The sequence below is a fragment of the Spea bombifrons genome, chromosome 1 (genome assembly GCF_027358695.1).
Source record: "Spea bombifrons isolate aSpeBom1 chromosome 1, aSpeBom1.2.pri, whole genome shotgun sequence".
In the NCBI taxonomy this organism is placed as follows: Eukaryota; Metazoa; Chordata; class Amphibia; order Anura; family Pelobatidae; genus Spea; species Spea bombifrons.
In genome coordinates, this window is record NC_071087.1 from 87,819,994 (window position 1) to 87,949,492 (window position 129,499).

At 40.0% G+C, this 129,499-nt stretch overlaps 3 protein-coding genes across 3 annotated transcripts; all 3 read left to right on the forward strand.

Moving 5' to 3' along the window:
* The first annotated feature begins 38,011 nt into the window (after positions 1-38,011).
* On the forward strand, positions 38,012-40,272 carry TOMM5 (translocase of outer mitochondrial membrane 5). Its single transcript, XM_053456417.1, has 2 exons — positions 38,012-38,237; positions 39,529-40,272. Exons 1-2 carry the CDS (start codon positions 38,117-38,119, stop codon positions 39,561-39,563), a joined length of 156 nt encoding a protein of 51 aa, XP_053312392.1. The 5' UTR covers positions 38,012-38,116; the 3' UTR covers positions 39,564-40,272.
* Positions 40,273-49,389: 9,117 nt separating this feature from the next.
* On the forward strand, positions 49,390-110,362 carry FBXO10 (F-box protein 10). Its single transcript, XM_053465831.1, has 11 exons — positions 49,390-49,463; positions 73,632-74,222; positions 76,876-77,727; positions 79,005-79,154; positions 79,435-79,571; positions 91,777-91,847; positions 94,775-94,927; positions 104,845-105,120; positions 107,755-108,065; positions 109,149-109,330; positions 109,857-110,362. Exons 1-11 carry the CDS (start codon positions 49,458-49,460, stop codon positions 110,032-110,034), a joined length of 2,907 nt encoding a protein of 968 aa, XP_053321806.1. The 5' UTR covers positions 49,390-49,457; the 3' UTR covers positions 110,035-110,362.
* Positions 110,363-120,443: 10,081 nt separating this feature from the next.
* Positions 120,444-124,017, forward strand: SLC46A2 (solute carrier family 46 member 2). Its single transcript, XM_053456428.1, has 4 exons — positions 120,444-121,668; positions 122,379-122,462; positions 123,088-123,244; positions 123,848-124,017. Exons 1-4 carry the CDS (start codon positions 120,606-120,608, stop codon positions 123,933-123,935), a joined length of 1,392 nt encoding a protein of 463 aa, XP_053312403.1. The 5' UTR covers positions 120,444-120,605; the 3' UTR covers positions 123,936-124,017.
* Positions 124,018-129,499: the final 5,482 nt, after the last annotated feature.

Sequence of the window (129,499 nt, forward strand, 5' to 3'; positions counted from 1 at the left end):
TGTAAAGTGTTGTTTTGTGGAATTGACAGGTTAATTCCTGTCAATACTGTCAGTTTCCATAGTACTAAAAAATAAATAAGGGTCCCTTAATGCTAACAACTAAAAGGCAGCCACATGAGGGTCAAAAACCGCAAGCATATCTCATACCTAGAGTCCTGATTTCTGGGCAGTGTCCCACTGTCCCAGGGACACTGCTTCATTGTCTTACTTTTGCAGGCAGCATGGAGCGTGAGCTGTTTTAAAGGATCCTCAGATCTTTCCTGACAAGCCCAAGACGGTGAAAAGGTAATGGAGGTCATTTTGCCTTCTTGGAGTGCTAGCTTGCTTAAGGTGCAATTCTTATGAAAAAGAGGCAAAAGTAGAGCTACCACCAAAGTAACAAACATAATGTTCAGGCCAACTGGAAACCTGTATCAAAATTCCTCTTTCTATATAATCTTTATAATGCTATTTCCATGACTTTGTAAAAGGATTTGCCACTTGGCCATTTGTTTATTAGTCATTTGTAAAAAATGCATTATATCTATAAAAAGGATGCCAGAAAGTACACGTTAAAAAATAAAACACATTTATTATTATATACCATTAAATAATTGACCATTAACCCTTTTCTCCTTTTTCTTTTGCAAACCCTATATTGATCATCCATAATCATATAGGAAATCATTGGCTTATTAAGATGTATGCGAGAAATAGCCTCCCATTATATTCTTTTCACTCACTTTGGTGTCGTAGAATGAGATACTAAATTCCTCCCCTTATTGAAATGGACACATTGCTATCCTACTGAACATATGGCACAACATCTCCAAATCCCTCTAATAGGATTATAATCTATTTAAATAGTCAGTATTGCATGAACCACTTATCTTGATCACTACAGATGGCCTCATGCTTAGCTACTGAAGATGATACTTCTCTTCTAAAAGTAATTGTTGTTTTAGTTTTTTTTTCACCAAGATCTGTGGTCACATTTCATACTTTGTTCAGAAAGCAATATTAATCTACAAATACCAACTCAAAGTACATCTAGAAATATAGTTAGACTTTTAGCATGCTATTACCCAGCCTGTGTGTTACTTAATTGCATAGGCTATTTTTTTTTAGATAGAAAGAAATCCGGAAGAATGGCTTCAAATTATTTTCTACTCTAATTCTATATGACAAGTGATTAAAAATCAAATTTCTGATGCACTAAAAAATGTAGTGGATGCGTATTTCCCATATGAATCTAATTGCAATAAATATTTTTTTACTAGTCAATATATGTGACATTTATTATGCTATGCTATAGTTACATAGTTATATAGGCTGAAAAATGACATGCGTCCATCAAGTTCAGCCTTTCCTATATCTGTTAATTTTTTGCTGTTGATCCAAAAGAAGGCAAAAAAAAGGCTCTTTCCAATTTTGTACTAACCAGGGAAAAAAAATCCTAATTGACCCCAAAATGGCAGTCAGATTTCTCCTTGGATTAATAAGATGTTTCCCCATAATTAAAGATTATATCCCCGAATATTATGTTTTCCAAGTATTCATCCAGTTGCAGTTTAAACGTCTGTACAGACTCTGATAAAACTTCCTCTGCAGGCAGAGAATTCCACATCCTTATTGTCCTTACTGTAAAAGACCCTTTCCTCCCTAGCCTTAGACTAAATCTCCTTTCTTCCAGTCTAAACGCACGACCACGTGTCCTGTGTATTTGTTCCATAAGGTTTAAAAAGCAATGATTATGTTTTCCGGGATACTGTTTCATGTAATGGATGTCTGCCCCTTGACATATGTACCGTAAAGCTGCTCCATTAGAGCAAAAAAAGGCATCCAGGGGGTAATGTAGATATGAAAACTAAACCCATAATGTGGAATTTCTCAGCAGAGATAAGACTGTTGTGTAAAAAAAAAACCCATGTTTACTGTTGTGTAAAAAAAACCATGTTTACATTTTTCATGGTTGTGGCAGAAATAATTTTTGGCGCAAGTAGTTTTGTGTGGACCAAGAAAGGCAGACACTGTGTTAAGGTTGACTTAGTATTTATTACTTTTTTAAATACCTATATCTGACCCAAAAAAGGGAAATAAAAAAAAAAAACAAAATAAAATAAAATTGGATGAGAAATAGTCTGTTCAAAAGTGTGTTCATCTATCTATGTTAAGAAATGTGTGCTAATTCAAATCACAAGGAACCCCTTACAGGACCAGAACAATATTAGTGCTTAATCCTTCTTTAACTCTAATTCCCTCCTTTCTCATTTAGTGTTCCCACACAAACGATTTATATTGGTTTTCTTTAGGACACATACAGTGCTTTGAAAAAATATTTGCCTCTTCCCAATTTCTTCTGTTTCTGCTTATTTGTCACATTTAAATGTTTCAGGTCACCCAACTAATTTTAATATAGGGCAATGTGAGTAAACAGAGAATGCTGCTTTTAATGATCATTTAATTTATTAAAGCTGAAGAGCTCATCAAAACCTGTATCACCCATGTGAAAAAGTCATTGGGCCCCCTAAACCTAATAACTCGTTCTGCCACCCTTGGCAGCAACAACTGCCATCAAACTTAACTGAGACAAGTGAGGGCTGCAGTTCTTCACATGTTATGATCTTCTGGATGGATTCTCGACGCACTCATATCTTGGTAGGCCAACCACTCCTAGTAAGGTTTACCGCTGTCCCATGGCCTTGGCTTTATAACCCTTTCCAGATTGATGTCAATTACTTTGTTTCTCATGTGTTATTATTACTATTATTATTATCTTTTACTTATTTAGCGTAAAACAGTTTATGCAGCGCTTAATACAATACATAAATTCAAGGGATATGACAAGACAAGAATTGACAGACTAAGACAAACCGATTCAGTGGAGAGAGCCCTTCTTGAATTTCTTCATGTTGTGGCATCATGTGCTGCTTTTTGAGACTTACTTCACTTTGCAAGACATGTTCTATTTAATTGATGTTTAGATTCAACAGGGCTGGCAGAAATCATGTCTGGGTGTGCATAGTAAAACAGATAGGTTGGCCCTTCTTTCTATACATGAAACCATCATTTCGAAACTACGTTTTGTTTTTCTGCGTGTTATCTAATATTATAATTAGTTTGATGAGCTGACACATTTAAGCGTGAGAAATATGCAAAAATAGAAGAAATCGGGTCAGGAACCCATCCGTTCCCAGCTCTCTTTTGTGAGCTATCCTAGGATTCACCATTTCTGATGCTAGATTTCTTCTAACCAGTAGCTTTCTTTACCTTGTGGCTAGTCCTTCTTAGAATCACTCTATAGCAAAGTACCTAACATCAGGTCATTATGTTAATATTCTGACTGCATTTGACAATAGCCATCAAAGCTCAAACATGCTTTCTTAATTTACATGTTTATAGTATAATGTTTGAGGCAGATATTAAAATAACATTTGTGGTATATATCTATAGATAGGTATTTAAATAACTTAAAGTAAAATTATTAATTGAAATGAAAATGTTTTCATGTTTTTGTTAATTGTCAACTTCCCTTACTGTTATAAGAATAATAAAGGTAATAAAGAAAATGCTAGCACTCTATGAAAAAAAGTTAATGCAAGAGAGATTTGCGGGAGATTGTAGGGGACATAATGCAATCAGGGAAAGATTGGGATGATACATCCAGATATACTCTGGATGATAGGCCTCGTAAACACTGTACTAGGTACATCAGCAATATTACAGGGGGAAAAAAGCAACAGAAGCGATTTATAAACACTATTTTGCTAGTGGAGCAGTGGCTAATGCATTGTGGTAATTCAAATGGGTGAAGAAACATTAAAAATGCATGTCATAATGTACTGTCATTCATACTTCCCCTGCACGCATTGCAAAACAAGAATGTTATTTCAGCATTTAAGAAACAAATGTGAACAAAGAATTTTAGATTTCTCAAAAAAGAGCATTAGGTCTGTGTGGAGATTAAAGGCATATCAAATGCAAAAAAATACCATGCCGGCTTTCCCATCTCGTGCTCCTATCACAGATTCTTAGTATTACCGTATTTGATCGATTATAGGACAAGGGTTTTTTTCAGAGTAAATGCTCTGAAAAATACACCTCATCTTATATTCAAGGTCGTCTGAAAATCAGACCTCAAATAGACGTCTGATTACAAGACTAAGATCCATATCCCCTACAGTGCTGCAGGAGACCTGGATCCTCCTCTCTGGGAGCCGGGGGAGGTCTGTGCGATGCGCGCAGACATCCTCCGCTACTGCCGGCACTTCCGCCAGGAGCTTCTATGGCTGAGCACCGGCGTCACGTGAAATTTTAAATATTAAAACCTGATTATATATTGAACCCATTTCTGAGATTGAGGAAAGGATCCCAGAGACCATGGAACAGTGCATTACTGGTAAAATAACATTACACTGAGCACACTTGACCACTAAATACATGGGATTAATGGCTGCAAAGGACAGTTACAGTGACAGGTCATTTAGAAATTGGTGATTGACTGTGGCAGTGAAAGAATTGCAAATAAGTCCCACAATCAGAGGTTCTGCTTCCCAGAATTCCAAATATGGAGCAAATTACCAATTGTATATAATCATTATTCAAAAGAACAAAAGATTTCTTGCTGATTATCTGAACATCTCATTAGAAACACATAAACACTTTAATCACATTTGATTTCGGCCTGAAGTGTAATTGTTATCACATCTGACGCATATTATTTGACAAACAATGCTATCGTGATTGCCAAGCCAGACTTCAATTCTGTCACCCGAGCTGTTTAATCAGAAAGCAGTACTGGCATAATGTACATTTTTTGCATTGTAATGGCCTTTTGAACTGCTCCCATCCTTCTGTAATTCAGTCATAGTGCCAGAATATTATGTGTGAATAGCTTGAAAAGGCTATTTGGAGTCAATGTTTGTTTGGAGTCAATGTTGTGGCGGTGATTTTTATGGTGTTTTTATGTGTGGTGATGACCCAGTACACCCAGTGACCTTCCAGGACCTACTCTGAGTAGGGTCTCCTCTTTCTTGTGTTGTGAGTTTGACCATGAAGTCATAATCCGGCTCTCCACCTCAAAAAGGACACAGGGGAACAGATTCTCTGGAGGCTGTGCCAGTTAAGAACAAGCCTCTGTTACAAGTGAGATCTCTGATTGCCCCACTTGGCCAATTGAGTAATTGCACACCAATCGCCCAATAGAACACTCTGTCCTTGGTAATGGAGCACAAGAGCGGCTGACCCCTGGACCAGCTGACTAGGAAGAATAGGCAAAGTATACTCCAAAAAGACAATTGCGATGGCACAAAATGTTACTTGTGTACTTGTTTCCACTACAGGGGTAGCCTTGCAACTGAGACCGTCTTTCTAGCTGGTGGAGTCATGTGATTATTAATGTTCACAGCTGGTATGACAGTGCTTAAAACGTTGGCTGTGTCTTCAGCTCTCCCTCTCTCCTTGACTAATTGATCATAAAGTAAATAGAGACACAGAGACATAGAGATAGGTGTTACAAATTATCAGGCAAAAGTCTAACTTTCTGCAATTTCTCCCCAAACTATAATTCTGTTAACCCGTTAATCTGGATAGATTTTTAGAATTATAGAGTGTTTTAGTGGGTTCAGTTTTATGTAGGAAAAAAAAAAGTAAGCGTGACAAATATCTCAGAAAATCTTTGGTCTTTGGAGCTTGTGAGAGTTAAAGGGGTTTAACTCCACTCACTGTGTTTGTAATATCTGACCAAATTATTATGCAGTTGAATTTCTGATCTCACATGGAGTAACTCAGCAATACAACGATTTACCTCCGATATACCCTATATGGACAAAAGTATTGGGACACCTGACCTGTGAAAGAAATTGACTGGTCTGCACTCCAAAATCTTGTGGAAAGCCTTACCAGAAGAGTAGAAGCTGTAGCACACACACTCAAGCACTCACACTCTTACGCCTGTTGGAGCCCTGTCTTGATTGCAGCTTACAATGTCCATGCAAGCTACTGCACTGCTGCCCTACTACCTTATGGTCACATAATGCGCTTTTTGTGACTTCTCTGGGTGTCCTGCACCTGTAGCACTAGCCCTAGTTCGTCTCTGATGTGCTTCCACGTTTGACAGTTGCCTTCACTAAAAGTGTTTTTTAAAATGTATTCATTGTTTTATGTTGAGTTTATTTTCTAATTGCTTTCTTTCTGATGATTATTTGTGCTAGAACAGGTACATAAACCACCCCCTCTCCCAGTCATGGGATGTACAGTATAGTTAACAGTGGCCAGAGGGCAACCCCTGGCTTGTAAGCCTACCTGTCGGAGACCCTTGATCTAAGATATCTTTGAAAGTAATAATATGTATCATTGTATGGGACTGAATCCACATTCTTCCATTGATGCAGTCAGGATTAGCTAACTATGGCGTGTTGACAGGGTATTTTCCCCAAATCCCTTACAATTTATTCACTGTAAAAATAAGATGGATGCATTAATCAAGCTGCTGTGAAATAAAACATGATGCCATTGTTCTATGAGTGCAGGGAAGAATAATACCATAACTTATGATGTAAGTGGTAAGGTATATTTTCTTTCCATTGTGCTTAAACTACTCACTGTAGTGTAGATTGTAAGAAATTGCTTGTGTGGGGCAATACAATTGGAAAATTACTTTCTGATATGAGTTTGATATCCCAGGAGAGAAGCATAATATAAATGGCTTTCTATCTCTTTGTACAATTGGGAATATGCGTAGTTGTTTACCGATTAGCACCTCTTAACTGGGTATCATAAAATCATTACGTATTCACTTAAAGTTATCATAGCTAGCACAGCAAAATAGAAAAAAAAAACATTTATAGCTAATGACATTTATAAAATGTATGGTTTCCTAATCATTATTGTAAAAAGAGTGCTGTATCTCAATTAAAGGGATATGTCATGACAAATATAACTTTATGCCTGCTTTTTTTTATAATTTTTTTATAATTACTATACCCTAAGGAACTATTCAATCTTGTGCAAATAGGTGCATTTCACTCTAAAAATGTATTATTTACATGTGAGTAGAAAATGTATTCTCCCTCATAATGTCAAACTGGGAATAATGCTACTTTAAAAGGGTGGATTTGATCACTTTTTGGCCAAATGTTTACATCAGTGCAGAAAAGGCAAGATTTTAATATGTTTGGATGTTTGGATTTACATAGACATGTAAACACATGAAATGTATAAAGAAAACAGGAATCATGCACTGACTAAAGCACTTTGATGCACGGACTTAGAGCAACTTCATAACATAATGGCTCTAGGATTCCATGGAACTACCTGGGCTGGGTCCTTCATTGCAGAAAAAGAGGGTCTAGGACAAAGCAGAGTCAGCGAAAGCATATCAATCAGAAGTACAAGACACGTTACACATATCAAAATCAGGATGTCAGGTTGCCCAGAACCAAAGCCAAGGTGAGGGACCAGGTTTTACGGCAAACCTCAACCTACAGGTTATGCAAGGATCACAACACACTTGACTCAGGCTTAAGACTTCTTTAGGTAACATCTCTAGTGTTGACAAAGCTACCATACCAAATGAGTTACTATGAAAAATAGCAACGTAAAGATATCCTTGGCTTTCCAAAAGATAGATTTACATAACTTCGGTTTTACAAAAGACCTATATTAGCAGCTGTTTTCGGTAACCGAAAAAAATCTGAAGTCGATTTTTGCTTTCATGAAAAAAGTACAAAAAGCAAAAACAGTGTTCAGCATTTGCTTCGCATGAAGCAGTATGGAGGCAGCATGCACCCCGAGCAGTGAGAGCTCCTTTCCCGCCAACATCTCAGCATCAGACTGCCATCGCTTTTGCTGCATCTGTGTTTTCTTGCACCTGGATTTTATTTTGGTGTGTCCGTTATCAAGATGTGTTCTAAAGTATTAGAAATGCCTAAGAGAGCATTGTGCTTGCATTGAATATACCTGCATCCACCATTTTTACTTTTTACATGCGGGGAGAAAGAATCTTGAAAGCTGCTGAAAAACTATTAGCAAAGTTGTCGCTTTTAGTCGGCATCCAGTTATGGATAGAATGCAGAGGTGGATTGATGGGTGTACAAAGTGTGGTGTTCAGTTAACGTTTCTTATACTTAAAGTGAAATCAGTTAGTCTTTTTTAATAAGCTAACACCAGAGAGAGTGCTTCAGCTTAAGTATTTTAATAAAGACACGCTACCTGTTGTGTTTCATTCACATGCAAGCTGTTGGAATACCCATGTGATTTTTCTGAGTACATGAATGCTTAGCCTTTTGTTGAAAACCTTGACAACAGATGTCTTATGATTGTTGATAATTGTGCTGCTTCTCCCCCTGGTATTATCGAAAATGTTGGTAACATTTGTGTTGTATTCTTACCGGAGAATACAACGTTGTTACAGCAACCCTGTGACAAAAGTCGAATAGCCACAATTATGGCCTACTATACTCAAAATGTGATGTGTTTTATTGTAACTGCCATTGACAGAGAGGGCAAATCTGAAGCGCCTTTGTGAGCGATGTGGAAAGACTACAATATAAAATTGGCAACTGCCAACCTTGGAGATGCTCTTGATAGGCTAGCAGTCTCTATGAGAAATGGCATTTGGAATAAACAATGAATGATTTTAAAGGCTTTAAACCAACAACAGTAAATACGTCAATAGTGACTCTGTATATACAAATTATGGCATTGTGTTTCCCTCAGACGCCTGTGATTCCATCCTTCCTAGATCTAGTGTTGGTGTTATGCGCCCACTTGCTAGGCCCTAGGCATATCCCATATTGCGTATACATATTGTGTAACGTTGTGATTACAGGTATAGTCACTGCTTTCAGTAGAGACGGCTACGGAGGAGTTAAAGAAGGCAGAAGACTCCAATAACTAAAGAATGTCTGCACCAATATGCATGCGGTAAAAATCACTGGAGTCCATAGAAAATTGGCGGACATACTCATTTAACTGGAACAGGGACATGCTTCTTTAAGTATGCATTTTGTGGGGCCAACTGAGTCTTTGTGGCAGAGGAAGCTACCTCACCAGGGTAAGCCCTTTACAATGCATAGCAAAAAAATATTTTGTTCGGCTACACTCAACTTTTTAAGCTGACAAAGCACAACATGTTAGATACCGACCCATTTTTCATATAAATTGTCCCTTTATATTTCTGCAAATTCATCTTTTAGCGCTACGGGGTAAAGTAACCTGTTTTGGCGATAAACAAATCCAGACTGTTGCATGGTAGTATGTAAGAGGAACCCTATACTACATATTCACATATGAGACCAAGAATTACTGTAACTCCTTTATCTCATAGTCTCTGCTCGCTTTCTAATTTCCAGGATAAAGGAAGACTTTACCATTTACCGGATCAACAGAGCAGCATTAGCAGCTTTTCCATTCTGTAGACAGCACATGTATATTTAATCTGTTAGAAAGCCATCGGCTCTACCATTACAGACACCCTGTGTAGGACACATTACAAAAATACATGCCCAATTCCTTCAGTGTTTAACTCCTTCAGCGCCCGAAGGATGCAAAGTGCTTCACCGACATAAACACATCTCGCTAACACTCAAATTGCAGATTTACCAAACAGTGGGAATTTAATAAGCTACACAATATAATGTCACAGACAAAAGCTATAAAATCAGAAGCAGCTTTTTTCAGCTTTCACCCTTTGTGATTTTGAAGGTGTAAGGTTTGCGCAAGATCAAGATAAAGGCCAGTCATGCCTGGGGAGAAGTCACTGGGTATCAGATTAATACTGTTTATCTATATAGAACCCACCCTATATTAAAATAATACTGTTTATCTAATGTAGACTCAACATTCTTTATGGACATGCAGCATTGAGCAGCCAGTGATAGGTATATAAGTTTGGGGTCACTTAGAAATGCCCTTGTTTTTGAAAGAAAAGCAAATTTTGTCTATTAGGATAGCATGAAATGGGTGAGAAATATAGTGTAGACGTTGTTAATGTTGCATATGACTTTTGTAACTGGAGATGGCTGATTTTTAATGGAATATCGTCATAGCTGTACAGAGGCCCTTTATCAGCAACCATCACTCCTGTGATTGCGTTAGCTACTTGAAAGGTAATTGACATAATCTTTAATCTTTTGATCAAGGGAATATCAAATTATTTAAATTATTTAAATTTATGCACACATTATGTGTATTATATAAAATGCATTGCAAATGTCAACATAGGAACCAAGAAAAAATAAGCATTTTGTGTACGTCTTATAAATAAAACTGGGAGGCAGCGTGGCAACAGGTTGTAAAGACAAAATGGTAACTGAACCTGCATGCTAGAAGGAGAGGGGCATTGCACAATATGATGGCAATTATTTAAAAAAAAAATTACATGTGAGCTGATCAAGTGAGTGAGTATGGCTTGGTAAAGGGGGTTACAGAATAATAGACGGTGAGGGGAAACTTGGCCGATCCTTGAGCCAGAAAGTGCCATAACTTCCCTTGCACAGACCAGTAAAGTGGAGGGAGGCAGATGGTATTAGTGATGTCATACAATATACTAAACTAACTTCTGAGTCAATGACATAATAGTAAAGGATCAAGTCAAAAACGTAATATTCCGAGGTGGGTGTGACAATTCACTCCAAATCTACATGGCTACCCTTTAAGGAGGATTTCTTTGTGTAGTTTCTGACCAGACCCGCTTTACCCATTCCCAATTGTAATGAGGCGCTTTTATTCTTTATCCTGTACACCAGCTTTGTTGTTTGTTCTAAAAATCCAATTCTCCATGTATTATATAAAAGTTAGTACTTTGCACATTTTCCAAACATTAATGTTGTTTTTATTGTATTTACAGTTAAAGAAATCACATCTTACGGAAATATGAAAATGTTAATGTTTCATGTTTTTTCCACTAGGAAATTTCTGACCTGTCTAGTAGCAATAAAAATGGAAAATATATTTTCATTTGAAGAATGTAACATTTTTGTTGCTTCTAGTACAGTGACTTAAAGGGGAATTCCCATAGGAAATATTTTCCTCCTTGAGCATAGGATAAAGTGCTGTATACAGCATTGTATTGACCATGACCTGGTTTCTTTATCTACAGACCTGGAGGCTGCCATAGTCGTCAGTAGTGATATTTCTGATTACCTTCGCTGCTCAATTCCCACACTGACCTGATTCTTAATGGCAATGCTAACTTAGTCTGTTCCTCCATGTTTTTATTAGTCAGAGTGTCTGGATGGTTAATTAAGACTGAGTCTTTCTATTGTTTACCACAGGCAGTATGATAAGGAGTCAGGGTGTTTGTCTAGTTGATTAAGCTAAAATGACTTAATAAGAGAGCTTGAACACATAGAAATGACTGATATGCATAAGCCTGAAAAAATATGCAATAAAAAATCTAGAACTATTTACAAAAAGAAAACAGAACAATATTTGTGGAAACGCATTTTTAATTTAATGCTAGTAATAAATACATAACAAGGTTCCAGCTCCTGACTACAGGAAACCAATGATAAGCACGTCACATGCTGATCCACCAATAATGGTGCGATGTCGTGACAGTTTATATGTTGAACGTTGTTTTGTTTGCCTAGGGACTGCTTATACATGTAAACTGCGAATAGTCATGGCACTGCCATTCATTTATTTTTTCAGTTATCACTTTAAGTACAACCTAATGCATTCTAAAATGTTAAAACATGACTAATTTCATAAGATGACTACTCCGGAAACATATTTTCTGTACAAATAGCTAGTGTTCAGAACTCCCTTTTCACATAAGCAAAGGGTTGGTCCTGCTCCAAGTGGCACCTCAGGCAAGAACATTTTCTTGCCCCCTGCCCCCCATTATTCTACAGAGATAGCAATATTTGTTAAGGCTTTAAGGATGGAACAGTGGAGGACTTGTACAGAGTATGGGGCATAGCAATGATTTCCTATGCAGGACAATGCTGAATACACAGGGTGTATTGCACCCAGACATATTATAATACGCTCTAGATTGTAAGCTCGTTTGAGCAGAGCCCTTCTCACTTGTTGTCCCTGTAAGTCAAATTGTTATGTTACATACTACTTGTGTCTCGTCCACGAATTGTACAGAGCTACGGAATTTGCTGGCGCTATATAAAACATATAAAATTGTTCTGCCTTCTGCATTGTACAGCTTCATCACTGCTAAATGTTTTGCTCCCTGCATGTCACTCTACATTCCTTTCTGGCTTGCACATTCTAACAACATTTTCTAAAACATACTCTGTCTTACAATGTACACTGATGCCCCACACACATTCTTTATAACAATTTACACTGATACCCAGCACAGTCTAACACAGTTCATTGACACCTCCTACAGGCACACTCATTCTAACACATACACTGGCACTCTACACAGTATAACACTGTACAATAACACATACATTTACTCTAACACCGTACATGGACATATCCCACAGGCTAACACTGTGCACTAACACACAACCACTCTAATACTGTACATTGACACACCCCGTCCACACACACTTATTCTAACGTTGTACGCTGATCTCCACACACACCTACTCATTCTAACCCTGTACAGATTTTCCTGTGGTGCTGCCCTAGGCATGACCCAGCGCAGTGACCCCAGCCTGGGGTGATGCCTGTGTTGGTTATGCAAATTGGCCAGTTGGTGAGATCAGAGATCTCCACTGTAACCTGCCCATTGAGCAGTAGGACACTGTGGGGCCTGATCTCTTGGTGTTCTGTATCAATAGCTGGTGCATGGTGTGAGGGGGCTTGCACTTCCTTCATTTTGGTCCATTTAGAAGCTTTGCCCCTTCAGGGCTGGACAGTTCAGTCTGCCACTGGAGAGCATTGGCAGGGTCATGGACACCACAAATGGTTGAGACAGACACCTCTGTCCTTGTATCGACACGTTGCTGGCCCATGTTATTGGCATATCCCCTTACAACAAGGATAATAGTACAATGGCAGTTAAAGTATAAGGAAATTCATGGTTATTATGGAAAAAAGGTAAATTATCCCAAAAAGATACTATTTGGGTAAATTAATAAAAAATAAGATGCTAACTTCTAGAAAGCCATTGAAGGGAACACTAATTTTCCAGAAGAAATGATTTCTGGCTTTTGAAGATTGGAATACCTTTTTCAGTTGGCAAAAGATTTCCTATATAACAAGCAAAATACTTTCTGCATGGGCTATTCTTTTGTGAGGTGAAGCAATCAATGGCGCTTCTAGTTAGAAAGCAGCTGCAAAAGAATACATCTCTTCAGCACTCCCAGTAAAAGAGCCTCATAGTGCTTACATCAACAAAAAAGATATACAAACTAGAAAATAAATTATTAAAGGAAAGAATTGCACCATGTTGTCACTGATTTTGCACAAGAAGCTCTCCAGCTTGAACAACCAGGGGAGCAACCAAGTAATCCTGCCAAAAAGGGTGAAGGAGAACACCAGCAGTAAGCAAATGTTTCATTAAATGAGCAGGAACATGGGAAATGGTCTCAGTTTGACCCTGACTACAAGCATAAGTTTATTCTACATTGTAAATAATGCTTGGATGACCTATTCATGTTATTCAGGCATTATTTATTAGAGTTTGAAGTCTTGTGTCATGTAACAGTATTTATTTCAGCCAGTGACCACACAGGTCACAGGTTTCACGAGCAATTGAGTAGAAATTGCAGAGAGCCTTAATCCGGCTCATCCCTCCCTCTCAGATCAAAAACAGATTATAGAATGCTGAAAAAAATGTCTATGATCCATTAAAAATGCACTAATGCTAAATGCTGATGAACAGCCAAATTAGGATGATTGTGTGATTTATGTAACAGCAAATGCTGCCCACTGGGCCACACTTAAAGGGCCACGTTTAAAAATGAGAACACGTAATTTCCTGTTTGGGGAGCGATTGTTTTACAGCATAAAAGCAAAGTAGCAAACTGAAATAACTGAGGTAGACCAAACCAGGTTAAAGGTTATATCCCATATAGCAGGCATTTGTGGCCTATGAAGTTTATGTCGTATGTTATAATTTTAGACATTCATATATTTTAAAATGTCTTACAATTCTTTCTTTATTGGTTCCTTAATTTTCATTTGTAGTTTTTCTTTGTCTCTGTCCAATTTACTTGGAATAGATTGTTTCATGAATATTCACATGTTCTTTTTACTGTTTACTTAATAATTATTGTTTACATTGTTTATTCATTATTTTCATATATTAACATTAACATATTTAAAAGGTAACAAACTGTTACTTGGAAAATAAAACCATATATTTAGATTTTCATGTTTGTCTCTTTGCTGCTATTGGTGGTAGAGTAAAGATGTTATGCAAATTATGAAGCCTCCTGACTTACTATAAAATTAGTGTTATTATTGGCTTCCTTTATTGAAGATTTGAGATGTACCTTTCCCAGCTCCAAGATGCATTTAAGAAGTAGCCAAAATATTCCATGCAAATTGTATTTCCCTTCCCATGAACCCTACGTTGGCATTACATTGAATTCAACCCAAGCAAGAACACACTTCATAGACTCTAACGCTAGGTATAATTTGGAATGTGACTGTTCCGCCATAGCTTTACTAGACAATGTATACTGTATACTTGTAGCATAATATGGTTACAGAAACTTTTAGATGATAACAGCTATTTAGGCTGTGTCATCTTAACATTACCTTTCTAAAATTATGGTGAACAGAGGTTAAAATGTATAATATTATAATATTTCATTATATATATATATATATATATATATATATATATATATATATATATATATATATTCAGCACCAGAAATGCACTTTAACTATAATCCACATATTATGTCTAATGTCTAATTTGGAGCAATACTGAATGCCTTGGCAGTGTAGATATCCATCACATTTGTGCTAGGTTGGCAACACTGGTATACTGCTTTTGCTAATTAAGTTACACTAACTTTTTGTTTCAGATATATTTTATTAACATGTAAAGCAGTGCTTCTCTCATCACCACAATACATATATCCCACCCCTCAAAAAGCATCCTTATTAAAAGTAATGATTTTGGAGGACTTTAGGCCAAATGGCCAGGGTCTTTACATTTTTATTGGATAACTGTAACTTGACAAATGGGAGGGGGTATGATGGAAATATTAAAATACATAGGGTTGAGAGGAGTTGAGTGAGGGAACTCAGAGAATGTACTGTGCTATCAGATATGAAACCAAAGTGGAGAAACATTAATTCAAGTACCGCAATATCCGTTGCTCCTTATAATTTGATTTACTATCATGGAGGTAAATGCACTGTATATTTCTTACAATGATCAAACGCCTCTGATTGATAACTGTCTTCCAAATGTGTTTAGGCACTACTCTATTACTGAGCCAATTGCCATTCCTCCCTGCTAAACGTACAATGGGATTGTATGAGATACTAATGTACTGGGTCCTGAGTAACAAGTAGGAAGAACACTGGGCTAAGTTAATGCCTGTGTTTTATGTGTTCTTGACCTCAATTTCATATTACTCTAACGAAAAATGAATAAATCAATGAATTTAATCTGCTCTGTTTAAATCATTTTTACATACCGGGTTCTCTTAACTGTTTGCCTTTGCTTACTTTACTAAGAAGGTGGTGGATAACTGGAACAGCTTCTGAGCAGGAGTTGTAGAGGATAATACAGTAAAGGAATGTATACATGGCATAAGCATATGGCTATTGCAAAGCCCGGCACACTAAAATAACAGGGAATGTGGTGTACTCTTTCTTTACTAAGATTCCCAAAGCAGAATGGTGACTTACTACTGAAGAAAACTTACATTACTGCAGGAAGCCTCTTGAATACCGAATACTGAAAACCCAATGACAATAAGCCAGGTGAAAGAAAAGGTTTCCCCAACAGGATTATGGAGTCCTATGGAGTTTGGAAATAGACAAATGTGAAACAGTATGGAATAACAACACATTCAGCTCCACAAAAGTATTCGATTTTATCTAATATTCTGGCACTTATTTTCATGGTAATGGCCCCTTAATAAATTCCAGGCCACTCTTTTGTTTGTATGTCCCAAGTCAACCAACTCCAACTTCCAATAAAATGCACAGTGCATAGGACAAGTTTAACAACCCCGATTTGTTTTATCTCTCAGAAGACTGACTTCAATTTTATATTATTCTAATGAAGAATAAAAAAACTCAATGACTTCCATTAGTGTCATAGTCATATTAATCTGCAAACTCATTCTACTCTATTTTGGATCCTTTTTACCCACCAAGGCCATTTGACTTCTTGCCCTTGCTTTTCTTTGATATCGCATCCAGAGGGCATTGACTGAAAATGACTTTCTCTAGGAATTTCCAGAGGCTCCAGACTTCCTGATATATATATATATATAAAAATAATTATAACAAATTCTAAAAATAGATTTAGGAAAATACTTGCTCGGCTGAATTGATGTTATTATAGAATGCTCTTACTCTTAGGGTGGCTGTTTTATTTAGGTATTTTCATTTTTTATGAACCAATTTCATTGTTTTTCCATTACAAATTAAAAGCTGCTTTGGTTGAAATACTCCCAAAAGAACACCTCTATACTGCAATCCAGTGTGGACCAGAGTGCCGTAACTCTTTGGTGTTGCAACAACTATGCTTCTAGTTTAGTTGATACATCGGGTTTGTACAGATAATATGTTTAATGTGTGTATTATGTGCAATCCAGCATTGTAAATTGTAGGCGTACAATACTCATCCAAATGTGGTTTTTTCCCCTTTGTTATAAAGACATACCTTGATTTTCCCACCATCTGCATTTTGCTGTGAGACTACATGGCCCTACTTTCAAACTGGGTTATTATTATATCCAATGCGTATATCCTGCATAGTCCTCTACTGGGCTTTTGATCCAAATACTTTTGTGTGCGCCTTCATTCCAAAATGCACCCCTTCTGTCGTTTTCAGCTAGTAATGGATGCCTCGTTTTACGTATAGTGCGCTTGCAATACAGTAAAATTACGATAGGTACAAGAACAGCTCCTATCGGTGAGCTACATCACAGCTATGTTAAGACATAGAGCACAGTTGACTCAAGTAGCCTGTCTGAGGCTTGTAAACAGCATCACTTTGTTGTCTGTTGTTACCATGCTCTGTTATAGAAAAAAAATATTTAAAATAAAAAAATAAACAGCATATAACAGTAATAGAAGCAATAATAAAGCAATAAATGCTATATTTAATGAAAGAGAATATACAGTACCCAATCTAGCCAGACATGTGTTGCCCTGAGCCACTTTGGTTTCTGTTAGTAGTACAACTATTTTTTTATTTTTATTTTGTGTTTTCTCAAAACAGTCTTTAACATGTAGAAAGTACAACTGTTTTGTTAGTAAACAATCGTATACCAATGTCTAAAAAATACAGATATAAACTACACTAGTATCGTGCATGGATCGATTCTCACCAGAAAAGACATTATTAAATAAAAAAAAAAAAAAGATTCCACACTAATTATCCCATAACTGTATCAAACGCACATAGGACAAACAAGGTTTGGTCCATTATTCCGTGACTTTTGAAACATTTGTGTTTACTTTGTAAGATCTTCTGCGGAATTATAAATCAGACATTCTGTCAGATAAGGACTTGCTGGGTTTTTTTTTTGCAGTCTGAGATAAAGTGATAATTTGACTATCCAATCTGAATATACAATACTCACACTAAAACATATTATTACATAATAAGCCAATTATGGTGGCTGACAGATACGGTGGGCAAAAAGCTTGTAAGAGTATTTGTATGTAACATGGTTTTAAGAGCTATAAAAGGGACATGAGGTGACGTTATAAGGCAGCTGAATGCCACAGGCAAGGCATGTGATAGGACTACTATGTACTAGGAAGTTTAGTACGGATGTCAAAAAAATGAATGCCGTGGACGCCAAATTATTAAATGTTATAGGAAGTATTTCTGGCACCCAAAACAGCTCCCTCCCCTCTGCACAGATTCACAATGAGAAGGCACCATAGGTTAACCCAGATACATACTAAGGCTTTTTGTTGAGCTGTCAATAGTCCCAATTTCCAAGATACCATCCCTCGTTTTGGCTTCCTTTTTACAGTAAATCCGCGACAATGTTAAGAGAGTTAATCCACAAATTGCATAAATGTGCTCCAGGCTGCTTTTGATAAAGCACAACAAGTGCGAAGCAAATTAAGTGTTCATCTCTTTTCATTTAGGCGCTTTGTGGATTAACTCTCCGAACATTGTCGTGGATTTATTATGAAGGGCTAAGGACCTTAATAAAAAGTGATTTTATATTTTTAGAAGTCACACGCGTCCTTCTGTTTTTTGGAGTGCTTTCGGAAAGGTTATTCAACGCCAGAGCACCCTTTGGAAAGCTTTGGACTATAAATAATATAATAATAATAATAATAATAATAATAATAATAATTCACAATATTGTAGATGTTAGCTGTTCACAGTGACTTGCTGTTACCAAATGTATTCCAAATGTCAAACTAATATATGACCATTATCATTAAAGTAGTTGGTAATGGCACACTTTATTGTCTATTGTGAAATATTCTGTCAGCTAAGTGCTAAAGTGCACCCACCAAATGAAGTCACTGAAGCAAACGTTAATGAGAAAGAGTTGACTGTCAGTGCCCTGTGATGTGGGTTCTGTACAGTAGACATACCAGGGATTATGTCTAAAAAGTGATACAAAGTCTCAAAAGCAGTCCTACTGGTACAGGAACCAGCAGAGCGTTCTATGTGTCAACCTTCGTATCAGGATCACTTTTATACTCACTATGATGTCACTCTATGTTTTACAATAGAAAAACAGTTTTCTGTATTTATATGCCTCTAATTATTTTCAACGACAGTCAAAGGGTAAATCAGCTATCGCCAGATACTAAACCTCATCGAGTAACTCCACAAAGCTTCTATACTACTGCTAACAACTGAACTGCCAGTTCTGACAAAAGGCCAAATAGATTCTAATTTGTCCTAATTAGTCTATCTGGTTCTTCTAGCCTATGAGGATGATTTTGGCACTCCACTTCCAACTTTTTGGTGCTCTGGTATCCTTCCTGCTTACGTATCGCCGAACTTGCCTACAAAACTCAAGTACCATCCAACAGTAATGCATTATGTTTGATAATACCTGACTACCTACAAATACTTGCTGTTCAAGAACCTCCTCCCTCCTAGGGCCCCATTTTGTGGTATGAATCGAAAGGCAACCCGAAGGCCCAACCAAACAGGAAGAAGATATATCATAGGTAAATAACACACCAAAGGACTGTGCATCCTAAAATCTATAGTTAAACTATTGGTACATTTCCTTTGCGCTTTGTGAGATGAAACCAAAATAAAAAGAAGAAAGCAAGCTGTGCTCCATACTCTAAACAAAATTTTGTTTCTTGCTTTCTCACAAAGTATGGAAATAAGTCATTTTGTATTAACTTTAACATGATATATTAAATGGGTTGTAACACGTGGTGCAAGTCTGCCAATCAAATTAGATCTGAGAATTATGCGATGGTGTTGTAGTTCAGCAACAGCCATGGTTGACTTCACCTTTCACTAGCGTAAGTGTAGTTACCCCTGTGTTATTGAAGACCTTTAATACATTGTGGTTAGTTCGCTAAGCACTTAGCTGTGGATGACTGGCTGTAAGGTAATACAAACTCTTACTCTATTTGTAAAGATGAATTATGAAATTGGTGGTAAATATTTTTTTTCTCGTCAAAATCTGTATTAAATACACTGCTTAGTGAATACATCCCAGGACTGAATGTACACTTGGAATATAACTTACGCAGCTTGGACATACATTACTGGTTTGATGATTTAGATATTTCACACAATCGCAATTAGCACTATTTTATCAATGTTTTATGAAATGTTAGCAAATGATAGTCACCAATCAATTTACATCTGTATTTATGGAGGTACGGCAATAGTGCCATAAAGAGACTGCTACACTCTGTTTCTCATGTTTTTACATCAAATTTAAAGAAAAAAAAATGCAAAAACACGTGAATTCATATTTAAAGGCACAAATGATTGTTTTACAATGTTAATGCACATGTACACTAAATCTTTTTGACAGTGGTGATAAATAATTTCATTCTCCACTGCTAAAACAGTGTACATTAATATTTCTTTAAATGTTTCTCCTACAAGGAGGGTCAGGTTGACCCTGCTTAATGTATATTTAATGTGCTGAGATAGATTTTTTCACCTTACTACTATTCACTGATTAGTTAAATATAACCTAATCTATACCCCTTCTTTCTTGACACACAGAGGTTATTGTTGGGTCCACATAGAATCAAAAGTTTATCTTTATATTTAAAACATCACACTAGTTATTTTCTGGAATCTAAATATATTTCTTACACATTATTAGAAGATTATGAGGTGACATCAGAAGCCTATCTGTCAGTAGCTACTAAGTCTTTTAAAACCCAATCACTAAGAGACTGGTAACAATGTATTGACATTAAATGCATCACATGTAACAAAACAACTCGAAATGGAAAAGACTATTATTAAAATAGGATCACCTATAGAAATAAACTGCAAAAAAATAATATACCAGGGCACGGGGAAATAAAAGCGTGCAAGGATGAATTAAATTAAAAGTCCTTATCATTCATCTGTCTCCAGTTAAACGCATCCACTACTTGTACTGATCGATATAATACCGGATCTATACTAATGCCGCATTAACATTTACTTTTTCCAGCAGGATTATATTGAAAATCAAGTGCATGCTGCAAACTACCTTTAATTCCATCCTTTTAAAGAATTTGCACAATTACAGCAATTATCAAAAATAAAAAAAATTACCTTTTTGGCAAGCTGTAGACGATCCGACAGGACCATCCAAACCATGCTCCACCTGGGCTACCAATTCTGTCCTACTGAAAGCTGCTGTTTGCCATCGTGGTGTCTTCTCCACCAGCAGCAGTTTGGGAAGGAAGGTGATCAGACAATAGATTATGGGAGCAATCGCAGGTCCCCGGTGCACGTCTTAGCTGCGCTGATCCCTTGCTGATCCCTTGCCTGGGAGGAGGCGTCAGGTTGAGCTCTTAGAGATGTTGCAGCGATGAAAGCTACACAGAGTAAGGAGAGAATGTTCATCCACAGCTCACAGGGTTGGTATAAAACGAGATGCTGAAGACTATCCCTTTAACTCCACCCATGAAGCCTTATATCCCTCTGAGCATGTCCTGTCTGCAAATGTGTCTGTGTGAGAAGAGGCAAAGAAGAACCTTCTAAAATGCATGGGGCTTCTCTGTTGTAGGTGCAGAATTCAGCATTAAGAGAAGAGTGGGTTTAAGACAAGATGAGTGTTGTTTCATTGTTGGCTACGTTTGAAATGATCAGATTTCACAACTGGATAAGGAGGAAAAGAGAAAAAGCACTGTTCATTTCATGCACTAAAATGTAGAGAGAACTAAAAGAAGTACATGTTGATTGTATTTCAAATTGTTCATTATGTAATAAGCACAGATATGCTATATGCTAAAATTAATTGACTTTTGGAACAATTGTCCAAAAAAGATGAAGAAAAGTAGTGTTATTAGACATCTGTACACCTTGAATCGACAGACCACAGAATAAGTGCTCTGCTGCGGCTCTGGAGCTGCAGCTTCCTCCTAAGGTATTTACTTTTTTAATTTATGAGTTAAACAGTTTCATTAGTTACATACTTATCTATCAATAGGTCACAAAATCATATAAAAAGTCTTAGTGAAGCCTTGCCTATTTCTGCACCTCTAACCACACCCCAGAAAAACATAAGTGTCCTTCTGTTTGATTTAAGTGCTGGGAGGTGTGCATTTTAGTGGTCCTACTCCTTGACAAAAGGGTGTCATGACACTTCAGTCATAGCTGTTATTAAGTACTGCTTGTTATCTTATGCAATAATATATGCCTGGCACCTAATGCAAATAGCAGAAAGACACAGAGTTCATGGAAATAACTCCGTAAGTGCCAGAGCATGTCAAAGACATTCCTCTACAATACATTAAACTGCATAATACATTTAAGCACAGCTAGGTACGGATGCTTTTTAGCCCTTAAGGACCAATGACGCACATAGTCCATTACCAAAAATGGTCCCACAGGACCATTTTCTACCGGCAGAACTAAATCCTTCCGGTGCACAGCCAAAATGTATGCCCCTGAGCTGTCAAACTGAATGTAACACTGCAACACTGCAACTGTAACAGGAGTCTGCCCCAAAGAACTTCTGAACTTCATTTGACCACATGTTAAAATTTCAAGTTAAAAACCCAAGTGTGGCCTTTTACCCCCAAACAACCCAACAAACCCACACATGAGTGGTATCACTGTACTCAGGAGATGTAGCTGAACACACATCGGGGTGTTGTTTGACAGTGATGTATACCAGCTATAAATTCATACCTGAAGTACAATATGTATGATAAAAAACACAAAATAATTTACTACCACAAAGTCTGCATAGAGTTAAAATACTCACATTTGAAATACCCTGGGGCATTTTGGTTTAAAACTGGTGGTAGACAACTTCAAAGATGTTCCAAATAGGACATGCAGGCGGAGTGACCAGTTTTGAAAAAAACCAAACAAAAAAAAACACTGTACATTTCTAATCCCAATACAAATAATAGAATAATAATTAGCTTCTGTAAATGAGTAACAGATTTTTCAAATACAATTAAGTAAAAGTACTATTTTTTCAATTTCCCCCCATATTTTATAAAAAATGTTATTGTAAATTATGTGATGTGATCAAAAGAAAGCCCTGTTTGTTATTTTTGGGGAATCTTGTGCTGCACCCACAGCAGTAGCACAGACTAAAATTTAATTTTAGTAGCTTGATGTCCATGGATTTTTTACCTTTATTTTACTCAAGGAAGCTTACTTCAGGAAGATTACTTTACTGAGAGGGTGGTGGATAAGTGGAGCAGCCTCCCAGCATATGTGGTAGAAGCCGAGAATTGATATACAAATGACAATTAACCATTTCGGCGCCTGTAAGGAGTGCTGTGCGTTAATTTACCTCTACAGAAACCAAGGATGGAGTGTCCCTTTCAGGAGCATGCATTCTTCGGAGCTCACTGTGATCTTCATTCAGTTAACCCAGAAGTACAGTTTTGTTAAGATTTATACTTCAATATTTTAGCACATTAAAATCCTCTCTAGGTATGATGATATAAATTAAAATACCAACTACCATGTCTCATAATGTTCCATGTATCTCTCCCTTTAACTTCCCACTAATACAGCTCTTGCAAAGAACGGATTTCACAGTGTCAGGATGAAATAGACCTTCTCTCAAAAGACATAAATCAGCACTGTGGGTTTCATCAAAATTTAATTAGCACTGTATTTCAATACACTTACGTTTACTTGCTACAAATAGATATTCAAGCACGTTGGATAACATCCACATGTTCGTATATAAATTTTGCAGCGGTGTCCCCCTTGTAAAATGCATGGGGGATTTTGCAGAATGCAATGTCGGTTATGCAGTTATTTATACCGCATTTATCTACAAAACCATAGACCACTTTCAGTAAGGCATTTAGCCAAAATGTTAGTACAGTCTGACAATTGTCTTTCTTTTCCTTTGGGGGTTAGTGAATAGACAGTAGGTGGAGTTAGCCTCAGGTGGGCAGTGCATGGGTGCAGCTATATGCCAATCTCCCCTACCCAGAGATTTAAAGTTTGCCCAAGAGGTCCAATAGTCAGCTGCCCTACTGAGAATCCCAGTGTGTGATAATTAAACTATTATTAGTTGGCAGAAAACAAGTGAGATATAGGTATACCTGGTTCCACCGACCTGGAGCCCCCCTTGCAGCATGTGGGTAGGAGCTCCCATGGACATCTGTTGGTGATCCTGCTGGGCGATGTTGTTAGAGGGGAAGGAAGTGGGGTGTGCTTCCAGGCAAAACTTGGAGACTTCCCAGGTATAGATATAGGTAATTTGCACAAATGTATGGTGAAAAAAATGGAGTGACCCCCTCTTAACGTAAGTTCAAATTCTTAAGCCACAAAGACAACAGGAGCCTCAAACTCAACAGGAGCCTAAGACACAACAGGTTTTGAGAATAGTACATGTGACATTGCTATCTGAGTAGCACTAGTTGTTTTGTAATCATGGAAATCCTAAAAATGTTGCGATTGTAGCCGTCAAGAACAGCATTAGACATTAACTGGTCTAAGGGCCTTCTATAAATAGATCGGTCTACGACTGCCATTTCTAAAAACAAGTGTCTGCTTCATAAACAAGCCTATGTTTTATAGAAAATAAATAGACTGAAGATATAATAGGACAGGCTTTTAAAAATTAAAGGCAAAACATATTCCATTATAGTACGAAAATCAAAGACAAACTTTAACTTAACACAGGTAAGATTCAGAGGACAAACTTATAAAACAAAATAATATTCTTTAAGCTATATAAAACAATAAATAATAATAATAAACTACATGGAAACTAGTAGCTTTGTTGCATCAGTCAGAATACATACCAGTAAGGACCTTTTAACCCACTGAACAGATAATAATTCTTGAGGCAAAACTCCAATCTACTAAAACTACCCCATAGGCGACTGTCAAGCTGACGAACCTTAATAGGAATCGTGACTGACAAGTAGACGATGTACTAATATAGCACTGTCAACAAAGAACTCTGTGTCCTAATCAAATCAGACATTTGCCCCGAGACCTGGCATGTCATTAAAACATGATATCATCTTTTTCATTTATAAACATACACATAAGAAATGTGGAATACAGTACTTCTATAGATTTCTATAATATTGTGCATACTATATGTCTTTGTTATAATCTTGCATCAAATTCTGCATCCAAATTCTATGATTTGATCCACTTATCATGCTTGAGAAATGTATCTGTAGTTCTTCTTGCTTTGGCATAATCTGACAAGAATGAATCAATAACGAGCCAGTAGGGGTGGTAAGGCATAGCCATCAGATTGGGACACATACTTTGGTGGTGTGGCTAGAGGTGGGTGGCCATGTCTGGGAGGACGCATCGTCAGCTTCGTAGCATCATGAGGTGGTCACATGGAAGTCTGTGCTGATTTACTGGTGGCTAGGATATACTCAACTGGTCCAATACCCCACAAAGTGGGACAGTGGGGCAGTTATGTGGGATAGCAGGGTGGTACCTGAAAAACAGGAATGGCCTGAGAAAACCAGGACACTTGAGGGGTCATATAGTGTAAATCATAATGGTCTTGTCACTTGCAAATACTGAATGCCAACTTGTCAAAATGTCCGTTTGAGATATGAATTCCATTATTTGTTTTAAGAATTAAGATACAAAATGGAATTAACTTTTAATAAACTGTGACCTGCAAGTTCCTGGCAGGAATGCTATTAAGGGCCCCACTCGTAAGCTTACAATCTAAGGTGGTATTTCCTAAACATGCACTATATTAAATTAAACATATTCTTTGACCCATTTTCCTCTGTGTTGCATTGGAGCTCCGAGCATCTAGGGTGCACCCATGGCATCTTGTTGCAGATGTCCAGCCTGCGGTAGGGGCAGAGTCCTGTCTCTCTGGGTAAATTAGGAAATACTTACTGGGTTCTAGCAATATCAATTAGTATAAATAAATGTTTGTTATGGCTGCATGTAGTACATAACAGATGAAAAGATATATTGTGAAATGCTTTTATCCATGCAATCACAAGATTCAAAAATATTTATACAGAAATGTTTTGTAAATTGCTTATTTTAAGAAGAAAATGGTACAGAGCTTTCCATGTGACTGTAGTCAGCAGTTAAGAAACACATGTCTTTGTGAGGATTCACTTTTAGTATTTATTGGACCTGAACAGGATGCTGTCCATCCACATACTGTGCTCCCAACAGTCTCGGGTTTTGTGAGGCAATTCCCATCTTCAGGCACTGTCCCGGGTAGTTGCCTTTACAGGAAGTGGGCAGCATGGGCCACTTGGGGAGAACTCTGATCATCTCTGCCTGTTCCAGGGAGGTGAGAAATGAATGGAGGCCCATTGTGGCTCTGATATGGGTAGCTTTGCAAGGTGGCTAGTCAGGTAAGGCAGGTGTCCATGTCTCCCCCCTTTGCTGATATTTGGGACTGGCCCCTCCCATTTTCACCACCCAACACAGGTGTCCTGTGTTGAATACCTGAAATGTTGGGGGGTATTATACCTTGGTTTCAGGTGACTGTGATATACAATTTTATGATAATGTTTTTAAACATAATCAAAAACAATCATTTTGGAGGGGGCTTCACCCTTTGGTAGATATTTTTGGTAAATGTTCAGGCAGTCAGTGAACTGTTTTATGCGTACATAAAATATAAATAATCTATATAAATATATTTAACTAATAGGAAATAAATAGTAGACTCGCCTATTCAGATTTAATGTTTAATTAATTTTACCCAATTCATGAATTTGTACGAACCTCCAAAAAAAGAGAGGAAACCCAAACAAAACATACAAAAAAAATTCATTTTCTTTTGTTTGCCTAGTTTGTCTGCTGTAGCCAGTACTCCTTCTCCCTCTCTCTCACATTTTCTGGGGGTATTGCCAGCTCTTAATTAACACTATTTAAATTTCAAATCTTAAAAGAATGTAGATGTTTTTTTGGCAAAGTTCCCAGAAAATCTGGGCAAGGTTTCAAATGGTTTTGCCAATTAAGTTTTTATTACCCAACAAAATTAACAGTTGCTAATTAACTGTTGGCAACCGTCCCATAAAATAATCAGGGGAAAAAATCCCTGAGGTTTGCCACCAAGTAGTGACATCTTTCCATTATACATGATACTGGAGCTAAACACACACTTATGGGGAACAAATGTTATCAAACCAGTACATCTTATAAAAACTACCTACCATAGAAGAACTAATATGCAAATTACAATTAACAACATCAGAGCCTGGAATGAAAGCTGTGCATTACTTTACCTCCACAGACCACCAATTATTATATTATAATTTAGGACAGCTTCTGTTGAAGACACTGTGTAAACACTCCCTCCTCTCTCTTGCGCCCCCTCCCTCCTGTCAGTTTTTTTTCTCTGCAGTTGCACAGGGAGATCAGAGGAGACCAGAAAGGAGCTGGAGAAGGTGAGTGAGTGGGGGAGGGCAGATACAGGGCAAGGGGACATACAGGACGAGGAGGACAAAGAAAGCGGTAGGAAACGAGTACAGAGAGGACAATGGGAATAAGGGCAGAGGGCACAGATAAAGCTGGAGGAGAGCAGGGGGCACACACAGGACTGGGGGACTGGATCTATATTTTTCTGATAGGCCACTGCAATGCAGTGTGGGCAATGCCAGGCCCAGGGTCTCCTTCTACTACACTCTTGTAGTATAAAACATACTCCCACACTATCTCAGACAGATGCTGGTGATAAGGCTCTGGCGCCTTGCATCCTAGTATCTCAGATTTCCTCTATGGATGTTCTGCATCCCGGCACTCCAACTGCCTTCACCTTTAGTCTTTGGCATTTCTCAATTACTATGTCCACAGTCTTGAGGGCTTTGACCCCGCTGGTATTACTGTCTAGTTGGCTCATGTGTTGCAAGATTCCTTTGTCTGTTTTGTAGTAGTAATGGAGATTCTGGGCATCCATTCTTACTTGGTGTCCCAGGCGGTGGTTTGGAACACAACAAGATGTATCAGATGCCAACCAGTGTAATGGGAACAAGGAGGACTACCGGGATGCCCCTGGCCATTGTTGCCGCCTTTCTCATAGTGAAAGCATCGTACAAGATGGGTAGTCACCCTGATTCTAGAAGTAAAAGTGCTTCTCTGTGGAAAAAGGTCTCTTAAAGAACCATACCACCAATCATGACACGGCACAAGATGTAAGAACAGACTTTATTGGTCCTGGTTATGGTTTATATAACCAATTTACCATGGAAGGAAATATTGGCTTACACAGAAACATGAACACTTAACATAATGGCAAGGGGTTAGAGACAACAATTGCACCAGTCTAGTCTTGTCACTCCTACAATGGCAAATATACACAACAGAGTGAAGGGGATTAGGAAAGTAACAAGTAAAACAGAAAAAAAGAGGGTGAAAGCACAACACAGTACAATTTTTTTTTTTGAAATAACAGTTTTTATTCAGATCTAAAGAGTCAGGCATCGTATAGCGGAGAACAATGATACAGTCATCAATACAAGCACCAAAATGTTATAAGGTACAAAGCAGTGAATGAGAGAAATGGACACAAATTAGGTTACAGCCAATACAAGGTGTCAAATGTCGCAATAAAATCGGTACCTAACATTGGAACTAAATGGATCTGAGAATTTTCAGTTTTATTCAAGGAGTGAGCAGCGGAAGAGAAAAGGCTGACTGAGGTTTGCGTATGCAGCCAATAGTATGATGGAGCCACTCACAGAAGAAAAACAAAAAAAAAAAAAACAAAGTTAAAACGGTCGGGCAAACAAAGCGAACAGAAAATACGGCACATATCAATGTGTAGTACATGACAAGTAGGAGTGTAGGTCAGGGGACCTGAGCCTGCTCCAGAAAGCGTGCAATCCCGAAGGACACTACGAGAGGAGGAGGGTCCCTCTTATGTGTGAGCAATGACAGGACTCATCAGGTGGAGAGTCGGCTGCCGGTCAGGCGCAGCTGGTGTGTGTGTGGTCAGTGAGTTGAGGCATAATGTGGGCATTGAGAAGTTAGAGAGTAGGCGATATTCTGCTCTCATATTGGAGCCATGGTCCCCAAACCTGGTGGAAGTGGAGAGGTGTGTGTGAGGCGGTATGAGACATCTTTTCCAGATGACGATCGAGAGTTGAGAATACTTCCGCGAGTGTTGGAGGAGAGTTGGCTTTCCAACGTCTCGCAATGCATAGCTTAGTAGCTAGAAATATATGGATGAGCAATTTTCGTTTGGGGCTCGGGGGAGGGTCTGGAAACATATGAAGAAGAGCAATATTTGCTGCCAAAGAGGGGCTAGAAGTGGGCATGACCACCACATATGGAGCATGGAGCCCTCTTGACCACAGCCTCTCCAACAACACAGTACAATTTAACCCCTGCAAGTCAAAATAAAATTGTAGATCCAATAATCTTCCTAAAATGGAGGTCAGCATCTGTTACAAACACACTATTTCACTTTGTAGATCGCAGAATAGGGTAGCATCAATATTTGCATCAATGGCATTCATGTTGAAGGATAAAGACTCATTGTAATTTACATGATCTGGTGATTAAAATCAAGTTGTTCTTTGCAAAAAGACTTACGCTTAAATGTTTTGCAAAAGTGAGGCATCAGCACACAACATAATGGATTTTCCAGTATGCTGATGTATGTAGTTATCCTCTGCATTTAAAAAGATGCATTATATGCGCAGTATCGAACAATGATTAAAGATCATCAAGAACGCTAAAAGGAAACGCATTGCTAAAACAGTAATATGTGCATTTATATAAATGTGAGAGAGGTGTGTAATTATGCGGATATTTATCACCATAACAAAATCCTCTAAGAATCAGTGTTCCAAAAAAATATATTTTCTTCAGCAAACTACCATTCTTCCAATAATGGAAACAATTATACCAATGTTAACTCAAAGATATGCATTCATTGTACAGCGTATTGACGTTTTTAATTATTTTGTTTTATTTTTTAATTCTTGTTATTTTTGGCGTAACGAAAAGCATTTGATGTGTTGTGGAAATAAAAGTGATAAGATGAGGGATAAAATGGTCAGCGTTGCAGTGGGCACCTTGTAGGTATTTTGAGGTCATATGCAGTAAGTATACATTTCCAAGACATCTACTGTGCACCATCACGGATAAGGCCAGGTTCTAAGATGGGGCCAGTTTCACAGATGAGGTCAGCGTTGAAGATTTTGGTGTAAATGAAATCACCATGTGGTCGATCCACTACATGCAGAGGTGCGCGTGAATTGGTTTACACATGAAATTCATGAGGAAAAGGAAAAAAAATGGAAAAATCATTTAAATTTGTAGATTAATGATATGATGAATGATAAACGTGTTCTGGATACCACTACTGGGAGCCTTAAAGCCAAGCAGATCTACAAAAATGTCACAAAGGACCAAAAAAACCCAAGGCCTTCTCAGCTAGTACTGGCTGGCTTGCTCACTTCAAGAGCCAACATAGCATGAAAAACACAATCGAGTTACAAGGCTACGTCCTTGAAGAAGTGTTTATTGCAAAAAGACTTATAAAAGTGAGGCATCAGCACACAACATAATGGACTTTCCAGTATGCTGATGTATGAGAATGGGTTGTTCTACAAGCAAACGAGAAAGCGTATCTACACATCACAATGTTGCCAAGGCACCTAGCTTTAAGGCATTGAAGGATCTTTGCACTTTGCTTTTCTGCCTGACTGCTAGAGGTGACTTCAAATGCAAGTTTTTGATGATTTACAGCACCCAAAATCCTTGTGTACTGAAAAGCAAAAATTTGAACCACATGCTAGTGCATTAGAGATGGAACTGGAAAGTTTGGATTACACCCAAAACATTCTGGAATTGGTTCAACAACTGCTTAATTTCAGAAGTGGTAAATACCCTTACAGCAAGGACTCTGCATTCAAGGTGCACCCATTCAAGTTCGTGAGGAGCTTGAAAATGGCCAATGTTGAAGCTCTACCACAATACACACATTGCTTTGGGTGCAAACCCAGAAACAACAATAGACTTTTGGAAAGTGTCACAATGTGTCACGTTATCGACTATGTTAACTTAGCCTTAGAAAGTGTATCTCAAGCTTTGGCCTGACTGTGTTACAAACTTTGAAGGCTTTTCTGGTGTCCTAGTAACATGTAAAAAAATGTGCAATAAGGGGCATAAGACTGGCGGAGAAGGTTTTGAAGATAAGCAAGAGGAGGGTGTTACAGACATTTTAATGAATAGTGGGGTAGAGCTCACATTGCATATGATGGCTCAGCAGGGCATTAAGGACAGTAATGATGATGATGACGGCCATAAGCTAGTGATTCCAAAGATTATGCCTCTCACTATAGCTAAAATTCAGAGATGGACGTCGGTGGTAAAACATCTGTCCAAAGAGACAGAGGAATCTGATCTCATGATGGAACGCAGCTGCAACATTTCTTCCCTATACCCAAAACTCTTGAGGCAGAGATTGAAACAAACCTTGCTGACACTTCTAGCCAGAAAACAGCCGATATTGTCAAAAAGATCTGAGGGGCAGAGTACAGAGAAGACAGCTGATGTTCCAGATATTGTGCTGCTGTCCATCTTGACATCTTCATAACCAACTGCAGAGGGCCAGCAACCTCCTTCTTTAGTTTTTGTGACGGCTGCAACTGTTGAGTGGTACAATATAATACAGTGACCTCATAAGGCCGACACTCACAGTGAAAGGTAAGATTCAGATTCATTAAATTTGATTTATTTTTTAATTTTAATGTTTTTAAAAGATTGTACATACCGTGCTATTACAAATGAAACAGTGTATAAATAAGAAGAGTGCACAAAATGAGTTTACAGTGATCGGTAGCAAGAGTGTATGGTGAACTGGGTCCCGCAGTTCACTCTTTTCGGATAGGGGCAAGGGTTCACATATTTCTGTATTTACAGTGTTTTCAAGGAACCTAATCCCTGCAAGTAATGAGGACTGAGTATATATGTTTCTTTAACTGAAATATATTAAATTACTTCTTCTGGGTGCTTCCATGCCTTTACAGTGTACAGGCCCTAGCAGGGTTTAATCCTAAACCATGTCATAGGATAAAATGTTTTTATTTCCACGATTTCAAAACCTGTAATGAAACCAACAGTTTGCATAATGTGTTTAGCCATTTTACAGAGCTGTTATGATACAGTATACAGTATGTTAGATTATTATATGTGATAATAGTAATCCATTTTACATACACAGGCTTATGTAGCGTCAGTCAGCTAGAAATATGTCGCCATCTTGTGGCAAACAACCCCTAATACAATATTGTGATTTTTTTTTTTTGCTGAAGTAAATATTATACATTATATATATAATGCATTATTTCACCATTACCTATATAGAACCATCATACACTGCAAAGCTCACTCAGCTGTCCTAAAATATGGTATAATCGTGACTTAACCACATAGGTTAAACAACTAAAAGGAAGTAACGTGTAACGTGTATTAAGTATAAACCTGACCATCATTATGACTTCGCCCTGTCTCTTAATCTATGTGGTCAAGGGAAGATTATATATATTTTGTTTCAACAGCAGTAGTGCAGGCGAAAATTGCAAAACTAGTAGCATGACATCTACAGAACCCCTGATATTTTAAATTTTATTTAATGTAAGGAAGTTTTACTCAATGTCAGGAATATTTACTTTACTGAGAGGGTGGAGGATAAGTTAAAACTTCACATCAGATAAACCATTCAGACTAGATGGGTTTCATGGGTCTTATCTTCTGTTATATTGTTTTGTTTTTTTGTTGCTTGGCTCCAAAAAAAAGAGAAAGAAAAAGGAAAAATTTCAGTGACACAGGAAAGCTGCACATTAATTTACCTCTACAGAAAGCAAGAATTTTATTATAATTTAGGACAGCTTCTATTGCAGGTACTGTGTACGCTACATACACTCTCTCTCCTCTCTCAGTTTCTCTGCACCTGCACACTCTTTCAGACACTAACACTTAACCCCCCTCTAGCTCCCCTCCAATCTCTCTTGTCAGTATCTCCTCTGCAGCTATACAGAAAGGTCAGAGGAGATCAGACAGCAGTCAGAGAAGGTAAGTGAGAAGGTGGGTTCACACTCAGGGCAGGGGGATAGGGCAAGAGCACAGACAGGCCAAGGGAGCAGAGGAGGCTGTGGGGAACAGCTAAGGGGATAAGAGCAGGCACCACAGGGAGGCTTAAGGGCAGAGTTTAGGGACACAGACAGAACTAGGGGAGAGTGCAGGGGACGCAAAGAGAAAAAAGCTTACTTTTTGGGCAACTAATTCCATCCAAATGGGAAGAAATTAAATTAATTGTCCGTAAACGAATGAGTCAAAAACTTAAAAATTGCCTGAAATCATTTCAGGCTTTGTGCATAACGGATCATGGAGACCAAGATTGTAGAGGGCTTTAAGAAGAATAGCGTGGACCACCGTGTACAAAGCGGCAGAAAGGTCCAGAAGGATTAGCAGATGTTGGGGAACCTGGATCTTTACCCTGTTGCTTGCCCGCAGCAGGGGTAAATGAACAAACAAAAAAAGCATGCAATGCAATACGAATTGCGCAACCCCGATTATAGGCCGCACCCCCACTTAAAGTCTTTCAAAAAAATGTGGCCTATAATCAGGCCAATACGGTATATTAAACGATTTACTGGGAAAGGCTTTATCTTTGGAGGAGAATGTGGACAGATTCTACCACAAACAGCACTAGAGATTTTACTGATCAATTACAATATCTAATGAGAGATGTATAATGTTTGTATAATGGGAAATTTGCAATAAAAATGTATATGAATATGTTTAATTACCTAGGGTTTTTTACTCACACATCGGACAAATTCAAAACTTTTACCATTAAGCATCTACAGGCCCTAATCCATGATACAATACAGATCAAAGAGCCTTTATCATTGAAGCATTAAATACAATCTGGAGAAAAGAGAGCTAAGAGAAATGTCAATTAAGATACCTACATAAGATCTTCAATATGCTATTGTTATCGTAACAGGATTATTATAGAAAATGTATAGAGGAACTAAGCAGCTGGAGATTCTCGAAAGGAAATGCATTCATGCATAGTACATAAAAGTCAAATTGCTCTAACCATCAGTAATTATCGATTAAGTGTCTGTATGAAAGTGACTGCCTTATGAGTGGAAGAGGATGCTTGCACATCAAAGAGTAAATATACATCCAGTACACAGAAAATTAGTTTTTTACACTAAATGGCAAGTCACATTATCGGTTAGTAATTTTCAGCTCACATGGTCTGCCATCTAGATCCCCAATGCAAGAGTAGACTCCTCTTGATCACTATTGACCCAAAAATGTCAATACAGTGGCAGAACCCGATAAGTGGTACCAAATGTTAGGTCAGACACCTTCTCATTCAAAAATGGTGCACAGACTCGAGTGGAGGCAGGCGGCAAGATTCGTAATGTAGGGACAGTCCAAGGGTCAAAACCGGGGTCACTAATGGGACAACTGAAATGGCAAGAGTAAGGGTAAGGGGTTGGGAATTTAGTGGTGTACTATACTTCCACTGGGGCAGTGGAATAACCAAGCTCGGATGCTTGGTGTCTTTATATAGCGTCATCCATTAGCACTCTCATATGTGCTAAATATGCTCTCCTACTTCCAATTCAAAAAAAATCTTCATTTTTTAAGGTTAAAGGGTATGACCAGTGCTCTTTTCTGACGCTCGGGACAAGCTTACCACCTGCCCTCCCCCTCATATGTATTTGTTCATGTTGTGTATTTTTTCCTGTGCTGGTGTTGTTTTTTTTCTTCTTTTCTTTTAGTCACAGCGGGAAGTCATGGCCAGCCCCTTTTTCTTTGGAATATCTGGTGGCCGGAGAAGGCTTGGGGAGACGAGTTCTGTGGAGGCTGACGGTACCCAGAACGAGAGCTCTTGGTAATGTGTTGGGGTATCTGCCTGTCGGTGAACAAGACAGCTGGCAGGATGGTTATGTATGGTTACGATGTGCTGGTTCATGATGTTTTAATAAAGCTGTGGCCAACGCTCTTACCCACAATGCTGTGTTGTTTATCTTTGAGTTGGAATTGGGCTTGTGCCATGGTTAAGGTTCTGCTGACTAGGGTCTAAGCCAGTGATGGGCAACCTTTTTGGCGCGGTGTGTCAAAAATCGGCAAAAAATCGAGCATAACTCGCGAGGTGTGTCACTTCGACAAAAAAACTTAATTTTGCGCAATTTATAGTTTAAACTACAAAAATGTATAATTGCAATATATAATTGTATTTAATAAACCAAAGACAAATTATTTAACATACCTGCTTAGTAACTACTTACCTTTCAGGAGTCCTGCGGTGGGGGTGCAAGGCCTCTGTCTCCCAGCTCTGACACTGCATGGAACAGTATAGAGTGATGGGAGTTATGATGTACTTTAGAGCATAATTATATAATGAAAAATACATTGGAAATGGTACAGCATAACACCCATCACTCTCACACACTTACCAATCCGCATTTACCAATCCACACACATACCAATCCACACACATACCAATCCACACACATATACTAATCCACACACATACCAATCCACACACATACTAATCCACACATACCAATCCACACATACAACAATCCACACACATACACCAATCCACACATATACACCAATCCACACACATACTAATCCACACACATACTAATCCACACACATACCAATCCACACACATACACCAATCCACACACATACCAATCCACACACACACCAATCCACACACATACCAATCCACACACATACACCAATCCACACACATTCACCAATCCACACACACATACCAATCCACACACATACACCAATCCACACACATACACCAATCCACACACATACCAATCCACACACATACACCAATCCACACACGTACACCAATCCACACACATACACCAATCCACACACATACCAATCCACACACATACCAATCCACACACATACACCAATCCACACACATACACCAATCCACTCTCACTGTATGCTTTCCTACCTTTCCTCTTTTCTCCTTACAGCTCCTTTTCCTGCTCTTCGCTCCTCTTCTTCTTCAGTTCTTCTGTCTTCTTCCGAGGGCACGGGGTTCAGAGGGCACGGACAGCGGTGGGCGCGGCTTCAGTGTTGTGCGCCGGGATCTGACAACAAACCCCGGCGCACAACAGCTGTTGCCGTGCGGATCGCAAGGGAGCGGTATCGGAGGTCTTTAACAGACCTCCGGCTCCCTTGAGTGATTTTAAGCCGGGTTCAAGGGAGATCCTTGAACCGGCTTAAAATCACTCAAGGGAGCCGGTGGTCTGTTAAAGACCTCCGATACCGCTCCCTTGCGAGCCTGCTCCTCCACCGCCCCGCCCCCCGCTAGGTACGCTACTGCACGTCCCGCCCCCCACCCCTTTTTTTTGGGGTGACACGCGCAGGATTTCCTGCGATTCATCCTCGGCTCCTGCACGGCCGCCGAGGATGAAAGAATCTGTGCTGGAGGAACGGGTCCTCCAGCACAGATTCTTTCATCCTCGGCGGCCGTACAGAAGCCGAGGATGAATCGCAGGAAATCCTGCGCGTGTCACCCCAAATGGCCACGCGTGTCATAGGTTCGCCATCACTGGTCTAAGCAGTCAGGGCAGCGGCTAATAACTGATGTATGCAAGCTTTGCTCTTACGCTGTGGTAGTGCTCTCTTTCCAGGCTACGTCGTTACTAGTACTGTTAAATACATAAAAAATTCCCAAAGTTTATTACGGTATTTAATCATCAATAAATCAAGAATTTGTCCCATTCATATTTTCACTAGGACGTGTGATATAAAAACAGGCAATGATTGCCATAAAATATGAAAACGCATCTTTAAGGTTTTTGTGTTAATTTTATGCTTTGTGCATTTGACAGCACATTCCACTAAAGAGGAAAGTATATGTATTTACTCCACCGGGGTGACAAGAAAAGTTGCTGGTACTAAAATTTAAAAAAGCAAACTAAAGTTTTGATGAGCCCATGGAGCTGGCAGACGTATGTGGCTGCTTGCTACCCTGGTAATCAATTCTGTAAAAATATATAAAAGTGGCAGGATGCTGCCAGCTAATTTAACCCCTTAACGACAATTGACATGCCAGGACCGCCAGGACTTTAAACGGGTGCAGAAAGCGATCTACGTGCACTTTCTTGTCCTGGTGTGTGTGTCTGTGTGTCGGTGTGGCAGAGCCTGTCCTGGTGTGTGTGTCTGGGTGTCGGTGTGGCAGAGCCTGTCCTGGTGTATGTCTGGGTGTCAGTGTGGCAGAGCCTGTCCAGGTGTGTTTGAGTGTCGGTATGGCAGAGCCTGTCCTAGTTTGTGTGTTGGTGTGGCAGAGCCTGTCCTAGTTTGTCTGTTGATGTGGCAGAGCTTGTCCTGGTAGTCATGTTTCCTGGCACTTTACTTACTGTAGGAATAAATTGAACTATTTAATTTTTACTTATCCAGAGTTAAAACGCCCTCCTGAATTTGTAGTCACTTCAGGCACTAAATTGTGGCTTCAGGCGTCCCGTATATTTTTTGTTAGTGTACTGATGTACTCCCCATCATTCTATCCTATATTATCTACCTAGCACTGATGACATCTTTATCCAGTACCCATGGATGCCGAGGTAAAAAGGCCCATCCAAAACCTCAGCACCAGGCCCATGATGCTCTTAATCCGGCCCTGCCCTGTACCATGCACAATGTTAAAAAAATAGAAAAAACAGACACATATATTTAAATACATGTATTTTAACACAAAAATGGACTAATCAGCTAGAATGAAGACAAGGGTGATGCGCTAAAATGTTGGCATACTTATGGACATGCACTTAAAACCTATATTTTGTATTTTTAGCACAATTGTATGGCTTAACCATAGTTGTATGTTGTGACTAAACCGTATTATATTGGGTACTGTTTGGTACATGAGCTGCTTGTGAAATCCACACTTGTATACAACCACGTCTTGGAAATATGTAGTAAGGGAGGTGAGAAATTAAAAAAAAAAATTATCAATTTCCATATTTTGGAAAATTACCAAGGCCTCCCATTGTCAAATGTGTCCCAGTATTTAAAAGGTTAAAAGTGCTTTCAAAACTAAATGCTACATCATCACCATCATGCTTATGTTGAATACCAAGAACCTCACGGTAAAATTGCCCTCGTTCATACTTCTTCGCTTTAGCATTTGATTATTCCATTTATTTACATTATGTGCCTTAAAACTCTGGTTAGCAAACCCCAATACGAAATGTATCAGTAACTCAAAAGCTATTTAAAAAAAATCGCACTGCAATAAAATGACCCTCGTCGGCAACCATATGACGTACATTTCCTGCGACATTTGTAGGTGATTTTTTTGTAGCGCCGCTGTTTCTGACCTCTAGGTTACTAGACGCTGCCTGCCCGTCCCTTTGCCCTCGGCTATCGCTCGCCCGCGCCTCAGATATGTTTCGCTTGGAGGGCATGGGTCCCAAAGCTGACCCGGAGGAGCTGCGGAAGAAGATGCGGCGAGACGTGCTGGTCTCCGTGCGGAATTTTCTGGTCTATGTGGCATTGCTACGAGTCAGTAAGTAATGGGCGCATGGTTGGCGGAGAGCCGGGCAGAGAAGCCGTGGAGGTGATGTAGGAAGCCTGTTGTTTTACGTAGGATTGCAATGTATTCATGTGGAAAGTCTCTAGTGTTTGACAGCTCTAAAAAAATAAATGTGTATTGTTTGTGAGACTTTAACATGGTCGCTATCCAGTTTAAAACCATTGGCAACCGTTTTAGATTGAAGGGAGCCTTTCGGAAAACCTGGGGCAGTGTCTGAAATGCTAGCAGATGTTCCTTTGTAGGCACGCAGAAAAGTTTATAAACGAATTTGTTCTTCTTACTTGGATAAAGCATCGGGAAATAATTGAAAGAAAATAATAATAAATATAATAATAAAGAAAAATCTAATCCAAAATCTAAAAACTATTAAATAGCGATGTCTAGAAGCGTGTTGGATTCTGAATATTTCAATATGAGATGTTTGGGTTATTTTTTTTTTACTTTAATTAAATAATTGAATTTTAATCTATTGCCTCCTGAGATTTGTATTCAGGGGGGAAAAAATTAATTTGATATGACGTTTAAAATAATGAACAGAAAATAAAGCTGTAAAATCGTATAGTTTTTTTTAAAGTTTAAGTTTATGCATAATGTGTTAAATCTGTTATTGTCTATTCTACTAGAACACCCTAAATCAAGACACATTATGGCACCCTGTCATAATGCCTTGATATAAAATACATAATAACGAAATAATGTTGTTAATAATAAAACAGAATGGTTCAGCGATTACCGATAAAGGTATATAGAGGAAATTATCATTTTAGAAGCAGGACTTTAATAACCCCGCCATAAAGAATTGTCTCGGTGTGGTGTTTGAACAGGGAAGGTCCCCCAAAAAATCAGGACTGACAGCAATTGCAGCATCCAAGTCTGCAGATCATTTATTGGAGGAAAAAATGAAATAAAACCAAGTCTTCTCAATGCTAACTTGTGTTCTTTATACTACAATTATGCTCGGGTAGAAAAATATATATATATATTTATCATGTTACTTAACCTTTAAGCATATGTTTTGTGGAGGTGCTGGCATTCTACAGTATAGCACAATATGAGGGATTTATACATTTATAGGAGCAGAGAACCCTTATGGTCATAACTTTTTATACTGCATGCTTCAAATGACTAGAATGACTTTTCTTCTGAGTTTATAATCTATGAGTTCAAGTCCTTGTTACTGATAATAATGTTAATAACCATATACTGACAAATCATTTACTGTTATAGGAAACTCATATTTTTGTTTTACCGTGTCTATTTACAGCACCGTTTGTCTTAAAGAAGCTGGACAGTATATGAAATAATAATGTAACTTCACAAGAAGCTCTACACAGACGAACTGACTGAAGAAGGGCATTGGATATGTTTCTTTTCCTTAACACTGAGACTATGGAACAAAAAAAATGAAGATCTGGCCATGATGTAATGCTACAGAATGCAAAGACTATTGTTCACCCTTTACACACAAAGTTTACTTTTAAATGTCAATATAAGAAGACCACACATACCAATCTTTCCTTCACTGATATGTTATGCCTGTACTATAATTATGCTTCTGGACTCCAGAATGCAGTTTTTTTGTTTTATTTTGTAAACATGTGTTCTGTGCCAGCTGTGTAGTACTGTTTGAAATGTATAATTGTGATCCTGCACCAATGCAGCCTCACATGAACAACTCATATGGCATAAGATGTTAAATTTTAATACACATATCTATTATACGGTGTATATGCCTCATTAAGTTTGTGAAATCTTGCGGGATATTCAAAGTAAATGGCAACAGATTGGTTAAACCAGCCAGTTCACGGGCGCCAGGAGACAGATCTCCAAATAAGCTGATCTAATATTCATATTGCATATTCTGCCGCTTGATACAGTGTTCACAATAGTTCACTCCAGTTGTGACAACTGTACTGATACATGGTTACTATAATTTATGCAAGTGCCAGTCTTTCGGAATTTTATGTACAATTCCGTGCCTTCTAAAAATAATTTTTGTAGACTGTTATTTTGTGAAATATTCACTTATTCATAGCTCCCGGCTTTTAGTTACCCGCTTGTTTTTGAGTAACTTTATGGTTTATAGTGTCATAGTGCAGGGCTTGACAAATTTGTTGTGAATCTAGGCGCCAGGTAAAAAAGTTAGGAGCCAGGATTTTTTTTTAACTAATATTTGGTCAGGAGTGATTTGATCATCATCAGCCCACTTACTAAACTCACAGCGTTTGACCTGGAAGCACCCTGGACTTTCAGGTCAGTGCTGGTTTTTTTATTTTATATTTTTTTTAACTCTTTCCATGCTGATGTTCCATTGGAGCACAGCATTGACTGATATTTAGTCCCTTCCCTGAAACTGCCTGTGGCAGCTGAAAACACGATTGCTGGTTTTGCAGCAACCGCGGTTTCAGCCTACAGAATCACTCCGTGGGAGTGATCTCAGGCTCGGGGGCGGGCTCGGAGTGGCTGTGCTGTCTGCCCAGACTCCTGGGCAGACAGCAGCAGCAGCGCCCCCGTGTGGTGACTAAGCCTCTTACATCAACAATATTTTCTGGATGTAAGAGGCTGACAAAACCTAGGCGCCAGGACAAAATTCTCTGTCGCCATGGCGACCTGGCGCCTGGGATTTGTCGAGCCCTGTCATAGTGGTTACAACCAGAAGAATGTTTGGAAATAAATCCTCGCAATTATACAACAATAGGTCATAAACAATAATAGGATAAAATATGATGGCTAACCAAGTAATTTTATGCAGTTGCCATTGAAGCAATAAGCCACAAAATATAGATTGCTCTACTATATAAAATGTTTTTTTTACCTATCCATATGCTAGTTCTATGAGAGCTTAATACAGTCATGGAAGCTAACAAGGCAATGAAGCATGGGCATTGTCAGGGCCTAAAGCCCAGAGTCTTTTGTTTGGCAGTCCTGAAATTAAGGGTCTCTGGAGATGCCCAGATCTTACCTCTTCATCAGGGTTAAATACCTTCCAGCATCTTTTTTCAATTTATCACTGCTTTTGTGTATAAATACACAACTGGGCTCCACCAGCACCCCACAATATCGCAAATAAAGTCGCTCAGTACTCCAGTAGTTCAGTGAGGTATATTTAATTCAGCAATGCGGGCAAAGTTTCGACCTTACAGTCTTTATTGAGCCCTGGCTTTATCATTGCTTGGACCACATGATAGATGGAGTGATGAGCAAAAGCCGAAGGTAAAGCAATCTTCAATTAAAAATGGCCGTAGGTTGCGAATGCAACCAAGGTAGATGTTAGTATACAATATACTGCTAAAAGGAAATGTGAAAAGGTACATGAGAATTCGGTGCAAGACACATTAACTATTGGGCTTTAGCCCCCAGTGTTTTTGGAAACTAGAAACATTAAGACGTTTGGGTCTGGTTTTTCTGAAAGATGTCTAAACAGTGTCACCTAGTGGTCAACCAAGATAATTGGAAATTTAAAAGAATGTTATAGCTGGTAAGTAATTTCTCAACATGTCCTCAAGAGTCTTAATCGTAAGTGGATCAATTTTAAGCTTTTATGAGGAGAAACAGAAAACAACATTACCAACCAGTGATGAGAAAGCCTGTTCTATTCCAAAAAAAAGCAAATCCAGAAATGGTCTTTAGTATACTCTAACTTACGTGTGCCTTATCCTGTGTACTGTCACCTATATGTGCAGTCTAATACCATACTCTAATACGCATGCACACACACTCTCCAACACCATACACCAACCCACACTTACACATAACTTAACATCTACACTTACACACACACACACACAATTCCCTCATCCTTGCTGCTCACCCAAATTTCCCTCCCTGTTCTGCCCCACTCCTGACTTCTTTGTGTGTGAGCTGCTGCTACCGTGGAGTCCCATAATGTATGTTATGTGGCCAGGCTGGGACCCTCAGTCACCAGTTGTCTGGTTGCCATTGATCTACCTTAGCACACCCCTGCCTGCCAATGATTGGCTGCTTCGAGCTGTGAGAACCTCCAGTCAAGTGGGGGTGGCAATTTAGAGCCCTGCAGTTGTATGTTTTCCCTAAGATAAGGGATATAATAATTATTATTATTTACTTACAAATTACTATCATATGCATTTTTTGTTTAGGGTCTTCCTGGAACAAAGGAGTGTCCCTTTAAGTGAAATGTAAGCCTGTGTTATTCACATTGTGAAGGAAAGTTATTGTTAGGAAAATTACAACACAGATGTATTCCGATGTCCCGCTATTACAAACACTCAATAGGCAAATCTCTCAGTGGATCAATTCATTAAAAACAACAGTACAAATGAATGCCAACCCCCAAAAATGCATCCAACTCTTTCTTTTTTCAGGGCAAATAAACCAAAATACTTTTCTTATGGATCGGTGACCAAAACTGTATTGCACACAGAGGAGGGCTGGAACCTTCTGGCCCAAGGGGCAGGTAAAGCCCAGTCCCCATCAGCCCGTAGGCCCCACTCTGGTAATTAGCATAGGCGCCAGCACACATTTACAAACACTGACACTCAGACGCACACTTAAACACATTCACTCGTACGTACTCACACTAAAACATACAAATCTTATCACTATTACTGCGGGGTCATGTAACATCATAATCTTAATGTCGGACCGGCCTCACTTGAATAATATAGACTGGCCGGGGCAATTGCACTTTGTCCGGCCTGCCCATAATTGCATATTTTGAGTTCAGCTTTGTAAAGTAACAAAACAACATAGCTAATTAATGCGTGCCAATAATTTTTTTGCTTTTGCAGCCACTTCTTTACAATGAGTGTTAGAATTAAAAGGTTACAAAGTCACAAATAAAGCCCCCCTAATCAAATGCATAGTAACACAAATAAACTTCTGTATTCACCAATGTCTTATTATCCTCCAATTATATAGTGTTTACACTCACTGGCCAATTTATTAGGTACACCTGTTCAATTGCTTGTTAACACAAATAGCTAATCACCCAAGCATTTAGGCATGTGGACGTGGTCAAGACAACTTGCTGAAGTTCAAACCGAGCATCAGAATAGAGAAGAAATGGAATGGAGAAGTGACTTTGAACTTGGCATGGTTGTTGGTACCAGATGGGCTGGTCTACTGGGATTTTCACACACAACCATCTCTAGGATTTAGAGAGAATGGTCTGAAAAAGAGAAAATATCCAGTGAGCGGCAGTTGCGTGGACAAAAATGCCTTGCTGATGTCAGAGGAGAATGGACAGACTGGTTCGAGATGACCGAAAGGTAACAGTAACTCAAATAACCACTCTTTACAAACAAGGTATACAGAATACCATCTCTGAACGCACAACACGTGGAACCTTGAAGCAGATGGGCTACAGCAGCAGAAGACCACACCGGGTGCCACTCCTGTCAGCTAAGAACAGGAAACAGAAGCTACAATTTGCACAGGCTTACCAAAATTGGACAATGGAAGACTGGAAGAACATTGGCTGGTCTGATCAGTCTCGATTCAAGCAGCGACATTCAGATGGCAGGGTCAGACTTTGGCGTAAACAACATGAAAGCATGGATCCGCCCTGCCTTGTATCAACTGTTCAGGCTTGTGGTGATGGTGTAATGGTGTAGGGGACATTTTCTTGCCACACTTTGGGCCCCTTAGTACCAATTGAGCATTGTTTAAACGCCACAGCCTACAGGAGTATTGTTGCTGATCATGTCCATCCCTTTATGACCACAGCGTACCCATCTTCTGACGACTGCTTCCAACAGGATAACGCACCATGTCACAAAGCTCACACTTTGGTTTCTTGAACATGACAACGAGTTCACTGTCTCGTGAACTCCAATGGCCTCCATAGTCACCAGATCTCAATCTGATAGATGTATGGATGTGCAGCCGACAAATGTGCGTGTCCATATGGACCAAAATCTCTGAGGAATGTTTCCAGCACCTTGTAGAAAGTATTCCACAAGGAATGAAGGCAGTTCTGTGGGCAAAAGGGGGTCCAACCTGGTACTAGCAAGGTGTACCTAATAAAGTGGCCAGTGAGTGTATATATATATATATATATATATATATATATATATATATATATATATAGTCAGTCAGCAACATGTGACTTAGTTTAAAGTAATGTCTTTTTTAAAATCTGGCTGAAGCTCAACTAAGCAAAGGGATCCATAGTGTAAACGGGATCCCCCCACTCATAACTTGTAACGCTCGCCAGACAGATCCCCAAATAAGCTAATCTACCCTTGATAAAGCAGCTCTTTTTTGCTCTACGCTGCCCACCCAGGACCTGTCATCCTAGACTACAGTCTGGAAGTGAATAGGCGTCGTGATTGCTACATTTTAGAAGCCAATCTTCAGTAATCTTCCTTTATTTTGATCTATTGTGCACATTAATAGGGAGGAAATGAAAATGTTCCCTTATTTTAATTTGTTGTAGTTTAATAATACTAATCTTTCAGCCTTTTTGATTTTTAAAATGACTTGTTTAACATGGAAATGAAATGGAAAACTCATCTACAAAGCATTTTGTCTGGGGAATACTCATTATGCCGAGTAATTTCAATGCATCGGCTGTACTGTGGCAGAAAATTATTCATTAATGTAGTATATTACTGACATTATGAGTTCCTAAGGTAATACTAAAGAAAATAATTTATGTATTCTGGCTAAACTTACATAATGGTGATTATATTTGACAAGGGAATGAACCTTAAAGTTTGAGTGTTACAAGTGTTACATTTGTATTTCCTGTTCTCCATGCATTTTCAAACAAACATACTATTTTATTTATGATGCCACATATTTTGGAATCTCTTAATAAAACATGTAATGTATTGCATAATCTAAAATAAATGTTAATATTTATTGTGGTTGTATCTATCTACTTTTCGTTGGGTCCTCCTAATGATCAAAAATTTGATAAAATCCAAATACTTTGGACTGCTACTTTTCTGACAACTGCTGGACAATCTGTATGTGTGTTTCCCAGTATCAGCCTCGCATGTAGTAGGTACATTGCTTGGTGGAGGGTCTGGGTAGCTTGGATCATTCCACATTGCACCCACCAGGTCTGTTTCTATACCCCAGTATGCAGGGGAGGGCTGGCAGCCTAAGGCCTGGGGGGCAAGTCAAGTGAAGTGGCCCGTTGTGCCACGAATCAGGCCACCATACATGCCCATCTTTTCCTGAACAAATATTCATTATAAAAATACAAATATGATTCAAATGTGGTTCAACATAAGTAAATTTAATAGCAACAAAGGATGGTAAAAAAAAGCAAACCCTGATGTCTCCCTGATGCTCAGCCAGTTAAATGCCCCCCATGATACTGGCTGAGGATTATGGGAAGTATAGTACACAGCAGCAGGAAAATTGTAAAGGCTAATATGAGTACCCTACCAGGATCATACCTTAAAGTGGGCAGCAATGACATGGGGGGTCGAAAAGGGACAGAGGTGACACTGGGAGGGGCTGAAGGGGGACAGAGGTGACACTGGGAGGGGCTGATTGGGGACAGAGGCGACACTGGGGAGCTTATTGGGGACAGCAATGACATGGGGGGCTGATTGGGGACAGAAGTGACACTGGGGACACACTTACATACACACATACCTATTTTTTTATTTTTAACGAATACAAAAAAAATATTATATAGCTTGTACAAAAATAAATTGGTTTACAAACCTTCTACTTCCACTTTTGGGGGGTTTCGTCTAGACCTCCATCCCCTGGTAGCAACAGACTGTTTTCACACGACATCCGGTGCTCCAGCAGACTGAGTGCGAGGGGGCGGAGCTTTCACCCCTCACGCTGCTCCCATCACTATGCGGCCATCAGATTGCTGGAAAACTAATCTAAACGGCCGCTGGGTGCTGATGCCACCGGCCAGAGCTACTTTAATACTTTTTTTAAAAAAAATTAATATGACATCGGCCGTTTAGATCAGTTTTCCAGCAGTCTGAAGGCCGCATAGTGATGGGAGCAGCGTGAGGGGTGAAAGCTCCGCCCCCTCGCACTCACCTTTCACCCCTCACGCTGCTCCCATCACTATGCGGCCATCAGACTGCTGGAAAACTGATCTAAACAGCCGCTGGGTGCTGATGCCACCGGCGGGAGCTACTTTAATCCTTTTTTTATTTATTTAATATGCGGGATCGGCTTGCCATATTAAAAATAAATAAATAAAGTATTAAAATAGCGCCGGCCGGCGGGATCAGCACGCAGCGGCCGTTTACATTAGATTTTCAACAATCTGATGGCCGCATAGTGATGGGAGCAGCGTGAGGGATGAAAGGTGAGTGCGAGGGGGCGGAGCTTTCACCCCTCACGCTGCTCCCATCACTTGGCGGCCGCTGGGTGCTGATAGGCTTTATTCTGCCTATATTTGGTTGCTCCTCTTCTACATGGATGCTTCAGAGTTATTCCTGGACTGTTTTTGTACCTTTCTTGGCTTCTTTCTGATTGTTCATGTCATGTTTCTAAGTGGTTTTTGCTTAGCTGTTCCTTGTTATGCACTTTTGGATTTCCTCTTTTGCCTGAAGCCTCTGGATAAACTTCTGGACACTTTAATTTATTTTATTTTTCAATTTTCTGTAAACAGGGGAGGGCTAGCAGCCTAAGGCCTGGGGCAAGTCTAGTCAAGTGGTCCATTGTGCCCCTAAATCAGCCCACCATCCATGCCCATCTTTTCCTTATTTTCTAACACATATTGATATATCGTGATGGGATTACATCAGTAGACTAAAAAAAGTAATCATACAGGCGACGCCTGAAGCCACACTTTATTGCCACTAATTCTTTTTAATGAGATATGCATCTCACTGATTTCTGGGCCTAAAAAGTTTTGTCCTCTGCAAAGTGACTACAAATTCAGGAGGGAGTTTTATCTTTGGATAAGTAAAAATTACATAGTTCTATTTATTCCTACAGTAAGTAAAGTGCCTGGAAACTGACACACAAACACACACACCAGGACAGGCTCTGCCACACTGACACCCAAACACCAGGACAGGTTCTGTCACACCAACACACACACCAGGACAAGCTCTGCCACACCGACAGCCAGACACACACACCAGGACAGGCTCTGTTATACCAACTCCCAAATACACACGCACCAGGACAAGATGGTCTTTCTTTAGATACCATTTTGATCATATCATTTCATTTACTATAAAAAAAGTGATAAAATATGGTGAACATTTAAAAAAATGACATTTTCTGACTTATATCTGAAAAATAATTTACTCATCTACAAAAGCGAATTAAAAACCTGCTAAATAGATTCTAATATTTGTCATGTTTTTATGTGTTGTTGCAAGTGATAGGGCAATAAGTTTTTCAAAACTGGTCATTCTGCCCCATGTCCTATTTGTGACACTAGATCTACTACCAGCTTTTGTGAAACTTTGTGGTAGTCATTTTTTTTTCAGTTTTTTCCCCCCACACATATTTTACTTCATGTATGAATTTATAGCTCCAGGTATACTGTATGTCACTGTCAAACAACACCCCAATAAATGTTCAGCAACATCTTGTGATACCATTTTTGAAAAGTAGACACTCCATGCGTATTCCAAATGCCAGTATTTTAACTTTTCCATGCCAGTATTTTTGTTAAGATATAGCGCTAATTTTAGGATTTGCTCATAAAAATATATTTTATTTAAATATATTTGGACTTTTTTTTACATTTTGTTAGTAGGGGATAGTTAGGCTGATGGTGACATCACTGGTAAATTATTTTTACATGTTAGTACATATTTGACACTATGCTCCACTGACTCTGGATGAATGCAGTACCTCAGAGTTCTTAGTAGGGTCTTTAGAGACCCTTTTAGGAACTTGTTTATGTTTTCCCTGGAGTGGTCACGGTTCGTCATGGGGTGGATTCGGCTGATGGTGATTTCCATAACACCGTTAAAGTTAGGATCCTAACTCCTTTTAAATCACATATTTAATCGGATGGGCCCCTGCTGCAGTTGTTGGTGTTGCTGGCATCAAGGCATTACAGTAACACAATTTGGGAAAGTTATCAATATTTGGTGTGATCACCCTTTGCCTTCAAAACAGCATCAATTATTCTAGGTACACTTGCATACAGGTTTCTAAGGGATTTGGCAGGTAGATTGTTCCAAACACATTTCTTCTACCGAGTTATTTGTGTTAAAGTAATGATTGTGTTTCTACCTACATACTACATAGATGATCATTAGTGCCTGTTTGGTGTACGTGTTTAATCATCAGCCTTAATATGGGCCTACAAAATACCTATATATATAACTATGACTAAGGAGACCCAGGGCCACCACTTTTCACCAGTTGCCTGCGTAGCATGTAGCTGGGCATATCAAACCAGTGGCCATGCAATGCAGCCCAAATCTGTCACTGGAGTGACTGATCAGGTGAGTCTGAGACGCTGTTGGCCGGCAGCCCACTTGGCTTAATGCCTGGTGTACCAGATGGCCAGTCCGGGCCTCCATGTTTTATATTACTGTTGCTGAGCATAACCTGTTTTTGCAGATACATAATTTATCATGAGGTAGAAATTCAAAGCAAAATTGTTATTTTTTTTATACTTTAGTTCTAATAAACATTTATATCAAAAAATATTTATAAATATGGTTATAAACAAAGCCATCAAGATGCAAGGTAAAAATGACAAAATAAACTTTTGTCTTGGTATTTTATATATTATAAAATAACTGCATTGCACTATGGGGAGCAATCTGTACTTTATTTATGCTTCATAATTAGTTAAACTAGAATCCTCTTTTATAAGTCCTGTATGCCTCTGCATATATCTGTAATTCTTATATATATTACATCATTAACGGGCTATTATGATATGAGGTTTGTAGAATTAATCATTATTCAATCCATGAAGGACATTATACAGTAACTTTCCCTGTGAGACCATTTGTGAGAGCCTCAGCCTCGCCGCCACAGGATGGAGTTACACGAACGCCTCAGACATCCCCGCCAGCAGCATTTCATTCCCCAAGTCTCTCCGTCTTCCTCCCAAGTCTCTATGGTACACGGCCGCTGTATTGACTAAAAACAATAGGAGGGGCTCCTCCGCAGCCTCTTATTCCCCTCCTGTACTCTATGGTTATAGCAGATGCTCCAGCCAGAAGTGCATAGGCTGCTTCTCAGCTAAGAGCAGCTGGGAGGCTGCGGCACCAGTAACCGCTATGCGTGTCCTGTGAATGCATGCAGGTAATAAGGGGCGAAGGGGGCAACTTTCTGCAGCTTTCAGTCTCCCTGCACCACCGGTATTGCAATTCATGGGTTAATGGGCACTCTTTCATTCCGCAGCCGGCTTTATAGGTAGGAGGATGCTGCGCTTTGTGTGCTTAGCAGCAGGGGACCGTGCAGTGTTTTTACTCGCAGCTTTATGGCGCTGGATGGGTTTGTTACCTTGGAGATGGGGTTAATGTACACATTAGGCATTGGGACCGTGTGACACTGGCACATGCCCAGAGTGCATTTGAAGAATAGGTGTGTGTGTGTATAGCTGGACATAGTGATACATACAGATACATTGTATTTCACTGTAGCTACTGATGTATCTCTTTAATGTGTCAATGTGGGTGAAATACGCAGACCTATGCATGTATTTAGTGTGTTATATGTCTTAATGTTTATGTGTACATGTCAATATTTGTAAGTGCATTGTGCATGCATGCTTACACACATCTAGCTGTCTATCATCTGTGCGTCTTCGTTGGCACATCAAACGCAAGAAAAGAAAGTTAGTTGTTAGGATTGTCATTTCCTTGTGTGATGGAATAAAGAAAATAATTGCGTGCTTTGAATTTAAAAATACTGAGGTCATATTATGTACCTTGTATATGATCTATGCATAATAGCAGAATAGTATGCGCTATTACTCTGTTTGGTTGGGTTGGGGGAAATAAGCGTGGTTTTTAATACTATAAGAATCAAGCTAGAGCCTAGTGATGTTCTTCACCCGTACTATACTTACACGCAGTACTTTTACCGGAAACTCTTCTTTGTGGTGTTAATGCTTGTTGAATTGGTAAATTATTATTATTATTATTATTATTTATTGTTTTATATAGCGGCATTATATTCCATAGCACTGTACAATAGAATTTACGCTTACATGTGCATATGAATTATGTGCTGACTCTGAAGAAGAAGAAGTGTGCCCCATTAAGCAAACTAGATATGTTTTTAGGGTTTTAATAGGCACCGAGAAGGAGGAGTTTTCTGATCACTCCACTCTTCTATCTATGCGTAACCAATTATTTTATATATAACATATTACACCTGCTTTTGCGTATCCTCTGCCCAATTCCAGATGTGCCTTGTATGTCTTATTTATTGGGCGATGGTGGAGTTGTACCAGCTAGTTATAAGCTTCTTTGAGCAGGGCCCTCCTTACCTTTTGTTTCAGTAAGTCCAAATTGTTATGTGATGCTCTACTTGTTGACCTGTTTACCCATTGTGCAGCTCTGCAAAATATTTATATATATATATATATATATATATATATAAAATACATTTTTTCTGTAATGTAAATCATTTACATTTTGCAGACCATCACTGTCTGTTCCTCACCTATGTTGAGTGGTCTCCATACCACTCATCACATCTAGGCAGATGATGAAGCTCTCTCATCCTACTCATTCCCTCTTGTTTATGTGCAGCTTAGAACCCTCTGAATCTCTAGCAACATAATCCTGAACTGTTATCACAAGTATTGTGAAAAGTGCTCATCCATTTACCCATTTAATGCCCTACACTTTTTTTCCCTACACGGCTGCTTACATTTTTTGTTTCCTCTAATCTAGCTGATGGATATAAATCTAGAAGGAATTCAATAGATGTATTTATTTTAAAAATATTTCTGATGTAACGTGTTGTTCCCCTTCCATCGTCTTGGAATGGGCAGGCTTCGGTGCTGGAGTTATTACAGCGCCTAAGCAAATGCTTTGTGTTGCTTATATATTATTGCCACCAATTGGTAAGAGTATGCAGCTAGTATCTTCATAGCATTTGCAAATGAGGATTACTTTTTCTTTGGTATAGTAAATAAACATGTCTAATTGTGTTTACTGAATAAATTAAGAAATATATCGGTAATAAACCTGAAAGCCGACGTAGCCCAATAAAGGATTCTCAATAAGCATGCACATTAAAGTAGTTTGTAAGTACTTTAAAATGCATTCATGGAACTTCCAAAAAACAATAAAATGAAATGACTTAACTTTGGGAGAAGCTGCAGCTCCCTTTCTATGATCTAATGTTTTATGTGACTGGTTGGCTCCTTGAACCCAGATCAAGGGACAAGTGCCTATATGGGGATTCTGTAGAATACCTCCATGGAGTTGCAAATGAGACATCATGAAAATTTAAAGGGACCCCTCAGATGTCATATGCATTTTTAAATAGTTTGTTGCAAAGGGCATGTATTGAAATATGTCCCTGCTGGAAAAAGACCTTGAAGCAGAAGCTTCTATGATTTAACGAAACAGCCACCTGCACAAGTGCAATCCCTGTATACAATCCAAGGACAATGATCTATATAAGCAAATAAAAAAGAACAAAAACAGGAAATCAGGCCAAAAGAGATCAAAATCACAAAGAACACAAAGTGCAAGGAGAGAGCTCATCTACTGAGGCTTTTACAAAGGCTTTACAAAAGGCAAATATGACTAGCTGTGGAATTTCATTCATTTAGTGAAATTGATGTTCTATAGGTATAGATTTCAGCATATAGCTAGAAAATGAGCCTGGGCTTAAGCCAAATGCCTGACTGAGTGAAATGGAAGGAGTGTGAAACGGCTTCAAAACCACCCTAAGTAATTTTGTTATTTTGTTTATATGGAAGTGAATGAGAGCTTTCTGCATTTAGTAAGTGAATCTAATCCAGTTTTCCAAACCCAATGAGCTCATGCCACTACATAGCCTTCTGGCCAACCAATATGATAGCATTAGCTTCTACCAAGTCCACTTTGCTGTAGATCTGGTGATTCTGGGTGTCCAATTGGGCAGCGTGGTATGATCCATCCAGAGGGGATATCGTAAACCTCTGTGACCTTGCTTCTTCCCAGAAGTAGAGTTGGGTGTAAGTCGCAAAATAAAATACCATATTTGCTTGATTATAAGATGACCCTGATTATAAGACAAACCCCCAAAATCTGAATATTAATTTAGGAAAAAAAAAAAGAAAAAGGCCTGAATATAAGACTACTATATAAGAAAAATGTTTTACTAGTAAACATTCACATGTAAACTATTTTTCATATTTAATAAAAACTATGATTGCGAAAAATGCATTTTTTTGTTTTTATTTCCTTTTATTTGCCAACCTGCCCCAGTTATGCACATCTGCCCCAGATATGCCTTATATCCTCTTATATGCAACTCTGCACCCCAGAAATGCTTTATATACCGCCTTATATGCCACTCTGCCTCTCAGAAATGCCTTATACACCCCTATATGCCACTCTGCCTCCCTGATATTCCTTTTAACCCCTATATGCCACTCTGCCTCCCTATTATTCCTTTTAACCCCCTATATTCCACTCTGCCTCCCTGATATTCCTTTTAACCCCCTATATGCCACCAGGGGGAGGGGCTTGTGAGGGTGGAGCCAGGGGGCGGGAAAATTATGTTTTGCCTAAGGTGGCAAAAGTCCTTGCACCAGCCCTGTATGCCACTCTGCCTCCAGAAAGCCCCTATACCCCCATGCCACTCTTACTCTCCCCGACTTACCAGTGCATCCCTAGATTTGTCTCCTGTGCTTCAGGTTCCTTGGTGTCTAGTGGGGCAGCCGGTGGAGTTCTGTGCGATGAGCGCAGACAACCTCCGCTGCCGCTGCTGCCGGCACTTCCGCTGGGGCTTCCATGAATGAGCACCGGAAGGTCATGTGATGTTGGTGCTCCGTTATAGGAGCCCCAGAGGAACTGCCGGCAGTAGCGGAGGTTGTCTGTGCGTATCGCTGCCAGAGAGTAGGATCCAGGTCCCCTGCAGCGCTGCAAGGGATCTGGTTCTTAGTCTTGTATTCAGACCTCTATTATTTTTCAGGGCATTTGCTCTAAAAAACAAACAAACAAAAAAAAAAACCCTTGTGTTATAATCGAGCAAATAGGGTAAATTGCTTTGACATTTTTAGATATATTTTTTTATATTAATATAATATTTTGTAATAATCATATAAATGATATAGGCATTATAACGTACTATATTTCGTTTATTAAGCATCTCCCTTCTGCTTGTCCTATTGTGCAATGGTCTGGCATTTAACCAGCGCTGCATAGTTTGGTGCAATTAGCAGTAGACCGTATTTGCTCGATTATAAGACGACCCTGATTATAAGATGACCCCCCAAAATCTGAATATTAATTTAGGAAAAAAAGAAAAAGCCTGATTATAAGACGACCCTATAAGAAAAAAAAAAGTTTTACTACTAAATATTAATTCATGTAAACTATTTTTTGGTTTTTAATTTCCTTTTATTTACCAACCTGTCCCCAGTTATGCACATCTGCCCTCAGGCATGCCTTATACCCTCCTATATGCCACTCTGTCCCATGTTATTCCCTTTAACCCCCTATATGCCACTCTGGCATATAGGGGGTTAAAAGGCATATAATGGGACAGAGTGGCATATAGGGGGACACTTACCTACCCAGACACTTACCCACCCACTGAGACACTTACCTACCCACCCACTGAGACACTTACCTACCCACTCTGCCACTTAGATACCCAGACACTAGCATACCCACTCAGGCACTTCACTCACCACGATGCCTCAGCAGGCGCTTGCTGCAGCTCCCATGGGATTACAGCAAGACGCTGTGTGACCCCGCTAGGCCCCGCCTTCTCCAGAAAATTGAAGAGGTCTACCGGATCCGCTTTGGGACGGCACAGTGCCGCTGGGGTCCCGGTCCTGCTTCTGGAGCAATCTCCCCAACCGGCTCTGCTTCCCCGCAGTGGGCGGGCTATCCCAGGAGTAGGAAGGTACGCGCGTATGCAACCTCGGCTGCTGCCGGCTCTTTCGCCGGCGCTCGGTGATAGACGCCGGCAGCAGCTATGGGTTACCATACAGGAGGATCCAGGTACCCTGCAGCGATGCGGGGGATCTGGATCTTAGTCTAATAGTCAGACCTCATTTGAGGTCTGATTAGAAGACGACCCCGATTACGCATTTGCTCTGAAAAAAACCTTGTCTTATAATCGAACAAATACTGTAGTTAGTTTAACCAGCGCTGCATAGTTTGGTGCAATTAGTAGTAGTAGACCGAACATAGTTAGATGTTACCCCTTTGCCAGTCGGCACCTTCTCTTCCATTTTACTGACAAAACACGGTTTTTATAAATTTATTACCATATTTGCTTGATGAAAAGCACACCTGGGACTTCCCACTGACAGCAGCGGGAACCCCCCCCCATTTAAAGGGAGAATGGGCGGGAGCGGGGCGTGTCTTGAACCGCAGAAGCGGTGCTTCACCCGGCAATCTCCAGGTAAAACCCAGAGAGTTCCCAGGTATGATTAGAAGTCGTTTTTTTTCCAGAAAATATCTCATAAATACTACCTTGTCTTATAATCAAGGTAAATTTTATGTAGACCTCAGATCCATGGCACCACTGCACAGAAGTGCTTGTCATTTATGTTCTTCACTCTCTCTCATCATGCACTCCCTTAATGTCTCCCTACCTTCTTCGGTATCTGCTTCTGTGTCTCCTTTTCCACAGCTTTGTTTCTTCTCTTGCCTCCTTTTCTTATTTTTTTCTTTGTCCGCTTCTCTCTGGTATCGGCTCTGTTATTTAGGTACTTCCGCAAAAAGGCCAGCGCCTTCATGGTACCGCCATGGGGACAGCCTCTCCCTGTTCCTCCAATTGGGGAGAGTGTGTGTGTGTGGAGGAAGTACCTGGATAATGGAGCTGATACCTGGAAGAAGTGGACAAAGAGAGAAAACAGAAGAAGGCAAGAGAAGAAGCTGAGCCATGGAAAAGGAGACATGGACATGGAAGCGGATGGCAGATGAGGTATGGAGACATTGGCAGGGAGCGTGGGAGAGATTGCGAATTAGTGAGAGTTTGACAACAACAAAAGCAAAAATAGTGGTTTTGATTCCACCCCCAATAGAATTGTCTTATATTCAGGCTTTTTCTTGTTTTTTTTCATTAACATCCAAAGTTTGGGGAGTTATCATGTAATCATGATTGTCTTACACAGTATAATACCTTTTTATTATTAAATAATAGTAGCACTCTTGTAGCAGTAGTTAGGGCTTCAGGATACAAAAGAGATTGTATAACTAAAATGAACAGAGGGGTGGGTAGTTGGTTTAGTACTTGCCTTCAAATGGTTAATAGCAGAGGGTGTTACAGGAAAATGTATTATACATTTGCGCAGTGGCGGAACTACCGGGGTCGCAGGGGTCGCGACCGGGCCCCGGCGGCAGGGGGGCCCAAGCCAAGGGGCCGCCCGAAATCGGGCAGGGGCGTCCAACATGCGGCCCGCGGGCCAAATGCGGCCCGCGAGACCTCGAGGTGCGGCCTGTGTAAGATCGGCAGCCAGGGCAACCGATCTTACGCGAGCCGCACCTCAAGCCCTGCTACTTACTTGTGGGAGGGTCTTCTGGACTGCACAGAGGAAGCGGAGTTCACGTGACACCCTACTTCCTCTGTGCTTTAGCAGAGAAGGCAGAGGGAGGCCGCGCCCCCTGCTGAAGTCTGTGAGCTGCAGTGCAGGTAAGGGGGTGGGGAGGGTGTTTGAATGAGTGTGTGTGATTGAGGGAATGAATCTGTGAATGAATGATTATATGAATAAATGAGTGTGTGTGTGTGTGATAGCATGGATGTGTAAGTGCTGGAACCTAGGCATGATGGGACTGTGATTGCTGTTAGCAATCACACTCCTATCATGCCAAGTCAGCCAGTACATGCTGAAACCTGGCCAGCTGCCCCCCTTGTGTAGTGATGCTGCCAGCAGTATGGGGTCTGCACTTAAAGCCACCCTGTACCAGAGTGTATTGGCTGACTTGGCATGATAGGAGTGTGATTGCTAACAGCAATCACAGTCCCATCATGCCTAGGTTCCAGCATTTACTGGATGGATGTGTAAGTGCTGGAACCTAGGCATGATGGGACTGTGACTACTGTTAGCAATCACACTCCTATCATGCCAAGTCAGCCAGTACATGCTGAAACCTAGCTAGCTGCCCCCCTTGTGTAGTGATGCTGCCAGCAGTATGGGGTCTGCACATCACTTACAGCCACCCTGTACCAGCATGTACTGGCTGACTTGGCATGATAGGAGTGTGATTGCTAACAGCAATCACAGCAAGCACAGTCCCATCATCCTGAGGCGTCTAGTTACGCCCCTGCATTTGCGCTTATTCCATATGGTAAGACACAGCAGAAAGATTTGGGAATACCTTTTTAAACAGTGAGAGTTTTGTAAAAATATCATAAGATACAGAGGGGAAAAATGAATCAGCCAACACGATAAACCAGTTTTCGATACATTGCAAAACACAGCTTTCTGCTTTTTATTGCAGGATGGCAAAAATAGTATGTTGTCTTTGTTATTATCTTTCCTCTATTGGATATCTGGGGAAAAAAAACAATTCTGAAAGCATTTGCTATGTTATAGTGCTGTTGCTCATCTTGTAGAATAGATTTGGGTCAGGTTAAGTGTATTATTTTCATTCAGAATTTCTTTGTGCATTTGTTTTCTAAATGCATTAAATTCAATTTATGACAGATCTCTGGCTGTGTTTATATGGTAGCGTATTGTCAAATCTAGACTTAAATAGTCCATCTTGGTTTGACTATATTGTGTTTAACTGAAAACTCTGATTAAAACAACAGCTAATTGCTTCTGACAAAGAAGCTGCTCAATATGGGTAACAATTCCATGATCCGTTTGAAGAAGGTTTTTTCTATAGGTATGCACGTCCATGAAGTATCTTCTGTATGCATTTTTACAAACAACTGCCGTTATAGGTGTGGATGAATATACAGTTGTGCTCAAAAGTTTGCATACCCTGGCAAAATTGTAAAATCTTGGCATTGATATATAAACTTTTGATCACAACTTTTTGTCGGGATGTACAAATTTTATTAAAGGGGGTTTGCTTAATATTCAGATTCTTTTCACTAATTAAAGCATATAGTAAATGGTTAATAGATGTTGAAATTGCTGTACATGCCTGTTGCTTTTAGTCTAACCACTTTAATGGATTGCATCCATTTAACGTGCTTCATTGTGTTGTGGCCATTCTTGTGTTCTTCCCACATTCTTGTGTTCTTCCTTAATTTATTGTTCTAACATAAAACATCTTACTTAACCCTTAAGTTTGCAGATACTCACTAAGCTGAGATGCCAGTAAGGTTCTAGGAGTAACACAACTGACAACTGAAAACCACTTGAAAACATCCAACTAAGCCAACTTGCACAACAGAAGATATGAGTTGAGTTGATTGCTCTCTCTTTGGGGATTGTGTGCCCATGATTTTTTGAACTTGCAGGCAATTGTTGTTATTTAGTATGTCAGTCATGTGAGTGGTTGAGTCAGTAGTTAGATTGATCGTCGGTTCTGCCAATCCATTTGAGTTTAATGGAGTTCTTGAAAAAGTCCCTTCTTTGAAGGAATTGAGCTGATCTTGTCACATTGGAGCCCTTTTCATCTCTGCTAAATTGGCAGTTAAGTTACCTTAAATTCTGAGGTAATTTGTAATAATGAATTTGTGCCTACTTTGTGGTAGGAATTGGTATTTTCTATTTCTTTTTTTGGCATACATCACTCATTAACAGTACGAACAGCAAATGTAAGTGCAATTATCTACAGTATAAGTAGTTTTTGTGATTTCCCTGCTCAGTTTATCCATCACCATCTTGGTGACATTGATAGGGCATTTAACATCATATCTTTTGGCATAATGTGATCCTTGGTACTGGGACCCTTTTTTGTTTGTTTTTACTACCAACTTTAATCTGTAAAGTTTTTTTTTCGTTTTTTTTGTTCCTCTCTCCCTCTTAATTTACTCCTCCAGTCTGGGTCTAACACATACCATGCATGTCATATTGATGGCACCAGCAAATAACGCAGCTCTGTACAAAATAAAGGGAAGTCCCATGGAAAAACAACATTTTGCCCATTGGGCATAAAATACATTGCTGTATACACTACTTGACACCCCCCCCTCCATTTTGGTCCAAAAAATTACTTTATTTGCAGACCCGAAGGCTGCCATTGTCCATTGTTGTTAGTTGTTGCTTTCCTTCAGGGCCGGCCCTACAATGGAGCAGACTGGGGCGATTGCCCCAGGCGGCACTTTTGAAGAGGCGGCACTTTGCCGCCCCAAGCATTTATTTATTTATTTTTTAAAGCGGAGGAGAGAGAGGGGCGCCGAGTGGTTTTCGCTTACCAAGTTGTCAGTACCCGCTCGGCGCCCGTCTCTCTCCTCTGCGAGCCCTCTAGCTCTACCACGGTGCCGGCTTGTAATGCTGAGCGCCGGAAATTGACGTCACTTCCAGCGTTCAGCATTACAAGCCGGCACGTGGCAGAGCAGGGAGACTCGCCGCAGGACTGTTTAAAGGTAAGTACAAAGGGAGGGGGATAGGGTAGATAATGGCGTCGGTGAAGTTTAAAATGCCGCCCCCCCCTGATGTCGGGGGGGGGCGACATTTTAAACTTCGCTCCAGGCGGCATTATGCCTTGGGCCGGCCCTGCTTTCCTTGGTCAATGTGTCTGGCTCGGTGATTGAGACTGAGCCATTCTATTGTTTACCGCAGGCAGTATGATAAAGAATCACAGGGTTTATCTAGGAAGCTGGGTAGATAACACAGCTAGAATACGTAAAAGGCCCAACATGCATCTGTGTAAAAAAACATTATATCAAAGACCAGAACTATTTAACCCCTCCACATAGATGTAGGGGATATGTTACAAACAAAATGATCCTTGAGAATCAAAGAAGGTATACCCTAAGTTATGAGTGCATGGCCCTGAACGGTTTGATTAATCATTAGTGACCTTGCAGGTCAATGCACTTGATATTTGAAATTTACCCTATAACAAAATAGGGTGTCTTATAATGAAAGAAAATGGATTACTGTAGTTTCATTTGGCATAACTGATGCACAGGTGATTTTAGATTTTTTTTTTCCTTCTTCTTCCAAATTTGCCCAAAATCACATGTTTGTTAGTGTATAATGCTCCTGTTAATTATGGAACCCCAAAGTCAACTGTAACTGCATAGAACCACTCAAGATGTCTCGTAGGAGACCTAGCAACGCCTTATATTGATGGCAGACGAACCCCCTGCCAGTGACCAATAGAGTCGCTTGTACAGACTTTTAAAATCCTCATGCCGCAACTTGGCTTCAAGAGTTAAAGGTCAGTACAAACGACCAATAGAGTCGATCGTACAGACCTTTTAACTCTTCTCCCCAGCCCAAGTTGAGAACCTACGGATTTCCGCTCCCGTTAATCCCTGCGATGCTGCGTAGATAAATTAGGCTAGATGGGGAAGGGACCAGGGAGATTAGTAGACGAAGACAAACACGAAGATTCTTCATGTTGTGTGTCTTCGCATACGTTTTGCCGCCGCCATGAGCAATGAAAACACACCTTTCGTGTTCATTTTCATGTTCACCTTTTCACCACTAGTTTTCTGGTGTATGTTAGGTAGCTAATTTCTGGCGGTGACTGAATACTAAGAGGGTCCATCTAGACACAAGTATGTTGCAGTGAGGTGTAGTGCAGGCATTAGAGGGTACCCTATAATTTTGTACAGTGTTATTTGTATGATGAAGGCGAAACCCTAGCGTATGTGGAGCTGAAGCAAATTAAATAGTTTTATGGTTCAAAAAAATGAATGTAGACTGAAATCAGTCCTTTACAAGGGTTAATCCATTGAGTGCAAGGTGTTTACTAAGGTGCTAACCTAAACTGTTGTATGGGAAGATGTTTAACCAGGGCTGCTGCACATATACTGGTTGTTTCTACAGTAAACAACACAATACTGTGTTTGGAAACAGAATAAGATGCACATATGTTGCCTTTCACATTCACTATGATAACTATGAAGGTTGCATGAAGTACCTGGAGAATGATTAAAAAAACGTTGTTACACTGGTAGCATTTACAATTGAGAACTGCATGAGCAACAGTGACTATGTTTGTCTCTATCTGTGTACACAAAATTAATGGAACTTGATCTAATAGGCCATTTATCAGGACGCATACATGAGAGCACAAGCAGCATCATGTTCGTTAATACACCAAGGTTTGTAGCTTGGCAACCTGTCTGTTATTGTTTTGATATACTAGCAAGGACGATTGTAAACATGTCAATATATATATATATATATATATATATATATATATATATATATATATATATATATATATACCGTATTTGCTCGATTATAATACCCCTCGTCTTATAATCGGGGTCGTCTTATAATCAGACCTCAAATAGGTCTGACTATGAGACAACTAAGATCCAGATCCCCCGCAGGTGCAGGGGACCTGGATCCTCCTGTCTCCCCCCCACCCCACTTACCGGTGCTTCTGAGTCCCCGGTGTGTAGCCGGGGCAGTGTGTAGATGTCTACGCGATTCACGTACACAACTTACGCTGCAGCCGGAAGGAGGTGTGGCTAGCAGCGGGGGTTGTCTGCGTCCATCGCGCAGACCTTCCCCGGCTGTCAGAGATCAGAGTTTCCGGCACCGGTGCGGGGACATCTACACGCTGCCCCGGCTACATGACGGGGGACTCAGAAGCACCGGTTTGGAGGAGGGAGGGGAGGGAGTGTTAAATGGGGGGCATAAGGCATTTCTGGAGGCAGAGTGCTCTATGAAATGCCTTTTAACCCGCTTAATGCCACTCTGCCTCCATAAATGCCTTTTTAACTCTCTATACACCACTCTGCCTCCTGAAATGCCTTACACCTCCCTATATGCCACTCTGCCCCATAATATGCCTTTTAACCCCCTTAATGCCAGAGTGGCATATAGGGGTATAAGGCATTTCTGGAGGCAGAGTGGCACATAGAGGGTTAAAAGGCATATCATGGGGCACAGTGGCATTTAGAGGGTTAAAAGGCATATCATGGGGCACAGTGGCATATAGAGGGTATAAGGCATTTCTAGGGCAGATGTGTATAACTGGGGGGGGGGCAGGTTGGAAAATAGAAGGAAATAAAACCAAAATATTTTTCTCAATCATAGCTTTTATTAAAATTTTTTTACATGAATTAACATTTACTGGTAAAACTTTTTTCCTATAGGGTCATCTTATATTCAGGCTTTTTCTTTTTTTTCCTAATTTAATATTCAGATTTGGTCGTCTTATAATCGAGCAAATACGTTATATACTCTTTAACATTGCAAGCAGACCATCGGCTAACTAATGATAATCTACGGAAAATGTCTATAATGAAAAGAAACAAATGTGATGCCCAAATTCTTGCACAAATTAGGCACAAAGTCATGCATTTTATTAGAGAACAAGTTATGTTCTGGTCCCCTTCTCCGTTACCTTCTCTTCTGTTGGGCCCAAAGAATGGGTGCTGGTTGACAGACAAATTACAATTGTAAGATCTGTGTTAGAAATGCTGAAGTAAGTTGAGGGGAAGAAGCAGATTTTTTTTTTTTGCCACAACACCAAGAAGCTGAAAATGTTTCCAGTGCAGGTGTTTAGAACAGATGATCCTGGAGAGATTGAAAGAAACTCTCTATATAAAAATGAGCACATATTTCCTTTTTGTGAGGGTATGTCACCAAGAGTGCCAAATGATAAGAGTTGGAGGCTGCTATAACTAATTCCACTAGTAAGTGTAGGATTCCTCTGGAGGATATGGTTCACTTTCTAGGGCTTTTTAGTCATCTGTGTCTGGCTTTCAACTATTGGTCTCTGGTGCCCATTTAGTAAAGTGATGGCTTCCACCAGTAATGGTGACTTTGTGCATAACTTATGAGTACTGAGTGTACTTTCTTTGTGCCTTGGCTACTGCGGGATGAGAACCAGAACCTTTGATTTCATGGTGGTTACTCATAGAGCACTCTGGGTAAAATCTTTGGCTGCTGATTTTATTTACTTGGGAATAATTTGCTGTAAACTGTTGGCGTTCAAGTTTGAGCAGTCAAGTCAATCCCTCCCAATTTTCATCAGTTTGTATGCATGGAGTAGTGAATCTCCATGCAGGTTACTTGTGCCTTCATTGAGCTCAGAAATACATAAACCATTTTGAGTGTCCAGTCATTGAGGTTTGTGGGCATTTGTTCATGCACAGCTCTCTTGGGGTCCTTCTGCAGTATTTCCATCGGGTTGAGGTCTGAATTTTGACTGAGCCTTTTCTTTTCTAGCCCTTCTGTTGTAGATTTGCTGGTGTGCTTGGGATCATTGTCCCGATGCATTACCTAATTTCGCTGTCGGGCAAATGGCCTTAGATGACATTGTTTCTTTTATTACTTACATAATAGTAGCACCATACTAAAGATAAAGACATTAATAACAATGTGGTTAATAGTTTCCTATATTATAGTCTATTGAGTACAAGTGATAAAGTAGCAATCTAAGTAATTACAAGATGTGAAATTACAGGATTTAAACTAGAATATAGTCTTGAGTACCTGAGTGGCTCTTTACTTAAGTGGTACAAAGTAGATACATTTGCAGTCCAGGTGATAATCTGTCTTGCAATACTTGCTAACGTATTACTTGGCGATTGAACGCGCATTCTATCTACATGAACATAAAGCTTCTGTTCCCCTGGCGATGGTGTTATCTCTGGAAGTCCTGCTGTGATGTCTAACTGTGTCTTCGTAGGTAATGGGCTTCCAAAACGCTGACCATCTACCTCTTTCAGTGAAACAGTCCTGCAGTAGGCTGTGTGCCTCTGTCCAGCAGTGCATGAGAACATGGTTTTGTGTCTGCTCAGGCGGACATGAGATCATTGACCCCTGGCTGACCCCATGTGAATTCCCTGTTTTGGGCTTGGACTGCCTATACAGCACTTATATATCTGGCCTTCCAGCCTATCCTGCTCAAGAGTGTCTTTACCAACAGTACAAAGGGCCACCAGTGCATCCTGCAGGGATAGGCCAAAAGATGTCAGCTTGTGACGCCATAAAAAAACCTTGAAAACCTGGATCACGAGATGGGGCAGATGCTTCTAGCCAGAGTGGATGTGACCTATGTCCAAGCACAGGTGGTGGTGTTGGCTCCTCCTTAGCCCAATCCTATGCTTCCTCAAACCCTCTGTCTACCTTCTTCTTGTTCTTCTTGTTCTTCTTGTTCTTCTTGTTCCTGAACAAGTCTGCCGTTTTGAGATGTGCCATTTTTGAAGATGTTCCTTCATTTATTCTAGTCAGATAGAACCTAAGAAGGATAAGTCATAAGACAAGTTTCCAAGATGGGGTCTCCAGACCCTCCTGAGAACTCTAGGTTGTAATACAGGTACTGCCTTCAACCATGCAAGTCAATGGAGCCTACCTGTAAGGACTTACCTGCCTCTCCGGTCCCGCGCCGTGGCTGGTCCCGCGACGCTGCCTCCTCAGCCGGCTTCCCGGGCAGCTAGTACCACCGCTACCCGGTCGGCGTCTTCACCGCGTGGCCGACCACGCGGCAAACAGGTAGCACAGCGCCACCGTGTGGCCAAAAAGTAATATTACACGTTACATACGTAACGTGTTCTTATAGCCTCGGTTGACCTCCTTAATGCAGGACACACCTCCACCTGTCCCTATTTAAACCTGGACTTCCTCTTCTGGTTCACCCTTGGTTGGTGTATTCTGTGGTTTTCCTGTGCGAGTTGCTGTGACTATTTCTTCGTTTGACCCGGCTTGCTGACTTCGTTCCTGTCTCCTGATTTGGCTCCTGATTCCTGTTCGTCTGGTATTTGATTCGGCTTGTTGACCTCGTCTCTGGATTCTGATTTGGCTTATCCTGATTACCTGTCTGACCCGGTTGGTTCTCTGACTTTCTGGTTCCTGTTTGGCCTGGCTAACTCTGCCATCTGGGGTCCTACCTCACCATAATCGTTACAGTACCAAGGGTCACCATGGACCCCGCGGAGATTGGCCAGAAGATGTCTACCTGTGAAGCCCGTATTGAAAGTCTGGATCATCGCATGGACCAGTTTGCGCAGGCTTTGCAAACACTCCTGGCGAGGACCGATCCAGCACGTGGTCCTCCTCCTGTGCCTGCTGCTGCACCTGTTGCTGTTCCACCGCCTGCTGATCCAGGTCTTCATACCCTCCGTTTACCACCTCCTCCCAGATATGGAGGAGATCCTGCTACCTGTCGTGGATTCCTCAATCAGTGATCCATTAACTTTGAGATGTCTCCCTACTTGTTTCCTTCTGACAGAGCTCGTGTGGGGTATGTCATCTCCCTACTCACTGACAGGGCTCTGGCCTGGGCAACTCCTCTTTGGGAACGCAATTCTCCAGTGGTCAACGATTATACTGACTTTGTAACCACTTTCCGTCAAGTGTTTGATAGGCCGGGTCGCGGCCATATTGCCTCGTCAAGTCTCTTTTCACTGCGTCAGGGTACACGCAGTTTATCTGACTATGCCATTGAGTTCCGTACCCTGGCTGCAGAAGTGGCATGGAACAACGATGCCTTGGTTGCTGCCTTCACTAATGGCCTATCTGACCGCCTAAAAGATGAGGTGGCTGCCCGGGACCTGCCCACGGATTTGGAAGAACTCATCGCCTACATTGGCCACATTGATCTGCGCCTCCGGGAACGCCAGGTACAGCGAGATCGCCAAAGGAGGGCTCCAGTACGTTTTGCTCCACGTCCGGCTTCTTCTGACTCTGCTTCTCTTCCGCCTGAGGAGCCCATGCAGATCGGCTCCACACGTCTCTCTGAGGAGGAGAGATCCCTGCGGCGCCAACAGAACCTCTGTATGTACTGTGGCAAACAAGGACATTATGTGCGTTCCTGCCCTGTGAAGCAGGGAAACTACAAGGCCTAAGGAGGGTTGGGGTACCTCCTCTAGGCCTTTCTGCTGCCTTTCCCCATGACCGGGCGCCTCGTATGTTTGTGCCTACATCTCTCACTATTCAGGAAAGCACCATTCTGGCTCCAGCCCTTATAGACTCTGGAGCTGCAGGAAACTTTATTGACCATGACTTCTGCAGGCTCCACAATATACCCTTGCAGGAGAAAACCTCCCCGATCTTCGTGGAGGCCATTGACGGTCGACCTCTTCAACCTGCAGCGGTGACCCACGAAACTATCCCGCTTCGTCTCAGAGTTGGGGTTCTCCATACAGAGACTATAACGCTCCATGTGATAACTACTCCGGCTGCCCCCATTGTCTTGGGCTACCCTTGGCTGCAGCTGCATAACCCTGACATCGATTGGTCTACCCGTGAGATCACTTCCTGGCGGTGCTCCTCCTGCATGTTCCCTCAACCATGCTTAGTGAAAATCGCCTCTTTGGATACCACCACCCTGCCTCCGCAATACCAGGGATATGCTGACGTGTTTGATAAGAAAGAGGCTGACTCCTTGCCTCCTCACCGTCCCTATGATTGCCCTATTGACCTGCTTCCTGGAACCGTACCCCCAAGGGGCAGAGTGTATCCGTTATCCCCGGCCGAGACTGAGGCCATGGAGGCCTACGTCCAAGAAAACCTCCAAAAGGGCTTTATCCGCCGCTCCGCTTCTCCCGCCGGTGCAGGCTTCTTTTTTGTGTCTAAAAAAGATGGCGGTCTACGCCCGTGCATAGACTATCGGGGCCTCAATCGAATCACCATTAAAAACACATACCCCTTGCCACTCATTACCGAGTTGTTCGACCGCCTGAAGGGATCAAAGGTGTTCACTAAATTGGACTTACGTGGTGCTTACAACCTCATTCGTATCCGTCAGAACGATGAGTGGAAGACAGCTTTTAATACCCGCTCTGGCCATTACGAGTATACAGTAATGCCATTTGGGCTCTGTAACGCCCCAGCAGTATTTCAGGAATTCGTTAATGAGTGTTTCCGGGACTATCTTCACCAATTCGTTGTCATCTACCTTGATGACATACTTATCCACTCGCCGGACCCTATTTCACATCGGATACACGTTAAAAAGGTCCTGGCACGCCTTCGTGAAAACCGTTTATACGCTAAATTGGAGAAATGCGTATTTGAAGTTTCCCGCGTACCCTTCCTTGGTTATGTCATTAGCGATACAGGGTTCGAAATGGATCCTGACAAGCTGCATGCCATTCTGCAATGGCCTCAACCACAAGGACTGAAAGCCCTCCAGAGGTTCCTCGGCTTTGCTAACTATTATAGACGATTTATCCGAGACTTTTCTAAGGTTGTGGCTCCCATGACTGCGCTCACTAAAAAGGGGTCTGACTGTCATAATTGGCCTGCCTCCGCTGTTCAGGCCTTCCAGAAATTGAAGAATCTGTTTGTGTCTGCTCCGGTCCTCGTTCACCCTGATGTCTCTCAACCCTTCGTTATAGAAGTAGACGCTTCAGAAATTGGCGCTGGAGCGGTCTTATCTCAGCGGAAAACATATGAAGGGCCGCTACATCCTTGTGGGTTCTTTTCCAAACGCTTTTCTCCTGCGGAGAGGAACTATGACATCGGCAACCGGGAACTACTGGCAGTCATCCTCGCCTTTACTGAGTGGCGTCATCTCCTAGAGGGTTCCCGCATACCTGTTACTATTCTCACAGACCACAAGAACCTCCAGTATATTGCTGATGCCAAACGTTTAACCCCCAGGCAAGCACCATGGACTCTCTTCTTATCCCGTTTTAATTATGTTATTTCCTATCGCCCGGGGTCTAAAAATACCAAGGCCGACGCTTTATCCCGTATGTTCTGCACAGCCACAGAGGAGAAACCAGACCCGGAACCCATCGTCCCAGCTAACCGTATTATCTCCGCTGTATCTCTAGCCGTTGCTTCTCCCCTCCTGCATTGCATTCAAGCCAGCCAACCATCTGCTCCAGCCCATACCCCACCTGACAAACTGTTTGTGCCTCCTGTGTACCGTGAAAGGATACTTCAGTTACACCATTCCACAAAGTTTTCTGGCCACCTTGGTCTTCGACGCACCTGCCAGGCCCTAGGCCTCCGTTTTTGGTGGCCCTCCTGGAGACAAGACGTGGCTGATTACCTCAGATCCTGCCGCATATGTGCCACTACCAAGACCCCCAGGACTCCTCCAGCTGGTCACCTACGGCCCCTTCCGGTGCCTTGTCGTCCCTGGACCCATATTGCCATGGACTTCATAGTGGAACTTCCTCTATCCCGCCGCTACACCACCATACTCACCATCGTGGACCGCTTTTCCAGGATGGTTCATTTTGTTCCGCTAGTTAAACTTCCCTCGCCCAGAGAACTCGCGGACATCTTCATGAGAGAAGTTGTTAGACTCCACGGAATTCCCCAGGACATCGTATCTGACCGTGGAGTCCAGTTCATCTCCCGGTTCTGGAGGTCGTTCTGTAAAGCCATAGGTATCACCCTGTCCTTTTCCACGGCTTATCACCCCCAAACCAACGGGGCAGGGGAGCGTTCTAATCAGCGCCTTGAACAATATCTACGAGCTTTTGTTAACGACAACCAGAACGACTGGGCTGACCTCCTCCCGCTTGCGGAGTTCGCCCTCAATAACTCCGTGCAAGGCTCCACCCAACACACTCCCTTTTATTGTGTCTATGGTTTCCACCCGGTTGTTTTGCCTACAGACACCCCAGAGGTAGGGGTACCTGCTTTGGACGCACACCTAAAACACCTGTCTTCTGTTTGGTCCTCTGTCCGCTCTGCGTCCATAGCTGCTTCTCAGACACAAAAGAGGTATTATGACCGTAAAAGGTTACCTGCCCCTTCCTATATGCCTGGAGACAAGGTGTGGCTCTCTACCCGTCACATACACCTTCGCTGTCCTTCGCAAAAACTAGCACCGTGCTTTATTGGACCATACTCCATCCTCCGCCGTATCAACCCTGTCACATATGAACTGAACCTGCCACGTAACCTTCGTATTCCTCGCACGTTTCATGTCTCCCTCCTGAAGCCAGTGTTGTTCTCCCGTTTTACTCGTCCTCTGGCCAGCCCTGGTCCCGTTTCTGTCACTTCCTCGGAGAACTACGAGATCCGTTCCATCCTCGATTTCCGCATCTTCCGGGGTGCTCTGCAATATCTGGTTCACTGGAAGGGTTATGGACCTGAAGAAAGATCTTGGGTGCCCGCCTCCGAAGTCCGCGCGCCTCGGCTGGTTCGCCTCTTCCATTCCAAATACCCCGGGAGGCCTGGCAGGGGTCCTGGTCGCCCTTCGGGCGGTTCTCGAGGGGGGGGTACTGTAAGGACTTACCTGCCTCTCCGGTCCCGCGCCGTGGCTGGTCCCGCGACGCTGCCTCCTCAGCCGGCTTCCCAGGCAGCTAGTACCACCGCTACCCGGTCGGCGTCTTCACCGCGTGGCCGACCACGCGGCAAACAGGTAGCACAGTAATATTACACGTTACATACGTAACGTGTTCTTATAGCCTCGGGTGACCTCCTTAATGCAGGACACACCTCCACCTGTCCCTATTTAAACCTGGACTTCCTCTTCTGGTTCACCCTTGGTTGGTGTATTCTGTGGTTTTCCTGTGCGAGTTGCTGTGACTATTTCTTCGTTTGACCCGGCTTGCTGACTTGGTTCCTGTCTCCTGATTTGGCTCCTGATTCCTGTTCGTCTGGTATTTGATTCGGCTTGTTGACCTCGTCTCTGGATTCTGATTTGGCTTATCCTGATTACCTGTCTGACCCGGTTGGTTCTCTGACTTTCTGGTTCCTGTTTGGCCTGGCTAACTCTGCCATCTGGGGTCCTACCTCACCATAATCGTTACACTACCTTTCTAATCACAATGTGATTAGTAAAATAAATAAGAAAAAAACATTTGGTAAAAAAAATAAATTCCCAGCTGATGTACCTTCCAGTTCCAACAAAATCTACAAGTATTTATAAAAAAAAGTTTATTTTTATTAGCAATTCCTAAAATTAACTCTATATCTTCAAAATAATTCTTGAAAGGAAAGAGTTAAAATACTGGCATGTTAAATGCTCATAGGGTAAAAAATGTATGATTTTATGGGGTATATCGAATTGGCTGGGTTCAAAGATGTCCCAAAAATAGGACATGTGGAATAAAGAAGGAGAGGCTCAGCACTTCAATAGTGAGGTGAGTTTATTTCACACACCTAACTATTGAAGTGCTGAGCCTCTGCTTCTTTATTCCACATATTTGAGGGACTGGTGGTACCCTGGCTCGTCCACCACCCCATAACTGAGTGCCGTATTCTCACCCCTCGTTTTTCTGAAGAATATGACATGGGCACAGACTGATCAGATGTCCGAATTCCCCAAAAAATGCACACCTCACATCTGGCCTTTTCTTCCTAATGTAAGATTTACACAAAAAATACTACTTCAAACTTTGATAAAAGCTGGTGGTAAAATTAGTGCAGGGTGAGAGTTAAAAAAACTAGCATTTGAAAATAATGTCTAGTTTTCAAAGATATATTTGATGAGGTAAATTGAACTGACCGGCTTCAAAGATCTCTGATATGTGGGCAGAATTTTCAACGCATCAAAATTCCAATGTCAAAAATACACACATCCCAAATGTGGCCTATTACCGCCCAAATTAGAAAAAGTTCTTAATTTACAGACACTGGGATCATAGAAACATAGTAAGTGAGAACAGATGAGAACCATTTGGCCCATCCAGTCTGTCCAACTGGCCACTTATCAGGTACATCATTACATCATTTCATCATTTGTAATACTCCATGAGTGGTGTACATGTTGCAGTGTGGATGTGGTACCCACTATCTGGGGTAAGTTAGAAAGCTGATAAGGATTCAGTACCATTTCAAGCATTGCAAATTAATACCCTTTAGGACAGAGATGTTTTTTAAATTTATTTTTACCCTTCATGACAAAGGCTTTAACCTATCTGCAGTGCTCATGTTTAGCTGTAATGTACCCACACAAGTTATATATTGTTGTTTTTTTCCAGTAGAAGAAAGGGTTTCTTTAAATACCATTATTTTGATCATATCAGATAATTTACTAAAAAATATATAAAATATGGGGAAAAAATGAAAAAATAAGTATTTTTCTGAATACAAATGGTATTGAAAAAAACTTGCAGCACTTGGGGAAGTTGTCCCTCCCGCCTCATAAAAAATTATGACCCTTGCAGATAATACAAGTTTTTGTCAGAGTATTTCCTTTTCTTTGGCAACCATTTCAAAATTTGACTGCAGTCTCATGTAATTGTTCAATGAGGTATCAATATAGATTGTCAATTGTAGAATTTGTCATCTGTAGTGTAGGCACCTAAGGTACTGCTTAATAGATACTGCCAAAACGAAAAATCCATTAGAAGCTAAAAAAAACATGTGGCAGTGTGATTAAAACAAAATCACATTTTTGAATGTTGTAAAACTGTCTTTGCAAATAGAATCCTGTTGCTTTGAGCCAGGTGTCCAGTCTATTTTGCCACAATAAGAGGAACAAGAAGCGTTTAGCAGGTGCTGTCTGCTAGCTTGCTGAGATCTGTGTTTCTCTGTCTACCACGTGCTGCAATACTGAGCGGAGAACTGGGATGTTTCATAAATCATTCTTACAGAGAGGATCGCCACTAGAACGCAGGTTGAGACCCCAAAGGGGTCGCCTAAGGCCATCGGAAAACGCATATTTCACAATATATAATTACATAAATTTTATGGTTGGGGGTCACCACAACATGAGGAACTGTAGTAAAGGGTCGCGGCATTAGGAAGGTTGAGAACCACTGCACTAGAAGAAGCAAGTACAGGCGGACATATCTCTGCACCGTCAGACCATGAAAAAAAGAGAGGGGCTTATAATAGGATTTGAGGGGGTTTTCAGAAAAGAGCATGGCATGGGGCTGCAGCCTTAAAGCTCTCATAAATATAAGATCAGCAAGCACTTGTTCCTGTCTCTTTGTACTGGTGACAAGTTGTTTAGGAAGGGCCCCTCCTGGACCACACCTGCTGGAGAGGTGAGAGGTTAGTGGGGGTGAGCAGGAGGGGAGTATGTATATGTGTGTGAACATGAATGTTTAATTTGTGTGAGAGCATGAATGTTTAGTTGTGTGTGTGTGTGAGAGATAATGGGTGTGTAATTTGTGTGTGTGTGAGAGAGCACAGATGTCTAATTTTGTGAGAGCACGGATGTCTGTGTGTGAGCATGGGTGTGCAGTTTGTGTGTGTGAACATGGATGTGTAATTTGTGTGTTAGTAAGTATGTGTAATTTGTGTAACTATGTTTTACATGTGTGTGCCAGAGTGTATGTTGGAAGGGGGCAAGGGGCAAAGAAGGCACAGACAAGTTGTTTGGGGGGACTGGGGGCAAAGATCTGTGACATAATGCTTGGTGAAGTTGGGGGGGGGCACCGGTGCAATCTTTATTTCTACCAGGGCCCTGTGGTTTCTAGTTATGCCCCTGAATATATCACTATGCTGAGCTGGTTATTGCCAGACCATGGTTTGCACAGTTCTTGTTTTATTGTTGTAAAATATACCAGAAAAATACACTTTGTCTGCTTGTATGCATTTTTGCCACTCGCAAGATGGGGGTGCCCTTTAAAAAAAATACAAGTTTCCAAGAGGGTGTCCAGACCCTCCTGAGAACCCTGGCTCACCTTGCAGGTTGAATTCAACCATGCAAGTCAATGGAGCCCAGCTTTCTAATCACAATGTGATTAGTAAAATATTTAGAAAAGTAAATGGTTTGATGGGGTAAATTGGAGTGGCCGGATTCAACGATAAGGTATAGACACAGACTGACCAAAATGGAAAAATAAGCGCACTTCTCATTTAGCCCCAAATAACCAGACAAACCCATGCATGGGTGGTATCACTGTACTCAAGAGATGTTGCTGAACACATATTGGGATGTTGTGTGACATATAACAGCAGATGTACATTCATACCTGAAGTACAATGTGTGTGAAAACCCCCCCACAAAAAGTACCACCACAAATCTTGACAAAGGCTGGTGGTAAAATTAGTGCATGGAAAGTGTTAAAATACCGCTATTTGAAATAGCCTAGTTTTAAAAAATACATGATTTGATGGGGTAAACTGAACTGACCGACTTCAAACATGTCCCAAATAGGACATGGTGGGAGAAGGACAAAATGTCAAAGCACCGAATTTAAAAATAGCTTTTTAAACTGAGGACAAGTAGTAGAATCTATTTAGCAGGTTTTTTCATTAGCTTTTTTGGATGTTTCTGAAGAAAGCTCTTATCCTGAAAACAAAAACAGTATAACACTTGTGTGGGTACACTAAATAGGAGAGGAGAAAATTACACGACCATCCTTGGGCACGAGGGGTACAAAAAATAAAAAACAGTCTGGTCCTTAAGGGGTACATTCTTAATTTACAGCATTCGCTCCTGCCTAAAGCTTTTGCACAGTGCTGCGTGTGTGTGTATGTATGTATGTATGTATGTATGTATATGTGTGTGTGTGTATATAATATATTATTGCTTCTGGCGCAAAGCTGAACTCATCCCTTTTTTTTGCGCCAACAATATTTTCAAAGAGAGATTTGAGGCTGTACCAAAACACCCACATAGTGTACATTCTTGTTTTTCCGCACTTTTTCCTATTAGTTCTTGTTTTTTTTGTTCTCAGTGTGTTGCATCCTTTGGCAAGTATAGCATTTTTCTTCTCTAAGGCAGTGATTTTAGTTAGCTTAACCCTTTGTGGTATTTGCTTCCTTATAACATTTTGTACTTGTAGTATTATGTACAATTCTTTCACAAATCCCTAATCATTGCCACCCAGGCTAAAATCAGAATCATTAGTTAATGCAAGATATTTTTTGATCTCCAACATACTGTATATTGCTCAGAATGCTCCAAATGCCAGCCTCTGTAAGGTAAAACTGTTTTTAACCCAGTAACGATACCATTTCTGTATATTGCATTTGCCATCTTACTCACCCTAAGGTATTTGTAACAATGCATGTATAGATGCATAGTAATGTTGTAAACAGCCCTACAATCTTCACTGAGGTATTTTGGAAAGTGAAGAGAAATTTGCATTAAATAATATGACTGAAGTGTGTGTTGATGGTATTTCAGATCAGGACTGCATTTTAGTTTTATCTTGGGTGTGACAGTTCAAGTTCAAATCTATGAATTGGTTAATTAAATCTGTCTTAAACTATTAAAGGCTCTTGTAGCAGGATAGACTGCAGTCATCTTATGTTTGGAGGGGTGAAAATGGTATCAGAAGTGCCATGAAGGAACTGCGTGTTAAATAAATATTTTTATGGTGCTCCAAAATGTTGCATAGCTTAAATTTCTCTTAATACAAGTTTCTTTTTTTTTGTAGAATATGATGGAGATTGGTGGTCTACCACTCGAACTGTGGCGTCTAATTCTTGCCTACCTGCCTTTGCGTGACTTGGGCCGCTGTGGATTGGTCTGCAGGTCCTGGTATGATCTGATCCTCAGCCTTGATAATACACGGTGGCGGCAGCTCTGCTTATGCTGTGTAGAGTGCAGACACCCTAACTGGCCCATACAGCCAAATGTGGAGCCCAGGTCATGGAGGAATGCTTTTAAACAGCATTATGTAGCATCTAAAACATGGACTAAAAACGCACAGGACTTGGAATCCTCCAACTGCCTGTATTTATTCCGTAGGAAGAAGGACAGAAGGGTCCTCTGTGTCGGGTATGGGTGTGAGTATGAAAACCTAAGGACTGCTGTAGCTTCAGCTAATATTTATGACCGTATCCTGCTGCAACCAGGCGTGTATGAAGAACAAAATGAGATCATTCTGAAAGTTCCTGTAGAGATTATGGGCCAGGGTAAGCTTGGTGACGTAGCTTTGCTTGTCTGTATTGACCAGCAGTGCCCAACTTCTCGGCTATGCAATTTGGTCTTTATGCCTGCTTGGTTCTCTCCAGTAATGTTCAAGGTAAGTTTGCTTTCATTTCACATCAGCATGTGGTACAAGGCTATCCACATGCAGACTGGTGTACATGATTAACTTATTGTTATTAAAGTATTGACCTGTGGTATTTTATACGGGAAATAAACTATAATATAGTGTTTACATAAAAAAGCAACATGGTGAATGAAAACCCTTTATTGAATGAATGGTTTATATTTTCCCTATGCCCGTTGAAGAGAAATGGGCAGCAGGTAATGGTGACAGTTTTTATGATGTTATTGTTGAAGAATGTGTAACACCCAACCAACTCTCCAGACGGAATCACAAAGTGAGAGCAAGAGAGTATTCTAAATACTCTTATCACCTACCAGCCTTCTCCAGTGTCTAGGAAATTTTAGTTACTGTTCCTGTGTACACTGCTAAATTTGGCACTTTTGTAACTAAATGCAGCATGAGAAGCACCATTTCAGGTACTATTGAATACCCAAACCCTTCCAAGAAATAATTGTTTATTTAAGTGACATTTTGCATCATTCATGATTTTTAATGACTTAATTATTATGTGGCAAAAAAAGCCAGATTGTTGCTATAGAAGCTGAAAAAGGTTCCTAGGAGGATCTAGGAGCCAGCCAAAAAAATGAAGCCATTTTTTTTAATCATATTTTTAAAGTTTCGATCATATGACCCCTCTCCTTGCTGTTTAAGATGATGGTTCAACATCATAAGTCACCTTTAATATATCACACACACATCTATCTATCTATCTATCTATCTATCTATCTATCTATCTATCTATCTATCTATCTATCTATCTATCTATCTATCGTAATTAAGACATGTGTCATATTCTAAAGATAGAAATATCTCACAAAACATTTGTAATTAATAAATAAAAGGTTTTCATAAAATATGCAGCACACACCCCTCAAGCCTGCCCTACTTTTCATCTCCCAGGTGCCACAAACTGTAGGCTCAACACACTAACTGTAACACCATACACTGACATCCACACACACTCATGCTAACACCATATGCTAACACACACAATCTAACAACATACAGGAACAAATACACATCCTAACGGCATACACTTATAAGGTTACACATACATTCTAACACCATATATTCACATACATGATAACACCATACACTAAAATACACTTACACTCACGCACAACCGCTAACACCATACTTTAATGGACACGCAATTTTGTAACACACACAACACCATATGCAAATACATGCTAACATCCACTCTTTTACACATGCGTGCACACACTAACAACACACACACATAAATGTGTGTATATATATATATATATAAATATATATATATATATATATATATATATATATATATATTATACTCTTACTTAGCATTATACTTAATTCATCTGGCACTAAAATACAGAAGACACGCTGACTGGCACTATACTTTTGCATAAGCCCTGACTCTAGCACTATGCATATACACATACACACTGACTCGAGCACTATACATATAAACACTGACTCTAAGACACTTACTCCCTGTCACCTCGTGGAGACCTGCCACGCCACTGCCTGTCTTCAACCTCTGGGCCACATAATTCATAGCGCATGACCTGCTAGGTCATGGCACCCGCTTCACTGTGCCCCTGCAGCCAAGAAGGGGGGCCTGGGTTCCCAGTGTTGGCCCTGGTCCGTCCTCCCTGGGCGCCAGGAAGTGATTTTTAGTGGCCATGGCATGGTTCTGGGGGTGTTCGAGCCACAAGTTAAACCATAATAGAATTGCTTTTTCATGGTCTATCTGAAATTCTTGCTTGCTTACTCATCCATTGTTTCTTAGTTCATCATACATTAGACTGAAGAATACTACAATAAACTATTCATAATAGTGCTCTGCTAGTGTCAGCTGTCTCAGCTTTTTGCTCTCAGACTACAGAAGAAAACATGATGTACTGTGTCATTGGATTGCATGCTTGCATTTGGAAATATGTTATGATTTCCTGAATATAGGTGAAAGGAGATCTGTTAAAGTGTGGATACAGTCATGGCTGGAATGTGTCCCTATATATTAATTACAGGATTAGTACAGAAAATAAATGTTTACTTTGTTAATCATGCAACGTTGTTTTAAGAAAGAATAGTTTGTGGGCATTTTGTGTATTTAATATAAAATTCTCTGTACTATACATAATAAGGCTATATGCTTAAAAGCTAAACCAGCTAAATCGTCCGCATCCTGACAGGCATAGAGTCTAGCAAACGGAGTTGGGTTAGCATAACTGTTGATTGCAAGTTTGCAGGAAACTAGTACCATCCAGCTAACTTTTTTTAATGGGATCCTATCTAGATGTCTGTGTGTCTTTACTTGAATTTATTAAGAGCTAATACTTAGGAATTAATTTGGTAATTTTGATATTGTGGTAGGAGATAATGAATGAATGAATGAATGAATTTGCATTTAATAATATTCCAGTGCTTGATAGTTTAGCACATTATTATTTAACTTTGGAACTACTGTTCTTTCACCATTTTCTTATTTTATTGAAGTAATATTGTATTGTGGATTTCTATGCATGTGGGGATTTAGTATGTATAGAATACTATGATATAATAAATACAATTGAGTACTGTTTTTCTGGGGGGTTTTAATTAATTTTTTTTTCTTCTTCAATAAAAATTCTCTCCCTAGACATCCGTAGGCCATGTTCAGTTTGACAATTGCAACTTTGAGAATGGACAGCTACAGATCCATGCTCCAGGAACATGCCAAATTAAGTTTTGCACTTTCAACCAGTCCAGCATACACTTTCACAACGTGGCTCTCTGCGTACTTGAAAACTGTGAATTTGTCAGCAGCGAAAATGCTTCTGTGACAGTGGAAGGGTCTCCAACCTCAGAGAAAAACTGGGCCTGTAAACATCTATCCGTTTTTGCCAAATCTAAGAGTGTCTTGTTCAATGCACCCGAAACCTCACTTTGTAGAACTGACAACAGTACTGACTGTTTGAATAATGGCTCCTCTGGTGCCAATATCAGAACCTGTGAAATCCTAGTTAATGGAGACCAAAGTCATTTGTTCCCACTTGCAAAATCGCAATTACAGGATGAAAAAGAAAATGACATAAGGGGTAATTTTTACACACGCAAGGAAGGAGGAGCCATGACTATTGATACAGATTACAGTGATAGCGAACTGAGCACAGTCAGCGACAATGAAGATGATGATCAGTCAGTCTACAAACTGTCATATCACTCGCATGGCCTGAGTCACATACTAGCCAAATCCATACAATCCAAACCACAGACTAATGGACTCCTTGCTTTGCAGAGGGACCTGGCATTGAAAAGTTTGCAACATGAGTTGCAAAGGGACAAGGAATTACAAACTATCGTTAGCACGGTTCAAGGATGTCTTATACGCAAGTGCCTTTTTAGAGATGGTAAGGGGGGAGTCTTTATTTGCTCCCAAGGGCAAGCTAGACTGGAAGGAAGCATCTTCAGGGACTTGACGTATGCAGTACGCTGCATACAAAATAGCAAGGTAAGTTATATATTGGTAAACATTCAAACCGCTAAGAAACTCAATGCAATTATTTTGTTTTTGCATGGTGTTGTATAAAGTAATGTAGTTTAGCAATGAGTCAGGGTGTTTGTCTTCTAGGACTCACACACACAGTCGATCTGATAAGTATAACTATTCCCCCTCGTTGACTCATTCCATGTTTCTGGAAATTGATCTGTCTGGGTATAGTTAGAGCGAGGAGTGAGTTGCTGGTGTATGTTATTTTAAAGAGAATGAAAACACGCTATGTTCTATTTTACAGCTGTGTTTTTGAAGTGATAGTCATCAACACCCAGCAGCACTACGTATACTATGTTAGAGTACATTACAATCGACAAAAGCCATGTAAACATTATTTCTGAACTGCTGTTCTTTGGGAGTTGACAGTTCATGTGTAAGTTACAATGCTGTCTCCTTCATTGAAAATGCAGATGAAACCGAACCCTAAAACTCTTTATCAGAAAAGCTTAGCCTGCTACAGGCCTGGTAATATCAGGTAGTAATCAGAGCAGCACTCCAGAGTAGGATTATAAGTGTACATTTGGCTTCCAGAAGAGGACTGGACTGAAGCTGCATCGCTATCAGATACAATACTTATAGGAAAGCTGTAGCTGAGGCAATGAATAATTTGCTAGATGTCATGTGGGATTTTCTATTGGTGGTTAAGTAAGAGAACCAAGTCATAACATGTAATGCAGTTTGAGTATCTCTAATCCGAAATGCTTGGGACCAGAAGTATTTCGTAAAAGGGATACTTTCGGATAACAGACCTGTATTTTCACTTGCATCTGCTCTGTTGTTCAGGCTTCTCCTCGCAGACCCAGAAGGGTCCCTGTCTTTTTGTCAGGTTTCCCTACAGCACCTCTGGTCTGGAAATGGGAGCCAAAAAGTGCTCTAGGAAGCCTGAACAAGGGACCTCGGGGAGAAGCCTGAACAACAGAGCAGACAGCAGGGAGAAGCGGATAAGGAGGCGGGGAAAGGGTCTACTGACTACAGGAAAGGTCAGACACCTCTTTTCTGCCACCTCAGTCGTAAGTATTTACCTTATCTGAAAAGAAATTTTGCATAAGGGATACTCAACCTTTAGCAATATTAGTCGGCATGTACAGTAGTGAAAGAACTCTATCTATGCCCTAATGTCACCTTAGAAATCCAAACAGTATTTGTTTTTCATGCACTATGCCATCCTCATTGGCATATAAAAATATATTTGCTCATCACTAGGACAAATCATCCACCTTGACACTCATTTCTAGGTCATTATGTTGAAGAATGATGTATACCACTGTAAAGCATCAGGTGTGTTTTTGCGTCTGGCAGCAGGAGGCCTTATTGCTGACAATAACATCCATTCAAACACTGAAGCAGGGGTGGATATCAGGAAAGGAGCCAATCCTGTAATACTGGTACGTGAGTGCAACACCTGACGCCCTGCCCTTCATGGCTATTGTATTCCCTACTCTTTGTACAGCAGATACTGTACTTTATTCATAAAGGAAACCATTATATATCATTTTACTAAATGTTACCGGATTATAAATGGGAATCTACATAAACCCTTGCTTGTAATATTACATATTGACATAATTTTGTTACATACCTGAGTTGATATAACATCGAGTTTACTCTACTTCAGTCTATACGATAAGTAACTACATTTTCTTTATATGTTCTTTGTGCCCACAGTGTAATAGGATACACAGTGGCCTCCGCTCAGGCATTGTTGTCTTGGGCAACGGGAAAGGCAACATCCGCAGCAATCAGATCTATGGAAATAAAGAAGCTGGCATTTATATTCTCTACAATGGGAACCCTGTTGTGAGGTGAGTTATTAAACCTTCAAAACGCTCTTTCCTTCTTCAGGTGTCCATTGAAGATGAGGAGTGCATTATTTTCACAAACAAGAATCCAAAGTAGCATTATCTATATACTCAAATTTATTTTATGCTTTCTTATTATCCCCAGGGAGGCCATTGTACTTTTTGTGTATTAAACAAAAAATAATCTGCTTGTTAACTGCATTAATAAGGTCAAGGACCATTGTGTGGCGGCAGAACCATCCAAACCTAGTGATTTGGTACAATGTCCATAAATTGTTTGAGACATTGAAGCTCCGTTCCTTCCGTACATTTAATGGCAAGAAGTTTATGGGTTTTTGATTGTTCTAGTGACAAGAGAAGAGAGCTACAGTTCTCATTGTTAATAAAGTGATTTTTTAATCCAGCCATGAAGTAACCAGTGTTGTAAAGGGAGATATATGCACCTTGTAGCCAAATTCAAATAATGGTGTTAATAAACCGTAATCCAAAACCTTTACACCTCTGCATCGCTAAGTTCTCTTCACTAAAGAGAAGATGGCAGGAGAATTGTGATTTCAACACTGTTGCTTTACTGTTCATTACAAATGGCCAACATTGGTAGGTTCCTCCAGCTGGAAGGGCTAAGATGGCCATCTTTAATGCATTATTTAATGGGTGCCTTTCAAGAAAATGCACTGATTTAGCTATACATTATACAGTGAGGGTCAAGGTCTTCTTAAGAGCCAAAGTTTATTGGAGTTGGGCCTTTGTAATGTATACTGAAGTCAAGGAGGTCTATTCACTAAAGGAACAGTTAACAGGAGAGTTTGCAGGGGAGTTGTATTTCAGCTCCTTGACTTCACTGTGTACACGGATCAGCCATAACATTATGACCACCTACCTAATATTGTGTAGGTCCCCCATTTGCCACCAAAACAGCCCTGATACATTGAGACATGGACTCCACTAGACCTCTGAATGTGTGCTGTGGTATCTGGCACCAAGACATTAGCAGCAGATCCTTTAAGTCCTGTAAGTTGTGAGGTGGCGCCTCTATGGATGCATCCTGGTGCCATGTGTTCTCCAGGTAAGAAACGCACACACACTTGGCCATACACGTGATGTAAAAGAAAACTTTATTCTTTACAGACCAGGCCACCTTCTTCCATGGTCCAGTGCTTATGCTCACGTGCCCATTGTAGGCACTTTCAGCGGTAGACAGGGGTCGGGATGGGCAGCTTAAATGGTCTGTGGCTACGCAGCCCCATACACAACAAACCGTGATGTACTGTGTGTTCTGACACCTTTCTATCAGAACCAGCGATAACTTTTTCAGCAGTTTGGGCTACAGTAGCTCGTCTGTTAGATTTGACCATACGGGCCTGCTTTCACCCCCACGTGCATCGATATGCCTTGGCTGCCCGTGACCCTGTCGCCGGTTCACCAATTTCCTTTCCTTGGACCACTTTTGATGGGTACTGACTAGGGCTGCAACAACTAATCGATAAAATCGATAATAATCGATAATGAAATTCGTTGCCAACGAATTTCATTATCGATTAGTTGAATCGATTATTATCGATTATAAAATGAGGGTTTTTTCAGAGCAAACGCTCAGAAAATACCCCTCATTATATAATAGTTTAGCCTGACTCACAGCAGCAGCTCCTACTTACCAGTCCCTCCCTGTAATCACTGTGACAACTGGCCCCGCCCCCTTCCTTCTAACAGAAGGCCAGAACCACATGGCTGTGACACTCATCTAACTGTAAGTATTAAATTAATATTTGGGCTACTGAAAGTTAGGGGAGGTGGGGGTTAATTTAGGGGCAGTTATGGTTAATGGGGTGTTTAAGGGCAGCTATGGTTAATGGGGTGTTTAGGGGCAGTTATGGTTAATAGGGTGTTTAGGGTTAATTTAGAGGCAGCTATGGTTAATGGGGTGTTTAGGGTTAATTTAGGAGCAGCTGTGGTTAATGGGGTGTTTGGGGTTAATTTGAGGCAGTTGTGGTTAATGGTGTGTTTTGGGTTAATTTAGGGAATGCTGTGGTTAATGGTGTGTTTAGGGTTAATTTAGGGGCAGTTATGGTTAATGGGGTGTTTAGGGTTAATTTAGGGTAGTTGTTTTGATGGGGTATTTAGAGTTAATTTAGGGGTAGTTATGGTAAATGGGGTGTTTAGGGTTAATTTAATGATGAGGACTGAGGGTAATTTAATAAAGTTAAGTTAAGGTGCAGTTAGAGATAAAGGGGGGCAGACTAAAGGGAATCTAAATCCTGGGGGCAGTGAAGATTAATCCAGTACTTATTTATAAAAGTATGGTGTCATTGTGCTGCGAAAGGGGCTGTGACTCTATGAAGGGACTATGAGATATCTGGGGGGGGGTATAAGGCATATCTGGGGAGGACAGAGTGACATATCTGGGGGTATAAGGCATATACATTATATAAGGCATATGTGGGGAGGGCAGTGTGGCATGTCTGGGAGGCAGCGTGGCATGTCTGGGGAGGATGGAGTGGTGTATCAGGGGGTATAAGGCGTATCAGGCACAGTGGCATATGTGGGGGTGGAGTGGTATATGTGGGAGGCAGCATGGAGTGGCATATGTGGGAGGCAGCGTGGAGTGGTATATGTGGGAGGCAGCGTGGAGTGGTATATGTGGGAGGCAGCGTGGAGTGGTATATGTGGGAGGCAGCGTGGAGTGGCAAATGTGGGAGGCAGCGTGGAGTGGTAAATGTGGGAGGCAGCGTGGAATGGTATATGTGGAGTGGTATATGTGGGAGGCAGCGTGGAGTGGCATATGTGGGAGGCAGCCTGGAGTGGTATCTGTGGGAGGCAGCGTGGAATGGTATATGTGGAGTGGTATATGTGGGAGGCAGCGTGGAATGGTATATGTGGAGTGGTATATGTGGGAGGCAGCGTGGAATGGTATATGTGGGAGGCAGCGTGGAATGGTATATGTGGAGTGGTATATGTGGGAGGCAGCGTGGAGTGGTATATGTGGGAGGCAGCGTGGAATGGTATATGTGGGAGGCAGCGTGGAGTGGTATATGTGGGAGGCAGCGTGGAGTGGTATATGTGGGAGGCAGCGTGGAGTGGTATATGTGGGAGGCAGCGTGGCGTATGTGGGAGGCAGCATGGCGTATGTGGGAGGCAGCGTGGCATGTCTGGGAGGGAGCGTGGAGTGGTATATGTGGGAGGCAGCGTTGCATGTCTGGGAGTCAGCGTGGCATGTCTGGGCTCAAATGTGCATAAATTGGGGGGCTGGTTGGGAAATAAAGACAATAAAGGCATTTTATCAAAGTTTTTTTTTATTCTGCTGTTTGTATTTAACATCATTTGTTTATTAAATTATTTTAAATAAATGAAAAATTTACATTCATTTTTTTTTATCCGATTAATCGATTAATCGACAAAATAATCGGCCAACTAATCGATTATGAAAATAATCGTTAGTTGCAGCCCTAGTACTGACCACTGCAGACCAGGAACGCCCCCACAAGAGCTGCAGTTTTGGAGATGCGGTGACCCAGTCGTCTAATCGCAATTTGGCCCTTGTCAAAGTCGCTTAGATCCTTACGCTTGCCCATTTTTTTTCTCGTTCTTACACATCAACTTTGAGGATTAAATGTTACTTGATGTCTAATATATATCACCCACTGACATGTGCCATGATAAGAAGATTATCAGTGTTATTCACTTCACCTCTCAGTGGTCAGGTTATGGCTGATCGGTTCATGATGAAAGTAAAGTAAGGGAGTCGAACCTACAGCTGTCCTACCAGTAGATAGAGAAAGATCCGTTCTGGTGGTACATTTTGTTGTCACACAAAAGGTGACCTAGAACTGTGGAGACATAATCTATGGGATTGGTTGTTTCATTTGTTGCATTATACATATTGAGTTTTGATGGTGGGATCTTTTGGTTTTAGAAACTGACGTTTTCCGCTGCTACTCGTACTGATTACCTGGAGTTGGAGTGTTACTGGGGATGTAAAAGATGTGTACATTGAAATGCCATGTATTTTAGCAGGGGTAGCCAGAGAAGGAGTGGAATGAAACCAAAGACTAACCTATTTATGCCTACAACTACTAAAATGCAGTTTGTATACTTGCATTTCTTGGAGTTGGCATATGCATTTAGGTGGATTCCTACAGTGTATGTGCATTTCAATACTCTTATAGTGCACAAATCTGTATGAGACAAGTATTTGTAATAGTTTTTGGTTTTTCAAAATTCAATTCAAATATTCTGATTCCCAGTGCCCAATTAAAATTGTATGATTTTGGATCAATCTTGGATTAATGCTTCAGTGACTGCTCCATTAAAAAAAATCTACAACATGTGCCTCTACGCTCTACAACTCTGATTAAATTGACACTTGATGAGAGGATCTCAATTTTAATAGTAAAAATGGAAAACTGCGGGCAATGAGGCCTTGAATGTTTTTAGTTTTAAGTACCCGAATGATTACCTAGAATATAAAAATATATTCTCACATTTTTAAATGCCTTGGAATTGTAAATATACAATGCTAAATTGAAAGCAGCAATGCACAAAAGATAAAACTTATTTTTTTGAGAGTATAATCAACATATTTTGCAACAGCTAAATTTAAGTGAACTCAAACGCAAAAGCAAGTTATTTGAAGATGGCATGAAAACCCGTTAAACAGAAAAATATCTGAAGAAGCCAGGCGACATACAGTATTTTAGGCTTTTCTGTAGCTAGCGAATAAAATCAGCCGTAAGCCAACATAAAAGAAATACGAAAATTTTTGTTTTAGCACGAAGAATGCATACAAGAAAAACAATGTGGGAATCATTTATTTTGGAAAAATATAAGAATCACATATTGTAACTGCGCAATTATCTATTGTAACACTCCTGCTGTTGTAAAGTAAATCAGCACCCTGCTGGGGCAATCAATTCTACCTTCTTCCATGACTGAACAACAACTCTGAATTGGCAGGGGGCCTACATACTGGTGTGTTTGGTCCTGGAACAAAAATATTTCTAGCAATAACAAGACCACTATTTCCATGAATAAAGCAGCCCCCCCTCCCATTGGTCTTTCTGTACTGGTATCGCTTAAATTTTTAAATGCAGTATAATGTTTTTGTATCAAAAGTGAGTTTTCAAAGATTATAATCTTTGTAACAGCTTTTTTGTGTATATTTAATAGACTTGTGCATTTGGATTTGTACAAATTTGGTTATTTGTACAAAGCCACGAAAACAAGGCCAGTCCCCCCACGAAGTGGAAGAAAACAAAGCAAAAAAGCTAAGTTTTCATCCAAAATTTGCTGGCTCTTTCACGTGCATTCTGTCACACTCTCATTCCTTTTCTCTCTCACACACTCACAAGTGTTTCCCTTTCTTCTCTGCTGACCGCTTCTGCCACCTTCTTCCACATCTTGTTCTTCTACCTTCGGTCTTTCATCTTCTCACTTTATATTCGTCCATATCTTCACGGGCATAACCTGAGTGCGAGTGAAAGAGCCTGCCAAAATTGCAGCCCTTTCCAGTGCTGTCCTTGGAGGAGTAGATTTTGACAAAAGTGCCGTGATTTGGACGTAATTTCCCTCTTAGGGTAAAATGACGGAGCTTACGATGACGTCCTTTCCTATGATCCTTCAAATGGCGAAGGAGACATCACGGAAAACAGTGCAATTTTGCCCTAAGGTGAACTTCCACCCAAATTGCAGCGCTTCTGGTGACGTCCTTTTCCCTGATTGGAGATTAGGTGAAAAGAGGATGTCAACGGAAGTGCCACCTGTCATGATTAACTCATATAATGTAGTGGATGCATGGAAGGGTAACCCAGCAGAGGTGGTTAGTTTCTTTGTTTAAGAATTCAATGAGTTAATCTGAGGTTGATTTAATGTGTTTCTTTGTGAATGCCCTCTGTATCTGTTCTGGCTAGAGGTGTCATCTTCCCAAAGGACCCCTGTGGTGATTCATGGCCTAACAGATAAGGATCCTTGGTTATAGGAATTCCATTCCTATCTTAAGTGGAGGGGTTTCCATCACCTTTACCCCACCATAACTTATTGGCACATCAAAGATGGGACCCGATTCTTGGTGTCATATAATCAGTCATATGGTCAGAGGGGCGTTTGCTTGCAAAAGTCTGATTTAGGGACAATGCAGCGACCTCAAAGCAGAACTCCATGATATACTCTGATCGGAACAACATCGTAAGAACCGTCTGGACTTAAGGAGTTCCCACAGGCCTACTTATTGGAGAAACTCGTGAGTGAGGGTCCTGTGTTTAAGTCCCATTGTTTGTAAGAACTGTTTGCCGTTTTATTTTTATTTTGTATGTCTTGTTTTTTGTAATTCTGGCACTGTGTAATCTTTGTCTTTTTTGTTATTAAAATATTCAAAATCTAAGTCTGTCTTTGGGCTCTAGTATCGATATCCACAAACCCTAAGAGAGGATAACACGTTACCGTATTGTTATTAAGTTCTACAGGATATATATATATATGTTGTTTGCCCGGGGTGGGTTGATATATATATAGAGATAAAGGTTCTAATTCGGATTTCTCACGAATCCGGTATCAAAATCGTGAGTGGTGGCAGACTACCTGGGGGGATACAGGCAGGATTTGGGGGTTAATTTGGTGTAACTTATGCCCTGTTAAGGGGTCTAGTTAGTAAATCCAGAGGCCTGGTGCTATTAACCCCTTCATGCCCATGCCCTCCACACAGTCACGGCTTGGCAAGTAGTCCTGACCGTGACACCACCATTTTGCCCTAAGGGGAACTTCCACCCAAATCACGGCGCTTTTGCTGACATCCTCTCCTCAAGGACGACACCCGAAGCATTGCCATTTTGGCAGGTTCTTTCACTTTCTCACACTCTCATTCCTGTTCTCTTTCCATTCTCTCTAAATGTTTCCCTACCCTCTCTGCCAACCACTTCCTCATCTTCTTGTTCTTCATCTTCTGTCTTCTACCTATTTTATCTTCCTCCACATCTTGGTGGACATAACCTTCCACCAAAATAGAAGTGCTTTTGCTGATGTCCTCTCCCCCAAGGACCTCACTGGAAGCGCTACCATTTAGGCGCACAATGATAGAAGATAAAGGCAAGAACATTAAGGGACCAAAAGAATATGTGGAAGCTTTTGGCTGAAGAGAAAGTGGTTGGCAAAGAAGGTTGAGAAACATTGAGGGAATGAACAGGAGTAAATGTGAGCACAGAGCAACAATTTCAGTCGTGAATAAAAAAATTCTAAAAAACCAATGGGCCAAAAATGAACCGAAAACTTTGTCTGAATCGTTTTGATTGACTGTTTGCAAATGTCTAATGTTTAGGCCAGTCATCTTGTCCCAGTCAACTAGATAAACACACCAAAAATATATTAGTCTTAAACCCCAGAGGTCTCCTTTTGTTAATTAAAGTCTATGAGGAATGGGACTTCAATAGCATAAGCAGGACTTTATTAGCATTGCTATGAAGAATCAGCTCAGTGTTTTGTTGTCATAAGACATCCACTTTTAAAAGATGTAGTTTGCGGTATTTACATAAATACACTCTACAAGGAAGAGGGAGCCCGAGGAGTATTATTAGGTTTCTATAACGGCATGGTCATGCTAAAAAAGTAAATCAGTCTGAGTTGTTTGACAAGTCCATGCATAGATATTTGCAGCAGCAGCTCTGGTACTCACAAATAACATAAAGGCACCACTGCTGTGGCACTTGTTTTTCCGCTATCTTGTCTAAACATATAAAAAGGCCCCCTTAAGGGCCTGTTTAAAGAACTTCAATAAACTGCAATTTACTGGAATCAATTGGAGTGCTTTCTTCACGTTTGAAAGGATTGGGGGGGGCCCTTTTAAGAGCCCCTGGAACTCAGGGACGAGTCGTCACTGGAGTTGGTTAGCTGTGAGTATGCCATGTGTGCACACTAGCAAGCTCATGCAAGTGATGATGCTGGGAAGCCAAGAAAATAGTGCAAATTCCTGAATCTGATAAATTCATCCATTCATTTTCAAAGCTACAAAAAAGAATTTAAAGGGGACACTCGGCTATCATATGCAGTAAACTTGCCTGACTGTGCCTTTAAATAACTGGAAACATATTACATATTTTTACTTTTTTGCTATATTGTTTATAACAAGAAACCTTTATGTCATGGAGGTTGAGCCGCTGTCTTATGTTGTAAAGCGTTTAAAGTACTTTCGGAGCTACATGGCTGCCTAGAGATTTGGTAATGATGTTGTAACGTTATTAAAAGATTCTGACATGGAAAAACCATAGCTTTTGTTTCAGGCCTCACTATTGTATTTGCTAATAATAACTCAGGTTTAATATAGCTATGTCCTTGCTGGTCAGTTCAAAGGCTGCAAATGTAACATCCCCAAAGGTCAGTACAAGCTATGTATTCCTTCATCCACTTATGGAATAGCCCATAAATTTAGAAGGTAATCAAGTTTGTTTTGGGGGAAAAAGTAAAGAGAATAAGGACATTTAGTTCCTTTCACAGCTGTATTCTGAATCACAATTGTGGATTTACAAAGTGTTTTTTAGTTAAAGGAAATGCAATGTCCCTTAAGTCAGGGGTCGATAATCATGTTTTAATTTTCTTGGTGCCCAGGGTTCGTCGAGCTTGCAATACACTAACATACATTTACACATTCTGACACCATACCGTAACAAGCTAACATCTTATACTCACAAACACCTTACAGTAACACACACAAATGCTGTCATTCTATGCTCATGTACACACATGCTAACACCATACAATAACACACACTCTAACGCTATATGCTGACAGACACACTCATGTTAATGCCATACTGTGACATAAACAACACTATACATGCAAGCTCCACACCCCAAGCACAGCCTTCTTGAATTTGAATTTTTTTATTACTATAATTTAAAAGGGCTCCAAAGAACAAACTGAGAGTGCCTACGTTACATTTCCACTGCTACGGAGCTAGACATTACATGGCTTTTTGAATATTGGGTAGGGTTGGATATTTACAAGGTTTGGGACTGATGAAACCCCAGTGCCTTATTTTATTGATGCACAAAGTGAAGGAATTTTACTCTGTTTTCCACATATTACAGGGCAACACTTGGGACTAACTGTTGTCTGCTCTGATTTTTTTAAGCCTAGTTTTTAATCTTCATGCAATGAGCAACTTAATCTTAAAGGTTCTGTTTCACTTGATATTGTTAAGCAAGTGTGTTTCAGTAGCTATTTAACTTTATTCTTTACTGTGAAGGTTTCATTGCATAAAATGACACAAAAAATTAAGATGTTTTCATAGTTTTTGTGACATTATAATACTCAGAACTATTTGTGCTTCTGAATAATCTCTATGATGATGGATTTAAGCATGACAATTTAAGTTCACCAGTGGGGTGAAGGTGACCTTTTTTGAAACCACAGTGGTCGGAGCTGTCAAAGTCCAGTTCCAGGGCCAGTCTCACAAGCAAATGTTTTTAGTCATTACCTAGGCAAAGGATGGAGTAACCGAAAAAAGAAGAGCCAAAATAAGGAACAAGCCAAAACTACCATACAGCAAAATAGTGTCAGAGGGGAAGTAAAAAGCACAAGAACCTGAAAATAGGAGTACAGATTGAACATGTTATAAATCACTTAGGATAGAGCCAGGTAGAGTGAAAGAACAAGCTGCTAAAGCTTTTCTTGGTGGTCGGAGAACGCTAATGCAGTTCTCCAACTATGACGTTCCTGGTTCTCATTCTTTTGAGATCTGACAGTTCTTTTTAAATTGTAAGAATTATAAAATTGTAGTAGGTGTATGACAGGCATCAACCTATCATTAAGTGATTTGGTATCTACATGATTTAATACTTATTTTGGTAAGGGTTTGAACATTCAGCAGTGCTAGAAATGGTGTTTCTAATGCTGTGTGTGTTTTTAAAAGTTTTTCAAATCTGAAACTAGATGGTACAGTCCCTGATGAATGAACCTTTTCAGGTTGCTTTCCCTGCAGCGTTGTTAACTTTCCTTTCTCCTGTAGCAGGAGGGTTGTCATTGTCCTGGGAACTCTTGCATCCATATTCTGATCTTCATTCTACTCAATCCTGGCGAAGATCACAAAACAAATCTGTTTTGCCCTTCCAATTCACCGTGCCTCCAGCCAACATAATACACAATACAGCACAATGTATGTTTTGGTCATTGATGGAGAAAGTAGATTGGCGTACCCATCATATCCTTGTATGTTCTACTTTTTATTATTTGACCTTTTACAGAAAAAACAAATTATATATAAGAATGTAAAGGTTCCTGTATGCTGTTTTTCCCTACACTGAAACAAAAAGGCTAATTTTATTACATATTGAATGCGAACAAATATCCTCAGACAAAAAATATTGCTCACTGGCAGGGTTATGATTATGTACCTCAAGATCTGTTAGAGGATAGTACTTGAAATAATGTAGAGGTATTAGCCTACACAAAGTTTTAATGATATAGTTAGTTGATTGAGCATTCACATTTCAATTTAGTCTTAACTTATACGCATCAGGCAGACTTGTTTGAAGAGGCAAGCAATTTTCCACTTCTAACCTTTTAAGAAGAAGGCTAATACTCTACTATGTACACTTCTGAAACCCTTTAGACGTAGGTATTCTAGAGTTAGACTGGGCTTTACAAAGAAATTTATCTTAATTTGCCCTAGTCCCACAACCCATTTTTTGCACAAGCTGCATCATATACTGAACCTGTACTCTGAAGAATTACCTCACCCAGGGCCTGACAAATCCTGGGCGCCAGGTCACCATGGCAACTGGAAATCACTACCTGGCGCCTGGGAAGTATGCCTTGCTACGGCTCGCCTCCCCCAGCTTTCTGGGTTCCCAGTTGCTCTCAAAATCTTGACTTAGAATATGAAGAACATATCAGCAGATTCAACAGGTACATGGAGAAAGTTGTTGCATACGCTATTTTTAATCTCCGTAGGATGAAAGATTGGTGGTTGTAGTGGTCTAATTGCAACTTTTTCAGAATAATTCTATTTGAAAGGTACTATTCTTTTGGTAATAGATGCAATACAACCACACCTATAGTTATTGTGCATTTTTTTTTCTGCACATCAGGCCTGTTTTGATTATTTCTATTCCTTGGAAATGAATCATCAAGAACAAGATAACTAGAAGAGGGGAGTGCATGCCGACAACAATAGTAGAGGGATTGTCACACTGCGTAGTTATTTGTGTTGCATGCTGATTGTAGGACTGCAGCTCAGGCGGAAATTATTCCTTCCTTCTATATTTATAAAAGGATGCATCTTATCATGTCGTACATCATAATACCCTTTGAAAGTGGTAGTACATAGAATGCTTGATTAAAAGAAAATGAAAACACAGAAGGGATATTCTACAAGATATACCGGTACTCCTAGCACAATCCCCCAGTATAGCAGAGATTTTCTAAAGTGAATTCCAAATTGCTATGTCCCATTCTTGAAATGTTCAAGCCTGGGTGAATTGTATGATTACAGTAACTGAAGAGAACTGTTGTCTACACAACGTCTGAGACTACTAAATCAATTTATTAAAACTATCCATATCTGATCATGTTTTGGTTTCTCATTACAATGGTTTTGAAAATGCTGTGTTATTAAGGGAATAAGAGTCCTGTACCCAAACTATGGCAAAACCTGCATTACAGATTGTCTGTGTGATTACCAATCATATTCATACACGGGAGGATAATAATCTAAAATTAGATTCATACAAGGGAGGATAATATATCAATCATATATGTCCTCTTCTTTTTTTTCTCATTCCCAACTATGTGTGATTACCAATTACATTCATACAATGGAAGATAAAATATTGATTATATAGATGCAGAAAGTATAGGTGACTGCTCCCTTGATGTACATATAAGGTTGGTTTGTTGTGTATGTTTGTGTGTGTTTATGTGTGTGTATATATGTATGTGTGTATATATATATATATATATATATATATATATGTGTATATATATATATATATATATATATATATATATATATATATATGACACACATATTTTTTATATAATGCCTAGGAAAAGATGTAAAGTCACAGTGGTCTCTTCAAAGCTTATGTGGCTTTATGTCTTTTTCCACATTGGACCAGTAAGAGGTATCAGTAAGGCGAACAGTAAAATGTAGGTTTTTGAAAAATGAGAGGTTTTGAAGCACTGATGCTAGAAGATGATTTTAACATATGTGTGTATTGTTCTGCAGTGGCAATCATATTTTCCAAGGACTTGCTGCTGGAATTGCGGTAAATGAAAATGGAAGAGGCCAAATAACAGGTATTGTTGACAGTGCAGCATAAATAAAAGGACAAGCTACTAGTAGCATTGTCCATCTCTTTGTACGTGCCGTGATATGTAATTTTTAAATATAGTATATGCAGCCTACCATACAAAGCATATGTTTGGCATTTAGCTTTTTTTTTAGCTGACGAAAGAAGAATGCATGTTAAAGTACTCTGTAAGTATAAGTAAATAAATTAAAGATTTACTCTCCTCTGACTATTCTTGGCACAGATTGGCTGCATGAACCTATCTACGATTTCTTTGCAATAACTGATATAACATCAAAAATCGTAGAGATGGCTCGTTATGTATCTAGAGTGATGATGGGAGTCATTGAGGTCATGGTCACAGACACAGGGGACAAAGAACAGAAGATAAAACTCCCATAATAATTTTAGATCAAACACTTTCAAGTCTCAGAAGTGGGCTACGTCCATAGTCGGTCTAGTCGATGGAAAGTAAAAGTCTGCCAATCATGGGCTACTGGTAACAAGAAAAAAGCCTAACATTAATTTCCAGGTTTCTATAATGGTTGGTACAAGTACACATCCATGCTCCCATACAGAGCCGGCCTTAGGTGTTCTGGCGCCCTGTGCGGACTACTCGTCTGGCGCCCCCCCATCCCAAAAAAAGAAAGGAATCAAAACTTGTAACAAAACCCCAATCACTATATACTACGCCAAACATTGATGTGGTGTAGGCCTACCACTTCATTGTCTGGCTTAGTAGTAGGGATGCACCGAAACAAATTCTGGACTGAAACCAAAAGTGCAGCATTTACCTGGCCGAAACCGAATATGACCCCCCCCACACATAACAAAACAATTAAATAACAATATTTATATATATATATATATATATATATATATATATATATATATATGATTAACAGCAATCACATTCTTATCATGCCCGCAGATTCCAGGATGTACTCGTAGACTACTTGGCATGATAGGAGTATGATTGCCCTATGTACCCCGTCTCACTCCATTCTCCCTATCTACCCCCTCCTAACTATCTACCCTCTCCCTCTTTGAAGTTCACTTACCTTTCAGAAGTCCTGCGGTGAGGGTGCAAGGCCTCTGCCTCCCAGCTCTGCCACTGTATGGAACAGTATAGAGTGATGGGAGTTATGATGTACTTTAGAGCATAATTATATAATGAAAAATACATTGGGAATGGTACAGCATAACACCCATCACTCTCACACCCTTACCAATCCACACATATACACCAATCCACACACATACACCAATCCACACACATACACCAATCCACACACATACACCAATCCACACATATACACCAATCCACACATATACACCAATCCACTCCACACATATACACCAATCCACACACACATACCAATCCACACATATACACCAATCCACACATATACCAATCCACACATTTATACCAATCCACACATTTATACCAATCCACACGCATACCAATTCACACACGTATACACCAATCCACACACGTATACACCAATCCACACACGTATACATCAATCCACACATATACAGCAATCCACACATATATACCAATCCACAGGCATACCAATCCACACATATACACCAATCCACACATTTACCAATCCTCACATATATACCAATCCACACATATACACCAATCCACACATTTACCAATCCTCACATATATACCAATCCACACATATACACCAATCCACACATATACACCAAACCACACATATATACCAATCCACACATATATACCAATCCACACATATATACCAAACCACACATATATACCAAACCACACATATATACCAAACCACACATATATACCAAACCACACATATATACCAAACCACACATATACACCAATCCACTCTCACTGTCACTCTATGCTTTCTTACCTTTCCTCTTTCAGTTTCTTTGCCTCCTCTTCGCTCTTCTTCTTAGTTCTTCTGTCTTCTCTTCTTCCGGGTCAGAGGGCACGGAGACCGGTGGGCGCGGCTTCAGTGCTGTGCGCCGGGATCTGACAGCAAACCCCGGCGCACAGCAGCTTTTGCCGCGGGGATCACAAGGGAGCGGTATCGGAGGTCTGTTAAAGACCTCCGATACTGCTCCCTTGCGAGCCTGCTCCTCCAGCGGCGGACATTACTGTCCGTCTCTGGAGGGGTGCCGGGTGCCCCCATACTGGCGGCAGCGGACCCCGCGGCGGCAGTGGCGTCGGACCGCGCTGCGGCGGCGGCGGACCCCGCGGCGGCGCCCCCTGGAGTGTGGCGCCCTGTGCGGTCGCACAGGTCGCGCACCCCAAAGGCCGGCCCTGCTCCCATACACACACAATACTAGACATCCATGTTCATTACACATCTATGCTCGCATACATACATAAATACAATCGCATACATCCCATCTCCCGCCCGCCCCCGCTTACCTCTCACCGCTCTAGCAGCTTTTTTTCTGGCTGCTGACACACTGTGTGGACAGCCTCTGTTTCATAGTGGGGTCACGTGACGTAGCGTGACCCTAATAAGTTCCTGTCTCCCCGTGCCCGTTCAAAATAGTTTAGAAAGAGCCCTTCTGACCTGGATCGGTGCAATCTAGTTTGGAAGGGCCTTTTTCTAAACTATTTTGAATCAGTATGAGGAGACATGAAAAAGGGGTCACGGGTCTTGCCACCTAGAGGGGGAGGAATTGGCCCAGACACCTTTTTGCGTGAGGGTATACCCAACAAATGTGAATATATGCTGCTCATTGCCTAATGCATACGGTCCTTGATGTTTCTAAAGAAATAGATGCTGGTCTACAGCACAAGTTCTGAGTACTTCTTGGCTAATTGCCACGTTCTCAAAGTTTATTATTGAAACCATAAAACAATGAGATATTTCCATATATTTTCTGACTGTGTATGTACTATTACTAATAAGACAATTTTAATTTCCTTGACAGAAAACGTGATTCGTGAAAATCAGTGGGGTGGAGTAGATATCAGAAGAGGTGGTGATCCAGTCCTGAGGAGTAATCTTATATGCTGTGGGTATTCAGATGGAGTTGTAGTAGGAGAGCGAGGGAAAGGTCTCATAGAAGGAAACACCATTTACGGTAAATAAAAGCTTACTGGTTGTGCTTGTGTGTATTGTGATACCGTGTTCTGTCTTAGATGGAATCCTAATAGTGTATATAGAATGTATTAAAATCTTCTGCTTATCCCATTTCCTTACATTACATTTATTTTTATAGCACCAGCAGATTAGAATTAGAGGAGGTGGGATACATTTAAAATCACAAACAATAACAAACTGGTACAGTAGGAGAAGAGGGCCCTGCTCATGGAAGCTTACACTCTGGTCGGTTGTAGGGAAAGTGAAATAGTAGGAGAGGACTGGTTGGATGAGTTGATTGAGTCAGGATGAGCTCTGGAGGTTATTATTTGTTCAGATGGCTTAGACAGCATGCTGGCTGGGAGTGTTCTGGTGAAAGGTCGTATGCTTCCCAAAATAGGTGGGTTTACAGAGAGCTTTTGGAATTTGCATATGTGGAAGAAAATCTTACAGAATGGGGAATAGGAGGGATACAGCACGTGTGAAATCCTGGATGCCGGTAGAAAAAAGACAAAGGTCATGAGAGAAACGAACAGGTTGGTTATGAATGTATTTGGATAGGAGGGTAGAGATATAAGGGGTGCAGGGTTGTTAAGGGCTCTGTAGGCCAGTGTAAGGAGTTATCTTATAAATTCAGGCCATTGCTCTGCTGAGCAGTGTGTACCCCTGCTAGTGGACCATGGCTGTTTACAAGGCTAGTGTTGCAGCCTATTACAAGTTTACAGTAAAGTACCAGCTGTGGATATGATGAATCAGATTTGGGTAGGGGCCTATGTGTGACCTTATACATCCCCTTTTGTTGGTGGTTGCGAAAACCTTTAGCTCTCGTAGCAGTTTTTATTTAGACTGTGGTGCTTGCTTTTGTTAGTGCCTTGCCTCCTTCTTTACTGTACCCTGCATTTGTGAATAGAAATAAAATGGTTTAAAATTGTTAAGCTAGTTACAAACAAAAAGCAAACTATTTTAGACCAGTTTTTTCATGGATACAATGGATCCATGCAAACTCATGGATCCTTTCAAACAGTATGAGCAACCCAATGCACATTTTTGCCACAGTTATAGACGTCGAGAAGTCGAACAATATAACCCTTAATATAGCAACATGTAGTATTTTGCCTTCTTCAGTCCACCCCTGATGGTTTCATGTGTACCTATGGCAAAATGTGCATTCTCTAAAGTCATTGACTAAAAAGAAACACCAAACATGAAGTAGTTGGATAGGGAAAAAAATATCGTGCCTGGGTTTCACTCAGCAGGAAGATTGCATAAGATCCATAATTGATTTTGGTATCTGTGTGTCTATTCAATGTTCTTCTCTATTAACAACACCAGAGAACTAATTGCCCTATGCACAGCTGGCATGGAAATTACTCTAAACCCATCAGTCCAGCTTCAAGCCTCCGGTGCTATATCAGTGCTGCAACATTCTGCAGTAAGTAGATTACCAACTTTGAGCAGAGGACCAGATTTTCAAAAACCTTTATTCGCCGTGGAAGAAAGCCTTTAATAAATGTTCCTGTCAGCTTGTACACAATTATAAACATTATCGTGTCGCTGCAACACAGATGTAAGGGATAAGTCTATCGAACCAAGGTTTGGAAGGATTACAGTAGCTAAACTGGTGCATGGTTTACAAGATACCTTACATGATTTATAGTCACAGGGGGGAATAAGTGGAAAAGAGCCAAAGTGGTAGAGGTTAGTGTGGTTAGCAATATAAGCATGCCTGGGGTTAGCATAGGGATATACTGGATTTAAGACTATACCAAGGGTGAAATAAAGTTTAGAATTAAGAGATAGAAAGCACCACATGCAACACTAATGGCTCTTCCCTATCATCCATTGCTGTGTGTCCTTAATGTTACATGATATCAAATAGCACGCATCGTGCAAGTCTCATTAGTAATTCTAAGAAAGAACAATCCAATATAATACACATTTCAGGCTAATTGTAACCTGAAAAGGTAATATTTCTAAAGAATGGATCGGGGGGGGCAGGGGGAGTTCATCATTCAGCAGGTATATTTACAACTCACAAGCCTGCTCATACTAATCAAGCTTCCAGGGCAACAGACAGTATGTGCTTTCTTGAGCAGAAAGAGGGAATATTAAAAGAATTATTCATCTACACAAGCACAAAAATAGGTAGTGGCTTAAAATGAACAATGCGCACTGTTTACATCAGTGCCAGATGGTTCTTATCTGCTGTTTATTTCTATGTTTTTACATATTATATTATCCTGTGATTGCCAAATTCACATTTTTAACTTTTTAGTTTTAATGGTTTTTTAAGGGATATTAACATGGCCTAGTGTCCTTAATACACTATTCACTAAGGCTTCTGTGTGGAAAGAGGTTTAGTGGCTTCAAAAGTCACCAGCCCCAAAAATAAGGCAGGAGAGCAGAAAAAAAACCAATGTAGAGCTGAACAATAGGATAAGATAGAATGTGGATGCACTGTATTATTATTATTAGTATCTTTTATTTATATAGTGCCAACAGTTTACGCAGCGCTTAATACAATACATAAATTCAAGGGATATGACAAGACAAGAATTGACAGACTAAGACAAACCGATCCATTCGGTGGAGAGAGCCCAGCTCCCAAGCTTACAATCTTTCTTATTAATATAAATTTACAAGTATTAAAAAAGGCATTGTAACCTGGCACTTCCCCTATTGGGGGGGGGCTTTTGGTAAAACATCCTCAGTTCTAAATGTTTATCTTATGCATACAAAATGGACAATAATGATAGGTCTTATGCAAGTGTATGCTTTGTCTACATACCCCTCAAAATATATATCTCTAAGGAATTACACAAAGATTTCCTTTCATGTCTGTCAAACATCACAATGTTGGCCTGAATCACTCTGGTTCTTTCGTTACAAAATCAATTTTAATCTCTCCGCAGAGGTCCCTTTGATTTTTTTTTTTTTCTATTAAGTGTTGAAGCATAGACAGAGCCTAATGTTACCCTACGATAAGAACTACTGATTTCAAGACCTTTGTATATTATGTACATTAATACCTAGGTGCATCACTTCTGAGCTTCTTGATGGGATGGCTGCCAGCTAGATCCCCACACACATACAGCATAAAGCAACTTGTTTCCTAATCAACAGCATATCACAAGGCATGTCTCAATTTGTAATAACTATTCCCTTTCCAGTTGAATAATTTTTTATTTTAATAATTGGCAACATAGAAATGCAACTCATGTTTACAGAGAACTGTCCTGTTTTAATGTATTATTTTCCACAAGACAAGTAGACACAAAATACAAATGGCCCGCAAACATAGAAAGATATACTGTAAGCAACTAAGACACCTTTCTCTTCTTTGAAGTTTTCCTGCTAGTATACACAAGGATTGGTCCATTGTTGCTCAGCATCATGATACCTGATGCAATGATTTTGTACAGATTATGTACCTGATTACCATTGGTGACTACTATGCTCTGTATTTTGTCTTCATTTCCCTACAGAGATGAAACTTCACAGGCTAAGCAAAGATTTGCATTTGACATCATTTGACTCTTAGTATGCATAATTAGTTAGGAATTGGACACAGGGCATCTGTCTAGGATGGGCTTCCATCAGGAATTTTGGGGCCCAGCACATACATATGTGCCTGGGCCCCCATCAGCATTGTGACCACTTCTCTTTCCCACTCCCCTATTTCCATGTAACTCAGTGTGCTTTCCTCTCCTCCCAGTGTCTATACCCCTGTGCTTTCCTTTCCCACCAGTATCTCTACATCCCTGCCTCCCCCCAAGTTTCCATACCTATCACGGCTCTGCGCATAAACACATGTTACAAGCAAGAAAGCTATGGACACTAAAGCTCTGTGAAGGGCCGGGCCCCTTACAGTCATATTGGCAGCACATTCCTGATTGCGGCCCTGTCTGGATTTACAATCGCTTTATTTGCTTGCAATTCAATGGAGCCCAGCTTTCTAATCACTATGGGATTGGTAAAATATTTTAAAACAAATTTTTTTTAAAATAATTATGCAGTGATGTCACCATCAGGGGAACCATCCAGTTCCAGCAAAATGTAAAAGAAAGTCCAAAAATAATAAAATAAAAAAAGAAGTTATTATTATGAGCAAATGCTAAAATTAGTCCTATATCTTCCCAATCATCATGACATAGGAAGCGTTAAAATACTATTACTTCAAAAGAATAGTTTGATGGGGTAAATTGGAGTGGCCAGGTTCAAAGAAAGGGCATAAGTACAGACTGACCAAAATAGAGGGGGGAAAAAAGCGCACTTCCCAAATGTGGCCTTTTAGCCCCAAACAACCAGACAAACCCATGCATGGGGGTATCACTGTACTCAAGAGATGTTGCTAAACACATCTTGGGGTGTTGTGTGACAGTGACATATACCAGGAGTGGTAAATTCATACCTGAAGGCTGGCGGTAAAATGAGTACATGGAAGGGATTAAAATACCAGCATTTAAAATAACTTGGGGTGTCTAGTTTTCAAAAATATGTGGTTTGATGGGATAAATTGCATTTGCCAGCTTCATAGCACATGGGGCAGAATTACCAGATTTGGAAAAAATGGTTTTGAAATAGCAAAACGCTACTTGTAATTATTGCCCAGTAACTTGCAGAAAAAAGCAACAAAAAAAAAAACATTGGGTATTTCTAAACTCAGGACAAATAGTAGAATCTATTTAGCAGGTTTTTTTATTAGTTTTTTTTAGATAAAATATTTTTTTTGTTTTTTTTATAGAAAATTAGATATGATCAAAAAAGGATATATCTGAAGAAAGCCCTTCTTGTCCTGAAGAAAACAATATATAACTTGTGTGGGTACACTAAATGGGAGAGGAAGAATTACAGCTGAACACGAGCGCTGCAAAAATGTTAAAACAGCCATGGTCACAAAGGGTACAAAAAATAAAAAATGTCCTGGTCCTTAAGGGGTTAATGCAGTGTTTATCTGTTCCATGTTATATCGAATAAGCTTAATTGAGTCTAAAGATGAAACATCACATTGTGTGATGTGGAAAGCCAGCGATGTGTTTGTTGGATGATCAAACAAAAGACGAGTTTGCAAACTGCCTGCGTTCTCTGAGACAAAATTCCCAATTTCACTTAATGGATTAGCTGTGATTTAGAGAAACATTGGAAAATCATTCAGCCATCGGTGATTCAACATTTTCTTATACCAGCAATATCTAAGTAGGCATGCAATTTCATTGTTGTAACAAGGATGCCTCAGAAAATTATATTGGGTGAAGATATGTCAAAAAGCAGGTTTTTCTGATTCATCTCCTTTGTCTTTCAGACTAGATCAGAATAAATATTCTATAAGCCACTTAAATCGCCATTTCTGAAGGCTTTCAGGTTTTCTAAAGACTTCTTATGTATTACATTCATGGATTGCCCGTGATAGGTTAAAAGGTTGCAGTTAGGGGCTCTACATTGGTATGTTGAATTAAAATGGAAATAAGGGTTACTTTAGTTAACAGTGCTTCGTTATAAAAAACTGCTGAAAAACACAAATATATGGGTATAAATAGACCTTTATAAGTGTTCTCCACTGAACCTGGACATGTAATGTATCTGGAGGTTTCAATATTTTTAGCACAATAAATTAATTGCAACTTATTACCAGTGTTCCCTCTAAGCTGTGCACTTGTGCGTGCGAACATAGCTTTAAGAGGGAGCGCGCACGAACAAAAATTGTGCGCACAACCAGTATCGTACAGAACGGGGGGGGGCGGTCCGCTACTGGTTGTGTGCACGGCACCCCTCCAGTGACACACAGTAATGTCCACCGCTAGAGGTGCAGGCTAGGTTAGAGGGAGATCGAGGATCTCCCTCTAACCGTCTTTAAAAAAAATCAAGGGAGCGGGAGGTCTGTTAATGCAGACCTCTGATCCTGCTCCCTTGCGATGCGCGCGGCAACTGCCTGAGCATGATAGGAGTGAGATTGCTGTTAGCAATTATATTTTTTTGTTCAATTTTGGTGTGTTAACCACACCTTTATTAAAAGTAAGTAACACACCAAAATTGGACAGAAAAATTTGATAACAATATTAATATATATATATATATGATTGCTAACAGTACATGCTAGAACCTGGACATGATAGGAGTGTGATTGCTGTTTATCATATATATATATATATATATATATATATTGTTGTTGATTTTTTTTGTCTAATTTTGGTGTGTTACTTTTAATAAAAGTGGTTTTTTTTGTTTGTTTGTTTTTAAAGGTGTGGGGGGGGTCATTTTTGGTTTCAGTCAAGTGAATGCTAAATTTTTAGGTCCAGAATTTTCATTTCGGTGCATATAGATAGATAGATAGATAGATAGATAGATACTAGGCCAGACACTAAAGTGGTAGGCCTACACCACATCAATGTTTGGCTTAGTATATAGTGATTGGGGTTATGCTGCATTATTGTCAATGTCTGGCTCAATGTATAGTGATAGGTGTTGTGTTGTACCATGGTCAATGCGTGCCTCAATGTATAGTGATAGATGTTCTGCGGTGCCACTGACAGTGTTTGCCTCAGTATATAATGTTAGCAGTTATGCTGCACCACCGTCAATGTTTGCCTTAGTATATAATGATAGTAGTTATGCTGTACCACGGTCAATGTTTGCCTCAGTATATAATGATAGCAGTTATGCTGTAACACGGTCAATGTCTGCTTCAGTATATAGTGATAGGTGTTATGTTGTACCACCGTCATGACTGCCTTAGTAAATAATGATAACAGTTATGCTGTACCCCTGTCAATGTTTGCCTAACGATAGAAGCTATGCAGTTTTTAAAGTGTCCCACATACAGGATCCGCCCCAGGTGCCAAATACTCTAGGTACGCTCCTGCGCACAACAGTTTTTCCCAATTTTTTGTATCATTTATGCGGCCTGGAGCCTCTGCTCTTGATTTGCTCATGATTTACTTATGCAGTGAGAATTTCACCTTTAAAAAAACATTACAATAAGTAATACTGTTGTGTAACTAATACTACATTATCACACTATAATATAGTGTTATTAACCATGAGCGAGCTGTACCAAAAATATAGAATAACAATTTAAATTTAACATTTGCAGAAGCATATTGTGCGCACAAAATTTTGGCTCTGGGAAAATTTTTGCACAAGAGAAATTTTCTGCGCACACTACCTAAGAAAAATTAGAGGGAACATTGCTTACTACATATACATTATAAAAGGCCAAATCTGACAAGCTGCTCCTCCAGGAAGGTGGCCCTGCCTAATGCATTGTTTAGTCAGTGTGGCAACCTATTTGACTGTATTATACGGGTCCCAGGGAGACCCAATACAATTGACTTTTTCATATAATCCAAACGTCCACATTGGAGTCCCTAGTTAATGTGACTAATTTTGCATATATACATAAGTGGTAATCAAGATGTCATCAACACAATGAATGTGACCAGAACACACTGTTAGTACTGAAACCACCGCAATAGGAGGAGGAGATGAAAAGATGGTATCAGCGGGAATAACATCTAATAAAAGAGTTCATAGCATATGTCTGTGAAGTCTGAGTATCTACTTCAGAAAAAAAAAAACAGGCAGCCTAGATGGACCGAATGGTTCTTATCTGCGGTCACGTTTCTGTGTAAGCTGTGATCCAACTGTAGCGTGGACACATCTACAGAAACAACTGGTAGCACACAGAGACAGGGCATACAAAGAAGAAAACAACTCGGACACTATTCTAGATGTAAGGGTTAAAATGATTCATGCAACCATAATACAGGATTCTATGTTTTAATTATGCACTAAAAAGATTTGGTAAAATACTAAGTGGTGATGAAAATTATAACTTTGAAGATTTACTGTTTTTAACATCCCCTTTCTAAAAAATGACATTGGCATAAATTGTTAGATTCAAGTCATGTTTAGAAACTGCATAAAGCGGTTTCTCTGAATCCTTGTTTACGTTAAGAATTCAGGAAGATATTTTTTTCTTACCATACAATACTTCTCATGAGATTCATTAGCACCAGAAAATGAATGATTAATATAAGCTTGTTTTGTTTGTACTTTTCCCCTGGGCTTGTAAGAAGCCAACAGTGGATACACTCTGAAGGTGTTTTAATTCTACTGGGTCCACTTTGGTGGGTGATCATGCAGAGTTACACCACCTTCGGTGTTTATCTGTAGCTGGTGAGTGGGCAAATCTGAGAGCTAAAAATAAAAAATACCTTGCTTTACATATTCATACATGTTACTTGCACTTTCAGCACTCAAAAGCAATTGTCTTGTGAAACACGTTCATTCTACATGACTTTGGAGTTAAAGGCAGTCGCCCCAACCATGAGGTCATATTTACTAAACCCTTGAGCAGTGCCCTCGGTTGCAGAGATTAATAGATAAATAGTTTCATTGGAACAAGTGCCTTTTTATGTCCCCATGCCTTGTTTTGTGTTGATATGTCTGTTTATAAGGATTTCTTATTGAAATGAAGGAATGGGTCTTTTATGTACTATTTATAAATTTAAAAGAAAACTACCTATAGTTTGTGAATGCAACTTTAACCTTGCCATACACTCCCATGATATTATATTAACAAAAATGAAGTGATGGTTAAAATATTTCTCAACGGATGCCAGTTTAACCTTGCAATACACCCCCATGGCATTTTATTAATAAAAATAGAATGGATGTAGAATTAAAAAATCTCAGTGCACATGCTTCTCTGCATGGCTATCACAGTAAGGTGTATTCACTAAAGGGGGAGTTGGTAGGAGAGTTTGCCAGAGAATTCTGGTTTTAACTCCCTCATTTTACTGTTTGGAATGAAGGACCCAAACTGGCAGGTTTCTCCCTCAAGAAGGCCTGAGCTTGCCCTGTATAGCTTATAAATCAATTTGTAATAAGACTGAAGAAATATTACAGATATAATTATGCATTATACAGGGCCAACCAAGTCCTCACTGTCGCAGAAACTCACAGGGGTTTGTACCTTCCTAATGTATAGTGAAGTCAATGAGCTCTGTCAAGTCTCCCTTTCGAGATTAGAACCCAATTTGTCTTTTAGTTTTTTCTTCTAAATTTCATCAGGGCCGGCCCAAGATATAGTTCCACCTGGGGCGAAGTTTGAAATGATGCCCCCCCTTGCCGACGCCATGCTCATTATCTACCTTTCGTCTCCCTACCATCTCATTATCTACCCTATCCCCCCCCCCTTTGTACTTCACTTACCTTTCAGCAGTCCTGCGGCGAGTCCTGCTCTGCCATGGTGCGAGCTGCTTCAATGCTGAGCGCCGGGAATTACGTCATCTTCCGGCGCTCAGCATTACAAGCCGTCAGCAAGACCGAGCTAGAGGGCTCGCAGAGGAGAGAGGGGGTGCGTACTGACAGCTTGATAAGCGAAAACCACTCGGCGCCCCTCTCTCTCGTCCGCTTCAAAAAAAAAAAAAAAAAAAAGGTGCTTGGGGCGGCAAAGTGCTGCCTCTTCAAAAGTGCCACCTGGGGCAATTGCCCCACTCTGCTCCATGGCAGGGCCGGCCCTGAATTTCATGCGTATTATTTCGATTAAGTATACTTCTATCATATATCTCCAGCCAGTTAGCATGGTATAAAATGTGTTTATGAGTAAAGAGAGCCTATGTATGTAGAAACCCAAGGCTGCAATTTCAAATGCTACTGCAGGCTTTGGAAATATTAGTCGTTTGATGATCTTGGGATCTTTATGGTAGATCTAAAGATGTTAAAAGCTTAAGAAACGGTTATGTGAATAGTAGCCTCAAATATCAGAGAGTGAAAAAAAGGGAATTTGTAGGGTAACAATCAATGTTTCCATTTGGCATTTTGATGACAGGCTTTTAACACTTACATTTCAGGCTGTAGACCTTGAAATTTATGAATCCTTTGTGGGTTAGAATATAAAAATGTACTTTTCTATAGGTAACAAAGGATGCGGTGTGTGGATTATGTCATCAAGTCTCCCACATATCACTGGCAACCAGATTGGGCACAACAGCATCTACGGTGTGGCGGTTTTCTGCCGCAAAGATGATGCAAGTGACTATCTTGCCAACCAGGCAGGGAATGAAAACTTCAATGATGAAGGAGAAGCAGCTAACTGGGAAAATGATCTGGAAATTGAAGATGATCGCTTTTCCTCAAGAAGGCCAATAAATGTTGCACTTATTGAATCCAATAGCATTAACCACAATGGAGGTAAGAATACACTGTTTTCTTTTGAATGAATTGTGCAACATGTTCTTTTTTGGAGTAGTGGGCTGATGCTGGTGGGGGCCCAGTGAATCCATGAATGTGAGGACATTTGGAAACGCACCAACTCCTTCCTTTAGTGAAGTCATTGGTGCAGCTGAGAAGAAGGCCCCTGAGGTTCATAGAGAAATATAGATCTCTGGTGCCCCCTGCAGGAAAAGGTATTGCAGCGGATGCCAAACTGTATGCTGTTATACTCCCTGCAGTCAGTCACTGTTTTTCTTTCTTTCTTATAGGTAAGTAGAATGTAAAATAGAGACTGTAGAAGGTAAAATATATAATGTCATCAATACTCTTTCATAAGGAAGCTACGTTGTCACACTTATCATAGAAACTATTCTATTAGTATGATTTAAGTCAAGTTCATATCTAGCTCAATGTAAGTAAAGTGTGTAAATTCCTCGTATATATATATATAAATATTTTCTTGGATCAAAACTCATACCTGGAAAAAAATCATAACTGAACAGTGCATATAATAGTATATATTTATATATAATATTTTGTTTTATAATGCTGTTATAACCTTTACCTTTGGTTGAGGCAGCAAGTTAAAATGCAATATAACATCTAGGTGTCAGCGATGTGACATCAAGAGGTTATAAGTGTTATTTCCTCATGTTTTCTTTATGCACATTAGTTCTGCTGATGTAAGTAGGATCACAAACCCTGGATTTTGTATATTTCTAGCAATGCCTGATCGAAAATTAACTAAATCAATTCTCTATTTTTTTATTTTTTTTTTCATGTGTCCATAGAATGTGATGCCAAAAAAAGATTGACTTAATACATTTTGCCTTTTATAATACCCTATCTGCTGCTGGAGAAAAAGGATATTGAGTTTGTGCTCTTGTTCTTTTAGAGGAAATTAAACAGCAGAACCAGACAACAGATACATGTTATTGGATGTCTCAGGACAAGATCACACTTTAGAGGTGTATGTGGCATCAATGTACCTAATTTATGTATGAGAAAATACAACCCCAGGGAAGAAATTTCACTTGATTTCCATTAATGAGACTCTCAATTCTGATTTTTTTCATAAAGCACTTTATAATTGCAAACAGAATATAAACAAAAGTATTGTTTTTCCCATGTTCTACCTATAGATTTTACAGAATGCAAGCCTACTTCCCTCGGTATCTCACTTTTTATGTCTGGGGTCTGTTCACTCAGAAGTTAAGAGCTCACTTAAGTGACATGCCACTACTTGCAAGGCCCATTTTTGAGTCCATGCAACTTTTTCAATTGCAATCAAGTTTAACGCATGTTGACTTAGAACTCACATGTCCTTGACTGCAAAATGACTCCAAAACTGTTATATTTTTAATGTGCATTGGAGTCAATTTTCCATGTGTTTTACTGAACGTGAATATGAGCTTCTATTATATCGTTATTTAATATAAACTCCTACCCCAGTTGGATCTACTGAAACGTAAGAATTGTAAGCAGGAAAGATACTTCACACAAATGCTTAGTAGATATCATAGGAGTTGAGCTCCCCTTGAAATCATTGGGGAGAAGAGGAAACCAACAATACTGAGCACGTGCAAGAAGAGTACTTATGCATGCTTTGTGTTTTAATCAGAGAGAGCTAGCAAGGCGTTAAGAGACAGAAATCACATTTTATAACTAGAATAACTAAAGGATGTCTGTGCTGATTAGGATGCAGTAAAATACAATGCAAAATTGGCTTCAGTATTCATTTGACATGAAAGTATGGGTGGGGTGGACCTTTAAACACCACCAAGCCTGTTCACTCAGCCTGGCATTTTCTTTATTACAATGGGTGGATAGTGTCTTTTTTCTCTTTTAGTGCAGATTTTATTCTATACCATCTTATTTAACAAGCTGTCTTCAGTGTGAATAGGGTATTGTTTTTTCTATTACATGTATTCACAATTGTAATTTCTCACTGACTTTGTACTGTTATTGCTAGTCTGTTCTTCGCCCACACCAACTTTCATCCAATTCTAAAAGTAATAAACAGGGATAAACAGGGGCATACGAATGCTCTTTAACAAGTGGAAAACACTGCTTCTGAGCACCAAGTCTCTCTGGATGCCCTTTATAAAGAGGAAGACAAACACTATGTCATTTGAAATGCACTAGAAGCATTATATAACAGACATTATAATCCCAGTATACCCACTGTTTATCTGTTAACAGGCAGCCATTATTTTGTGTATAGTAGGACTGGTATCAGAGAGCTCTGGTTAATACTAAGTCTCTGCATGAAGGAGCATAGTCTGGTTTGTTAGCGCTTTTTTTTTATACCCTATATAAGAAAAAATAAATATATGCAATATATTGTTATACCATTAATATCTGTACAGTGAGTCCATGGTCGAGAATCAGAGAAAGAGAAATCTCTGCTGAGAGGATTCTCTACTTCACACTGGTCTGCCATGGACTGACTGTCTCTTCCAGTCCTCCAGGCTAACAGTATGCTTTCCTTAGTAATGTAAGAATCCAACAGAATTTGTATATATTTTTTTTTTCTTGGTTAGTGTATAATTCTAAAATTGTTGCCACATTATCTTAATTCTTTTTATCAACTCTATTAATTATGTCAACAAGCTGCTGGACTATACATCAAGAGCAATGAAGCACTTAACATCATAGCCAATGCTATACATGCCAACCAAGATAGCGGAGTGGCAGTGTTTCAGAGTACCCAGCTGGCACGAATCGGAAACAATAGCATCTCATGCAACAGACTGAGTGGTGTCCATGTGGAAACCGGATGCAGGGTGGAGCTACGGGGGAATGGCATATATGATAACAAAAGCCATGGCATCGTTTCTAAGGGTGACGGGACCATCATAGAAAATGACATTATAGGAAACCGTGGCTGCGGGCTTCAGCTCATACAGACGGCTGACATGAAGGTATTAGTGCTGCATGTTATAAGAAAAGCACATATATCCTAAGTTTAACGTTGAACATTTGTACTTTACTTACAGTAAGCCATGCTCAAAGCTACTGGGCCTAGTCCCAAAGCTGGTCTTATAACCTTACCAACCAATGGAACAGTACACTAAGTAGGACCACTTTGGAACTTTGCCCCAGAAATGTTCCTTATAGATAACAACCACCATCTTAGTGTATATGACTGATTCAGCGTGCACTACACATTTTTTGCTGTCAGTTCGCAGACCACAGATGTGTATATTTGGAGCCTATAAAAACAATTATGTTTTATAATAAGAGCTATTGATTTCTAAGGCTTGATGAAGCCATATGCAGACATAGTGATTCCATGTTGACAGTCATGTAATTGGTATGTATTTTAGAACACCAGGCTTTAGCTTGACTTAAATGTTTTTACAGCAAGAATAGTTTATATGTTTTTAGTAAAAAGGAAAAAAATGAAGCATTCTTCAGTATGCCTCTTGCATATTGTCGATAGAGCTCCTATTCTAATCAATGGGAACAAAGCTCTATATGAAATATATAAGATGAGCAGGAGACAATCAAATGCATGCCATGTGAATGACATTTTGATAGCATACTTGTGATTGGCTGATACCTAAATGGTAGTGTTATCAAGCATGTGCAAATTAATGCTGGAGGCAGCCGGTGAGGATGTAAGTGTAACAGAAGCCTAATTTTCGAATTCATTAAATAAAGAATGCATGCTATAATTTGCATGCAGTAAAATACATTGTAGCCCATTAACAATGGATCACAACAAGCAATAAAAAAAAAAAATGCAATTTAGGGGTATAGGCTGTTACTATAGGTTCTATAGTAGCCAAGTGCCAGTAAAAAAAAAAAATCTGACAAAATTGACATCATGGGCAAAAAAATTAACTACACCTGCTAAGGTATTTGAAGAAATCGAAATCCTAAAAAGTAACTTTGGGGGAAGCATCTGCCCTTAAATATTATAATGCATTATTGTTGCTTTTCTTCAGAAACCAAAAGCTTTAGGCTCACTGAACCAGTGTTAATTTCTAAATGTCTTCTAGGTTACCAGAAACAGGATTCAGTCAGTAAATGATTATGGCATTGCACTTCTTGACCAAGCCAAAGGACTTGTACAGGAAAATATTGTTTTTCAAGGAAAATTGGGAAAAAACATCTTGCAACAAGTTTCCAGCAATGAAGACTGTATTGTACAGAATAACAAGCTACTGACCTTTAAGAGAAAGTAAGACTGTATAATTTAAATATGGGGTGGCACATAAAAAACACATACATCTGTGAGCTTGCAGCCACACCGTATGGCAGGTTCAAAAAGTTCCTAGGCTTATGAGGGCCCCTCTTGTAAGCTTACATTCTGAAGGAAGAATACTGGTAGTTCAAACAAAAGGAGGGGGATGATTATATTTAAATATTTAAACAATTCCCTGCAGTACAAGGGAGGGATTAGACCAACACCTATTTAGCTACAGTCATGTGAAAACAAAAATATGTCCTCTTTAATTCTATGGTTTTAGATATCAGGGCATAATGACAGTAATCTCTTACTTAGAGGTAAACGCAACCTCAAATGAACAACAACACAACATATTACATTGTGTCATGATTTATTCAACAAAAATAAAGCCAAAATGGAGAAGCATTGTGTGAAAAACTAAATGCTAGATGCTAAGTAGCAAATGTGATGCTAATCAAATGTCCTTGATTAATTGATCATGAGCAAGTGTTTATAAAGTGAACCTTTTTTTTGGCAGATCTGATGTAACTTGGAAATTAGAAAATCCTCCTGCCAGGCCATACATTGAAGGATGTACAAGAGGGGTATCCAGCACCCAAAGCAGCCAAAGGGTGGCAACAGTGACAACCAGAATTGCAGCAAGAGTGGAAGGACGCTGTCACAACAATGGCAGTATCTTTTGTACAATTCTGTGATGATGTACGCCCAATCATTTACATGAACTAATGTTTGTTTTGGGATTCTGATGTATGAACACTTTAACAGACCTTATTGGAAAAAAAAATATAACTAAGACATTGTAAACTATAAGCCTCACAAATTCTAACGATCGACTGAATATTGGAGTATTTAGTACAGCAAAACATTAAAGCTAACATGCAATTTGTTCCTCTGTGATGGTATATTCTGGAACCCTTTTAATTGTATAAGTGAAATTTAAATTCTAAGATATTATGTAAAAGAATGCAACATATCAAATAATCTCTTGTGCAATAGAATAGACCTTTTTCTTTGGACCTATTTAAACTTACATTTCCCTTAGTGCAGAGAATTACATCACATGTCGTTTCCAGTATCTTAAGTTCTATTAAGGTTTGGGGACCAGGGCATTTATATTTTTGTAACGGTTATAAGTTGCACCTGCAACCTGTAGCTTTCCTATCAACTGCTCGCAAAAATATATTTCTTTCCCCAGGTAACTAGAGTTAATAAATAATAGTTCCTTTTTTTTCAAAATTGTATATTACACTTGAAGTATAACATTGCATAGCCTATATTGGTGTTAATGCCGGTATTTTATTTTTGTATCTCTCATGTGGTACATAGTTGGAATTAAAATTAATACTACTAAAATAGACTGTCCCAAACATGACATGTCGGAATGGAACTTGTAGGTGTTTTGCTTGTGTCACATGACAACAGGCTTGAATTCAGCATTCCCAGGGAAAATATTACCGTAATCTGGCCAAATTTGCCAAGGATAAAGAATTATAGCAGTAAGGTGATGCTTTTAATGCAGCATTTAGTTATTATAGTGTTATACAGACAGCCCGCATACTCTGCATACATTTATTCACGGGCAATGCCTCTCGTTTAGACTAAATCTAAAGTAACATCATGGCTGCTAGGTTTTATACTGCCTTTTCATTAGTATGGTTTTGCGGCACTAAATGTGATTTTGCCATATGTTCTCACGCTATAGTATCATGGACATACTTTATAAAATATATACCTCTACCAAGGTTATTGATGTATATAGCATCATATAATGGGTAAACAGGACATAACAAGAGGTTTGTAGGCCCCTGATCCAACCAATCTACAATCTATCTGTATTTTAGAACGCTGTACACATTAGATGCTTTAGACTGTATATTTTTCAGCATTTTCTTTACATTGTTAGTAAAGCTGATTCACCATTTTTACGCATGGTCAGTTCTATAAGAAACCTGCATATGTAGCCTAGAATGTAACCTCATTGATATAATTTGTTACTATGGAAAAGTTATACTCCTCTTAAATGATTTCACGTTACATCACTTTTTTTTTTGGAAGCTTCCAAGGTGTTGCCTGTACTCAGCACCATATGTGGAATATCACCTTTAGGGATAAAACATTTTGAATAGATGTCTCTCTGAATAGGGACACCATATTGCATGTATTGTTGTTTTAGAGGACTCTTTATCGAGTAGAGTGTCTCTTTATAGGACTCCTGTTATGTAATCATAGTCTTCAAGCCTCTCAAATCATCCTGCCTTTACACAGACATTTCGCTTTGTATTTATCAATATAACTTCCTTACACAATACCTTTCGTCCATGGTCTATCCGTTTCTGTCTTATCACAAAGCATAAGATACAGGAGAATATTAACCTGAAAGAAAACCGAGGCATTTATGTTTCAATTGTATACATTAGGTCGATAAACTCACAAGCTGCGTTTGCTTGTCAAGTAGCGTATGATGAAGTTTAATATACAGAACCAACCTACAAATGTATATATTAACTATATCAAACACCTGTGGTTTTTTTTGTTTGTAAATAGGTTTGTGAAGAAGTGTATATAATAAAAATACTATATTTTATAATTGCACTGGACTTTTTTCTGCCTTTAAGAAGCGGTTTACATGTTACCATATTTCTATGTAAGACTACATTTTGGTTCAAAATATTACAGAAATTATATTCAAGGTTGCCTTTCATTTAGACCTCTTCTGTTGCCCCATGAGTGTGGTGGACAATTACCTTAAGATGACATGAAAAACCCCATGCCTGGGCAACAGAATCCTGGTAGCCGTTTGCATAAGATCCTGGACCAGCTTACACGTAACAAATTGTTAAGCAAAAAGAGAAGTTCAATACTGCATGAAAAATTAGATGTCTAAACTGCTGTCATTCACAACCACACAATCATTGTGTTGTTGAAGGATTTAAACTTTATTATTGGTATACTCGTTCATACAATTAAAATAAAATATTTAACATGCAGAGATAATAAAAGTGTTTTTCTTCTTTACTTGTGGCAGCAGAAGATTCTGCAATAGAAACAAAAGACTTAATTTTAATGGTTATAATGGCACAACAGAGGTCAACCTGAAGTCCATCTTTGTGCAGGAGATTATGCGCAGAAAATCTTTTTTTTTTATATATGTATATATCAAATAGGCATACCTGGGAACTCTCTGTGTTTGACCCGGAGATCTCCAGGTGAAGTACCTACCGGTTCCTCCGGGTCTCGGGAGCGGAGTCTTGACGCACCCCGCTCCCTGCCCATTTGCCCTCTAAATGGGCGTGTTTCAGTCTAATTTCTCCTACCTTATTTACATATTTACCTTCAGTATTAGCCAACAGACTCTATTGCCCTCTTTCCTTTCCTTTATTCTTGTACTTTTACTAATGCTCTATTTTCAGTCCTTAAACTTGGCTAACTTCTGCCTATCTTCTTCCTCTGCTTCCTCTACCACCACTGCTACCTCCGCTATCTTGACTTCCTCTTCTCTGATGCAATGCAAAGAAAAAAAGTTGCTTTACAAAGAGTTTTAATTAGCATGCTTGTGAACTAATAAAATCCCTCCTTGTTTTCGTGGTTAAAGAATAAGATTTACTCTCCAAATGCTCGCCTCTGTATCTGTTCTTCCATTTCAATCTCTAAAAATGACAGAGAATGAAGACACATTTATACGTTTTTCATTCCAATCAATCTGTTCTCCTGATATTTGTTACTCTTTTATTAGATACACAAAAGAGTTACGACAAATAAGTCTGTTCCACTACAAAATCTTTTCTTTGATAATATATAGTGTTCAGTCTGTTTGTTCTTAGCTTTTGATAAAAAGTCTTCTTAATGAGAGGTAATGTGTGGTATGATGTGTTTAAGAAATGTTTCTTTTTAGTGACTTTGGTTCTTTAGTTAATTTCCTGGTTTCCAGGTTGCTCAGAGTGCATCAGATTGCACTGGGATCAAGCTGAATGGCAGCCAAAATCTGGTGACCTATTATAAAACAGCCCTGGTTATAATTATATATTATGTGTTCATTTTCTAACACTTATTAGTAACAACTAAATTCCTGCTGACACCTGGGTAGTTATCACCCCAATTCTATTTCAAGGACAGCTGGATTGTTATGTGGAGGCTGGCCCAGTCTAGAACAAGATAAGCCAGTTTTGTTGCTCCTGTAGGAACAATCAGATGTTCCCATCATTCTTTTGCTGTGTGTAAAGTAGGGTCTCCTCAACAGCACTGCTCCTTTCACTTTGCAGGGAGAGGGAGGTCTTTTAATACATAATAACATAACAAACAGACAAAAAAGGAGAAGAGGGCTCTGCTCTTGCAAGCTTGCAATCTAATTGTTGGTGGTACAGCATAACTCTTATAACTATATACTGAGCCAGACACTGATGGTGGTACAGCATAACGCCTATAACTATATACTGAGCGAGACATTAACAGTCCTACTATTATAATGTGGTCCATACCTTTATTCCCATTTTTAACTTCTTATTTCTCAGGATTTAGCAGAGCTTATCATACAGGTACCAAATAAATAATTTTATAAAAATGGTAAGGTCCCTCTATTCGTAATGAATAATTGAGGGTATAATAAAATAAAGGGACTTGAGAATTGTTAACCAAACTCTGTTTATTGAGTATATATATATAATACAAACAATAATTTGAATCCAAAAGTGTTCGTAAGTAAAATGCTTGCCAATTGTCGGGGTCCATCCAGGCTGCAGAGCTGCATATCTCTGTTTTTCCCTGCCTTGCCTCAGTTCCCATGTTTTGCTGTGGTCCTGGAGTTCCGTATGCTGTCCTGAACCTCTGATTCCTTGAATCCAGTCTGCTCTTTGCTTCAGCTCCTGTTTCCTTTATAAGGTGTGTCCCACCCGTTTGTTCTGTTTGTCTCAGTCTGTAGTCTAAAGGTTTGTCCTTATTTTCCAACCTTCCCCCCCGCAGGGCCGGCCCAAGGCAAAATGCCACCTGGGGTGAATTTTAAAATGCCGCCCCACCCCCCTTAACTACCCATTCTCTCCCTCCATCCCTGCCGCCCCCCCTTGTACTTACCTTTCAGCAGTCCTGTGGCGAGTCTACCTGTTCGGCCTCGGTGCCGGCACCGAGACCAAACAGGGAGACTCGCCGCAGAGGAGAGAGAGAGGGGCGCCGAGCGGGTACTGACAGCTTGGTAAGCGAAAACCACTCGGCGCCCCTTTCTCTCTCTTTCACTTTAAAAAAAAAAAAGGGGCTTGGGGCGGCAAAAGTTGTCGGGACGGCCCTGCCCCCCCCGTTATGCACATCTGCCCCCAGGCTTGCCACTGGATGATGTAGAGGCCTTGCTTCTCCCTGAACTGAAGAAGGTGAGCTGTATGGAATAAGATTTTTGAGGGATCTGTCCTTGCTTGCTACGTTTCTGTTGATACTCTGCTTAGCTTCCATTCTCCCAGCCTGCAGCATTCTGACATGATTCTAGTGCTATGTCTCATGCCTGCTCCAGGGTGCCTGCAGGATATCTCCAAGTTTAGTTCGGATTTCCACATCCAGCCAAGTTTAGTTCTGCTCTGTTCTGGACTACATCTGCTGCTATGTCAGGGCGCTGGTATGTGGCTGCACAACCCTAGGTGCTCAACACCCGGGTGAGTGTGGTCGCCTTGCACCAGGCCCTGTCCAACTCCACTCCTGCGCAATACCTCCTGAACTCCATCTTTGGGCGTGCTGGGTCATTACAGTTGTCTGTATGGACCCAGTTTCCTGACACCGATAGAGATAATAATTTGCAAAATACCCGTGGGATACAGTCTCTCAGTAAGCGCCGTACTCCGCCCCCCCAAACTTGGATCTTACTATCTTATATACTTTTGTCTTAGCCAAAAGTTGGCATTGTCCCATGGGATGACCTTGACTATGTCACTCAAAGTTGTTTACCACGAACGGACACCTGCAAACCTTGAACATGTCAAGGCCATTACATAAATCAATACTAAAGGAAGGGGTACGCTAGGGGTGATACACAAGGGGGCATCTACTAGTTCCATAATAAAATAAACAACCAGGACTTCCGTTTAACTCACAATCTTCTTCTTCTTAGTAGAAAGGACCAAAGTCGCTACACCACTTAATCTGTAGCGAGTGGTACCTCGTCTACGGGTACATTCGGATCCCTCAAAAATCTTATTCCATACAGCTCACCTTCTTCAGTTCAAAGTGAAGCAAGGCCTCTGCGTCATCCAGTGGCAAGCCTGGGGGCAGATGTGCATAACGGGGGGGAAGGTTGGAAAATAAAGGGAAATAAAAACAAAATATTTTTCTCAATCATAGCTTTTATTTAAAAAAAAATAGTTTACATAGTTTACATGAATTAACATTTACTGGTAAAACTTTTTTCCTATAGGGCCATATTATATTCAGGCCTTTTCTTTTTTTCCTAAATTAATAATCGGATTCTGGGGGGTCATCTTATAATCAGGCAAATACGGCAATTTTGGGCTCTTCTTTACCAGTAAATCCACAAAGTATATATATAAAAAAAACAACACATTGAAACATCATTTTTCACCTAGTGTACTCCCAAAAAAAAAAAAATCGGTCCTCCCTCCTTAGCAAAAAACCAAAAGATTTTCATACATGTGGAAGGTGTAAGATGTGTGTCAACTTACCGAAAAAAAACCAGGAACAACATATGAAATAAAAAATGTATTAACTGCAATACCTGGGAACACTTAGGAAATATTAGAAATAAAAGTGTGAAGCACAGTGTACCAAGACAATGCAATTCATGTACAAAATTCTCCATGGAAACTTTTAATATTGTGGGGATAGATGTAGTGCCACCAAATTGGAGGGGGGCAATTATGTAGAGAATATCTCCAAAAATGAAACTGAACGGATTTTTAAACTTAGGACCTATCAAAAAGGAGGGCTCAACACCGATTTAAATATAATATCCTTTATTTAGACTATTACAGCATTTAATTTTAATTGTAACATTTAAATCGCAACATTATTTTTGGTGATTCAGTTCTAATATATGCCAATATATATCCATATGTGAGACACTATAAATACATTTATTATTACACATAATACTTTCTCTTGGCCTATGTTTCAATGTGAAGCAGGCATTGTCACATTTACCTTCATTGCACTATATCTCTCTTTCTCCCTAAGATATTTTAGATATTTCTTTTCCATTATATTCATTTAATTGATTTTCCATATAAACACACATAAAAAATGTAAATATACATACATTAGCCATATTCATTCTATTTATGTTTTTCTATACATTTAGATTTTCCCTATACGTATATGAAGATTGATATATATATATATATCATTATAAAATTCATAAATAATACATAATGTCTAGGGACACTCTTTGTATGAAAGCATTTCGGATATTTTATTGTACATTCGTTTTCTATTCTAAATTAACATATAAATTATCACTATACAATACATTGTATCCGACTGTGAGACTAAGATCCAGATCCCCCGCAGCGCTGCAGGGGACCTGGATCCTCCTGTCTTATGACCCCCATTTAACACCCCCACCCCCCAAACTTACCGGTGCTTCTGACTTCCTGGTGCGGGGAATTCTCTCTGACAGTCGGGGAAGGTCTGCACGATGGACGCAGACAACCCCCGCTGCTAACCGCACCTCCTTCTGGCTGCAGCGGAAGTTACCTACGCGAATCGCGTAGACGTCTACCTGCTGCCCAGACAACACACCGGGAGTCAGAAGCACTGGTAGCCATAAACCAGTGGTGTACTTTTTTTACAGCATGTACTTTTAAGAAAATATATTTTTTAGCAAAAAAACCACAATGTCCAAAAATAAAAAAATTAATATTTCGATGCCATTTCATCTGTAGAAATGCCTTATACCCCCTATATGCCACTCTACCCCACAGATATGCCTTACACCCCCTATATGCCACTCGGCCCCCAGATATGCTTATACCCTATATTTGCCACTCTGCCCCCCAGATTTGCATTTTACCCCTGTATGCCACTCTGCCTCCCTGATATGCCTTATACCCCCAATATTTGCCGTCAATGTTTAATGCTAAATCCATGTATCATGCTACGTCCATGTTCAATGCTATGTTCAAGTGTAATGCTATCTCTGTGCAGGGCCGGTCTTAGGTGTATGCGACCTGTGCGACGCACAGGGCGCCATGGCAACAGGGGCGCCTGGCCGGGACTTAAAACATTGGGGGGGTATTTTTTTTTACTTTATTTAACATCCTCCATGTTAAATAACGTTTTTTTTTAAGAGGATGTTAAATAAAGTTAAAACAAAAAAAACCCGGTGTTTTAATTTAAGTCCCGGGCAGGGGCGCCGAGTGGTCGCTCGTGAAGTTTTCAGCAACCGCTTGTCGCCCCTTAGTCTCCGAGACTCCGTCGCGGTGCCGACGTTTAATGCTGAGCGCGAGAATTATGCCGCACCGTGGCAGAGCGGGAAGACGGCTCCCATCGCAGGACTCCGGCAACAAGGTAACTAAGGATAGGGAGAGGGGGGTAGATAGTGAAAAGGGGCAGATGTGGTAGATAGTGAGAAGGGGCAGAGGGGGAGATTTTTTTCCTTTCTTTTTTTGGGGATGGGGGGCGCCAGAGGAGTAGTCCGCACAGGGCGCCAGAACACTTAAGGCCGGCTCTGTCTCTGTGTGTAGTGCTATGTCCGTGTGTAGTGCTATGTCCGTGTGTAGTGCTATGTCCGCGCAGGGCCGGCCTTAGGGTTGTGCGACCTGTGCGACCGCACAGGGCGCTATGGTAGCAGGGGCGCCTGTCTGGGACTTCCCGCTCTCACCGCAGGACTCCGGCAACAAGGTAAGTGGGGGAGGTAGTTTGAAGGGGCAGAGGGGGGGTAGTTTGAAGGGGCAGAGGGGGGGTAGTTTGAAGGGGCAGAGGGGGGGTGTAGTTTGAAGGGGCAGAGGGGGAGTGTAGTTTGAAGGGGCAGAGGGGGAGTGTAGTTTGAAGGGGCAGAGGGGGGTGTAGTTTGAAGGGGCAGAGGGGAGGGGTAGTTTGAGGGGGTAGTTTGAAGGGGCAGAGAGGGGGGGTAGTTTGAAGGGGCAGAGAGGGGGGTAGCCAGGGGGGGCACCAGAGGAGTAGTCCGCACAGGGCGCCACAACGCCTAAGGCCGGCTCTGAATGGAATCAAAACATTTACTACCGCAAACATTTTTTAGAAGAAAAAGTTCCATTTTATTCAGTGGAACAAAACAGTGATCACATTATTCTTCACGATATTCTTGTAAGAAACTTTTATTTCTTTATTAATTCACGTAAACTATTTTTTCATATTTAATAAAAGCTGTGATTGAGAAAAATATTTTTTTGTTTTTCTTTCCTTTTATTTGCCAACCTGCCCCCCCCAGTTGTGCACATGTGCCCCCAGGCTTGCCACTCTGCCCCCAGAAATGCATTATACCCCCCTATAGGCCACTCTGCCTCCCTGATATGCCTTATACCCTCCTATATGCCACTCTGCCCCATGATATGGCTTTTAACACCTATATGCCACTCTGCCTCCAGAAATGCTGTATACCCCCTATATGCCACTCTGCCTCCAGAAATGCCTTATACCCCTATATGGCACTTTGGCATAAAGGGGGTTAAAAGGCATATCATGGGACAGATAGGCATTTAGGGGGTATAAGGCATTTCTGGAGGCAGAGTGGCATATAGGGGGTTAAAAGGAATTTCTTCCACCAGAAAGGAAGAAGCCCCGGCGGAAGTGCCAGCAGCAGCAGTTGGGAGCCTTGTTGCTCTTTTGAGAAAGTCTCTTAATTTGGAATTTTGCATTTTATTTAGTATTAAATAAAATGCAAAATAAATAATAAAAATAAAAGTCGACAACCTTCAAACATAGTAAACAAACTATAAGCAAAGGTGGAATTGAAAAACTAGTTTTAAATACTCATTATGTGCAGTAAAGGACTTGGAATATTTGTTTAGACTTTGGAGTTTACCAGGTAAATCCCTAGCATAAATGGTATTATCCTGATGTCACGCTGACATCACCCTACACAGCAAATAAAAATAAAACATGGTAATGAAAATGGGAAGTTTAAAAATAAATGTGTTAAAAAAAATACGTTGTTAAAATTGCAGCTCTTGAGATTGTCTACATGAATATAAATTTTAGTTCCTCTAGAATGTACTGAACAGCTAAAGTAAATTAAAAACATAATATTTCAATATCCACAAGGGGGAGGAGTTTTTATATTCCTCCTATACCAGAAGTGTTGGGTTAAACAATATAAAGTCTGTTTCCTGCAGTCCACACTTCCTTGTTGTGATCGGTGACAGATTTGATCCTGCAGGTAAATGATACCAATATTTATGTGAAAGCATCATTTTTAATATAATGTAAGCATGTTTCTTTTGACTTGATGTATCTAGAATAATGTTGATGGAGCAGACATCTGTTATTAAGAGTATTACATGGATGTTTAAGTTCCTGACTTTAATGCAGTGGGGTTCTGGACTCCTCTTGTTAAATGACATCATGCATTTGGTTATACGTCATAATATTTCAATGAGTTGCCTGAGTGTTTTGCAGAGTTTTTACATACATTTCCAAATTCTGGACCAAATGGTCTTTCTGAAGCTGGTGTAGTCCTACAGCTTAATCTCTGCTACAATGCAGGGATCAGGTGTCCCTTTCCTTTAAGCATTAGACCTAAGATGATCAACTTGGGATTCAGTGCATTAAATTCATCAACTGCCAAATAATTGTGTACATTTGTGTATAGAAATCATTTGAAAGACATATTTAATTTAGTATACTTATGACTGGAGAATTTGTATGCAGCTGCAACCAGTTTCTTGGGCTAATTATTTTTGAGCATGTTAAAAAAGAACTCATGTTGAGAAAGAATTGCAGCATTCAAGAGAAACATGGAATTATATGACCAAGAAGAACCACCCATCTGTCCATTTATTTTGTCCTTGGTGTTGACTTATGCTCAGGATAGTATTTTGCCTTTTAATATAGACTTAAATTCACCAACTGTAGTAACATCTGCCACTTCTACAGGGGAATACTGAACACAGCAGTAGAAAAAGAACAGCATCTCCAGGTTCGTTGTATGAAATTCCATCTACAGAGACTCGAAGTCCACATTTCAGAACATTATTTGGACATAACAACACTATGTTATTTAGACCTGTCCTGTTTACCCTCAGCATCTGTAGATCATGATCTGCGTAAGCCTAATACCTTATGAATGGACCTCTTGATCAAAATCTGACCAGTTACTATAATCATGGTTATGATAAGGAACTGTATTGAGCCAGTTGTTGCTGGAGCGCAAATTGCCAGTTCATTCTATGATACAGGATTGCTCCTGTTTGTGAAGGACTATTATAACCAAACCACCAACGGTTCTAGTGAAAATGCATTACAGAAAGCCATCTCAAATTTCTATATCACTTATAGTCTGACTATGGGCTTAACCCCCTTGCTGTCTGCTTATATCCTGGGAAGGATTAGTGATAGATTTAATAGGAAGATCTCTATATGTGTACCATTGGTAGGGTACCTAGTATCAAGATCCTTTCTTTTATTTGTCATTCTTTGGGAATGGCCTATAGAGGTGATGTTTGGTTCTGCTGCTTTAAATGGGTTAACTGGATGGTTTACAACATACTGGGCTGGTGTTATGGCCTGGACCTCACAAGGATCCACTGAAAGCAGAAGATCTCTTAGACTCATCATTGTTGAAATGGTGTATGGTCTGGCTGGCTTCGTTGGCAGCTTGGTATCTGGTCACATATTTGTTAAGTTAAACATTGCAAATTATCAGGGTGTCATTCTTGTCTGCTGTAGCCTTTCCTGCTATGTTTTCTGTGTCTTGTATAGCATTTTTATTTTGAAAACCCACAATTCGGTAGAATTGCACGCTGAAGAATATAAAAACAAACCTATCAATGAAAACGGTTCTATGGGCCCTGAGCACACAGAGCAAAGCAAATTGTTGGATGGAAAGCCTACTGAAAACTATGCACCTGAAGGGCAAACAAATGTGTCTCCATCAAAATTCATCCTCATCACCATGTTTACCGGTGCAATTCTATTCAATGTCGCTTCAGTTGGAGCAGAAGATGTGATTAATGTGTTTGTGCTAAAAAAGCCCTTAAGCTGGGGTCCAGTTGAAGTTGGTTACGGTAACGCTGCTGCCTATGTTACCTATATCACTAGCTTCGTGGGAGTTTTTATTTTGTCCAAGTGCTTGGGTGATTTTGGCTTAATCATTATTGGTATGCTATCATTCGGTGCTGGGATGTTGATAATGGCCTTTGCACGCTGGACTTATCTATATTACATTGGTAAGTAGCAAGTTAAATAAACTGCATTCTACCTTTAAATAGTCTTTACTCTCTGCTGACACAGGTCAATTCTTTCTTTAACCAAGATCTGTAATGTCTGCCCTATGTTTGCGCTCTGCAAATAAGTGCAAAAGGACATTCTTATCAAGATTTAATATGAACACTGTTGTATTGTATTATCATTATATACCTTATCATTATATAAACAGTGTATAGCAACATTCAATTCAAAACAAGATTGTAAGATTCTTGCAGTGTACAAAATCATCCAAGAGACTGCATTTAGTTCTCAAATGCTTTGGCAACAAAGGAACTAAAGGCTAACTTATTATACCATGTTCTGTTGCTCTCTGGAGAAAGATAGGTTCAACATTATTCTTCTTGTTAATGTCCTACAAAAAGCTGTTTATATGCCCCAAAGTAACCTAAAAAGTCTTAATAAAATTCTGGCCCTCAGCCATGCCTATAACCACAATTCCCTTAAAGTGTTAAAATAGAGAACCCCAAGGAGGGCACTTTAGAAAAACTGCTAGTTCTGTGCACATTATAATTTAACCAAGTTTTTAGAATCTGTGAAGACACAATGCATATTTACCGTTTCTGTATATTTTTTGTATATGTTAAGTCATGTATAGATACCAGCCTTACTAAGATTCACATAAGTTGTGTTTTAAAGCTATATACCATACAATTCCAAAATTGTCTTCCAGCTCGGGCAGTGATGATGTTTTCTCTGATTCCTACACCAATCATCAGGTCTATAATATCTAAACACGTTCAGGGATCTTCATATGGTGAGATTTAAGTAATATTATTAATTCTTCCTAAACTACTTTATTGATCCCTGCTAAGCAACCATGAAAGAGTAAAACAGAGGAGGGCTCCTAAGCTGGTCAAGAATCCGGAATTAGCTAAATAGGTTGGATGAGGAGACCTTTAGGAGCAAACGCTGGAGGGTGATATAGAAAGGGGAGAAGAGCTGGCAATGTGGATATTTTGGGAAAGGGATTGGATCAAGTTAAAATGGCTAAAAGGCTTGAGTGGGCATTCACTCAACTGTGAGTTTGCAAGACATCCCAAGTGAGCTTTTCCTGTGAAAAGGTCTAAGCTAGAATGCATTATGCATAGTGAGGTTCTCCTCCCTTGGTAATTATCAGGTTAGTGAATTCCTCCCTCTGTGTTTAGAATAATGACTACATTGTCCCTTCGCATTTCACAAGTTGGTCACCTGTGCATACAAAACCAAGTCTGTTATATTTCACTCTTTTATGTTAACGCAGATCTTTTGCTTCGTAAAACAACTTCATGGTGTATTTGAAAGCATTTATTATGCTAGTTAATAACATTACAAGGAATACAAACTTCTTTTTTGTGCATTTTACTGTGTTCACATATTATCCGTTACTGCCTTTTTTTTAGGTAAAGTGTTTGTTGTACTTCAGTTAGGGATAGGAATTGTGGTTGTGACCACATCAGCCGGATTCAATAAACTGTATCAAGCCACCTTAGACTGGTACAGCGGATTCTGCTTCATTGTTTTCAGTATCCTGGGCTTCCTCAGCATAATTCCCATGAGGTATGTGTAGAGCGCTAAATAACAAACTTAAATATCAGAGCATTTTGTCATGTTTCCTAATAATTATTAGGTAAAAAACAACTTTACTTTACTTTACTAAAAGGTCATTAGTGTCGTTTCTTAAACCACTCTTTTAAAATTCATGGATTGTTCAGTCGCAACATGGTATATTTCATATATTGCATGAAATGCCCCAATATAAAATACATGGGTGAAACCTGGCAATCCCTGACACTATGGTCACTCCATATCAAACCCATGCCATCATCATGATAGGTTTTCTGCCTCATGTTTTCTTGATGGCATGGAACGTCATGGAGGATTCAACAAGTTAAGGGTCCACACTTCCTATAGATTATCATTTTTGTTAATCCTCTACACCACTGTTATTCATGTTATGTGTATTTAAGACACCCCACTTCGTTCGGAAGCTGAGGTCCTGAAAGCTTATGTAGGCCCAATGAAAGGTATCAGTGTCCACTATCACTGTCTAAAGACTTTTTATCACCAAGTGTATAACGCTCCCAAATCTAATGTTATTATTGCTGATTTGAAACCTTAACACAATTACATTTGAAATCATATTTTATCTCTTTTTCTCAGTATTGCAGTTTGCAAGCAAAGCTTGGGTGGGCAACCCAGCAGAGCATCCATGAATGAAGAAACAACATATGGGACTCTCACAAAGTAACTGCAAGAAGAGGTTGCCAAAGATAATCTGAAGATGTTTATGCGCGTAGTTTTATCCTATTGTGTAAAACAATAGTTAAAAAAAAAAATTATTTGTTTCTGCAAGATGTTCTCCTATCGGTGCTAAATGTAACCTTTTGTAACTAAACCTAGCATTATATACAGAATTCCTATTGTTGCAGGCCAAATTTAACCTCATTGATCATTCTTGTCATTAGCATTTATTTGTCAAAAGCTGCCTTTGATAGTTGCCATAGAAATAGAAAAAATCTTCTTGTGTTGTTTTTAAAAACTAGATTATGCTAGTGAGGGAAGCACTGACATTATATTTATTTATAGACATGGCTTCTTGTATTGTTGACTAGGCCTAAGTCCAGTGGGGGCAGCTGCTTTTGCACCTCATGTGACCCCTTTTTGCCTGCCAACATTAATTGATATGCAGAGACATTGGTCAAAACGGGGAAATATGTAACATATGGATGAGTTTATGAGTAAATCTGTGTTTGTCTTCACATTTTATTTTATAAATGTGGCTGCTTTATATTGTGTGCAGATCTATGTTTTTTTATTCTATTTCTATGCTATGAGTGGTTCAGTATTTAACCTTTTGAAGCGTTGAAAGTATGGCTAATTGACAGGATTTTACCAAGACTTTTTAACTTCTAGGTTATAAAACAGTTGGTTACACTCATACCCAGAAGGGCAGCATTTTACATGTATTTCACGGATTTCACCGGAGACTCCAGGTTACTACTGGGAATCTCTGCAAAATATAACCCCTTCCTTAGTATATTAGATCTCATCGAGAGTACCGTTCTGGAGACCCCATCTCCAGAAGGCTATTGAGGAGAGAGTTGAGAGGAGGGCCACCAAAATAGTGCAGGATAAAACATATCTGGAAAGATTGTATAGTTTGGAGGACAGAAAAGAGAATATGTGATAGAAACATGTAAACACTTAAAAAGATTTATCAAAGTACATGTAGTTGTAAGGGATATTGTGACCAGTATAATGTAACCTTTAAACCAAATATTTTGAAATAAAGACAAACACATTAATTTGGAATAACCAGGCCGTGGACTTTTATTTAGCTTTAACAACAACTCATGTTTAAACCATAACATTTTCTTTCAACAAAACTCTGGGCCCAAACCCAGAGTCTCACCTTCATACAATATAAACAATATATATATACACAAAGCCGACCGCCCTAAAAGCCGGAAAGCAAACCACCACCGAACCAGTTCGTCCCTATATGGGATAAGTTTAACCCAATAAAAGTGCACGACAAAAAAAATTATTAAAATCCATCTTCGCCGGCAGCTCTCCTGCGCAGCTAAAATTACCAGCCTTTAACAGGTTAGTACCTCAGCCTGCAGTTCGCCTTGTGGCATGAGACGCTGCCCCTTCCACCCCTTCTATTTATAGCGCACTTTTGTGCCTTTTGCGCTGCGCGAGGTGTTTCGAGGCAAAGGCGGCAAACCACTTAGTGGTGCGAGCGCACCCCAGAAATTTCCAAGTTGTATATTCTAGTCATTTTTTATTTATTTTTAAATTCTGACTTGAACTTTTGAACCCTTCATAGACCTAATAGGCGACCTTTACTTGAACCCAATCTCCTATCCCCACAACTACATGCCGCCCTGCGCTATTTAGGCAGCAGGGCTTTACAGCAGTGTCAGGGTAGAAATATGAGAACAACAGGCCATAGTATAAAGCTGGAGTGTCAGAGGTTAAGGTTTTGGTTTTTTTTTTCTCTTTTCTTCGGTTTTTACCAGTACATCATATGTGATTGGATGCAGTTTACCCTAAACTAGGTGTCTATGATCAGCTTAACCTGCCCTATATAAGAAAACGATATAGAGATTTGACCAGGTAAAGTGTAAGTTGTGCACCATACTTAAAATGATTGTCACCTAAATTAAACTTTAGCAGAATTTTTTTAAAAATGGCCTGGCTTTTCCACACCGAGGAAGCTTAGAAAACCAGGATCCGCTAGGTTGATCTTGAAAATTATCAGTGAATTAACACGTGGCAAACATGCAGAATGAGCTCTTAGACTGTAAGACAAGGAGACAGACCTGCATCCAACATATTAATATATATTTCTACCCTGTAACAACTTTACCACTTTACCAATATGTTTTTCACTAACATATGTTGCCACCTGGTGGTCCTGTTTGGAAGAGCTACCTGCTCAGTTTTTGTTAAACAGAATGATAACCAGTATGATTATTATTATTATCTTTTATTTATATAGCGCCAACAGTTTACGCAGTGCTTAATATAATACATATATTCAAGGGGTATGACAAGACAGGTATTGTGTCAGGGAGGCTACAGTTTTATACAATTTTATACTTTATTGCATTTGTCTGGCCTGTGCTTAGATTAATTTTTGTTTCTTTTGAGTTTAAACTAAGATTATTCGTAAAGCTAATGATGAGAGGGAAGCACAATCAACCTTCATTATAAAACTCGTCCTTTCTGTCCCATAAAGTGGCAATGGAGCAGATGGCACTTTTGCACAGTTGTTGGTGCACCCTAGGACGCTGATCCTCATTAAGATACAATTTACATGGCTCACAAGTGGAAAAACTCAGATACCACTTCTCTATCGCATTTCATCATCAATGTCTCTGTTCTCTATTTTATTAATTAAAGTTTCAGTTCTTCTTCCTTTTATGTTTTGTTTTGGGAACTTTAAATGTATGTATCCATTTTTAAACAATGATAAAAAAAACACTTTATTTCTAATAAAATTATAAAAAAAAGAAATGGGACTTTGTGCTTAATATGTGCAATAATGTTCTTTTCACACTGTATTGTGGGAGAAAAAAACATACTGGAATTTCAAATCACTTAAGTAAGTAAAGTAAGATATAGTATGCCTGAAGATAAGAGCCATATAGCATATCTAATCTGCCTTTTTCTGCTGTAAACCTTAATCAGCCCTTGGTCTTTCCGTAGATTCAGTATACCCATATACCAGTACAATGCATGTTTAAATTCTTGTATGTATTAGCCTCTACCACTTACACTGGGGAGGAGTTCAACTTATCACAAGATCCCTACATTACATATTACATATGTTTCATAAATGTATTTTATATTTAGGCAAAATAAGCAATAAGTCATGGGGGTAAGAAAGGAAATGGTATCATAAGAAACAGTGCTTAATAATTACAGTGACAGCAAACAAACACTAAAGAAAGATGAAAAATAGATGGATTCAAACATACCGTATATATATTTATTTATTTAGACTAGTTAGACCTACTTTCTATGTACTGGATGGGGGCTCCAGAGCAGAGGCAAAGTATATGGGGTTTATTTAGAGTTATTTGCAGTTTTACGTCCATGTACATTATAAAGGGCAAGCCTAGTTCCCATGGAGGATCCCCTGAAAGAAATGTTAATCTTGCCTCCAATAATGCATAGTGATATCAGTGGGTAACCTTTGCACTCATTTAGCAATGTTTTACCTTTGGTGCTGTGCTGCTGCCTGAGGCCATTTTAGAAGTCTAGTGACCTAGAAGCACACCTTACCTTGCTTGGAGCCCTTTTTCATTGCCTCACGAATGCTACGAGTAGCCACACTATTGCCACAGGGTCACTTTGCATTATGTTACATTACCCAGTTGTGTACTCGCCTTGTACTGGCCTTGTTTGATGAATTTTGGACTGGCCCAGGGGGAAGCAATTGCCACCCTGCCCTCAATAAGTGTTTTTTTACACACACTCTATGGAACATTTTTATTTCTATTTAACATTTTCATTCAGTCTACATCACATCTACATTCTCATAATCCAATTTTTACAAAGGTTTCTAAATGTTTTCACTTTTTTGAATGGTCCAATCAGTGGGAACATTCCCCAGGTTGCTATCAGACCATATTTCAAGACCACATAACCCCATAATGTCTTCAATTACACTATATGGCCAAAAGTAGGTGTACACCTGATCATCACACTTATATGAGCTTGTTGGACGTCCCAGTCCCAAACCATGGGCATTAATATGGAGTAGCCCCCACCCTTTTGTGACTATAACAGCATCCACTCTTCTGGTAAGGCTCCCACAAAATTTTGGTATGTGTTTGTGGTCATTTCTGCCCATTCAACCAAAAGTGAAGGCAGGCAGTGATGTTGCATGAGAAGGCCTGGCTCGCAATCTTCGTTACAATTCATCCCAAAGGTGTTTAATGGGATTAAGGTCAGGGAGTTCCGCCACACCAAACTTGTTAACCCATATTGCTTTGTCCACTGGGGCACAGTCATGCTGAAACAGGAAAAGGCCTGGTGCCACAAAGTTGGAAAAATAAAATTGTCTGAGATGTCTTTGTACTCTGTAGCATTAAGATTGTCCTTCACTGGAACTAAGGGCCCTAGCCCCAGACTATTATCTCTCCTCACTAAATGTTACAGTAGGCAGTGTACATTCCAGTATGCAGCATTCTTCTGGCATCTGCCAAGCCTAGATTCATCCATCAGATAGTAAAGCATGACTCCAATGAACATGTTTCCACTGCTCCCGGGTCCTGTGGCTGGCTGCTTTACACCACTCCGGTAAAAATTACAAATGTTACATCATGCTTGCGTGTAACTTTATAAACCAAAATATATATTTCTCTGAGAACTCAAAATTAACAAAGTAAATACAAAGAGTATACTGTGAGCTACATGTAGGGGGAACACACGTCCCGGATTGCCTGGGACAGTCTTTAAGTCCCAGGCAGCCGAAGTCCGGGAAAATGCATTTCCCCCAGAACTGAAGTGCCCTCTCTTTTTTTTTGACACAGAGTTTTCAGCAACCACTCCGCGCCCCTCAGTCTACTCCGCAAGGCTTCCTGCATGGTTGCGGTGCCGGCATGTCATGCTGAGCGCCAGAATAAGTAAAAGTGTTTGTGTGCATCATAGATGTATAATTGAGTTGTGGAAAGGCGAAGATGGCACAAGAAGGGTGCTTGAGCCTTGGGGAACAAGATGACACAGGCAGGGTGTTTATGGGACAAAGATGGCATAGGATGGACTGTTTGGGGACAAAGTTGACTCATGCTGGGCTGTTTGGGGACAAAGATCGCAAGTCTTATGTTATCTGGGTCCTGGTCAGTTTCTATGTGGGTAGTGTGGACGCCAGGGCTGGTTTTGGGTGTACAGCTTGTGATCTATGCCTGTAACGTAGGGGGTTTTGTCTTTACTGCGGAGTTCTGCAGTGCTGTTTCCATGTGTTTTTGATCTATACCATCCGTGCTGAGTTTGAGAGGGGGGGTGTTTGTCTGATTCTATGCCTTCAGCACTGAGTTCACACGTGAATTTCAATTGATCTATACATGCAAAGCTGGGTTTGTGTGTTAATGTGTCGATCTATCCCTGCTATGTTATGTTTCCATACATTAATTATGAATGCAGTTGTGTAGGTTTGTATGTCTTATTCAGGAGCACTAGAGGTCTCAAACGTTGTAGTCCAGAGAAGCCCCAACTCCCTTTTAATATGTAAACAAATCCGTAAATTTATGCATATATATCTTTTTAATTTTGTTTGGCGAGGTGGATGTTATGTCT

Coding starts and splice junctions, on each gene's coding strand:
- TOMM5 (XM_053456417.1), top strand. CDS start 38,117: ATGTTTCGCTTGGAGGGCATGGGTCCCAAAGCTGACCCGGAGGAGCTG. Junction 38,238..39,528: donor TGTGGCATTGCTACGAGTCA/GTAAGTAATGGG, acceptor GTCTATTTACAG/CACCGTTTGTCTTAAAGAAG.
- FBXO10 (XM_053465831.1), top strand. Junction 79,572..91,776: donor AATGGGAACCCTGTTGTGAG/GTGAGTTATTAA, acceptor ATTGTTCTGCAG/TGGCAATCATATTTTCCAAG. Junction 109,331..109,856: donor CTACTGACCTTTAAGAGAAA/GTAAGACTGTAT, acceptor TTTTTTTGGCAG/ATCTGATGTAACTTGGAAAT.
- SLC46A2 (XM_053456428.1), top strand. CDS start 120,606: ATGGTTATGATAAGGAACTGTATTGAGCCAGTTGTTGCTGGAGCGCAA. Junction 121,669..122,378: donor GACTTATCTATATTACATTG/GTAAGTAGCAAG, acceptor ATTGTCTTCCAG/CTCGGGCAGTGATGATGTTT. Junction 122,463..123,087: donor CGTTCAGGGATCTTCATATG/GTGAGATTTAAG, acceptor CCTTTTTTTTAG/GTAAAGTGTTTGTTGTACTT.